The sequence below is a fragment of the Echeneis naucrates genome, chromosome 9 (assembly GCF_900963305.1).
Source record: "Echeneis naucrates chromosome 9, fEcheNa1.1, whole genome shotgun sequence".
Lineage (NCBI taxonomy): Eukaryota > Metazoa > Chordata > Actinopteri > Carangiformes > Echeneidae > Echeneis > Echeneis naucrates.
The window spans coordinates 3408596-3526069 of record NC_042519.1 but is presented as its reverse complement, the minus strand read 5'-3'; the positions used below and the strand labels follow the sequence as shown (position 1 = coordinate 3526069).

General features: G+C 41.0%; 4 protein-coding genes across 5 annotated transcripts; 1 reads left to right on the top strand and 3 right to left on the bottom strand.

Annotated features, from left to right (window-relative positions):
- Positions 1-3637: 3637 nt before the first annotated feature.
- Positions 3638-46218, bottom strand: citb (citron rho-interacting serine/threonine kinase b). Its single transcript, XM_029509846.1, has 39 exons — positions 46213-46218; positions 38564-38707; positions 38141-38260; positions 32319-32489; positions 32111-32164; positions 31917-31970; positions 31569-31709; positions 29926-30051; positions 28902-28997; positions 28614-28730; positions 28290-28399; positions 27906-28080; positions 27353-27550; positions 27200-27253; positions 20095-20292; positions 18571-18764; positions 17604-17739; positions 17413-17517; positions 16278-16418; positions 15905-16024; positions 15056-15281; positions 13740-13901; positions 13521-13544; positions 12331-12501; positions 11326-11506; positions 10243-10331; positions 10027-10131; positions 9618-9787; positions 7974-8054; positions 7609-7744; positions 7264-7407; positions 7050-7138; positions 6630-6738; positions 6349-6477; positions 5919-5999; positions 5753-5831; positions 5493-5666; positions 4953-5241; positions 3638-3661 (listed from the first exon to the last, which is right to left on the bottom strand). Exons 1-39 carry the CDS (start codon positions 46216-46218, stop codon positions 3638-3640), a joined length of 4923 nt encoding a protein of 1640 aa, XP_029365706.1.
- Positions 46219-50502: 4284 nt separating this feature from the next.
- On the top strand, positions 50503-67401 carry bicdl1 (BICD family like cargo adaptor 1). The gene is made up of 10 exons (XM_029509845.1): positions 50503-50895; positions 51975-52190; positions 58257-58373; positions 59940-60086; positions 61729-61908; positions 62006-62224; positions 62528-62671; positions 64626-64756; positions 65276-65396; positions 67225-67401. The coding sequence occupies exons 1-10, from the start codon at positions 50503-50505 to the stop codon at positions 67399-67401; spliced, it is 1845 nt and encodes a 614-aa protein (XP_029365705.1).
- A 5143-nt stretch (positions 67402-72544) lies between these two features.
- Positions 72545-85216, bottom strand: rab35b (RAB35, member RAS oncogene family b). The gene is made up of 6 exons (XM_029510385.1): positions 84917-85216; positions 83489-83539; positions 83271-83394; positions 75313-75437; positions 75052-75176; positions 72545-74527 (listed from the first exon to the last, which is right to left on the bottom strand). The coding sequence occupies exons 1-6, from the start codon at positions 84966-84968 to the stop codon at positions 74399-74401; spliced, it is 606 nt and encodes a 201-aa protein (XP_029366245.1). The 5' UTR covers positions 84969-85216; the 3' UTR covers positions 72545-74398.
- Positions 85217-85687: 471 nt separating this feature from the next.
- On the bottom strand, positions 85688-114227 carry gcn1 (GCN1 activator of EIF2AK4). 2 transcript variants are annotated; one of them, XM_029510836.1, is made up of 58 exons: positions 114205-114227; positions 113012-113114; positions 112851-112914; positions 112510-112641; positions 112012-112120; positions 111743-111841; positions 110806-110940; positions 110550-110727; positions 110389-110463; positions 110173-110301; positions 110031-110081; positions 109839-109937; positions 109506-109679; positions 108973-109125; positions 108773-108865; positions 108586-108661; positions 107843-108002; positions 107516-107705; positions 107275-107399; positions 106603-106781; positions 106403-106496; positions 106211-106324; positions 105925-106123; positions 105702-105839; positions 105552-105575; positions 105006-105181; positions 104739-104819; positions 104364-104507; positions 103553-103677; positions 103248-103437; positions 103072-103142; positions 102366-102531; positions 102070-102264; positions 101655-101901; positions 101332-101453; positions 101105-101219; positions 100137-100316; positions 99570-99790; positions 99376-99444; positions 98753-98891; positions 98469-98665; positions 96436-96578; positions 96222-96339; positions 95838-96053; positions 95552-95716; positions 94752-94913; positions 94575-94667; positions 94345-94488; positions 93981-94250; positions 93197-93310; positions 92111-92341; positions 91786-91979; positions 91289-91403; positions 90899-90995; positions 90573-90721; positions 89618-89728; positions 86417-86638; positions 85688-86320 (listed from the first exon to the last, which is right to left on the bottom strand). In XM_029510836.1, exons 1-58 carry the CDS (start codon positions 114220-114222, stop codon positions 86195-86197), a joined length of 8019 nt encoding a protein of 2672 aa, XP_029366696.1. In that variant the 5' UTR covers positions 114223-114227; the 3' UTR covers positions 85688-86194. The 2 variants fall into 2 exon arrangements, with proteins under 2 accessions (XP_029366696.1, XP_029366695.1); XM_029510835.1 differs by lacking the exon at positions 105552-105575 and having other exon boundaries at positions 105687-105839.
- Positions 114228-117474: the final 3247 nt, after the last annotated feature.

The following is a 117474-nucleotide window of genomic DNA, read 5'->3' as shown; positions in this document are numbered from 1 at the left end:
ATTCGTTATTCAGCCGCATGAGTATGAGACAACAGGGTGTGTTAGTGATATCCAGAAAAGGCTTTAAACAGCTGGCAGCCAGCCAGCTTTTCCTCCCTAACTGACTGTTACTACATGTCTCCTGGGAGTGTAAACTGGTATATTGTGGCATTCGTGGTTTGTGTCTAACAAGCTGTAAGTAGCTTGTACCCAACGCAGGATGACTGTAATCTCTCCTGTTACCAATACCAATCAGCTCCTTCGCTAACAGCCCCCTCCTCATTCTTTTTACCCAGCAGGAACTGGGAGCTGGACATCTTCTCATCTCTGAATTGTTAGTTGGAAATCAGAAAAGAAGGCATGAATTGTACATTAAATTTTCCATACTCAAATTCTAAACATCACTTTTTAGTTTCTTAACTCAACCTCAATTTAAAATTTCCACTTTCATTGTCTGCAGAGGGAGGAGAGCAGTTGCAACGGAGGGTGCTCCTGGCGTTTTTAGAAACATCTGTAACTCCTCATAAAAATCTTTTAGAGAAACTTCACTGAAGCACCCGTTCAATGACCATGCACATACTAACAAATGCACACGCATACATATTTTTTGTAAAAGTAATGAATAAAATAATATATTCAGATACCTATATAGCATTAAGAAAAATGTATAGAATCCTTAGTCACCAATTTTTTTTTTTTTATTTCTTTGTTTTATGTTGTCAATTGCGAAAAAAATACCTATATATTTTGCAGCCTGTTAAAAATGACAGATGTTTTTTTGTTTTTTGTATAGAGAAGCAGGGTGTACTGTTTTGATGCTGCAGTGGTTTTCCCTTTTCAATGCGATTATTTCTTTGATTCTATTTATTAAGGTCTTGTTGAATTGCTGTTTTAAGATCCAGACAATTCCAATTGCCACAGGATAATCAGTGATTATGAGATGAAGAGTGGAGGAGGGTCTGATCTGTGGCCACAAAACCCTCTTAATGTCTGTTTTGCATCAGCCAAAGCAATGTACGTGGGAGAGGGGCGGAGTCGGAGGTGTCACGTGACCTCTGACAATCACATGTAAGAATAAAATAAGTGTGTCTGTAGTCAATGAGATGTCTATGCACTGAGAGAACTGTGGTTCAAAACAAGCGATTTGAACCAAAAATAAAGGCCCCCTGACTTTCACGCAGTCCATTCTCACTCATCAGCACTACCTCTACTTTGTACAACCGCTAGTTCGTGCACATGTATACATTCATTCACAATGAGTTTGACTCCTGCTTCACAGGTCAAAGGCCCTTTTTTTTGGTATTGAAATCCTGTGGGGGTTTTTTTTTTTTTGGGGGGGGGGACCAGTAACAGCACTCTGAAGGTATGGCACACTCACAAACTTCCACTTCAGTGGAGATTCTAATTTTGAGACTGCCAATCTTTTTATCATCCAACTTGTCCTGACGGCAGAGGGGCTGTCTGTGCTTCATACAACAGTAGGCCTGATGTTGTGACGATCAGATTAATTGTCTTTGGCAGGTCCTGATGCTAATAATGTGTGCAGTGGGTGGTCAGAGCAACAACCCACATGAAATGTTTATTGGTCTCCAGTAGAGGTGGTGAATGTGTCATTCAACAGCTTTACCTTTAGACGCTTCAGAATTCATGACCTCTTAAGCACGGACCATAAAATGTCAGCAAATAGCTTAATTTGGAAAACATGTCCACTTGGAACTTGTAATCTCTCACAATCAGTCCAACTTGAGGCTGAGGTCTGTTCACTGTATGGGCTGGAAGGAGATGGTTCTCATGTGTGGTCTTTTCACCACCACCACCGCAGGCGTGTGGGGCACGAAATTTGTTTTGGTCACCAGTCCATGAATGTGAATTGCCTCTTTAAAACAAGTGAAGACTGCCGCAGAGTGCATCAACGCTGAAGGAGACAGTGTGCTGTGCTTTTCAGTATTTTAACAAGGATGGTAGTTACGTTTATCTGTCGTAGTTTTGGTTAGCATAGCTATGTGAATGATCACCAGCTGGGGTTCCCCCCCCCCCCCGTCACTCTGCATATGCTGTTTCATCTCTCTGCACCCATGCTGACCTCTAATCATTTGATAGTGTGGACATGTTACCTACAGAGCATTGAGCTCTGCTGTGACTATGTATAAGAGTGTCTATTGGTGGAGGCTGGTGCCAACCAGTTTTATTACGGGTCTCTCTCACAAGGGGTCACGAGTGCTTTTATTTTGTTGTCCTAATTTTTTCCAACCTGTTGGATAAGCACTTTGAACCTCGTCATATTGGTCAGAGGAGTGTGAAGCTGTACATAGCAGTTTCCTGTGACTAGTGCTCCTTGTTCAGTATGAATATTTAGTTGAATTTATTTTAAAGAATATGACATTGTTGTAGAATTAAAGGAAAAATAAACTAGATAAATCTACTGAGTTGTCAGCTAGTGGCACCTGACTGCTCTTACTGATACAAGTTGGCACAGGAGACTATCTATTACTGACCACCTACAGAAGAAAACAGACACTTCAATCATGTTTAATGCACATACTGGTATACAGTTCTAAAAACCATACTGTCTAACATCAATGTCTACCTATTAAATGCAAATTCAAGTGAATACATGACAGAAAAGAACAACCAAGAGAGAGAATCAAGATCGAAAAGCGGAAAGTGCTGCTCTAATTTAGTCATGCTCACTGATGTGACAAATGGAGGTGGTCTTACTGGCTCTAAAGAAACACTACTAGAATATGACGACCCTTGACGATTACTAGACTTCATACCACTGCACAGAAGCAGGACATCTGTACCATGATCAACAGCAGCAGCGACAGCAAAGAGCAAGCTGAGGTGGCGTCAGCTAGTCTGACTGCACGACGTCCGGCATCAGGCAGAGCCGCAAGTGTCTTCATTTTAGGTTGCTGAAAACATCACAAGGAACTTGAAGCAAAACATTGCTTAGTAATTGTTTTACAAAATATGGCCGGACGACGCGTGTCAATGAAGCAATATGCAATTAGATATCAAAGGCTATCTAGTCAAGGGGGCCATACAGTTGATCTAAAGAAAGAATACTGCTCATGTATAAAGAACGCGTTTTTCAGTCCTGTTCAAATCCTCGCAAGGTGTTGCTTCCTCAGATCTCTGTGATATATGGGAATAATTAAATGTCAGTTTGATTCTCTGAACAGAGAAAAAAACCTAATGTGACAATTAAGACTAATGAAATCTTCATATATTTCTCATCCAACGACATCATTAATCTCCCTGCAACATCTTTAGAAACGAATTTTTAAAAAAAATAGACATGGCTTTACCAGCCGACTATTCCTTTTATCTATAAAAACTCCCACAGAAATATTTACAACTTTGAGGATACATTATAAAGTAGATTCTCTTGATCTGCAGTTCAGCGTAGTTTCCCTGCCGCCAAATATGCCAAATGGGAATCCATTCAAGAAAACACTTATCAGAGAACAATGGATTGTAGCAGGAGGCGCTTCCCAGTACAAGTTTATGTGTTGTCAAACAAGGAACTGAGACTGCACTATATACAGGCAATAGGGCTGACAGTCATCCCCTGTGATGTGTGTGCTTGCACGGGGATCAAAGGATCCCTTGGTTTCTCTTCAGACCTCCAGTCAGGAACACTGAGGAGCTGAGTTCACACCGATGACTGATCCCAGACCTGCACAGCAAAAAAAAAGATTCAAGCGATCATCATTACCATTACCATGACATCATGTAAATGTCACAATGGTACCGAAACAGCTGCTCTAATATTTTAACTAATGCATTAATTATTATTAAATATTAAAAACTGCACACTGCATTTACAGCAGCAGGGCGGAATGAAAAATAAACCAGGTTTACAGAGATCTGAGCTACGAGAGCAAATTCACAGCCCAACGATAGGAATTGTACTTTGCAGAATTTGTTATTGTCCAGATTATAATTAAATCCAGCTTTATTTATTTATTCTCGTGTATTTCATATTTTCTACTTTTTCCATTTTTGTTATTTTGGTTTTATGCAGCACGGCGGCATAGTGGTTTGTGTTGTTGCTCCACAACAAGAAAGTCTGTGATCTTTTCATAAATAAATAACGCTGAGCTCACAGCTAAGGATTTGGTCATTATTCCATGCATATTTTAACCTCTAACCTGGAACTGCCTTGTTGCTCAGCTTAATTGCCTGGCTGTTGTCCAAGCAAGGGTGCCTGTAGTTGTTTTAATAGTGATTAAATTTCACCACAGCAACAAATAGTGCAGAGGTTTAGTGCAAACTAGCTTTACCTGGCTGTCAGTAATGAAGGCAATTTCACTGAGAACTGAATGATGGAGGCCCTCAGTGTAGAATGTTAACTGTGCTGGTGATAAATAATGCTAAAGAGGGTGGGGCAGTGGCAAAGGCTTATGGATTTCACAGAAACGCAGTTGTGTGTCATTTCACAATAGCTTTAAATGAGAACTGATGTGAAAATAGTGGTTAGCGCTGTTAAGAAAGTGGTGGGTTTGGTTCCCGGCCTGGGGCCTTTCTGAGTGGCGTTTGCATGTTCTCCCTGTCCCTTTCCTCCCGCCGTCCAAAGAGACATCATGTTTGTGGTCACTTGCGACTCTAAACTGAGTGTGAGTGGTTGTTGGTCTCTGCCTGTCTCTGTGTGTTGGCCCTGTGATGGACTGGTGACCTGTCCAGGGTGTGCCCCGCCCCTCACCCAGAGCGAGCTGGGATTGGCTCCAGCATCCCCTGCAACCCGGCAACGGATAAGCGGTAGAAGACGGATTAATGGTTTTATGCAGCAGAATTTTTTCTTTTCTCTTGTTGTTCGAAGCATCAAAGTGATCCTCATTTGAAGGTTAGCTGATAGTTCACTCGACCCATAAATTTCCATGAATACATATTTCTGCATTACTAACAGTTACAGGACCAGATCGGTTGGGAGCTGCATCTCTGGTGTAATTCATATGAATGGAATGCACCTTGTTGACAGGGGCAAGCTGTGTCCGGACAGACCCAGCATGGAGTCGGGTGCTATCCCCGAATCTCCCAGGGGACCTCTCCCTACGGCTGTCCAACCCCCTGCCTGGGGACTTCTCTCTGTCCAAGGGTCGGGCAGGAGACTTGTCCCGTCTGAACTCGGTGCGGCCCTCCCTGTATCGGTGCGGGGTGCTGGGCTCCCGGTGGAGGCCGTCGTGGCTGCCGGGGCCGGAGGACAGTCGCTTGGTGATGTGCTCTGTGTAGGTGGGTGGGCCTCGCTTACTGGGACTACTGCAGATAGAGTAACACATGACCACAATGTCGAACAACGAGAAAATATTCTATTTTTTACAAAAACCCTAGTGGTTCCAAAATCCACAGATAGTGTGCATGAATTAAGATGATTTGTTTTTGTGACTGCTTTTATGCATTCAAGTGTTTTCTCCACAGTGTAAATGATGTCTGTTCTTCTCCTAACATTTTATTTATTTATTTTTCTTTTTTGAAAAGTATGGAGATCAAATTTGACAGAGGCTGCTGACCCTCGACTGGAGCCGGTCCGCTGCAGTTCTCCAGACTCTCTGATCAGACTTCCTTTACAGCAGATGACCCGCAATTTGTTCTGGTAGGAAGAAGCCAGATAAATGGCCCCGGAGGAGATGGCTGGGCCCAGGTAGCGAGGATTTGGGATGTCTAAGTGGGCCAGCACTGTAGGACTAGAAGCCAAAGAGTGATGAGGACAATTCTGCTGACAATCACAATAAAGGGGAAAATGTGTGGCAACCTTGGAGGTCCGTCATACCCAAGAGCAGCATGTCCCTGAACCTCAATGACATCCAGGGAGTTGAAGTAGGTAACAAACAGGTAAGGCTCTCTGTAGGCTGCAACAGAACAGAAGGGGATTATATAGATGTTCAAATCTGATGCTGTGTTAATGCAGCAAAAGCAGAATTACAAGCTTCACGCACCAAAAGACAAAGGAAGACGGCTCCACTTAATTTCTTCTGTGCGGCTTCTTCGTCCATATGTGTCCACAAACACTCCAAACTCTGTCACACAGACATAGATGACTGCACTCTCCTGTCTGCCTCTTACTGTGTCTGAGGACAGTGTAGGTCTTGTGTACAGGTAGTGGTATCTCTGTCATATTTAATACTAAAGGGTGTAATTACCCTGAAAATGTAAGAATCACACACGTGTATATTTAAAAATGTGACTTTTCGATTTTATTACAGCTGAAATTTGAGTAAAAATCTAAAACGTGGAGAGAGATTAGTTGATGGAAAAAACCGCTTGACATTCAAAACACACTGCGTTTTAGTGTTCATAGTGGTGGGTGCTGCTGTGTTGTAGCCATCAATACAGCTGAGTGTTGAATGTTTGTGCACTCCAACCTACCATGAAAACACAGCAGGTATTCATCCTTCTGCATGCTGTTGGCCACCTGCATGATAGCGATGGGGAAACTGTGGGATGAAGTTGCGAACACTGCTGAGGCCAGTGACACATCATTCTTATCCAAGAACTCTGCAGTGCACAAAACAGAGGACATGGATTAAACAATGTGCCTGTTTCCCTGTGCACATCGATCCAGAAATTGCATCTTCTCTCCTCCCACTCTCGTTCTCTCGCCATCCTTTCCGTGCTTTTTAAGTGAAAACAAATACTTGGGTCCTCACCCTCAAGTACAAACTGCTTCATTTCAATCTCGTAAAACTTGTTGGTGCCAATTATGATGCTGTAGCTTGTTAGATGGATGCAACTGCAGGGCTCCAGAGTTTCAATTTCCTGTAAAAGACAGTTCTTAGTGCAAGAAATGTTTATGCGAGTAAACGTCCTGTACTTTTCATATCTCTTTTCCTTGTTTATATTTGGAAATACAGTTCAATATATCCATATGTTACGGCTGTTTATTAACAAAAAGAGAAACATGTTCCAGTAAAATCTATTATTTTACGTATTATCTTGGTAACTCTTTTATTTCTATTACGTGATGCTACTCTCTGTAGTGTTTTTTTTACTTTTCACTCTACATATTAGATTATGGCGTAGCATAAAGTCATAGTTGTGTATGGATATGCCTAATAGGTCATACCCACCTTTCGAATACAGTATTTGTTGAGATTGTCGTTGTAGCGCAGAATTGTGATCTTGTTAGGCATTGCAGCACAAATACAGGGGCCGCTGTCTATCTGTAAGAACAATGCGCACATCTTCTCAACTCCTTGCAATGATCTTTCATTGCCAGAAAAAAAAAAGCATCACAAAGTCTAGAAAAAGCTTTACCTCAAGTTTCACAGTGGAAAACAAGACCTACCCTTCCTGCAGCAAACAGATGGCATCCCTTAACCGTCTCAAAGATGTAAGGAGCCAGTTCAGATTGGCTGGGCAGGTGAGACTGAGCCAGAGACTGCTTTACCCTCTTTATCTCTACCAAGCACAAAGCCCTCTCGTCCCCTATAACACACACAGATAGATGTTACACAGGAGCTATACAAGGAGTTTCTCAAAGATTTTGATGATGAATAATAACTGTGCCAAATAGGAAGCTTGTTGGGTTTAGTTTTTTTTTTTCACATCCTGGGTTAAACAATATAAAGGCTGACAGTCAAACCCTGATGCTCAGTAAATGGTTTTAATTAAAGCTGAACATCTCACCAACAATCATCAGCAGTTTTTCCTGTTCTTTGATGATGTGAATCTGAAAAACTGATCCTAGACCAGGAACATGAGTCAAGGAGTTCTTGATAACATTCAGGGCATACAGACCCTCTTCAGAGCCCACCAGAACGATCTGCAGCACAGCAACAAACCGCATAATTATTCTGGTTAAGATGGAGAAGGGCAAGACAAATGTGGTAAACCTTGGCAGTAAACCCATATTATCTGAGTTTAATTTCACTTCATTCATTCAGATCATTCTACTTTCAAACATAGCTAGTTCCACTGAAAATGTGTTTTCTAAATGATCTGACTACAAAATGTCTGAAGACTAAAAATGGCTGGGTGTCCTAAACCAGTACCTGATCTGTGAGAGGCAGGGTGCAGTTAATATCCAGCCGATCATCTCCTTCCAGCTTGAGTAAAGAATTTCCAAGCAGCTTCTGGAAGAGCAGAGAGAGGTGAGGGGCCATGACCTCAACACAACCTCAAGGAGCAGGACAGAAGGGGTCACGTAGCTGTGTGCAGGATCAGAGCATCAGAGGTGGGGCCAAGTCTTAAATTCAGCCTTAGTTTAAATAATATGATATTTTATATCTGAGATAAATATGAAGCTTTTTAAATAATGAATGAATAAACTATCATGAGTGAATAGGAGTATTTGCAATTTACTTCAATCAGGACAATGCCCTCAGTGAATAATGAGTCAGCAGGTTTTCATAAAATATTCCAAAATCTTCAGTCATGTCCATAATCCAAACTCCACATTATAGAAGTCTCATGACTGAGGTGTATCTGCCCCCAAATTCTAAAAGGCAAACCAAGGACTGAAAAGTGCAATTAAACCTAACCTAACCAACTGGCTTGATTGGAATGAGTTAAGTACAACTCAGTGATCATATGACAACTCAAAATGTGATCTGTCAAAGGTCTTAGACCATTTGTAATCAAAAGCAACATATCTCAGACTAAATTGTGAACATACCAGTCACCATCATATAGCATTAACGCTCAATTTGGAACCCAAAGGGGTTGGTTTGTCAATAAATATTAGATGAAGAATAAAGTTAATCAGAAAGCGGTACCTTACTGACTACAATTCCAACAAAGGCAATTATTTTAAAGTTATTTAGATTTATTCTATTCTATGGATTCTCTAAACTGTGAATTCAAACAGGGTTCATGTTGTCCAGATTTTTATTTGTATCTCATAGATGAGTCATCTATGTCTCTAAAGAGTTAGGAGAGGGATAGGGGTGCAAACACAGTCCTCAGGAAGAGACAACAGAAAAGGACCGATCCAAAGATGATCAGACATCTTGTGTTGTGATAAAATAGGTCACCAGATAAAGGGTAGAAAACTCCAAAACTCAAACTCTCAAACATCAACACAGCATCTGTACAGGAAAAGAAAACAGTGAGTGGTTGCAGGGGGTGAGGGTGAGGGCAGCGGCCGAGGAATGACCACCCAACAACGACAGACACATGCACTGCTGCGTGAATGATAGAAATGCAGGTAAGTGTGTGTGTGCCTGTCTGTATGTATTAGGTCTATATCTCAATTTACCTGGACCAGAGGAGACAGAACCATCTGTCTTTTGGACACTGCAGCCTATGTGTGCCATGAAGCCCAATGGAATGGGCGGACCAAGGCAAATCAACAAAACATGCCCATATACCAGACATACAACGTGGCATGATGAAAAAGCAACACACAGGAGTGGAAAAGACACAGAGAGAGAGAGAGAAGAGAAGGAGAAGAGGAGAAAAGAAGGGGACAATTAACAACACATATAAGTGAAATTTGGTGGTTAGCCGTTAAACTCTGAATTTTAAGCCTATAAATGTTGAGCGTAAATGAAGCCCCCATGCAGTTTAAAACCCTGGCCAGTCTCTGACTGAAGTTTTTTCATTTATCGATTGATTTGTTTGGTCAGCATACACTGAGGACACAGAGAGATAATTGTCCCAGCCAGTCACCTCTTCCCTCCTCCAGAGATACTCACTGCATCGGCCTCGGCCTTTTCCCGTGAGGCTCGCCCCCCAGCCACCACAGACTCTATAACAGCCACCCAACGCTGCTTATCTGGGAAACTTGGAGCCATGAAGAAAATAGACTGTCCGGGCCAGCAGGGGGCGTGACAACGGGACTCCAGCTTCAGCACGTATGGAACATCTAACACACAAGGAACGAGGACTGACTTCAGAAAACTTTCCTCATTTTAATGGGCTCTTTTTGCAAGTTTTCCAAGGGCCTGTAGAATTCGGACAATGACCTCTCCTCTGACATTCTTTTAAGTCTTGTATTAAATGAATATGATGTAATTCTGAGGAGTTTTTTATTCCATCCCCTTCAATGGGAAGGAACAAAAAAAAAAAAAAAAGGGTTAAGATACTTAAGATACTTGTTTCTACCTGACTTTGCAGTGTTCGGCAGCTCAGATGCCCCGACAGCTCCGTGAACCACCACCTCTCCATCTGACAGGCACAGGTCAAACTCCTCCAGGGGCTTCACTGAGTCTGAGCAACACACAACAAGAACAATCTGTCACTCTGATAGTATCTGACAAGTTTAGCTAATGTATTAAGTCTGACATTTCATTGAATAGCCAAATAAAAAAGCCTGGTAACCTTCTCTTGGTTCTATTTCGTAGATGGATATTTTAGTCCCATCGAGAACCACATATTTCCTCTCCCAGCCTTGGCCTCGTTTCCCATTCCTGCAAACACACGAATCAGCCATAAGATTCGCACAGGTAATAAATTGAATACTACAAACGCTTTTGTGGGGGATCATGATTTAATAAATCGATGCACCCGTGCCTCCTTGTCTTTGCCATTCTTGTGTATGTAATTCCAACAATCCGTAGTGCAAGTGCTGCAGTCTGCACCCTTTAGCCTTTAGCCTAGCACAATGGATTGGTTTGCCTGCTCCTGTGCTGCTGCCTACGTACTGATAGGCACTCACTGTCCACTTTATTGGGTACACCTTGCTAGTGTGGGATTGGATCCCTGTTTGAATAACTGCCTCGATATTATTATTTAGATTCAACAAGGTGCTTGAACCATTCCTTGCAGATTATGATCAGTATAGACAACACAAAGTTGCTGTTCAGATTTAGCTGCACATCCATGATGTGAATCTCCCACTTCACCACATCCCAAAGGATGTCCCTGGTGTGTTGTGTTGAGGTTTTCTGACATTGGTTGCCAGTTTTTAGGAGCTGTCTTTCAAAAGAAAAGGATTGAAGAGTAATAATGGTTTTAGTTTTAGTTTTTTAGTTTTATTTTAGTTGAATCATTTTTGGACCATGGTGAGACAGTGGCCATCGCATCACAGCAAGAAGTTTCTGGATTCAAAATCCAGCCCTGGGCCTTTCTGTGTGGAGTTTGTGTGTTCTTCCTGTCCCTGCATCTGTTCCTTCCAGGTACTCCGGCTTCCTCCCTCAGTCCCACAATTGCCTATAGACATAAATATGAGCATGAATGGTTGCTTGTCCCTAAATGTTGGCCTTGTGATAAGACTGGCAACCTTTCCAGTGTCTACCTCGTCCTCACCCAGTGTCAGCTGGGCTGCAGATAGGTGGTATAGATAACAGGATGAGTTTGTTGGGCCTGTGCACAAAAGATTTTGGGTGTCTCATAAGGGAACCTGCATCCATGATCTACATCCAAAAGAGTTATAGTCATAATTAAAGAACATCCATGGCTAACCTGGGTTGTTTCATCCAGCCCTCCAAGTGCATGTGTCCACTTGCTTCTTTGAGCTGCTGACTGGGGGAGCTGCCTTTGTCCCGACACAGGCCCTCGGACAGATGCAGTGAGCAGTCACTGGACATGCCACATGTGGCTGGAAGGCAGGGGGAGCATTTTGGGTGGCACAAAGCATGACACTCTGAGGAGAAAAAATACTGTGAAAAAGAATGTGATGCCAAACAAGGTTTTAACTACTCTACAAAAAGTACAGGGGCTTCTCACCAAATGCTAAGACTACAAGTTGTGTAAATTGGAAATATGAACGCACATCAGGGTGGCATAGTGTGTTAGGTTAACAGCATAGTGCTGTTGCCCCACAGCAAAAAGGTTGCATGTTCGATTCCTGGCCTGGGGCCTTTCTGTGTGGAGTTTGCATGTTCTCCCCATGTCTGCCTGCGTTTCCTCCAGGTACTCCAGTTTCCTTCCACCATCCAAAGACATCATTTTTTGGGTAACTGGTGACTCTAAACTGTCCGTAGGTCTGAGTGTGAGTGGTTGTTGGTCTCTGTCTGTCTGTGTGTGTTGGCTCTGTGATGGACTGTGATGGACCTGTCCAGGGTGTATCCGGCCCTCGCCAAATGTGAGCTGAGATTGGATCCGGCATCCCCACAACCGGGAAACAGATAAGCAATAGAAGATGAATGAATGACTGAATGAATAGAAGTTTGTAATGGAATTTCCCTCCATCACATCAGCACCAACAAGTATTAATTTTCTTTAGTTTCTTGTTTGTTTGTTTTTTGTTGGGTTTTGTGTGTGCGTATTAAAAAAAAAACAAAGTAATAATAATAATAATAATAATATATACACATATATATATATATATCTTTTTTTTTTCTTCCTCTCCAAATAATAATTGCAGTCAAATTCAAATTTTTGAATGAGAGGCTACAAAAGCAATTCAACTGAATAAATATAACGAAAGAAATAAAAAGGCCAACATTTAGACACAATGTAACTCACCGAGACAGGTAGCGGCTTGCCGACCAAAGTGCACAGTATCCAGGCACACAGTACACTTGGCAGCTCTCATGTTGAGTCCTACTGTGAAGCGGTGAGGGGTGTTGTGGTGTACCACTCTCTCTCTCTCCCTTTCTCTGTCTCTCTGACTGTCCTTCAAATGTCGGCTATACTCTGAATACAGGTGGGGAACACAGTGAGGGCAGACAGGCACATCATGTCTGACCTTTACCTAAATCAACTCAACACCTCTGAGCATCATGACATACAACATCAGTTCAACACAAGAAGGTTTCCAAAAGAAATGTAAGATGCTTAGCAAAGATGTTTGGCTAGTAAACTCTGAAAACCAAAATGCTTGAAAAAAAAATATTGATTTAAGCAATCTGTTTGCTTATGCCCACTCACTGCTGCACTTTAAAAGCACCATCCAGTTGATATCAAGTGCTCTGTGGTGCAGCCATTATCCTTTGTTTGCAAGCCTACACATCACAAAGCTATTCCTACACAGTTTACATTTATTGCAAGAACAATTCAAACTGTCAATAGGTTGTGGATTTTCTATAGTTTGTCATTCCTACACTTGTCACCCATTAGTTTGTTAAGTGTGCATACGGTGGCAAACTCTGTTCCACAGTTACAATAATTGTATTGGGCTCTTACAGTCGTCTGTATTGCTGTTTTTAGGTTTCATTGTTTTTCTACTCTTTATTTTTGTTGCCATTAAGAACACGTTTCCTCTCAATGATTGATCCATATTCACTCATTTGCTGTAACTTGACTGTTGGGAAAAAAATACAATTAATGAAAAAAAAAAAACCTTTCAATCTTTTCCTCAGAGTGTGGGTTCAAACTGCATTCTGTCAGTTGCAGAGTTTATCATACGCTACATCTGTGTATGATGTTCAGGTGGGAATGTAGTGACTGTAGTGAAAGCAAGGCAGAGTGGTCCAGTAATCAGGTTGGTGAAGCTTCAACACTCAAGATAAAATGCTTCAGATTTCTAAAGCGTTGCACTGAAAAGGAGGTAAATTTGCTTGAAGATCTCCCAGGCTCACCCATCCTGCCTGGTTGAATTTGAGATTTTACGGAAGTGCAGAGCTTTCAAAATCTGGCCTTTTGAGAATGTGAATGATGTGAAAGGAGAAGAGAGATGAGAGATCAAGCTGCAGAAACTAATATGAATGACTTACTTTCAAAAGTGACTCTCCTTCTCTCTGTAAGTTGTGTGAAAAAAGGATAGAAAGAGCTCCGTAAATGATCCTTCATGAGTGAGATTAGATCTGTGTCTCTATACGTGTGTGTGTTGTTGTGCATATGTTTGCTTGAGGACATAAGGGGCAGTGTGTCAAGTATGTAGCTAAAAATCTGCATGTCATTTTCAAATCAGTAAACAACATCAACTTACTCACCGTCGGCTGAAGTTGTAGTTTCCTTCCTGCGTCCAGAGTTGGAGGGTGCCAAGCTGGACGGGGCCTGCTGGTGCTCAGGAGACTTAACCATGGCAGACATGATCATCTGCTGCCGCGCTGAGCCTGGGTTTGTCGAGCTGCCGTGATCTTTATACTGTAGTGCTGGAGTTGAAATACAGTCAGGTCAATATTTGGACACTGACACAATTTTCAGCATGTTGGCTTTTGTACACCACCACAATGGATTTGAAATGAAAAAGTCAGATGTGCTTTAAAGTGCAGATGTATCTGTGTCAAAGTCAAAGTGTAAACCATTGGTCAACATGAAACAGGAAGGCCAGATTAGAGTTTGCCAAACGACATCCGGAAGAGCCTGCACAGTGCTGGAACAATATCCTCTGGACAGATGACACAAGAGCAACCTGTACCATAATAATGGGAAGTATGGAGAAGCGAAGGAACTACTCAAGATCCAAAGCAGGCCACCTCATCAGTGAGGCGTAGTGGTGGTAGCGTAATGACGTCAGCATGAATGGCTTCCAATGGAACTGGCTCCCTTATATTTATTAATGTGACAAAATAAGCAGGATGACAGTAAGTATTTTGGGAAATGTAATCTGCTTCAGAACTCACTGAGCAGAGCTTCATTGTGCAGATGGACAATGACCTGAAGCATGCTGCAAAAGAAAGCAAGAGTTTTTTAAGGCAAAGAAGTGGACTGTTCTGTCAATCAACCTGACCTGACCGACCTCCAATTGAGCATGCATTTTGATTGATGATGGCAAAACTGAAGGGAAGAACCACAAAAGACCAAGCTGGAGCTGAAGCTAGCTGCAGCAGAAGCCTAGGGAGGGACCGACCAGGGACGAAACCAAGAGTCTGGGGATGTCTATGGGCTTGGGACTTTGGGCTGTCCCAAGCCCAAGGGTTGCAGTCCTTCACTGCAAAGGGTTTGCAACGAAGTATTGAAAGTTAAAATTTGATATCCGATTAGGCTGTCCAGTTACTTTTGGTCACTTAAAAAGGTGGAAGGCACATAAAATGTGTTGTAATTCCTACACCATTCCCCTGATTTGGATGTTAATACCCTCAAATTAAAGATGAAAGTCTGCACTTAAAGCGCACCTTAATTGTTTCATTTGAAATCCAATGCGGTGGTGTACAGAACTGAAATGCTGAAAATTGTTTGATTGTCCAAGTATTTTCGGACCTGACATTAGCTGATTATTTCTTTTCTTCCAAAAAAAAAGATCACTTTGGATGTACTGTTATTGAAATTGACGTTCAGAGCCCCAGAGTGTGTAATATGGTCTGACCTTCCTCTCTCAGTGACCGCAGCTCTGCTCTCATTTTCTGAAGAGCATCTTCCAGCTCAGAGCAACGTGCACGTTCTTTGTCCAGAGCCGCTTTCATATCGCTGTACTGGAGAGGGACCGGTTGGATGGGGGGTACAGGGGATACCTGGCCTTGACTTTGCCCCTGAGCCTGGGCCTGAGAAGCCATGGCAGCCAGCAGATCCTCCCGACGACGGCCAAACAGACCCTGAGATACACACACACAGAAACACACCACATTGTCCTAGAGATGAGTATTCAGATTCGATCTGTCAATATCTTTGCCAGGAAGATAATGAAGGTATTGTGTGCGGTAAGACCATTTAGCTACAGGACTTAGTCAATTTTTGACTATTTTTCTGTTTGTTTCTAATTGTAAATCAGGGACTGTGGCTGATAGTTAATATTTGAATATTCAAAGAGGGAGGAAGATGTAATTATGGTTTATGCATAATGTGAATAATCTGAGGCTGAACTGAAATTAATTTGTAAAAAAGTGATATGCTACTATGTTGTCTAAATTCACAAGTCTTTCGTAATGCTGACAGATAAACGGTAGAAAATGAGTCTTTCTTTAATACATAATCTAAAAATATGATGAGATATGATTATTTGGTCACACTGTTGTGACAATTTCCCCTCCTCCATAGATTTGACCTTATGGACTTTGTTTTTTCTGAGCTTATGAAATATGTTGGGGCTACTATGACATAAGGTGGTGGTTGTTTGGCAAGTCGAAAGTAACCCCCTCATTCTAGAGATAGAGACTTTAAAACATTGAGCCATGACAAATGACAAATCATTCCAAATAAATGTATAAGCCCATCTGACCTTTTTCTTTTTGGAGCCACCGTGGGCCTGGGCCTGGAGGAAGTCTATGAGCTTGGTCTGCTGGGTGATGGTCCCCTCCATTTTCACCTTCTCATGGGAGTACACAGCCTGCAGGTGGAGCTAAGTGAACATCACTACTGCCATGAATTTCTCTTCAGTACTTCATTTCACACAGAGAAGGTGACAGAGACACAGAGAAAGGCTGTAGAGTAAATCAAGATATGTGTATGTATGTATAATTCATTATCAAAACAAAGGGACAGGACAGTGAGACAATGGGAATGACCACCTAATATTCTGTGTACACCTGTATGCATGTTTATGAATGTTATTTTGTGTGTGTGTGTGTGTGTGTGTGTGTGTGTAGCAGCACCTGGATATTCTCCAGCTGGTATTCCAGGTCAGTCCTTTCAGTTTTTAGCAAGTCAGTCTGGTCCAGGGCTTCCTGCAGCCCCTGGGTCAAACGGAAAATGTGGGTCTTCTGCGCGTCCATCTGCTGCTGCAGTTTCTCTTGCTGTGAAAGTAAACTAGCTGTTATGTCCCATGACTTTTCTACTTTTCTACTTTTCGACTTTTCCAACAAAAAGGGAACCTCTTTTCACCATTCATTTGTTGACTGACTGTCAAACGTTTGTATCCAGGGAATGTTTGTGGAATCCCTTCAAATCCAGTTGTGATAAGGAACCACCCTGGCAAAGCTATACTTATTGTGTCCCACCCCCAATTTGCACCTGGGACAGAGTATTAGAAAATAAAGATTCGATTCAACTAGACAAAGGAGAAAATGTGCTGGAATGTGAGAACAGACACTGCTGGTACTTGAATTTTGCAACAACGTTGCAACCTTATGCTGGAACGGCAGGGGAAGAAACACAAATCTCCCACTAAAAGTTAAACACACAGACACACTAGCAGCAGGCCCAGACAGGAGGACGGAGTGAAAGTAAACAATATCAGCACTTTTATTAGGCTGGGTAAAATAGCATATATGTTATGTATATGTGTAGGACGGAATAAGTTTGTGGTCCGTTATATGTTCATCACAGAAAAAGAGCCAAGGCCAGCCAAGGGTTAAACTGTTGTTTAACAGTGTTTGTTCCCAATACATATAAGTCTCATTCCAATGTTTCTTTGGAGTCTTCAGACTTTTGTAATGGCTTTGCACATGAAGGTTCCTTTAAATGACTTCCTGTACACCGGGTTGTGCATCACTGCCGCAGAACAGCGCGACATTAGTCAGGTACCTCCTAAAACATCCAGTTCGCCTCCGTAATCATGTGGGGCATTGCCTTTCTGCCCAACAGAAGTGGAGTTTTGAGTGTTTCAAGAGGTCATCCAGATTATTTATTTCTGTTTTTCTAGTTCATTTAAAAAATACATGACATATATTTGAATACAAGGTCCATTTTAATGTCTGTTTGTAGCATACTTAGCATTCACTGCCTTTAACTTTCATCATTTGTAGAGACTTTTGCACTAAAATATCCCTGTGACAATAGAGAATTTACCTCATCCAACAGTCTCTGTTTCAGATCCCTCTCACTCTCCAACTTTTGCTGCAGACTGCGGGCGTTCACCTCGAGCATGGCATGCTTCTTCTCCAGATCATTCAACTGAGAACAGGGAGCAGCAAGATTATGCAGGAACATATTCTAACCAGAAAAAGTACAATACTCTTTACCAGTGTGGAAATGCTTACAGTGTCTGCAAGGCTCTCAGCTTTGAGTTTCTGGTCTTTGAGGGCCTGCTGAAGGGCGAGGATCTCAGCTTTGTGCTCCTTAACTGCCTGCTCCACGGCCTGACGAGACTCAGAGCTGCGCTGCTCCGCGCGAAGCCTGTACAGTAAAGTAGCAGTGTTTGCACTCATTCGCTTGTTTACTTATTGTTTGCACTACTTTTTTTTTTGTTTGTTTGTTTGTTTGTTTCTGGTACGCACTTTGAGTTTGATGATATTGTTTCTCTATGTGTTACAATTATTCCAATATTTCTGCTTTTTATGAGATAATAACAGGAAAGAGGACAGGACAGGAAGTGTGGCAATGACGCGCAGTAACCCAGACTGACTCTGGGTGTAATCCTTTGGACTAGCTTCTGGTAGATACTCTGCATGCTCCTTCTGAGTACGGTAGAACTTTAATATACTTATGGGAGAATAGTTTCTAGTCTGCTGTTTTTAAGGGGTTAGTTTAGTGTGAAGACTTTGGCTCAGAGAAGGACAAAGGAGAAGTAAAAAAATATTGCTTGAATATGGTTTTTATGTATTCTGTTTCCTTCATGCACCAATAAATAATTGAATATATTTTTCATAAAACCTTCTGAAAAAGCCCTCCAGTATATGACCAAATCTGCTGCATTCAGCGTGTGTAGGTGTAAGGAGCCAGCTCCAATACTGACAGCAACACAAACATTGAAAGCAAATGTTTTCCAGTGTAGAAAAAAGATACTAACACATTTCCAAAATGTCATGTGGTTAAGTTATATTATGTTCTATAAAAGTAATGTGGTGAAGGCAAATTATACCTCAATAACAAAAAAAAAAAAAAAGCTACAACCAAAATGTGACATCCAACTGCAGGGTAAACTTGGGACAGATTTAGATGACATCTTATTCAATAAAATTTCACTTAGTTGCGGTATAGTGGCTTGCATGTGTGTGGGGTTGTTACCTGCTCTGTTTTTCTGTGTCCAGCAGTCTCTGTATCTCCCTGGCTCTTCTCTCAGCCTGGTTTTTCTCTTCCTCCACCGTTGACCTCCAGGCATCCCACTGTCTCTCCTTCTCCAGCAGCTCGTCATTCAGAGTCTCCAGCTCCATAACCTGTTCCTCCAGCATGGTGCATGTCGTCTTCAGTGTCTCAAGATTCTGATAGGAAACAAGATTCAAACAAGAGACTGGGCAAAGGCCAGAGCTCAACAAAATTCTTCTATGTAAAAACTGTACGTACTGTATGTTCTCACTGGTAAATAAAATAAGAAATTAAGTCTTCCACAAGCGTTGGTTTCCGCTATATAACCAGAACTAGTACTCATGTAGGATTATTTACATGCTTTTGTGTTATTCACAAGACCTACGCAAAGCTCTGTGTTTCATGTTTCAAAACACACCGCTATAGACAAAGCATTAGGAGACAAATATAGTCTTTGCTGGTGCTGCAGCAACCCCACAGCCCTCAGAAGTCCAACGCTTCCACGGCTGATACGACCTGGGAGTGATGGGGATGACACATCCCTCCCACACATCAACCCATCCTTCGTCTATGACTTTCACTGCTGGTTACACAACCAACAAGACCAAGAGCGCTACTGGACACCCACACACATATCCACCCACTGGGGCAGCACACACATCGCACTGCCTCCCTGCTTACACTCTCTCCTGCTGCATCCAGAATGCAGAATATAATATTCCCAGATTGCCTGATTTACACTTAACAATGTCAAGCCCAAGAGACATGTCTGGGTCACCTGTCACAGTCATTGTGTAGACAGAAAATAATCTAAGTGAAAACCTAGTGTCTGGCTGTGAGTGGGAAGTGAGCAGAGGGAAGGAATCTGAAAAAGAGAAAGGAGTACAACTGTCTTAGAAATCAGGAAGGCGAGTCTTTTGGTAAACTAGAGAGAGCTGCCATATTGTGGTAGTTTCAAGCAGAATTTTGAAAACCACCTAGATTACGCTGATAACACGTTGACACAGTGGCAAACACTGACGATCGGACGTGCAAAATCAGCTGTCTGTTGTGTGAGAATGAATGTTTAGAACACACCAGTGTTTCCTGAGTTATGCCAAGATGGAAACTCATTTCAAACTTCTCTAAAATTATCAATAAATCAAAAAAATGACAGTAAATAATTAAATATAATAATTAGTAAAGAAATGCAATCTCCCATTACAAACTGTTTCATCACTTTCTCTGATGTTTTCTTGCTATAGAAAGATTTCTGTTTTCATTCAATAAATATATTGACTGCACTCATATTGTGTAGTATTCAACAACATTATGACTGGAATTACACAAACTTTTTTCCTCAGTTTGTGATGTCTTTGGACATCAACAACATGGCTGATTTTTGAAAGTTAAGAGTTTAGCATCATCCCACCAAATGCATAGTTGACCATTCTCCTTTTGAATTACTTTTTTTTTTTTTTTTTTTTTTTTTAAGACTTTGGAGACCCACATGACCAAGTTGGGTACCTGTTTCTGGTTGTTCAGGTGCATCTCACGGTCTGCCACCTCCCGTCGCAGCCGGTCCACATCCTCGCTGAGATGCAGCTGGTCTTCTCGCTCATCAGAGGCCTCATCCAGCTGCTTGGACAAGTAGAAGTTCTGACGGTTCAGCTCAGCATTCTCCTGGGTCAGTGTGGTCAGCTGCTCTTCGAGATCTGTGATCACCTACACAAAGTAATCACGAAGTGTACATTTAAAAAGAGGACAATATTCACACTACAGCACAGCACTCTACACCAAAAATCTTAGTTTTTGTAGTCCATGAATAATGAAATGAGGCTTCCATTTGCATTAATTATACATTGTTTTTCTTATTCATGAAAAGGCTGCTAATCTACTATTATTTACTTAAAACCGTGAATAAGATCAAATAAGGAAAACTGACTCACATAGACATTTGTTTTCTAAGTCGTAATAGTTAACACACAGATGATTTAAAGGGGTCTGGATGAAGAATGTAATGAATGTAATGATGAAATTTTGGTATTGCAGTTTAATCATTAAAAGATGTTTCAAGCATCTTGCATAAAGTATAGCACTGTCTCATTCATGAACACAAAAGCTTGACTCCCCACAAAGTCCTCAACTCCTCCGCTGTACTAATACATGATTCAGATATACATGCTAGGACTGGAATGTTGTCATAGTCGTCATTTTCACAACAGGATGAACATAACATGATTCAGAGCAGGAAGCAAGCTAATCATTTCTTCAGCATCAGTCTGTTCCCTTAATTAGTGCTGACTACTGTGCATGCTGCATGAACATTAGGGTTTCAAGGCTGATGAGGCCTGTTAAGAACCCTTTAATCTCAGTCTCCCGTGGGAAGGCAGAACTTCAAGTGTGAGGGGGTAAGAGTACATAAATTAGCTGTCTGTTATGTACTGATTTTCTGCTTCTGCTCCTGACAAGAAATAGATGGACAGCAGACACTAAAAATTTAAGGTGGGGCTGAGCGAACAACACAGCAATGGATGAAGTGGTGATCTTGCAAGCGTCTTCACTCATTTTTCATCCCTGTTTTGGATCCTCTGCTTAATACATATTGCTGTCTGTGAGTGTATATCAAATAAAAAGATCACTTAAAGATGCAGAGAATTCCCTTTGTTAAAATCAATGTAAGGTACTGATACAGCAACTGAAATAACCATATTCAAGCTGTCCTCAATTACTTAAATATTGCCCAAAACAATTCCATACCACTAGTGATATACTACTACTTAAACCAATAGCTATCCAATCAAAAACAGAGTAACAGAACATCTGTGGTGGTATGTCTGTAGTCAAGATGTGTGAAAATAAAACCTTAACGTTGCATCAAATTTACTTATTTGGCAGTCCTTTGTATTCCAAATGACTGTCAAGTGAGAAGTGCGTCATTACACCATCAAAGGCATTTGACAGTGGAATGATTTTTATTTCATTTTATTCATTTATTTTTCACCAATTTTTGTGTACACAGTCTTAAGTATTTCTATAATCTGAGAATAAGTGAAGCCAAAAATGTAATAGCATAATTGGTCAGCAGTTTTCACTGTACCCTGATTAGATTTAATTCGTTATGAGATGTTTGTGAGAACTTGATCTTGGCCACATGGTAGTATAAGTAAATGCAATATGCAAATTAGAAAAAGTTAGCTCTTTAAAGGGGCAGTAATGTGCTCAGAATATGTTAAGAAATTTGGCATTTGAAATAGTCTATATAAATGGAAATAATGGATTTATACCAGTGCTGGGTAGCTGGGACACGAAACCCAACGCAACTCAATCGCTAAGAGATGGCAAAAATTATTAACAATCAAACAACAACGTTTGTAGCTCTAGGTTTTTATTAAAATCTATATTCGCAACAACCCAAACCTGAAGACATTCAGGCCTTCCTTTCTCCAAAATCAAAATCTACCTCAACTGACTGAAGAGCAAAGAAACTTGTTGGATGCACCACTGACCATTAATGACATTAACTGCATTAGAAGTTATGGCAGCAGGCAGAGCTCCTGGTCCAAATGGCTTCCCTGCCGAATTTAATAAACATTCCTGGTCAGTGCTGGCACCTCTATTCTTCAGGACAGTGACAGTGAGATTAAAAACACTGTTTATATATGAGCCCAAATTAATACAGCTGATATTAAATTAGTTTTGAAACCAGGTAAGGATCCAACACTCCCTTCTAGCTAACACCCTCTGTCATCAATCAATATCAATATCAAAATTATTTCCAGAGCACCTGTCTCTAGATTGCAGACAATAATCTCATTAAAGATTCTCAATGGCCAAACAGGTTTTATCAGAGGTCGGCACTACAACGCTCCTTAATTTGATCAGTATGTCTCACAGAAGCAAAAGTTGTATCACTCAATGCTGAAAAAGCTTTTGACAAAGTTAACTGGTTCTTCCTCTTTGCTACCCTTCAACAATTTGGCTTTGGAGAGTCTTTTATTCCTTTATAGACTGACAATGTATTACTCTACTTGCAGCAACCTTGAAGATCATTGCAGTAACTCTATAACTGCATTTCAAATTTCTCAGTCCTGTCTGACATTCCATTAACAGGTTCGAACTAAGAATATTACCAGTAACGGAGAATGCTCGGGATCCTGCAGACCAAAATGTCCAACTTTCCTTTTCCACAGGCAACATTAAATACTGGGCATAAATATCTCACCTAAATTATCAGAATTAGTCCACCTTAACTTTGAGCCACTCCTGGAGAAAATCTGTGATGACCTGGGATGGTGAAATCTTCCCATCTTTCTTATTGGGTGTATAGCTTTGGTTAAAATGCAAAATTTGACCACAAATCAGCCATTTATTGTCCATGATCCCATTCAAACCCACAGCAAAGTGCTTCCAAACTTTACATTCTGCTATTATAAAATTCTAACTGAAGAACAAAAAGACAAAAATTTGCCGATCTACCCTTCAAAAAACTAAGTTGGAAGGAGGATTGGATCCACCAAATTTCATGAATGGCTTGAACTTGAACTGTCACAGCATCAGTATCTCTGACCTCTCCTTATTACCATGACCCTCAAGCATCATAACTGATTCAAAAACCTCATGTTGCCTCCACCCTCTCTGCTTGGTGGAAAACTGTAGAGACCGCAGGTTCCCAACTGGAACCCTGTATGTTCTCCCCAATCTGGCACAACCCAGGCTTTGTAAATCCCTCCTCAGAAGAATTGGTATCACCCGCCTCCATCGCCTCTTCCACGACAACTTACTTTTGAAACACACAGATTTATTTGTGACTTTTGGAATAGGAAATGGAGACTTTCTCCATTACCTACAGGTGACGAGACAATTAAGAAGAAAATTCCTAGGCTCCAGAATATCATACAGCCTCCAGAATTTGTCATTCACATCACAAAGCTCTCTCCGAAAAGAATAAAAAACCCTCTCAAATGTATAAGTTACTCTCAAGCACCAATATCAAAAAGCGGAAACAGAGCTGTCTCTCTCAGCTGACTTTGACTTCTGGACCCAGATCTGCCAAAATACATTTAAAGTGACAAAAAATTTATACCTGATCCGGTTCAAAGTACTTCACAGATCACACACCACTCAATATGAGATGCATGAGTGGACACTTATTTCCACGCTCTCTGTTCACCTGTGCAGAACATCTGCTCAGTGATAACACAGACACTCTCCTCCATCTGGGACTAACTCCTAACCTCTGCCTTATCGGTGACCTAACTGCAACCAACTTACCAAACCATCTATCCCAATCTGTTCTCGCAGCTCGAGCCATCACCAAGAAAACAATCCTAGTTTACTGGAAAAATTAACTCCCACTGGTTGAACCTTCTTGCTGAATATACATAATTGGAGAAAATATCTGCAATCCGAAAAAACCATTGAGATTCTTAACAAAAAAATGGGCTGCATTCATTGACTCCCTGAATGTGCATCTTGACCTTGCCTGCTAGAATATACCATCTCTGCTCATACGTAATATTACTCTCTCTGCTAAGGTGATAACGCCTGTTTATGGCAATATTTTTATTACCCTCCTACGGTGGATCCCCAGACCACAGCTGGACCTCCCTAACCTCTCTGACCATTCCTCCTTTCTGTTGTTGCCATGGCCATCTCCTGTGTCTCCGGCATGCTGGGGCCTGGGGAGGTAGCGGTGGGTGGAGTCTGCGTGCATTTGGGGGCGGGGGCCCAGGCCCTCCTGAGCAGTGGGGGAGGGGCTGGCGGTGCCTTTCGACGGCTGCCCCTGTGGCCGTACTGCTCTGGGGGGGGGGGGGGCGGGTCCAGGTGTGGAGCCTGCTGGATTCCCTGGGACCGCAGCACCATGGGCCCTCACTTGCCTGCCTTCTAAATTTCACAGACATCACTCTTCACTCACCACACAGTGTGCAGAAGCCAGTCATGGCAAGCCAGGGTTCGGGTCCTCTGCAGTTGGGTGGGGCCTGGGGCTGGCAGCTACTAGAACACAGCCAGTTCCCTCAGTCTCAGTCCCTGTGCCTATGAACCCGGCCCTGGTTGTCTCCACTTCACCACCCACTAATAAGCCCACGCAGTCGGGCAGAGCCAGGCTATCCTCAGAGGAACGCTCCCAGCTCATCAGCTCTGGTGAGTGCAAACCTGGCCATTTCATTTCATTCTGCCTGATATGGCCAGATGGGAGGGCTCACCATTAAGTGTGGGGGTTCTGGATGTCCACACTCAGACAGTTTGCAGTAAAAACCCCTGCTTTCAAGTTCCAACAAACTTGAGCTGTCAATTCCAGTCGCTACCTCTGCTGGTCTCTGGATCACCAGAGAGTGGCATCACCACCGAGGCTTTGAAGGACCTCCAGAACACCCTAGCACTGGATGGAGGGCCCCTTACCTTACGCACCACGCCCATCATACTCAACCTGTCAGGTAACCATAGGGAGACTATTCAGTTCCACCTCATCACTGCTCCCAACGCTCTACTCATTTTGTGTCACCCGTCACCCTTGGCTGGTTAAACACAACCTATTGAATGTTAACATGGCAAAATAGACAGCTGGAGCCAAACATGCCATGAAACTTGTCTGCAATCAGTTCTCTCACCAGCTGGAGGTTTTTCTAGCCTGATTTATGTGGAGTTCCTGAAATTTACCATGACATGCACAAGCTCTTCAGTAAAAGTAAGGCTCTCTTTCGCCCACCTCACTGATCTTATCGCTATGCCAGAGACTTGCCAGGCTCCAAGTTTGGTTCAGGCCTCTCTACAGCACACTTCCACTCATCGACTTGGTTTTCGTCTCTCTCCCAGCTGCTTTTGTCTTTACCAAACTGGATCTATGTAACACTTACCACTTGGTGCACATATGTAGGGGATATGAATGGAAAATGGCATTTACCACACCTCTGGGACACTTTGAATATCTGGTGATGCCATTTAGGTTAACTAATGCTGTAATTGTTTGAATTAATGATGGTTTGAAACTTCCTTAATTGCTTTGTCGTTTTTTTTACTAAGACATCCTGATCTTCTCCAATAAGCTCACAGAACACCACGATCATGTTTGCCAAGTTCTGCAAAGGCTTTTGGAAAACAAACTCTTTGTGAAAGCAGAAAATGTGAGTTTCATGCTAGGCAAGTCAAAACTGATCCAGAGGAGGTTAAGGCTGTAGCTGATTAGCCTTCTCCTACCAGCCACAAACAGCTGCAAAGATTCCTCAGGTTTCTACCACAGATTCATGAGGAATTTCAGTCAAGTTATAGCACCATTAACCTGTCTTACTTCTCCCTCTCGCCAGTTTACCTGGGCTCCAGAAACTGACGCTGCCTTTGCCAAACTCTAGTCCTTGTTCACCTATGCCCCTCTCCTGATTCAACCTGATCCCTCTCAGCAATTTGTAGTGGAAGTGGATGCATCCGAGGTGGGGGTGGGAGGAGCCCATTCCCAGAGAAAGGGTCCTGAGTCACATCTGCACCCATGTGCCTTCTTTTGTCGTCGTCTATCCCAAGCAGAACGCTACCAAGATGTAGGCAATTTTGGTCGTCCAAACTCCCACCAGGCTTGCCGGTCTGTTTTTCAGTCACTTCAATTTCACACTCTGATATTGACTTGGATCTAGGAAGATCCAACCAGATGCCCTTTCCCACCAGTTCTGTGTAGAGGAAACTGTCCAGACCCCTGAAAACATCCTGCCAGCCTCCAGAGTAATTGCCTCCCTTGTCAGGGAGATCAAGCCCACAGTCAAGCAGGCCCAGCTCAAACAGCCTGACCCAAGTGGTGGTGGCCCCCCCGGCTGTCTGTTCGTTCCAGATGTTGTCAGATTTCAAGTTCTACAGTGGGTTCACACTTCCAAGCTTGCTTGTCATCCAGGGATGAATCAGACTCTGACCTTGGCTAAGCGCTGTTGTTGGTGGCCTACCATGGACCAGGATACCAGAGCCTTCATTCGAGCCTGTGCTATCTGTGCCAGAGGTAAATCAACTCACATTCCACCTGCTGGACTGCTCAGTTCGCTCCCTGTTCCTGGTCATCCTAGTCAGTTTGGTTATCCTCCAGAATTGTCTCCTCGCTTCCAGGGGCCTCTTTCCCATTGTACGGGTCATTATCCCCTCTGTTGTCCGAATGAAGCTTCCTGCCTCCGTGCGTGTTCATCCCACTCTCCACGTCTCACAGTTGAAACCTGGAAACCTTCCCTCCTGTTGACCCCCCTCCACCCACCTGGATTGTCAACCAGTCAGCTCTCCGGCCCTCCACATCACACCTTACCTAACCCCCAAAAGACTGAACTGGTTAACTGCTTTACAATAAACACTGATTTCATCTAAAAGTTGCCTATTCTGTGTCGGCATCCTGTGGTTCTTAACAGTGTGGCGAAATGGAGAGTGATTTAAGGCACAGCTTTCATCCACTAACATTTTATTTAGTGGATGTTGACAAGAGATATTTTTAACGATGTCCAAGTATGACACAAGGATGACAGAAACGCATATGGAATGAAATATTATATTTATTTTAGGTTGTTAGGTGCAATAATGTGTGATTCAGCTGCTGTTTAATATCTATGGAGAAACTAAAACAGCAACAAAAAAAAGAAAAAAGAAAAAAGGGAGTGTGTGAGCACCTTACCGCACAGCTGTCTCTCAAGGCATCAAACTTGTGTTGTATTTCATCTCTGTGTGCCTTGGAGACATGACAAGAGAGAGGGACGGACATCACTGAATTATGTAACACAAATTGAGGCAACATCTTCAGTACACCACAACTTTTTCTCTCTCTCACTCTGAGCACAGTGATCTCCTCCTCAGCTTCTGCAGTGGTCTCCTCCAGCTCAGTTTTGGCCTGCTGCAGTTGGCTCTCCAGAGCATGGCGAGCTGCCTGCAGGCTGGTGATCTGGGATTCGCGCTCTTGCAGTGTCAGGGTCAGCTCTGTCACCTGCCTCTTAATCTCCAGCTTTTGCTCCTCATGCTCCAGCCCAATCTACAAAAGAGACAAGGTTAGGATAAGCGTCAGCTCCAGGATCAAGGAGAGGCAGGAAGAAGTGATGCATGCCAGGGTACACTGAGGGACTGGACTCTCCACAAGGATGGGCGGGCATTGCACATGACACTCAAATTCTGTTTTTGTACTGCATTTAGAACTAAAGAGAATTACAATAGCACATCTGCATGGAAGTGTAAAAAAAAATTATATAAGTGATCAGCCTTTAAAATTATCTTACTGAAACATTTCACACACTGAAACACACAAAATCAATAATGAATGAATATAATATCAAACATGAATCTTGCCATGCAACTCTGCTTCGACTCCACCCTCATACAGCATCCCTCACCTCTCTGAGCCGAGTTTCCAGCTCTAGGATGCTGCACTTATTGCTTTGCTCTTGCTGACTCATTTTCTCTAGATGCTCTTCCAGTTTGGCATTTTGGGCCTCCAATTTCCCAGCTTGAGACTCCAAGTAGAACTTCTGCTGGCGAAGCTCTGAGATCATCTCCTCTTGGGCTTTCCTGATAAGAGTACAGACAAACATATGAAACTTTGATGGAAAAAGAACTTTAATAACTTAGCCTAAGTCTTTGATAACACCTTTGTAAGGGGAGGGGATAAGATACTGTGGAAAACTATTAAAAGCCAATTCACCTTATTGGATTTCATGAAAAGAGAACGTTTTTAAAAAATGCTGTGAATTCTCAATAGTGGGTCTGTAGGTACTTACATGTTTTTCTGGGTATAAATGCTGCTGTTGGCTGCCAGTTTGTTGGCTTCAGAGAGCTCAGCAATTCTCTGCTCCAGGTTGTTCATCTTAGAATCCATAGCATTTATGGTCTGAATAGAAATTATGGACACGATAACTTGTGTTTTGTTTAACTATTCAGTTTCATTTTTACAACACTGTCTTTATTTGTGAACAGGCCAAGGGCCATAATTACATGCATCACAATACCCTCCAAAGCTTATTTCAAGCAAGAAATATATTTCAGTGTGATAAATTTTAAAATATGCTTGATACAGTGTTGCTGTAAGGCTTCTCAGTTCTTACCGCCTTCTGTTCACTGATGATGCTGCACTTTTCCTGCACCTCCTCCTCATATTTGGTCTGACTGGACTCCAGCATCTCCTTATCAGCCATGTCCGCCTTCATCTGAGCCTCCAACACCTGCTCAATACCAGGCAGCCCACATAATTATAACCAGGATATCACTTAACAGGACAGAAAATAGTGTGACTAATAGATTGCTGGTGTGTTTCATTTCGTTGGGTTACACCTGGCTGTTTTATCTTGTTGCAAAGTTCTGCATATGTATAAATAAATATTGTGACATTTTACCTTTATCTTGTCCTCATAGAGCTTCTCCTTCTGCTTCAAATGAGTCTCCAACCTCTGAGCTGAAGATTGAGTCTCTCGCAAGTTCTCTTCCAACGCCTACAAAAATAAAATAAAAAAAATGTTAGGCAATGCATAGCAGAAGCTATATGAGAAAATACTAAAAGCAGTCATTGCTTATTATCCTTTCTGTAATATTGTTGAAATATGAACTACAACCTACAAATTTGTGAATAGTCATAGTCATAACTAACTTTTCCTCAGCCTACTTTGGTGGTGGAGCCAGTTAGATAAGGCCTTACCATTACTGAGGTGTTTTGAGTTTCTTCACTGGCTCTATATTGACTATTTCATGGGCCATACCAAGAAAAGCACAGATTGAACTAATTTAATACCTAAAGGAAGAAATTATTGTGAATTCTAAATTATGAAACAATCATTGACATGGTGAATTAGACCTGTGCTTCTCAACTTGTAATCATGTTTTAAGAGGACACTATGTTTAAGACATTGTTTTAGAGATTTATTTACTGTTTAAAAGGACTTCTGCCGGTAAGATTACAGATTTTAGTGGCGCTATTACCTTCTCCCTAGCATAGTCCTTAATTTTTTGTCACTTATTACTTTTAAACACGCCACAGATCAGATTGAAACAGGGTGAATATATGCAGGGTATTTGTATTTGTATTAAGAGACCAGAAGGTCTGTACAAACAGATATATTATAGTTTCAATATGTCCCAAACAGGTGCAACAAAACAGTAACGTGAGCAAGACACTAATAAAGTCATTCATTGACAGCCCTTGTGTGGGCGTATCATGGCTTTGCAGATCTTTAACTGCAGACAATATTTAAATTACTGTGTGGTATACTTAGAAATAAGATTTCACCATAAAGATAAGACATGATAAACCTGAAGGTTTTAAAATATCATGTAAAATTACACTTTGTCTGCAATGATGGCATTGCGCTCTCTTTGTCACACCTCCCTTAGTCTGCTCTGCACAAGAAATGAAAGATAGGGTACCAGAATCTTATCTGCCATCTGCTGAATCTGCTGGGCCTTGCTCTGGATCTCATCCTTCAGTTTAGTCTCCCGACGTTCAACAATCTCCAGCCTTTTCACCTGGTTCTCAAGCGTCTTTCTACCATCCTGCACACAATGGAGAGAAGCAAACAGGCCTTCATTTATTTAAAGGATATTTAAAAATGCAACAAACTGGCTTTTTGTGTTTCCACTTTCTATCTTCTACTGCATCCATTTGGCTTGTTAGTGTCAATTTCATATGTTCCTCACAGGGAACTTTCCAATCATGTGTGATGGCGTCAGAGCACTCCTGTCTAAATAAATCTATTCTGATTGCCAAAGAACCTACAACAACACCCAAAATACTAACTATTGATTCTTCTTAAAAAAAATTAAAATTATGTCCCGTGTAATTGCAGAATTATATTTGAAACAGATAAAAAATTAAATGTGGGCACCATACCATGTCAATGCAATTGATAGGTTCAGGGAAACCTACTGTCTCTCTTCCACAATTTACTAAGCAGAAAAATAACCCTAACCCTTCCTATGTATTCTCTTGTCTTGTTTTTTACATTATAATCAATTGTGATGAACATTCAGGCTCCATAACAAGTCACACATCAGTGTGGCAGCACAAGCTATAACTCAGGCTCTTTGTGAGTAGCAGATACCAAGCCAGATTTATCAATGGCACCTTTTTAGTTTTGTGATGTGGCAAAGCAACACATATTAGGGTTTTCAATGTTGGAAGCTTTCCATGGAATTTAATAAGAATATTGGGGAATTAACAGCAATATATGGGAATAAACCAGACATTATTTTAAAATTTAGGCTTGGCCCTGAACAAGGAACTTAAATATAGTCGGGTAAAATATATTATAGTGAAACAACCAGACTAATGCAAGTACGGATGACTATGTGCACTATTCCTTAATCACACTCCCCATATACACTGATAATTTTTAGAACCCTTTCTGCATGCAACATGGAGACTGTTTTTTTACTGTTTCTGTGTGTGTCAGGTATTTTTCCTCATAGTCGAAAGCTATGAGAACAGTGCATCAGTCTCATAAAAAGTAGACACAACTTGTGTCAACAATTAAGGACAGGCGCAACGCAGCAAGATGAAAAGCAAAGGGAAGCAGGCAGTTCTGACAAAACACCACCGCTAGTGTAGCTGCTAGGCAACGGCCCTGTACCTCAAACTCACCAAGACCCATGAGACTGTGGCAGACGACAGTAGTCTGTGCCCCAGGGACAATCTCCACCCCACAGGAGGGGAGAGAAGAAACTTTGGCCAAGAAGGCACTGTCCTGCAATGGACCCAATGGAAGACAACAGAAGACAAAGCCTGGGCTAATATGATTAATTGTTCAATACGAGGATTAAAACTTGATAAAGTTCCCAAACTTTTGAGCTCATTTCCATTAGTTCCCATTCATTCCCATAATTCTGATAATTCCCATGGAAGGTTTAAAATTTTGAACGTTTCCAAAATTCCCTGAAAATGTTTGACTTTTTTTTTGCCCATTCGCAAACCTAGACTTAGTACACAATGAGAAGAAACAGACAAAAGGCCACACCGCACATATGCAAGCTTGTGTATTTGTAAGATGGGTACCACTGACTTGTACATGTACCTCAGTCTCACGGAGGGATCTGCGTAGGCTATCACTAGAGTCTTCCTTGTTTTGTAGCCTCTCTAGTTCTCGCTCCATGCGGTCTTTGGCCACTCTCACACTCTGAAGAAGGTCTGTAGCCTCAGCACTGGCCTTTAATGCCTGGGGATTAAAAGAAAGTTATCAAAATGCCAAAAATGGGAGCACTAGTGGTCAGCTGGTTTAGAGTGCATGCCATATAACTCCATTGTTCCTGGTTTGAATCTGGGCAGGGAACTATGCTGCAGGTCATTCCACTCTCTCTCTGAAAATGCTGTTAAAACTCTCCCTTAAGTTTATATATTCAATTCATTAATATTTATATTTTACCTTTGCAAGCTTCTCTTGAAGATCGTGGATCTTTGTCTGCTGCTCAGAATTGGTCTTAAAAATAGAAAAATATACTGGTGACATTTACTGCTTGGTAAAAGTCTGGTCAGTGTCCTTTTCAGTGTCCTAGTAGTAAGACTGTTTTTGACACTCACATATCACAATCTCATTATTGAATGAACTTTATAAAGTACCTTCTCCAGCTTGGTGATTATCTCCTCTGCCTCTGCTCTGCCTTGCTCTTTGACCTATGAGGTTACTAGAAAAATCAGTGAGACCCCTCCCAAGGAGGATCAAACAGTAGGACATTTCAAAAGTAAGTTAAATATGCTGCATGATAGCGATGCACTGAGGTACACTGTCACTTTGACATCTCTTAATAGTTTTAGTTGCAGAATAGACCTTTTGCATCCTGTGCTGGTAGTCTGCAGCCTTCCTCTTTAGTTCCTCACTGGTCTGTCGTGACTCTTTCAGCTCAGCCTCGTACAGGTCACTGCGCCGACGGGCAGCAGACAGGTCCTCCTCCAGCTGTCTGATGGAAACTTGCATCTCTTCCAGCTGGGCATGATATTCCTGCACAAAGATCAAAGACACCCACATGTAAGAGAATAAGGGAGAGGTGGGGAATAACGGTCCTAAAGAAAAAAGAAGCAATAACATTGAAAAGGGAAATTTCTTGTATCACTTACAGAGAATGTGAATCCTGAGCATAGTGTACAGGAATATGTGCATGTGTTTCAGGAGCTAACTCAGCATAGATATTTCACATATTAGATATTTTTGCTCATGAGTCTCGTTGGCTGAATCCTCCCAGGGTACTGTGAGCCAAACGATGTAAACCTTCTTGATAGACCTCCAAGGTCTTAAAGTCGTGGTATTAATATCTGAAAGGGAGTCCAAATTATTGGCCAATGTCCACCAGCATTTTCCAGACCCAGGCTAAGCCCAACTGGCCTTGTTCGGATGGTCTGAAGCCATCCTTGGTCAGTTTAGCTCCTACAAAGTGTCTTGATGCTGGAGGAGATAGGGAGTTGGTGGCAGCTCACTTGTCCTTCAGGGTGGATGCAAAGCTCTTTAGGACTTGGTTTTCATGCAAAGTAGAATGTTCTTAGGTGAGCCTGATTTTACACCCTGTGAGAATGTGTCTGAGAGAAGCTAGCATGGAGCCGAGGACACATCCCAGCTCTTTACCAAACCACTGGTGTCAGTAGGATATCATGTACAGCTCTGATGGTAAAAGTCAGCTGCCTTACTTCTATGGTCCACAGATTTTCTCCAGTGAAGAATTTGCACAGTTCAGAAAGCACTCCCTTCATGACTGACGTACTGCATGATTTAATTTAATATATTTGTCTCCATCCAGGCAATGTCTCCTCCAGTTCTCTGAGCAGTTTCCTCATGCATGGGACAGTGGTGCTCAAAGTCATGATATCATCCATGTGGGCCAGGTTTTGCTTTCAGTCCACCTACACCTCACTTTGAGGCTTGATCAATAACCTCGAATGTCGATGTGAACAACAGAAGTGACATGGTATATCCTGCCCACTTCCAGGCGCTTCCAGTAGGTGGTAAACTCCGATGTGGTAAAGCAGACCTGTAGGTCCTGGAAGTGAGACTTGATCAGGGTTGTGACGGTTTCTGGTGTGTGGAAAAAGCGAGAGCAGACCACATGAGTTCATGGAGCACAAAGAGCATGCAATGGCCCGGTCCAGAAAGACTTCATGGGGCATCATTTCTTCTTGACCACAGCCATTTGGCTCAGGTGCCAGATCATGTTCCAGGCATTTAGAGAACCTTCTGCACTGATGTGTCGATGGATATACTCATTCCTCTGCACGTATTCGCTCCTCCTTTGTGTGATAGCCCCGAACAGATTTCATCCTCAACGCTAAGTAGGGAGATTAAATTGTCCGATGTTCACTGCCTCCTTTTCCTTGGGAATCAGGACCCCACTTGCCCTTCTTCTGTCATGCTGTTCACATAAGCCTCCTGGAGAATCCTCAGGATGTCTGGTGTATACCTGTGAACTTTGGACTGCATTTGGCTTGCACAAAAAATTTGAAGAGCAAAAACAGTGTTCACATTCACCCTCAGTGTTGCCTGACCTGAACCTTTTTAGCAAAAAGCCACTGAATCATTCATGGGAGTGAAGAGAAGTCCCTTTGATATGTTGCTACCTCACAATAGAAACAGTCGAGCACAGAAAATGTATTTAAAAGGCACCTAATAAGGCCATTAAAAGTACATTTTTTGTCAGAAAAAGAAACACGTCACCAAAAATTACTACACTAATGGTATAAACAGATCAATGGTTGGAGAAGATAATATAAAGAGAATAAACTGATCAGCCAGAGTCACTTTATGCATAAGTTCATTTAATTATAATAAGTCACAGTATAAGATATCTTATTCCATCCCTCAGTTTACTGCACACATCAGCTGGTCGGTCAGATTAATAAAAAGTGTCATCGTTCTGCATCCAGGAGACACTGATACAGATTAGAACAAGTGAAGTAGACAGCATGAGACATGGCAAAACAAAACTAAAATTGTTTTGCTAAGTGTAACGGTAGGTTCCATTTGTAACCACAGAAAATCAAACGAGGGGACCAGTTAATCCATACTGACTTTCACATCTGTTGAGGCTTCATTGTGCTTGGCAGGTAAGAAATCAGCAGTTATGCAGTTGGTAGTTGTAGTTGGTGACATTGCTTGGCCCTCTAAGGGTCTTTTGTCTCTGTTAGTTCAGTTTTGGTGTCCCTGTTGTACTTTGAAGCCCTGGGTTTACCCTGTCGTCTTGTCAATCTTCCTCCTGTGTGATTACCTGGCCTGTATCTTATTGTCACCCTCTCCCCAGCGTATATAAGATGTATTTCCCTCCCTTCTGTGACAGATCATTTTGTCCATAGTGTCAGTCGGTTCCACCCTTGTTTTCCTTGTGTGCCTTCAAACATTGTGAACGTCTTTCTCTTCATTACCTCAAATCCCTGCCTGCGGATTCTGAACCTCTGCCTAATTTGCCTGCCTGCCTGTTTTGACCCCTGCCTGAATAAATTGACTTTGATTTGAGATCCTGCCTGACTCTGCTTGTGTGTTTCCCTGCTAATCGTGACAGACATGTCCCACTCACTAATCAGTTTGACTCCACTGAAGCAGACTGACAGTCAAATGAGAATTGGCTGGATCTAAAGGGAACCATCCTGGGTATCAACTCAAAGGCCAAAAAGCATTATAAAATTCCAGTTGTTCTTTGGCAGAACACACTACACAAGACATTTTAAAAAACCATCACTGCTTTTACCCAACCTTTAATACAGGTTATGAACACGAAAATGGAGTGCAACAGCACAACAAATAGACCAACTCCAAAATTTACCACTGCAGCAACATAAACACTCAACAAAAGTGAACCGTCATTACCACAACACCAAATGGACACAATGTGCTTTACAACTACACTCACAGGCTACCATGCAACCAGCAACACTGTGACTTGGCATACCCCCCCCCCCAATAAAAAAAAAGATGTAATTAAGTGACTTTAAATACTGCTGTTAAAATAGGTAGTAGTATACATTCCTACTGAGATCAGCTCTCTCAGGAGTTACTTCCATTTAAAATGATGACTTGAGGCCATGCTGAGCAGCCACTAGTTTTCCTATGCTTCATCTCAGCTAATTTGAGTCACTGAATGTGACCTCTTGGCCCACTTGGTAAATTTTAATTCAAATATCATGTCTCATATTACGGTTAGCTAACTAATAGAGGGTAAAGTCTGTGATCCCACTTCTTGTTATGAATACAGTTGTAGTCTAATTTAATTCATGTTTGCTAATTCTAGTTTGCTAAAGAACCAGTAAATGATTAGCCTGAGTCTCTGATCAGAATGCTTAGGTGTGCTAACATGGTTAATGAGACCTTATGCTTTCCTGGGGCCTGAGCCCAACCCCTACTTTGCCCATTTGGGGATCGGCCATGAATCAGGTGAGACAGGAATCATTTAAATGACATGGACAATGTCACTTTAATGAGTTGATCCATCTTTATTTACACTTTAATTAATAACCCTAGCCAGGCTGCTACTACAAATACCCACATTGAGTTAAGACATTTGTATTTTCGAGCAAAAACAGGTTTAGAGTATTAGGTATTGATTTACACAGTTGAACTGATGGCTTTCAACAAACATTGATAGACTGGTGTTTAAGCTGAGCAATTTAGAAAAAAAAAAGGTTCAATGCGTCAGTTGATCATGGAGAATGAATAGGATATCACTATTTAACTGTTTAGTTGTATTAAACTGCTTCAGTGCCTCCAGGTGGTTGAGGCAGATTGCCCATGCCAAACAGGGGTCAAGGCATAAGGATGTAAAGATTCTTTTGCCACTTGAACAGCCATTTTAGGGACTTTGTTATGCTCCAACACTCATGAAACTGTGCCAGAATTGCATGGAATTTTGCATTTTTTGAAAGACATGTAAAAAAAAAAAAAGATCACTGGTGCCACCTTGAATATAAAGAAAACTGAGCTGTAGACAAGACAAAACTGACGTTGACAAACCAAAATTGGTACACAGACGATGACCAGCATAAACTTGTTCAAACACTTCAGGCCAAATGATGAATTTTAAACTGAAAGCGATTGGTGCCAGCCTGAATAAGCAGGTCTCAACCTTTATTTGGAGAAGCAATGTTTGCTTTGTGAGGCTGCAAAAACTTGACATGGTGAGTTTAACCTTATACTCAACTTATCAAGCTTGGCTACAGGAACATCTTAAAGTGTCCGTCACTTGTACAGCCTTCCTCAGCAACATCCTAGATCGTAGAATCCTAGAGGACCTCTGAAAACACTTTTGAAACCAGGTTAAAACCAAGGTCTGTTCCCAGCATTTTGTGGAACGTTACAAAACGGAAATCCTGCAACTTGTGACATTTCATGTGGCGGTTGACCAGATCTATGGAGCTGACAGTGAAGGTAAGTTTTGACCTTTTCTGTCAGGTAATTTGTTTCAATTTGTTACAGTCCATGCATTCTATTTTCTTCTAAATGGCACCATAATTGAATTATGTTGTATGAAGAAGAAATGAGTGAGAGCATGAAATAAAGGAGTTAATCAAGTGAGTATGCCATATACTTTTAAACAATCGGACTTCTTTTTGCCAGGAGAGCGACCTCACTTTTATGGGCAATCTACGGAAGTGATCATGACAGCATGGTTTTCATTTCACCTGTGAGGATCAGTTGAAAAGGTGCAAATATATTTGTCTTCATATGTCATTTTTTTTACCACTTTCTGATGACATAACTGCCAGGTTCTAGTCCTCTAAGACGCTCCACTGGCTTTTAGGCAGGATATCAAGTGATATATAAATGATATTTCTCAAACAGTTTGAGTTTAGGCCCCAGCACCATATCATGACAGTCATCCCACTGCATCAGTGCTCTCTTCACTCGCTGGTATATGGCTCATATCGCCATAGCAACCACTGCACAATTCAGTGCTTGGTAACCAGCACTAGTGTAGGCTGAGAAAAACAGCTTTCCCTTCTATTACCTTTTTAAGAAAAAGTCATGCATAATGTCAGGGTGATACTTTTTAATACACACTGTGTTTTTCACTCAGTCTACAAAAAACTATTTTTGAAGAGTTGTCACAGCTGGCATCACTGTGTCATGTGGTACTGCCACACATGCAGTAATATAAGCACACACACAGACAGAATTTTCCACACACTCATCATATTTGGTTTGGTAATAAAAATCTGCACTCATAGTGGAGCTTTTCACCCATATCTTTTTCTTTCAATAACATTGCCTGTTGCCAGGTGACATTGTTTTTATTGCAAATAAACAAATAAACTTATTGTGAACTCAGTTTTGTTTTTTTGTTGTTGTTTTTTTTTTTCATCTATTGTGAGGTGGATTTTAAAACACACCTTAAAACATTGCACAAACTGCATTCTTGATGTAAAGGGGTTGAAGGATTTTTATAAAGAAAGTTGCTACATCTGACTTGAATAAAGGGAACTATGAAATTGGGAATTCTGAAGATATTTTCAAAGGATAAATATTTTTGATATGTCTTCTTCATGCATTACTAACAGATTCTGTTAGTGCACTGCTTTGCTGGGCCACAATCCAGTTTTGAGCCCACAACATCAGGTGTAAACGGTATGTGTCTCAACCCACTGACCAACCAGATGGTACTCTTGATGCCTTCTTACCTGCTCTTTTATCTCTTGAAGCTTGTTGCTTTGTTCTCGGATGTCATGGAGGAGCTGCAGTGCTTTATCATCCTCCTGTGACACTTCCATCCGAGCCTGTTCCAAACTGCGCTTTAGACTCTGCAACCAAGAGATTTATTGTTTTATCAAGCAGAATGTAATGCCATCTTATATAGTAGCCCTGAGCGATCTGTTTTAGGATAAGTGTTGATTCTACTTTATACTCAATTTTGGAGGATTTCATGAATTGTTTGGTTTTTTTTTTTATGTTCTTTTTTTGTTCTCCCAAATTACATATCTTATTCAAAAGTCGTATATATGTATGCAAACATGTAAAATTATAATCACCCAGACACACAAACATCCACACCCACGCACCGGAGCCCATATTGTATCCAGTGTAGTAACCAGAGGGCTACTCACACTACATTCTGTGATGTAGGTTGCCAGGTCCTGTTCCAGGATGGTCCTCTGGGTCTCGGAGGCCTTCAACTCTATGTCCTTCTGCTGCAGCACTGACTCTAGGTCAGACATCTTCCTCTGGACGAGAGAAATTTCCTGTTCAACCTGTTCAAATAAAAACATAGCATGGATCAAATTTTTCCTGACACGCAATGAATCTTTGGGGCCAAAAGTTATGAGAACAGCGTTGATATTTTTTGGTATCGTAGATGGCTTCTTCAAAGCAAATAAAGATTTTTTGAGTCAGAAAACATATGGTGGCGTTGGTTTTGCAATAATCATATATATTTGTAGTGTTTTTTTCATATGTGTGCATGTAAGTGTATAAGACTGCACATGTCTCCTGGTAGGAAATTGATGAATTGATTAAAAATGCCTTGGCAGTACAGTCACAGATTAACTGGCTCTGTTCTTAGTCTACAGCAGTGCTAACACACAATCAGAGTACTGACAAGCGCTCACATCATGCCACCCCAGGAGCAAGCGAAATCGTGGGGTGTGCACACTGGAATCCATCCTTACTGTTAAGAATCACAAACTTTTTTTTTTAAAGATCTGTACAAAACAATTAAGGTACAGATCACACTGATGGAATCTTACCACTTTACATTTTCATGTGCTACTGCGTCGTCTTTTTTTTTTTCAGACTGTTTTTGTGTGAACCAGTGCACTGCCATAGGTCAATCATTCTGTCATCACCATTGTTACAAGTATCGAAGACAAATGTTAAGACCGCATGGGATGATTTTACATCACAAGAGCGCTTACATGTTGAATTATTCATGTGTCTTATTTTTAACCAAGCATATTTCATTAAATCAAAGATGCTATTGATAATGGATTTGAGGGAGGAGGGATAAATTGCCCTAACACTAGCAAACCATGTTAAGTTGCAAATAATGTTGATTAGCCTTCCAAAAATTTTTAGCATTTGCTCAAACCTAATTTGATCGCGCTTTATTTTGTCATTGCACAGAAAAGTGCATCCAGCTTTTCTAGCCACCCTTTTCATTATCGCTTACACACCAGTGTTTTAAAGATTTTTTCAATTGCAATTTTGCAACCCATTGAAACAAATTTGTGGCACAAAGAAATCTCTCTCTTAATATACTCAGAGAGTGAGCTACTCGGGTATATCGGAAACACAAACTGACAGAAGATCAGTGAAAGCAAACAAACTCTTACCATGTGAAGAGTAATACCTGTGACATGTGTCCGGCAATTCTGGCTGTAGTGTGTTTAGTAATGACGTTTTTCCAAAGGAGATCTCGTCTCTAGTTGGTTTAAGTAGTCCCTAATCTGCAGTAGAGGAGAGTATGTAAAAAGAAAGAGAAATCAGGAATAGAAAGAAAAACAAGTACTTATAAATAACCTTTCATGTAACTGAAGTGCTGACTCAGCACTCTTATGTAAAACACTTATTTTTCTATAATCATAGATACATGGCTGATTTCAGTCTGTGACGTAGTGACAGTAATAGTGTGCGTTGACACTGATTCAGAAGTTACTGTATGCCATAAAATGTGTGCATCAAAATTTTTATACATTAATATTATTTGTCTTATCAGTACTGCACACACTAATCAAGGTGGCCCAGCAGGCCACTTAGTACAATGTATACCAGATTTTATCCTGTTCACTGGGGCCTGGTTTAAGCCTGACCCATGGCCTTTGCAGCATTTTCTTTTTTCACTCTCTCATTGTTGCTTTTTGAATAAAGGCGAAAAAGCCTCGCAAAATTAACAAATCAAGTAAATGTTTACCCATTCACTCAAATACATTTAAAATCAATCTCTAACACCAGCCATCAATCCACTGTATGATACAGACACCTAGTATTCTACAGCCATCATGCTCATGCATGACAAGCATATAATGTGTGTTGTTCATAGCACGTATTTGATGAATATGTATATAATGTATGTATATGCATTTACATTGTAACTTACCAGACACTATAAATAACCTGCTCGTGTTCACACAACAGCCTCTTTTACCACCACTGCATATATTTGGTAGCTATTGTGATCAAGAGGCAGGCATAAGAATGAGTAACACAGGGAGAGTGTCTATTATAAGCACATGATCACCTCCCACTCCTCCCTACTGTAACAAGCTTAGCCCAGGCTCAGCTGAAGTCTACCAAAAAGGTGTGCGTTTTCTGTTTCTATTGCATATGTATGTGTATTCACTGTTAGTCGGACATTATGACATCATGATTTAGACCTTCGAAATCAAATGTGGAATTGAGTATGTAGCCACACCCCCAACATCACGTCCCCAAGGTTAGGGCATAAGATACACATGCACCGTGTCAGCATTACCTTGAGCACCATGGCAACTGCTGATATACAGGACACATTAACCAAACTGAAACTGCTTCATTGAAATCACCAGTGTGGAAATAGTAGAAATAGTTATGACAATAATGTTTCCATTGTCGAAAAGAAAACTACGGTTGGTAAGCTTTGTTACCTGTGTGGCATGCTCCACAAGCAACAGGACAAATGGGGCTGGACACTTCCACAGGCGTCATTAACAAGTAGACTTAACCATGAAGTCCGGACCATTAGCACAGACAACTCTTCCTCAACCCGCGCTTAAGCATTTGATTAGCGTACTGAAACCAAACTACAACATACCAAAGCAGGTTTAATCTCACAGTAAAGGTTTGCACTCCATGTACAGTAAGTTTCTGGTAAATTGGTCTCTACTTTATTGGTGAAAAAAGTTATTGTTAGAGTATACTGGTAATAATTTATTTAAACTTAACAATAAGGCTCTCGCAATGAAGTGCAAACAAGTGATGGATGTTATAATACTCATCAGACCACACATACCATCTTATCAGATACGAATTAAAAAATTAGGCTATCATGGAGAAAATGAGTTATGAGTTATGAGTTGGCATGAAACCAATGGTGCTAGACTAGATCAGACTAGATGAGTCAAAAAATGGCATCGCCATCTGTGCCAAAACAACCAAAACAAGACAGAATTGAATGGACTCCTCATAACAGAATCGAAACGAGGATTCGAAGAATTGGAATCAGGGTAGCAAAATTAAGAGAATTTCTGAAGTTACAAACTTTTACAGGGAATTTTCTGGAATATAATGGGAATGTTATAAATTGTAAGTTAGACTGTAAATGTTGTAAAAAAAAAAACAAAAAAAAAAACAAAACGAACAAAAAAAACCCCACAAAAACAACGGCATGGTTTTGTATCAGATTTCATACAAATTATTACAAGTTAATCTTCAACACTGCGCTGTGCCTTCCATCATATGCACAGATAGTTTATAGAGTCAAAAGGTAGAGCAACACTTCAGATGTCCTACAGGACAAGCCACACCACTCCCTTTGAGCCAATGACTACACCGAGTCAAGTATATTCATCTGATTACTGGAGGGAATGCATTTGATCTATGTTGTTTAAAAAACTAATACTAAATCCAAATGCGTACTTACAGTTACTAGATAGTCAGTACAGTACATACAGCAAATTTAAGTTAACTAACACTCCCTGGCAATTTAAAATCAAATCAAATTATTTATATAGCACAAAATCGTAGCAGAGTTACACCAAGGCACTTTACATATAGAACAAATCTAGACCAAACTCTTTATAGGGTTATTAAATATATCCAACAAACTCCTCAATTTGCAAGCAGTGGCAGGGGCCTTTGTGAAAGTGCTAGCTTGAATTGTTCTGCTTTCTGTTAGCCACTATTCTGTTATCAACAAGAATGCATAAATAGATTTGGCATGCTGACTGAGAAGGGTTTACCTATTCATCTAGCCTATCTCTGTTTGTTTATCTACCATCAACTGGCATGGAGAGAAGATACAAAGTCCTTACAGAAACACCCCAGACCTGGGAATCAAACCCACAACCTTTTTGCTGTGAGGCAACAGTGCAACGCTATGCCACCGCACTGCCGATAAAAGGCACTTTATGCCCAATGTTCCCCTCATGCCTCCTGATGGTTTCCAACTATTAATGCTATGTTAATACAACAATTTGTAGGGGTTAGGGTCAGTGCTGAGGTGCTAACAGCATTGTGTTGTCACTGTGTTCCTCAGCATGGACATGCTTTCCCATTCACCTGCCCCGGCCTCACTCTGCCCGCCAAGCCACACCCCGTCAGCAGCTTACTCCTCACACCTGATCACCCAGCCGCAGCTCATCTCCACCAATCAAGCCCTGTATATAGACTCCAGCCTCACACTCACCCAGTTTCCAGGTTGTTCTTGTTGTTCTTCTGCCTGATTTTCCCAGCACTGACCCTGCCTGTCTTCAAATGACCTGCTTTTTCTGTCTCCTGGTAAATCGTCCCAGCCTTCTGTCCCCAACCATGAGTTCTGCCCTTGCCTTCCTGGTTTGCCTGTCAGAGATATTCTGCGTTGGGTATGTCTGAACAACACTGGGAAAATATTCCACAGTCATCATTTTGGCTGCCATCATAGAAATGTTCTGTGTTTATCCCAGACTTACTGCTTGCCCATAAAGAGATGAGCTGACAGATTGGCTTCCAATATACGTAATTACTAATAACTCAGCAACTCATTGCAACCAACAGAAACACTGGGGGCAGGCCAAGTTGTGTTCACTTAACAGGTGCAGCAATTCCTTGTTACAGATAACAAAAAAGTCAAACCGCTAACATCATACCTGCTGCCAATTTTTACAATTAGTGCAAACACAGTAATTACAGAACCTGTAATGAGAAAAACTTCACAAGCACTGCTTGCTGGAGAGCTTTAACAACCAAACAGTAACATTGCCTTCTTACTTGGTTGAGGAGATTTTGTCCGTGGGTTGAATAATGTGTACTGTACTGTGAGTCACAGTTGTTGAAGAGGAGGAAAGTGCAGAGGTTGCATCCCAGTCATGGTGTTGCTCTACCTTTCGCCTGCAGGGTGACCACTGGCAACAACATAGTGGCCCATATTCTTCTCTGCAAACACAATCAGTACATATCCCAGCTACTTCTAACTCCTCTAGTTTCATCTGGACAAGCAAATAGTCATGACAACACACAATTAGTAAGGGCACTGCCATGGAAGAGAGAATGAAGACTTTTGGTTTAGGTGTGGTGCAGGTTTGGATATCATGGCACAGACCTAGTGGTTAGCGCTGTTACCCCACCGCAAGAAGGTTGTGGGTTCGATTCCCAAGCCTGGGACCGGTTTATCACCCATGCAAGCATGTTCTCACTGTGCAGACACTCTGGTTTCCTCCCACAGTCAAAAGATGTTGCTGTGACATTCATTGGTGACTCTAATTTGCCTGTAGTTCTGCGTATGTCTCTATATGTCAGCCGTAGAATAGATTGGCAAACCGGGCTGTACCTGAAATGTTGACTCCAGCACCACCCACAACGATGATGGGTAAGTGGTCGAAAATGAATGAATATCAAAAATCCCATCCAACATAATATCACAAATCCAAATGAATCAGTGCTGGTGTCAAAAGAAGGCTTTTAGAAAAATTGCACTTGAGGATAATGATATGGAGCAGTGACGCTTGCTAATCACAACTCACTTTAGCACTGACAGATCTGAAGAGACACATGTGTACGCTCAAACTGGCAAACTTTCAGACAAAATTATACATCTGTTCATGTATCTATATCTTTTCCGTCTTTCCCACAATGTCATCATTACTATTCTGTTTAGGTCTGCCTCAAACATCCTGCCTGTGCTGCAATTTGAGTTTCAGTTGAATAGGTGCCAGAAACAAGCAGCACGCTTCCTTCACCTCTCTTCTGCCCTTGGCAAAACCGGCTGTTACCATAGAAATACTTTCTTCCAACCAGTCTTCATCTTTCTACTGAATTTCGTAATCACATCCTCCTTCACTCCCAATTAGTTACACACCTTTCTGACTGTGAGTGAGTTGAGATCATCTTTGCACGATGCTTCAGTGAAGCTTATGGCCATACAGAAACAATGGGATAATTTAAACATCGCCCTAGGGAATGATGGCCAGCTGTTAAAGTGTATACCACAGTAAGCACAGCACTGAAGAGAAATGAGAGAACAAAAACACAGCATTTCAGCGTCGTGACCAAGAACGGCACGCACTCCTGATAGACAAGATACAGCTGCTGCATGAGATCGGTGCGACCAGTGCTATCTCATCACTCCATAAATCCTCAGCTGTAGTGCCAGTCAATCGATCCGTTATGCAATAATTCCAACATACTGTGAGGAGCAAAATAGCAAAGCACTATAGCAGCTTAGAGCTGCGAGGCAAAGATATTTCCATTCTTTACCTGACAAGTCATCACCCTCAACCCCTTGTTTTTTGTTTTTTTTTTTTTTAATGGAGGAAGTCAAATAGTATGGCACTTACTCAGAGACTGCTATAGCTTATTGATCTACCAAGTTCCTCAGACACGGCACCTTCTTGTCCAGTAAGACCGGTCATGTGGGGTCTCCCTTGGAAGCCAACAGCCAGAATGAAAGCTTCGCTGGTCCATCAAATTCAGGGATGTCATCCTCACTGGAGAGAAAGTGGAGCTGAGGGGAGAGAGAGATTCACTGTGGCAGGGCTGAAAGCTGTGAAACAGTGAGAGTGACTACAGATTACTGCTTACAGAGAGCTAGAGCAGAGCAGAGGAGAGGAGGGAGGGAGGGAGGGAGGGAGTGGAGGACGACAGAGCAATTGCATTGTAGAGTAATGCAGCAGACCAGTGATCACAAACTAAGGTATAATACACATTCCTTCTGTCTTGCTTCTCTGTCACAATCGTGGATGGACAATCATTTCAAACAATTGCACGTCCATACATCCAAGCTAGATTCTAATAACTCTGTAAACTGTATGTAGTTACTCATTAGTAACTACATACAGTGACCCTGGGGAGAAAAAAAAAAAACAAACAAACTTGTCTGAGTGAGTTACAGCATTGCAATTTAATGACTGGCATAACAAGGGTGTTATGATAAATTCTAATTTCAACAGAAGATAACCAAGAATGAGGGTGATCAAAAACTGATTCAGAATCTACGTAAATGGAAGAAACCATTAAGAAAGCAAAATGTACAATTTTTAAATGAAGAAATGTCAACACTTTTCACTGAAACTGTTCTCAAAGTAATTCTCAGCACCAATTACACTTACATAATTTCATAAAAATAAAAAAAAATCCATATCTGCATTATAAGACACCAGCAATTGTGTAGGACATACTGTACAAATTCCAGAATAAACCTAGTTACATAGTCCATCTATGAAAACCATGTTTGACTTTGTAATTCATGCACTGTGTCATGTCACAGCACAGAAAGCTCCCAGGTGCAGTAGTTGAAGCTCAGCTCAATTTATTTGTTTTTGTCCAGATTTAAGCCAAGTGACAGGTCACTGTTACAAAGGACATCCAATGACAGTAGCAAATAGCAGAACTCAATCTGTAAAGAAGTTCTACACAGCAAAACAGAAGAAAGAATTCTCTGAGTACTGTACAATCAATTTATAATGCTACTTTAATCATTGGCAGACAGGCTCGAGTCCTTGCATTGTATAACAATAGAATCATTTTGTGCAGGTCAGCAAACCTCTCTACACTTGCTTGGAGACAGATCATACCTCCACTATCTCACCTCCATCTCTACACATCAGTGCTACTGTTAGGAACTGTTTGAATCTAATGCGGCAGTGACATTTCCGAGCTCAAAAGCTCCAGACCTCTTTGATTCGGCAAAGCTGTTAATGCTATCTGAGGAGACATCTGTCTGTACAAACACACATCCAGGAAAGGCCCTCAGTTAAGAGGTAATTTCCCCACACCGGCTCTTTTCACACATTTCAAATCTTGCAAAAAACATGTAACAATTTATGAATAGACTTAATTTTAGCATGTACAGCGACGTAATAATACAGCATGTTGACAAAGTGTGTAACTGCTTTTAGCCTCACAGCAACTGTGCAAACAATATAACTCCACATTTACAGTCAAAAATTTGACCTGCCAAATACTCCTCCACTCCTCCTATGAGGAATCATCATCTAAATAAGTGCATTTATTTTTTATGTTTACATTTTACATTGAATATAACATCTCAGTGATTATAGTCTGCTTACAGTAGTATGGGAAAGGGATGCATTTCAACAGCGAGCATTGGGCTGAGGCAGAGGCATCATACTTATGTTGCCTAGCAACAAGGTATTGTATGTCTCTAAGGCCAATTCCAGTTTAATTCTGTAGTAAAGACGAAAATATCCAACCTGTATTTTCACTAGGCTGCCTCTGCATTGCACTGTCATTTGCTTTAAATGTTGGCAAATCAAAAGGAGGATGCCCAACAATATTGCAATGGCAGAATCAGTCAGTCAGTGTGGGGAATTTGTCAAAGGCACCTCCTAAGTATTTTGCCACAATCATACACCAGAAGTAACGTAAAAGAAGAATGTAAATATGCTGCCTCCCAGTGGCAATGCATTGAAATTATTTCCATATTTTGCATTTGTGTTTGAGGTTTGGGTCATCAGATAAAAAATATTGCAATATAGAGAGCCTGCTTTTGTTACATAATAGGCAGCCAAACCTGGCATTAGTTAAAAAAAGGCAGTTGGGCCTTTCTGACTAACGGCTTATGTTACATAAGCACAGATCACTCAGTACTATGAAGATGCTCTAGATACCGACTGTAAAGTGTCACATCAATCAGTGTGAAGTGTCAGGAGATAAATACACTGTTTGAGGGAATTAAAGGTTTCTTACTCATTTGGTAAATCCTATGACTGCCACTAAACAATTTTAAAAGAGAAAATAAGCTGTCACTCAGAAATATAGAGTTCTTTGGATGCAGTTGGCTATCCATCTCAGAGGGGTGTTAAATTTCTGTAAGTGGTAAATTGGCTTTGTACTAAGCTGTCAACAATGAAGCTTTTATAGGCCACATTTTTATGTATGAAGCCCGACCATAGCCTCAGTCATTGTTACAGCATTGACAATTTAAACAAAATCCTACTGGTACAGTTCTGTGCCAATCAGACACAAACTGTGCAGTGTTAGTACATTGTTGATGGTTTCCCAAGCATTTTGTGTCATGTGAATGTAATGTCCTTTTCATTCCACAGAGGGAGCCAAAGATCATAATAAAGAGGAATAACTATTTTGAGGCATTTATGACATGAAGCTGAATGCAATTATTTGATTTTTTTTTTCTTCCCTTACTAAATAATTTGATTTACAAGAAAAGTGATGTATTGTTACATTTTGCTGTGCTGCCTAATCATGTTTTTATGCTTTTTCATTGTGGGTCAATCTTTATTTCTGGTGTTTTGTAACAGTATTTGTTATCAAGAGGACACCATAAATATTACATTGCTAAAGGAACTACAATGAGCAATGAAATAGCAATGCACTAGACTTTCTGATTAGCCTATAATACAACGTTCAACAAATGTTTCTACCACAAAGTCTGTTTTTGTTTGAGTTCTGCCATTGACAAAACACCAGAAGCCTTACACTATTAAGTATAATGTGTGCTGGTTGATTTTGTCTGTTTAGCAGTTTATGAAAACGGTGAGGATTTTAGTTTGCTCTGGGGAAATCCCTCTTGCTCATCACTCACGATGTGCTCTCATCAGCTCCAGAAGCTGCGCAACAGTTCACTAGCAAGCTGTGACTCACTACTTCTGTGCCTTCAGTTTGTTACCTCAACAAACTTTCTTTGTAATTACTCATCACCACTCCCCTCAACATCCATACTCCTCATTTCAACCCCAAATTGCTCAACCATACACACAGAAATTCTGCAAGGGCCTTGCTTGATATATTTTTAAAGCTTCAACTTCTGAATTCGGGAATCTAAACCCATGTTTAACTACTAATACAAAGCTTTATTCTGAAATAATACTAATTATTATTAAAACAATGCTATATTAGCCCTTGAAAACAGTATCAAGGACTTCTGTAAAGACATTTTGACAAAAAATGTATTAACTACTTTTCTGCTATACATTTGAGTCACAGTCTGTCTACAAGATATAAACTTGAATAAAATTAAATAAAGTAAATGAAGTATAGACATTTCAGACACACACACACACACACATACACACACATACATATTTCCTTGCTAGTAATTAATTATTTTGTGGTGAACTACAAATCTCGACCCATTTCAGACCAACTACACTACAATAATTGTTCTTTCATATTTCATAGTATTTACCCAGTGACATGAGATTGCTCAGGTAAATTAGCTATCATCACAGGATGCAGGAGGGTTGCATGCTACCTACTGGTATCAATAAAAGTAATTATTTTGAGATCGCTGTTTGATAGATGGATGTTTACTAGGTGACCACTTGTTTTATGTATTATTGTCACTAAACATAAAGCTCTGATGTTGCACAGGCCTTCCATCCCTCTCATACTTTCTGTTTCTTTAAAGTCTTTTGCAGGTGAGAAGTGTGCAACACACAGCACTATACAAACTTCTCTTGCTAATCCCACTGTTACTATAGTGCAGCAGGAAGATAGACAGGAGAGTCCCACTTCCTTTGTTGAAGAAGGCTTCATATGAAGTAAAAAGGGCAATCTAGTAAGGGGAGTGGGCAAATCATACGGCAATAGTCACAATAACAGGTATGATAAATGATCGACTTCATTAGGACTATTTGATTATTTATATTACATATAGTTTATTTATACCCGGAAACTGAAAGCGTTAGAAGATGGATGGATATTTTATATATGTTAAAACCACCCATATGATGTTACCACCATCCCTTTACACTGGTACTGGTACTGTTAAAACAGTGGAGCTTTTAATTTAATTTCATAACTTTTACATATTTCAGAAAACCACTTGTACGCATTGGTTCAATAGTTGCAAAAGAAAAATATTATAATAGAGATAAGTGGCTATTTCAGTATGAATGGTTTTGGATTTATTGGAAAAACCACAAAGATTTTTTTTTTTATTAAAATACGATTATCTCTACCTTTGTGGCCTAAATGCCCCCCACATTGGGTTATCGTGATAACATACCTTTTGCAAACTCTGGAAAAACGAAATTGATATATTGTGACAATATAGTATTAATTTTAGGTGTACAGAAATCCATGTTTCTGAAAACCATCTGAAATTAAACAAAACCCGTCTGCTCTTTAAAATCAATTTTCATGAGTAATATTTGGGTAATAATTATATTAATAGCTTAATTTTCTATCAACAGCTTAGTATTTCCCTTCATAGTCATAATTCCAAACATCAACACGATTTTTTTGTCTTCATTCTTTAGCCAGTTACAAGTTTATGAAGGATTCATGGAGTGTAAAAAAATAAGTTACCCCCGCTTTACCGCTTTTTATTTAACTGTTGGTGTGCTCATTTCCTGGTTTTCGTGGACGTAAACCACCACACCATGGCGCTATGGTTTTTAGCAAATGGGATGGCTGGTTGTAAAAGATTGCAGCTGGCGTCACTGCCGTGGCGGAAACGCGCTTTTGACACGAAAAAGGGGGTTGATAAGGCGACGGGATCGCGCTCCTCTGGTAAATGGTGTGCCTCCGGGGGGCCCAGGACCCCGAGACGGCGTGGACTCAAACCCACCGACCACTGCGCACAGCTCTTCCAGAAGCGTCAGACCAGAAAAAGAACATTTTCTGTCCCCAGGATTACCGAGTCACTCAGTTAGCTGCAGACGGTGTTTGCCGGGGTTCAGTCAGACAGAGTCGCGTTTAGTAGATTTAAACGGAGAGAGGGACGTGAGGAAACTGGAAAAAGGCTGAGTGGATACGGCTCTGATTTTGGAGAGTGATGGATGGATTGTCGATAACACGGTCCGCTCAGCCCAGCCCACTCAGCGCAGGGTGGATTCATCCGTAGTAAAATAAGTCGGCTCTAATCTATCGGTTTCTTGTCCGCCGGGCGGCGATGTCCGCTTTCTGCCTCGACCTGCAGACGCCTGCCGTAGTTTCAGCACCACTGGAACTGGACAGCGACTGCATGGAGTCCCGGGCCAGCCCAGCAGCCCAGGAGCCCGCCTGCTTTCAGGGTCACTCACTGCGGCACGCCGGCTCCGGAGGCCTCGGTATGGCCTTGGAGGAGGAACTGGCCGTGCTTACCGGGGAGCGGGACAACGCGGAAGATCTACCGGACCCAGAGACGCCCGCGGTGGCGCATTACGCAGATTTGCTGTCGCTCTTCCGTCAAAAAGAAAAAGACTTGGTTTTAGCTGCTAAACTTGGCAAAGCGTTGCTGGAGCGAAACCAAGATTTGACCAAGCAATATGAGAAAATGCACAAAGATCTCAACGAGAAATTGGAGGTAAACTAAGAAAAAGAAAATGAGTTTTCATGCGAAAAGCCTCTCTCTGGTTTGTCATCAAAACGCCATAATCCTACATCCAAGTTTAGGCCTTCGCAGTGTAAACAAACTGTAGAACTTCACATTCAAGCCACCAAGAAAGGGGGCTTTCACCGAGCACCGTTTTAGGATAGTGATTGAATGCACCTGATGCACTATATTCTGAGAACTAGCTACTTAATTAAAAGCTGTTGGTCAGTCAAAATGGGAGCAACTGTCTGTTGTTATGGTGATCAGCAGCCAAGGTGAGCATAGTATGAGCTGTGCCCTGCAGTTGAACTGCTCCTGTTGTTTCCTGCTAAAATCTTCCACACAAGCTAACAAGTAGCCCGTGGCCTAAGACACACACAAATCCTTGTTGCCCAGGGCCTACTATTCTACGTCTCCTTTGTACATCCGTAAAGCTCTCTGATCCATATTCATCCTCATGTTGCAGTATATCAAACCAAGCTGCCTCTTAGTATCAAACTCTTCTTATTATTAATTTCACAGTGTTTGTTGTTTTGAATTTCTGTTGTTTGGGCTTTAACCCAGAGGTGGAACCATGACCATATAGATGCCAGCTACCTCAGCTTTGAACTTATTATAATATCAATATTGTATGATCTGAATGATCACTACAGAAGCTTGAGACAAACGATTTTATTTATTTATAATTATCTGTCATAGGTGCAGTCATAGACACTGTTTTGAATGGTTTTACGTCCTACTTTTACACAAAACCTCTGCTTTAGGTATGTGACAGCTGTCTAACTATATTCATTGTCAATATCATCTTTTAATACTGATGCTAAATATAAATGGCACAGTGGTATGATAGGCAGCATAATGGAAAAGCATCTGACTTTTACACAGAAGCAAAAAAGTTTAGCTTGTTAAATTGAGACCTTGGGGGTAAAAACTTAATTGTGCCTTTTTATTATTTTACAATTAACTTTAGTGAGGAAATCTATTTTGCCATCCTGCACTTGCACAATGCATTGAGTCTACAGAAATCAAGGTGTAACCACAGCCCCATCTCTCCCCTCATTTTCATGCAGCATTTGGAGCAGGAGAAGCACGAGTTGCGTCGGCGACTGGAAAATCGAGAGGGGGAGTGGGAGGGCCGTGTAGCTGAGCTGGAGACAGATGTCCAGCAGCTGCAGGGTGAGGTGGAACGCCATCAGGTCCAGCTGAGAGATGCTGACAGGGATAAGACCAAGGCTATCAGTGAGCTCTCTGAACAGAACCACAGACTACTGGAGCAACTCAGTAGGGTGAGCAGTCACTGTGCGCGCGTTTTGTTTGTGTTTGTGTGCGCATGGGTGTGGGCGTGCGTGCGTCTGTGTGTATGACTGTTTCAAATATCCTTCAGATGGACTTGGCTAATCTGCATGGAAAGTTAATTAGTGAGGACTTTGAGTCAGTGGATCACATGGCATCGATACAGTCTGAAATACTGTACTAAGAAACTTCTCATGGACATCCCAGAGTGTGTGTCTATGTGTGGGTGAGTGTGCATATGTGTATCTCCCTAGAAAATTCATCATCCCTCAAGGAAGAGTCTACTTCCAATCAACCTGTGTCACACTAACTTCACCAGAAGTATGCTAGCTCGTAAGTGTTGGGACTCTTATTCCTTCATTCATCTTCTACCGCTTATCCGTTTCACGGGGGTGCTGGGGGCAATCCCAACTCGCACTGGGTGAGGGCAGGCCACCAGTCCATCACAGGGCAAACACATAGAGACAGACAGAGACCAACAAGCACTCACATTCGCACTTACAGACAATTTAGAGTAACCAGTTAACCCAAACATGATGTCTTTGGACGGTGGGAGGAAACCAGAGTACCCGGAGGAAACCCACGCAGACACAGGGGGGAACATGGAAACTCAGAACACACACAGAAAGGCCCCAGGTCAGGAACCGAACCCATCACCTTCTTATTGTGGGTCACCACCCTTAACCACTGGTTACTAGTTACTTCTCTAAAAAATTAAATGACTTAGTAATTGAGTTACAGGTATAATTAGTTACCAGGAAAAGTAACTATTACATTATGATATATATATTTTTTTATGTACCAGTATCTTTAAAAAATTTGATTTATTTTTTTTTCTCATTGGAAAGGAACTTTAAATTGAATAATTTATTCAATTATTTAGTGTGTTATTCAAATATATAAATAAAAAAAAATCTGTTTATTTTAGCTGAGATTAATTAGCTTTTTTATTAATACATAACTCAAACTAATGCGCCCCATTTGATTGTCGGTGGTAACAGCGTTGTATGATGGAAGCAGCAATTAGTTAGATTACCTATTATTAAAAAAAAAGTAATGCAGTTAGAAATGATGTTATTCCCATCAGTGTAACTCATCAGTATAAAAGCTGAGTGTTACAGTGAATTTTTAGAGTAATTGGACTGCAACCTTATGCAGTAGCACTGTGTACCGTATACTGACAGTTAATTTAAGTGCAGCTATTTCTGGCAGAGCAGAAAAGGTCTGAGTAATGTAGAGATGGTGATAGACAGACAAAATGCTCAAGGTTGACATTGGGAGTTGAAGCTGTAGTCGTACTGACAAGATAAACTGGACACACATCAGAGTGAGCTGACAGCGCTAGCAATGGTAGCCATATGTGATTTATACCTTGTTAAGGAGCTCAAACACTTCAGTCTCTCAACTTGTACCAAGCAAGGACTCGTTCCCATAAAAAGTATCTATATTTCTATATGCCATTGCAGTATGTAATGTTAATTTGCCGGTTGGTTGGTGGGTAGACTAGTCGCGGATGCAGAGATGATGGAGATTCCCAAAGCCTGGAGCTGTGTTTGTGCAAAAGTTGACAAGCCTGTACAGGTGCTTTCAAACTCCATCAGGGCAATACGTTGTTTTCCCTCCTGGGAGAAAGCATGACCTGCCAGGCACATGCTCCTCAGGGACGTTTCATAACAACCCAGCTCGCTCCATGCAGAGCAGCTCTCCTTGTTGTCTTGATCAGATTAAATCAACCTCCTGCTATATCTTGCTCCAACACCGTCATCACATTGCAATCAATGATTGTTTTGGACAGGCCAGTCTCTGTGAACTGCAGCAAAAGCAGCTGCGTAACTTAAGGGAAACTCTATTTCATTTCATTCCTGGGTGTGGAAATGTATAAAGATATTCTCTCAGGGTGGTCTGCATTATGTTTTGGGACTCTGTGTGACTCAGTAAAATTCGTGAGACCTAAATGACTCCCATCGATCCAGATCTAATGATTTAGTATGTTGGGCAGGTCAAAGGAGACCTGCTGGGTAATCGCATTAATTAGGTCAGACACATTGCTCCCTCTTCCTGTCTCCCTCTAACTCTTGTTTTTTGTATTTCTGCTTTACTTTCTCTTCTCACATCTCTGACTGCAGTCATTACGAAGCAATATAATTACCTCATGCAGAAATTGTTCATTGACTTCACAGTATCTCAAATGAGTACAAAATCTATTCTTTTATTTATTTATTCATTATGTTTTTGATGAATAAGTAACTTTTGATCCTTCATATTTAACTGAAGGTTTTTCAGAGAGTTTCTTCTTAAATTATCCAATTAAATTTCCCTTCTCCAAATGTATTCATTTATTTACTCATAAGATTTTTTTTTATCATCCACATATAACTACATAGTTTACATATTTTTTTTGTGAGTGATTTCTAAAGTAAACTTTTCAGCTAAAGATTATTTAAAAAAAAAACAAAAACAAAACGGCACATTCCCCTCCTAACAATCCGGGAATTGGTTCTTCCACTGTCTGCACCAGAATGACCTTGAGAAGGCAGGGCAGGCTATAGGAAGTAATGTAGCCATGGAGTAAAATGCACCATTGAGGATTAGCCTATAATCCAGGCTAATGGCTTTGCCATATGCATTCTGTGCAAAAACAACACAACTTCATTCCATTCTCTACTTAATTACTTAATCAGTTTGGATATTTGTGAAAATAGGATTTAAAACATAAACTCCACCTCTTGTTCTGGATCTTTTCCTATGATTATTATGTGCGGTGCATGAATGATAAAACTGGACGCTATATTCAATGCACCTAGAAGTGATTCCATTTATGCAAGATTTAAGCCTGGAAGGCATGTGCTGATCTGTGCAGTTCCTGAGTGTGAGGACAGCCAGTCTCCTCATGCCTAATCTGATCAGACTGAAGTAGCAGGAAAGGGGCTTTCCTCTAATTACATTAGCACACATGCTCAGATAAGGCTGGGGATACAGTGACTCTGGTATTTGTCTGCATGTTCAACATCTAGGCTTTAAATTGAAATTTTCCAGGCAGCGTCCAGTGACTCATCAAAGTTATTTATTTGAGGTAATAGAGTCGGAATAATTATATATTTTTATTTCTCATTTACAACAGTATATCAATGGGAAGGGTTTTTTTTCATGAAAAGTGCAAACTTGGTGGCCTGTGCTGTGTGTAGCCTCATCAGTACAGGATATCCAGGGTTTCACTCATTTTCTTAAAACCTCTGTCCAGCTATCATCTTCGTTCCCATTCAGTCACGGGAACATGACTGTCTCCCATCATTCCAAGGCTCTTTTGCTGTTGCTCTCAGGATCAGCGTTGTTATTGACAACTGTTTGAAAGTGGGATTGCCCATCCTTTCTCAGTCTAGACGAGGCAGTGCTTTGTGAAAGTGACTGAGGAAAATACCAGAAGCACTGAGCTCCACTAATAACACTTTACCCTGGTTGCTATGACAACCAGAGTGACATCCAAATTGGAACTCCATGTATTGTTACCATGGGAATGTGCGCCACAGAATGGCATTAGGATGCACTTAGTTTGATGCTAGTTTGTGCAGTCAAAGGCCCCTCAATGCTTCATTCATATCTGCTAGGTCATGTCCCACAACTAAAGCACCTGCAACTGAATTGACAGTTATAAACTTTGGTGTTTCAGCTCTCCTCATTCTATTGCAAAAAAAAGTTTAATCTGGGATATATCAGGAATAAGTGCACAGTTTTGGATTTTTGATGTAATCCTGAGACGTCACTACAGTCTGCTGTCACTGCACAGGCCTCTACTCACTGCACATCTGTTTCCCACAAAGACGAGACAGCATAATGCATCTCTGCTGGACACTGAAGGCCCACTGGCTCAAAGACGTCAGCAGTTTGCTTTCTCCAAACATTTGTTTAATATAATCTGGGTGAAAGGTGTACAGATGATTCACCTGCCTCACTGTAATGAAATTCACAAAGCTTATTTAGCAGGTTTTAGTCACCACTCAAAGTCTCCATCTCTATCCACTCAACTGCAACTGCAAACTCCATTCATTAGGCTTTGTAATTTACAAGTTAACTTGTTCAATTCTTCTTATTTTCTAAATGCTATATATTTGTTGTTAAAACCAGTAGACCAGGAAGGAAGAACTGGTAGAGCACATGCTTTGCATGCAGAGGCCCTGTGTTCAAACCCCAGCCACATTACAAACCAGTGGTAGGCTTGTGCCGGTCCCAAGCCTAGATAAATCAGGGGAGTTGCAACAGGAAGGGAATTTTCTCTTTAAGTTTTTTACCCTATTTTGAGTCAGCACAGCAAATCAGCTCTGTGGCTTGCATGATAGATTTGGTCACCGTTTTTAAGCTGGATGCCCTTTCTGCCTCAAACCTTCTCATTAATCCGGACTGGGGACAGCACAAGCCAACCACTGGTTTGCTTGGTGGCTGGAGTTTGAACCCCGGGCCTCTGCACAAACAGCACGCGCTCTACCACCAAGCTATGTCCCCGGGCAAAAAGGCTGACTTACTGTGATTTATTTTAATAGTGCATCGTATTACCTTTCCAATAAATTCTTTCAAAATGTATAACATTCAGTTTTTATTATAAATAATTGAATACATTGTTGAGCTCCATTAAAGGGGGGATTTTTTTTTTTTTTATCTATGAAATACATAAAATACATAAAAAAATTATAATGCAATAGTTGCTTTCCCTGGTTTTTGCTTTTATAATACTGTAACTAAACTGTGTAATGTACTATTTTTACACCTGCTTGGACTCAATCAAAACTAAAAAGGGTTGACCGTTTGACTATAAATCATCAAAACATTGCACTGGGAGGTGCAATGATTGATTAATTAACTGTTAAGTTAAGTTAAGTTATCAAAAAAGTGTAGACTTCTGCCATGTGTGAGAAACATTTCATGAGAGCAGAGCTTTTTCATGTTAACTCTTTTTTTTTTTTTTTTTTTCTGGATTAGCGTTTTTGATAAGCCTCTTGGAAAAAAAAATAGACACTCACAAAATAGTGGCACAGACCTACAGTAAACACCAAAGGGAACTGAGGTAAATTAATGTGCTCCCATACAATCCGCCTGCTGCAGTGTGTAATGCCATCTAGAGGTTCAATTTTATGTCGACGCAATAAATAACAATTTTGACTTTGCACAGTGATTAAAAGATATACTTGAAAAATATGCTGCAAAATTGAATTTGACATGTAAATGCTCAAACTTTAAGTAACATGTACACCTTGTATATACTCTGTCCTCAGTGCACTTTAAAATTTAATAGTTTTAAAGATATTGTTGCTGTGGCATTCATGATAATGCTCATAGCTTCATGAGTGCAACTCTGTTAAAGACAGGCACAGCGATAAAAAGCTTTAGTCTGCTGTTGTCCTGGGTTACACAAATACTGAACAGTTCACTCTTTCATGCTTTTAAAATAGTATAATGTAGTTTTCAGAGGAACAACTATAAAATTAACCACTGGGGGATTTCCAACCAACACTACTCTAGTAACAATGATTTGATTTTTTGAGTGTGTGTGTGTGTGTGTGTCTGTGTGTGTGTGCTTGGACTTCAGTGAGTCAGTTCAATAGCTTAGTAAGTGAACACAATAAAGAGCCGCTGTAATATTTCTAATTTAACTGAACAGTGAATATTAAAGTTTAAATACATGTTTTGTCATTGTGCTTTATGTGATGTCACTCAGTTGAAGCTGAAATTGAACAGGAAAACAATCTGATGCAATGGAGTTAGAAGGAACACGGCTCACCTGGCCTCTGGACCTCAGGCTACCTTAGCATAACACACTTGAATCTCTGATTAAACTCTCAGCGATCAAGTTGTACAAATGTCTGGTTTTGATAAAGACAGAGAGTTGGTGGAATTAAAAATAGATACTTGTTTTTACTGCATTGATTTTCACCCTTCGTCTACTGTGAGTCCGACAGTGTTATTGGAGTGCAATGCTACATTGGTGGAATATGCACAGAGCAACACTTAAGGCAAATTTAGGTTTCATTTGTGAAATGATCCGTTTCCATCTGTCTGTCTGTGCCCAGGCTGCAGAGGTGGAGAAGCAGCTGTCAACTCAGGTCCATACATTACAAGACGAATTCAGGGAAAAGAGTGTGTCTACAAACCAGCACATGACACGACTAGAGACACTACAGACTGAGGTAAGCGACTGTAGTTGGCATTTTTGAAAAATTTCGACACTATAAGATTGAATTATAGTTTTCAGGATGCATACAGTGTGACGAGTCACCCACCAAAAGCTAAACGGTATAAATAAGTATTTAAAAACAAAAATATTGTTGTTGCAGTAATTGGTTCTCACTAAGAAGTATAAGGTCAATTAAAAGCCATCATCCTAGAAGTACCAACTTGTATTATATGGCTTTAAAGTCTGAGTTTATTGTGTAAGCAAAAGATCCAACTAAACAAAAACACATCTTTCACCTGCTGGAACTGTTTTTTCTGTTATGTTTAATTTGTTGTTGTTTTTTGTTTTGTTTTTTTGGTTTGTTTTTTGTTTTTTCAGAGTTCGTTCTTTTAAGCTATCTTTTCCTCTTTCTGTGATCTTTGTTTATTTCTCTCCAAAACCGATTCCTCCTTTCCTCACCCTTCTTCCACCATGTTTGGAGCAGCAAGGGCTAGAAGTGAGTGGTTACCAAACACTGTCAGTATATTCACCCAACTGCATGCTGCATGGAACATCTTGTCAAATAATAGAAACAAGGATTGCACCATATCTATTTTTTGATTGTCTCCAACTCTGTCCAGCTAGTTTACAGACATGATCCAAATAGGATTGTATGTCGTCACAGAAAGTTCAAATGAATAGAACCTTAAAAGAATGTATGTGCATGAAAATCCATATTTCATGTTGCCATATGGCAATCCGTGTTTCCTGAGATTGAGCATGAGATGTGCTGTGATGTCAGTTGTGTTCATGAACAATATCAGCCACATATGTAATGAGAAAAAGTACTGGTGGAGCATAATAACAACAACAGAGACTTCCCCATAGCTGCTCATTAAAGCCACGCAAATCACGTCCAGAATGCAGAGGGCTCCTGCTCTGTATTTAGCTGTGATATCTGGATGTTTCCACTTTTCTAATGTGATTGTATACTATACTTATACTAATTACTAATGGCTTTAGACCCTATTTACAGAGACAATATCAGCCAAATATAGCCAGATGCTCTTTCAGTGGCAGAAACAGCCGATCTACCTGTAAGATCCTGTGCTGCAAAGTAGGTTACTCGATGTAGGTCAAACGCCTGGATAAAAACGAACAAGAGCTGATGTTTGTTTAATCGGGAAAGCAGCTCAAGCAGCAGGGAGCAAAAACAATTCACTAGGAGGAAGATGTGTTGCTGCAATGCCATCCTTTGGTAAAAGGCTGTTACCTAGCCATGCTATGGAGTAAGCGGATTTCAAGTTTTGTGGAGATGCAAACATATCATCGAAACATTCTCGAAGATAAACGTGGAAAATAATGCAAACATTAGGCAGTAAACATTTGTTGGACTACTCATTCAGTATGCTTAATCTTGTGCAAAAGTCAAGCTTGCCTCACAGTCAGAAAAAAAATCCTACATTTATCCTCCAATGAGGTTCATAGCTGTCCATCTGCTCTATTTTTACTGTGAAATCTGAACAATCCACTGTCTTTCACCTTTGCCCCTACTTCCTGTGGTGTAGTAGTAACTGACCTCCGATGCTTGATGTTTTAGATTAAAATGCTGTCAGAGAGGAAGATGGAGCTGGAGCGGAGGGTGCAAACAATGCTGGAGGAGAACGAGCTGCTGCAGAGTACAGTGGACGCCCTCAGAGAGAAGACGCTGGTGTTGGAGAAGCAGTGTCATGAGAAGGACCTACAGGTATGAAGACATGCACGAAGGCCTGCCAGATCTTTGAGGGTAGGGTACTACATCTGTAGCTATTACAGTTAATTCTGCAATGCCATTTACACTGATCAGGCATAACATTCTGACCACTGACAGATGCCGTGGCTCACACTGATTATCTCTTCATCATGGCACCTGTTATATTAGGCAGCAGGTGAACAGTTTGTCCTCACAGTTGATACGTTAGATCAGGAAAAATGGACAAGCATAAGGAGGCCTCGGTCAGAGCATCTACAAAACTGCAGCTCTTGTGAGGTGTTCCTGGTCTGCAGCGGTCAGTATCTATCAAAAGTTGTCCAAAGAAGGAATAGTAGTGAAGCAGTGACAGGGTCATGAGCGGCCAAGGCTCACTGATGCAGCTAGGGAACGAGTAATGGGCCCATGTGGTCCGATCCAACAGATGAGGCACTGTTACTCTAATCGCTGAAGAAGTTGCTTCTGATAGAAAGGTGTCAGAATGTGCAGTGCATCCCAGTTTGTTAAGTTTCGCCACAGACCAGTCACCATGCTGACGCCCGTGCGCAGTCGAAAGCGCCAGAAACGGGCATGTGAGCGTCAGAACTGGACCACGGTGCAATAGAAGAAGGTGGCGTGGTCTGATTTGTTCTACATCACATGCATGGCCGGGGATAACTTAGCTGGGGAGCACACGGCACCAGGAAACACTCTGGGTGGAAGGCAAGCCAGCGATGGGAGTGTGACGCTTTGGAAACCTTGGGTCCTGCCATCTGTGTGGATGTTACCTTGACGTGCAGATGATTTTGGAAATAATAATTTTTGACTGAATATTTTTTGTACATTATCACACCCACATATTCCCACATATATGCTATATTATGGCCATGATGTCATGGCTTGAATGCTTATTATACTTTTATCCATGCTGAGAGTGAATGACAGGCACAATCAGGCTGTGTTGTGCACTGTGGTGCTCAATGCCTTGAATTAAATATATATTGTTGTATTTTTTCCAGTCTGACACAACAGCTACATTTGCAAATCCAGGTAGGAAGAACACATAATCTCTGCAGTCCATACCTCCTACTGTTTGACTGTTTTCTCAGTCAGCTTTTCTCTGTGGCACCATGTTTCTCTCTTGCTAGTAGGCTTATTCACTTTCACTTAAATTAGGCTTTGTTTTTAGCTCTAGCCCACCGTTTATTGGCCACCCTTTCATTGCAAAAGTATTCACTTATGGCTGTGGCCTCTTTCAGCAGGATAATGCAACATGTCAAAAAGCAGAAGTGGTTCAGGAATGGTTTCAGGAGCAGAACAGGTTTGAGGTGTCGACTTCCCCAGATCTCAATCCAATTGAGCATCTGTGGGATTTGCTGGATGAACAAGGCTGACCCGTGGAGGCCCCACCTCATAATTTATAGGACTTAAAGGATGTGCTGCTAACATCTTGATACTAGATACCACAGCACAGCTTCAGGGATCGAGTGTAGCCTATGCTGGGGCTGTTTTGGCTGCAAAAAGGGCGCCAATTCAGGTGGCCATAGTGTTATGCCTGTTCGGTGTACGTATTTACCCTCTAAAATCTGTGAGCACTTCTCTCAGACCATTACAGTAATTCACTGCTAAGTACCGGTTTTACCTGCTTTGTCTTGTCCAGTTGCGACAGAGCCAGCTGGAGCTCCAGGAGGTTCAGCTGTCTCACAGGCAGCTGACTGTGCAGCTGGAAGAGCTGACAGAGGAACACAGTTTCCAACGCTTCACCCCACAGCCGTCCAGCCTGCTGTGTGAGATAGAGCAGAGCATAGAGCAGGAGGAGCAGGAGCAAGAGAGGGAGCAGGTACGTATGACAGTAGCTTTATGTTTCATTGACTGTACTCCTAGCTTGTTATAGTCTGCGTGACAGGGGATGGCTAAAACATTCTCTCCCTACTTAGTTGCGTCTTCAGCTATGGGAGGCCTACTGTGGGGTCCGCTCACTCTGCTCCCATCTCCGCGGAAACGATGTCACGGACTCAGCACTGTCCACTGACTCTTCTATGGACGAGTCCTCTGAGACATCCTCAGCCAAGGACGTGCCTACTGGAAGTCTCCACGCCAGCCTTCTGGAGCTACGGAGGCTAACACAGAATCTGCTAGATGGCAACGAGTCAACGGTAACAACACACTAGCTTCAGCAAGTAGCGGACTTAGTGGGCCACACTGTTTGGTCCCCCTGTGTAGAGGAAAGTAATCAGAAGAGACAGAATTGGTATCAGCTGAGGCAGTTTGAGTTGGAATTCCTACACTGTTCGCTTGATTTGGATGCAAGTTTTCTCAAATTAACGATGAAAGTCTGGAGTCTAAAGCACATCTTGATTGCTTCGTTTTAAATCCACTGAGGTGATGCGCAGAACTGAAACGCTGACGATTGGGTCAATGTCCAAATATTTATCCACCTGACTGTGTTGTGTTGAAAGGGCTCACGGCGCAGTGATGAAGAGGCTCTGGAAGAGCAGATGAAGAAGCTTGGAGAAGAGCTGAGGGAGGTGAGAGCCCTGTATGAAGCTGAACAGGAAAAGAAACGCAGCACTGACCAGGAACTACTGCAGCTGCACAATCAGGTAACAACTCCTCCAACATATACACACTCATGCTCATGATTAAACATGAAAGTAATGCTGTAATGGTTTACCTGGAGTCTTCACACCAGGGTTCTGCTGCTAATCATGTGCACAACATCTAAGAATAACCTCGCCGGTATGATTTTGATGTACAGTTATGGATAAAAATATTGGCACTCTTACACTTCAGTCAGATAATGTAACACTTATCCTGGAAAATCATAGTAATTATAAACACTTTGGTAAGCAGAGAAAAATCCAATTGGATCTTATAGCACACAAAATTGGACTGAACTAAATTATTGGCATCCTCAATTTAATCTTTGCATGAAATTAATTGTTTCCTGTAACCATGAATTAGTTCTTACATCGCTCAGAATTTTGGATCATTCCTCATGTGCAAACTGCCCCAGATACATCTCAGGGCTCTCCTATGCTATGTCTTTAACCATGTCTAAGTGCTTTTTGAATTATGCTTTGGGGCCCTACATTGCACCAACCCAAAATTCTCTGATAGTCATCCAACTTCATGACACCATTCACACGGTAAAAGCATCAAGTGCCAAAAGGAGCAAAGGAACCCAAAATCACCTGCGAACCTCCAACATGTTTTATTGTAGGAACTATGTTCTTTTCTTTGAAGGTCTCATTTTGTTTCCTGTAAATAATGCTTTAATGTGCTTTACCAAAAAGCTCTTTTTTGGTCTTATCCGTCCACAAGACGTCCTATGAGAAGGCTTTTCACTCCTTTAGGCAAGTCTTGGCAAACTCCATTCCAGCTTTTTCATATCTCTTTGTCAGCGGTGAGATCCTCCTGGTTTAGGAAAGTCCCAAAGTTACATGTTAACATCGAAGTGCTTGTGGAATTATGATCTGTTCGTTGGGGAGGTGCTTTAACTGCCAGTAAATAGTGACATTGTTCAATAATAAACAGCACTGTTCAGACTGTTGTCAGTGTGCAGTGTAATTCATGCAGTGGAGGCTGACTGTGTGTGAAACAAGAGTGCATATTTAACTGTTGTAATATTGAATGTGATATTGTGGACTGTGATTATTATTGTTACGGCATACGTGGAACAGTCAGCTCACGTTCATACCTTTGACATGTAACTTATACTCACTGTTGAGCATGGCACTTTAAAAAATTAATTAATTGTAGTTGCAAGTTATTGTCTCTTTAAGTTACTCATTGAGTTAGAGCTCTATAAAAGTAATAACTGTTTTGCATTTTTTTTTTTATGTGCTAATGGGTTGTAGTTTGTGCGTGAACAACTGGCCACCTGTTGTCTCTGATTAGCTGACTATGAAATTTCACACTCACAAAGGGGAAAAAACACAAACTTTGCAACTCCTCTAAGGCTGAGAGAGCCAAAGGCGACAACACTTTTTAATAAGCTCAATTCAGTTACTTTATAGTGATTGTCAAACAGTAATTGGTTCAGTTAACTATCACAGAAAACTGTTTATTTTCACATTGCTACTCCCATCACTGCTTATGCTATCCTTAGTTATTGTTAAGATAGTTATAAAGATGTGAGATTCTGTATATTTATGTTTGGTCTTGCTTCAGCTGCCCAGTGAGCTCATTTGCCAAAGATTTAATGACAAATTACCTGTCTGTTGCGTGGAAATACAAGCTTCTGAAAAAGTGCCAATAATTTTGTCCAGTCCACATTTGGAGTTGTTTGGGGAATGAGGTCAGGTTGGCTTTTTCTCTCTGGACTCTTTGTGTTGCTTCAATACGCCCATTGAAAATGATGGCTTCATCTCAAGGGGTTTAAGTGTGTGTTTTGTTTTTTTTTTGCAATTGTATTTGTCACACAAATTTAATATGTTAACATCTCACACAGGAACACTCCCCTGTATTAAAAGCGCCATTAAAGCCATGGAGTAATCTTAAATTATTGATGTCTGGGCCTCACGGCTCTACCTTCTTCTCTCATGTGACCTGCAGGTGGCGCTGCTCTCTGTAGAAATGTGTTCTTTTCAGGAGGAAAACAAGCGGATGAGAATGATGGCTGAAGTCCAAGAGCCCAGTGAGAAAATCCAGAGTGCAATCAGAGACAGAGACGATGCCATTGCCAGGTAAGATTACATCATATAATGTACACTGCATTTAACAGCTCCAAATATAATTAAATATAATTAATAATACATCAAAGTCACCACTCATTGTGTAGAAAGTGTAAAATGTAGCATATAATGCACTTATCAGATAGTCCTTATCATATAATCATGTAATTTATAAAAAAATCTAATAATAATCGTATTAAAAATAACAATGATAGTGATAACAGTAATAGTAATATTTCTGTACTTACCACATCATGTTTGGGTTAACTGGTGACTCTGAATTGTCCGTAGGTGTGAGTGTGAGTGGTTGTTGGTCTCTGTGTGTCTCTGTGTGTTGGCCCTGTGATGGGTGACCCCGCCCTCACCGCGTCAGCTCCAGCACTTCCCACCACCTGGAATCGGACACTGCTTAAAAATGTTCATCACAGTTTACAGAGCCCTTTCTTGGTTAAACTTTGACTCGACACGTGTGTTCGTTCAGTGTTCTTTGCATCCCCGTGTAAAGCTGCTTCTCTGCCTGTGTGCCTGCAGAAAGAAAGCGGTGGAGATGGAGCTGGCCAAGTGTAAAATAGACATCATGTCTTTGAATAACCAACTTCTGGATGCCATCCAGCAGAAGCTGAACCTATCCCAGCAGCTGGAGGCCTGGCAGGTGGGTCAAAGATCACAAACGCTTTATTACCAAACACATTAACATTCCCTCTGAAGTATTTGGAAAAGATGTTTCATGGTTTGTTTTTTTTTAAACCAGTTGTCCATTAAATCAGTCAGGAGACAGCAGTAAAATATCATGTCTATAAGAAAGAAATGGCTCTAACTGATGGACTACTTTATTCATGTTCCCTCCCTCCCCTGCCATTTGTGATGAGTGACAGCATACTGTATTTTAACACTGACAGGATGTATGGACAATCACTCAAGTAACTTTTGAGAACTATGTCGGCTGGTTGGCTGTGAATAGTGTCATTAAGGAACAAATAACTATATATATGTCCTGACACTGTGTGTGTGTGTGTGTGTGTTCCTACCCTCCCATTCCTCATCCCTAACTAGCAGCTCTCCTCTCTCTTCTCCATGCCCACAGTTTGCCTCCTCAGGGCTCTTTACTGTATGGCTCTTGTGGTTTCTGATCTAGTGGCCTTTCTCAGCTTCCATACCACCCTTTCTCCCCTGTGGTGTCCCTTTCCTGCCTTAGAGGTGAGCCCAACCTGCACCGTCGTGCCACATCACCCAGTACTAACCCGACACTGCCATCCTGAGCCATTCCATGCCCTGGTTAACTGACCCAGGAGAAATGGCTACTCCAGCTCCCCGTCTCTTAAAAACCATTAAACGTTACACAGAACCATCCTAACCCACTACCCATCTCTCTGCCCCTGCCCGTCTCATGCATTTGCAAATGAAGTGGAAGGGCTCATTACCTGTTCAGAGATGACACACAGACATCGAAATTACCCCAGCATGTGCTACAGACCTGCACATCTGAACTTATTGAGTACAGGAAATAGTTATTGTGATTTAAAAGTAAGGATAATCTTTTATCAGTGAAAGAAGTTTACTCATATATTAAGTACTGAGCAACCACTCAACAAATGCTTACAATAAACTGAACTATTTCAATCTTTTCAGGTTGATCAGGGGTCAATTTAAAGATGTATAAGGGACGGGCAACAGAAGTTATATATTTGTTTTTGGTATTTGGTATTTGGTATTTGCCAAAAATATTTTCCAATATTCAAAAAGGATTATCTGGAACTTCCCAGTGAGAGAGAGAAGAAGCCATTTCTCCCTGAAAAGCAAAATATGCCACCATTAACTTCTCTGTGCAGCTGGGGCACAGGAGAGAGGAGGCTTTCCACCCAGCTTCTTGAAAGTGCCCTTGAAAACACTGAACCCCCAATAGCACACAGTCTGAGCAACAGAGGCAAGGTTTTTATATAGCACATTTTGGACAAGAAGGCAAGTCATTGTGCTTTGCATACACACAGAGAAGAGTGCAACTGTGTGTTCAATTTGGTGATAATGCAGGGTCCAATCTTTTAGTTACTGGATTGCACATATTCGTAGGGAAATTCAAGAGACTCAATCTTAAATCCTAATCTTAATCATACTTAAATGAACATGTATTGTGTTGTCATGTGGAACCAGGTTAATTGACCTTACAACTCAATCCAGCCGTGATCCTTTCTGTATTTTAATTTTATGCCTCGTAATACAGAATCCTAGACGAGGCATCTTGCAATTCAAAATTACTTGATATTCTGTAGGAGAACTGACATGCAGCCTAATTTCTAGAGATAATGGCCATCAGTAAGTGATCCACCGGGGATGAAAGGTGATTCCAGTGTCTCTGTAACTGGCACTTAACTCTGATGAATTCACTCTCCTCAAAACGTCTTGCAACATGCGCCACTCATGTCCCCCCTCTGTGACACTCTTTGCTGTCTTCCTCTTACTCACATCTCTGTCCTTGGCTTTAGGATGATATGCACAGAGTGATTGACCAGCAGTTGAAGGACAAGCACCAAGAAGAGTGGCGCTTGGCTCCAGCCTCCCTATCAGGGCCATCAAGGGCCTGCCGTGGTCAGTCCCCCACACGAGCTCACCGCATTTCCGACCAGGACAAGAGACTTTTCTCTTTTTTCAAAAAGAACTGAGACCTGTTGGACTAGCCCTGGGCGCGGCAGACAGACAAAGCAAAGGACAAGGAAGGGGTTACATCACAGTGCAAGGGTTGCAATGCAGCCAAAGACAGCCAATGGCACACAGTGAGGTTTTCAGAGGGGCCAATTTTGCACTTAATCTGTACTATTACTCTTCTCCTTACTGATTAATTGGTGACTGCTGACAGTGATTGATTTAAATATAAAATAGGACCTCCCCAGAGGCTTTGGCTAAAACTCCTCTTATAGAAAGCTATTGGTCTTACAGAACATGAACAGGGTCACAAAGTTTACCTCCAGAGAGGAAGGTTGTCTTGTAGTGCCTATGGCCATCTCCTGGCCCACTGCCAACTCTGTAGCAAGGGGAACACATGTATGCATCCCAATAATCGGGCCAAGTTCTAGACAGGTGGATGTGCAGGCTCATTGGAAAAGATAATAACAGTGTATGATGAGAGGGGCAATGAATCCACAGCCAACCTCTGTGATCTCTCAGATTTATTCACTTGTTCACAGGCTGACTGCGGTTTACTTGATCTCTGAAACAGCAACGCTTATTTTATTATCAACTGACAAGCAGCTTTTTTTAATTTACAGCGAGTGCTTGTTATGTTTTCATGGCCAAAACTCTTACTTTTGATCAGACCAGATTAACAATATCTTTAAAGCAATACTCCAGTAATTTACTTACAAATAAGAAAGATATTAAAGCTGCACCAATATTTTTCTATGAAAAGTAATAAAGACCAAGACGTCCTGCCTTTTAGTCCACAAAATCAAATTCCAAAAACAAGAGATCCTTCATATCCAATAATGTAAAAAATACTCATTTTATAAAACTGTTTCTGTTCAGTACATGTGCCACCATCAGGGAAATAAAATGAAGCCAATAGAGCAGGGCATCAGGATCCTTAAAACGTGAAGCTATAGCTTTTTATTTTTGTCTGTCTCATGCACGTTCATGGCGAACTCTGCGAAGCCTTCCCATCTGAATAAACCTGTAGATCACTGAGGTTATTGTTCAGCTGGTATGTTCTTTAACAATTCACATTATAGTTAACATTCAAACATTGAACCTTTTTCAAAGAGAAAGATGCAATTTAGCATCACCCTCCTGGCACTCATCTTCCTAGTTGACCAAATTTTCAAAATGTTTACAACAGCTTGAGAAGGAGGAAGAACTATTGTATGTAGAAAATATACGAGTTCTCCAAGTCAATCAATCCTGTTCAACAGTAACCTCATTCCTGTTGTTGAAAGCAGTCAGAGTCGGTGTACAGAGACTCCTCTAAACTTCCTCTGCAACATCTGAGCTGCTTTGGTAAGTAAAAGAAAATGTCTACCTCCATTCTCATTGCTTCAATACTTCATGGCACTTTTGTTTCTTAGCTGGCAGGCTTCCATTTTAGGACATATCTATATCTCCATTGGTAAAATATTTGTATTGACCTAAAATGTCTGAGTATGAATGACTCAGTGTGACACAGTGATGTCTGATGTCTGTCTGCGTTTGAACCGGAGTCTAATGCAATTGTGCAAACCTATGCAGATGTCTTTTTGTCATTTCAGCTGGTTGCTAGCCAACCCAAAGAATGTTGTTTTTTTTTTTTTTTTTTTTTTTACGTTTGGATGAAATCAATATATTTATAAGAAGAATGCATACATTTTCAATTAAAATCTTTTTTCAGAGAGAAATATATCTGTACACGTTATTCATAAGCTCTGTTTTCATGTATGTCCTAATGGTGAGCAGGAATTCCCCCAGTGAGTTGGATATGAATACTCACATGTTTTATTTATTTGGCTGTTTGTGTGGCTGGCAGTCGACCTGGCAAGAAAAAAAAATCATTGATGTTCAAATTATTTATCAATAGAATGTGCAAACTGCAGAAAGGCTCATGAATCTTTAATCCAAGATCTAAGCTCTAAAATCAATCTAAGATACAATAGCAAGATAATATATAAGTCATAAAATAAAAAATAAGCTGAGTTAAAACAACTTCAAAGCTAGTCTATGTAAAACAATTAAGGAACCAGGACCCAAAACAGTAATGCAATGGAGCCAACACTAAACACACATCAAAACCAACACACTAAACCACTAACCATTGACATCCAGGCGAGGGCATCCAGAGCATCCAGTTTTTGCAGCAATAACTGAAATTGACAGACAGTGAAATTAGTTGACCATTTACTGACCACTATAAGAGCAAACCTCAGCGAAAGGGTACCTCGTTTTTCAGCTCTTCCACTTGTACTGTATGAAATATCCTCCTCCAAAATGTCTGTGTGAGAAATGCTCCAATCAAAAAGTAATACAGATAAAGTGCTCCATGTTTTCATTGAATGAGCTGAAGGTAAAGACACAAACTTATTCTGAACGTAGCAGGTTTGGATTTAAACACCAGCTGTTCTTGTCTTCGTCAGTATGTCACGTTTTTCGAACAATTCACTGCAACATACTTGGTTAAGAGGTCGACTTCCCAAATGTTCAGCTGCAGGTTGAGTGAGTGTCACGGTCAGACAAACCTGCCACTGAACCTTTGTGTGTGCTTATGTGTGTGCGCTCTGCCACTTGTCTCATCTTAGTTATTATTTTGGAGTTACCTGCTTTTGGTGAACTTATTGTGCTCTGTTTGAGTGCTTCCATTCACCACAGACACGGTTTCTGTTAGAGTGCTTCGATCTCTTCGAAAGACTGATCATGCAATTTTCTTGGTATTTGTACAAATAAATTCTTTACAAACTGCCTGTCTCGCCTGAGTTAGCCTGGAAATCCAGACACATTTTTCTTTTACTCTATTATCACAGTGTTGGAAACGTACACAAAAACACAAACACAACAACATCATCATCAAAGATTACATCAACAGCAGATAAAAGGGACACAGATCTGCAAAAAGAGAGCAAGAAACAAATGAAGAGATGAAGCAGCAGTGAGGAGCTGCAGTGACCTGCCCAGGGTGGACCCCGTCCTCACCCATTGGTGGTTAAAGCACAGCTGACTGCAGCAAACTGAACATGGATGTGCTTCAGTGCCGGCTGGACCAGAGAGGCCCTCTTCCACAGGACCGGCCGGTGTGTCAGTGTGAGGCTCCAACATGTCAGGTGCTGCTGTTGTCTGGTTTCGCCTCCCTTTGTTCTGGGATCATGCACCTGTACCTGTTCGGTCCTCTTATATGGTGTCCACGATCAGTCCTCCTGCTGTTTCCTGCTTTGGTGTCCACGATCAGTCCTCCTGCTGTTTCCTGCTTTGGTGTCCACGATCAGTCCTCCTGCTGTCTCCTGCTTTGGTGTCCACGATCAGTCCTCCTGCTGTTTCCTGCTTTGGTGTCCAAGATCAGTCCTCCTGCTGTGTCCTCCTTTGGTGTCCACGATCAGTCCTCCTCCTTTCTCCTGGTCTCACATTTAAATAGTTTTAGCTTTTGCTCAGTTTTGGTTGGCTTGTTATATTTTTGCATTAGGATTGTTAATAATTCCTGTGGTGCACTCACAGTTCTTCTCTCAATTTGAAAGTTGAGTTGGGAATTGATGGCAATATATATATATATTTTTCTAGTTTGCTTTTTTGGTGGTTTGTGATGCGTACGCAGACGTTTTCTTGATTTTTCGGGCATTTGAATAGTTTTATTTGTTGTTTACTGTTTAATAATATTGTTAATGTTGTTTTTGCAAGTGTAACGTAGTTTCTTGGCAGCGATGACGCCTGCTGGTGAAGGCTGCACAATGCACTTAGTGTCCAGCAAGCTGTGTTCACATGCTTTACTGTCCGTTAAATTCAGTGTGGAAAAAACAGCTTGACAATGTCCCTCTGTCCTAAAATACTTGACTAATTGTCTGCCTCCTTCTTTGTGCACAGGAGCTGTTGGGCCTGAGCGGCCGACAATCCTTTACTCTTCTCTTCTCCCTTTCTGGTTGAAGTGCTGAAATTTGGTCGACATGTTTGTCTACACAAAATGTTTAAGATTTGTTCTCTTGTTGAAGAGCCGTCCTGACTCAAAAATCAGAAGCTCAGGTAATTGAGTGAATGGTTGGCAGTTTAGCCGTTGGGGACCCTTATGGATTGTGCAATACTAGTGGCTGTTCCCCCTTTTACAATGTCCAGGGGGTGCAATTCCCCCAGGTGGTGTTGTAGGAACTAGTAAAAGCCAATTTGATTAAATCTCTGGCTTTAGTAATTAGTAGCTTAGTAACTTGTTGTTTTCTTTGATTCTGGGTACAAACTGCTTTACATGGTTAATGCAGCCCAAGCAACGGTTTGTCATTTTTCCTTCTGTTCCAATAACATACAGAGAAAATGTAAATATTTCATTCATAATTAGGAACAGTAAAAAGAAAACTAAAAATTGTAATTGTTTTACAGCCCTATGAAGTTATGTAACTCAGCCCTTGAGGTTTTTTCTTTTATGTAGTTTTATCCCCACAATAATTAAGATTGTAATTGTAAAATGTAAATAATAGAAAACTATTTCATATAAAACCCCAAAATATTAATTTTCTAAATGCAAAATAATTGCAACAGAAAAACAGTTTTTGAAGCCAACAGGGAGAGTGCAGGTCCAGAGCTGTACGGTGTGGCAGTGTAGTAGCAGCAGAGGATATCATAATCTAAGAGAAAAGTGGACGATGAGCACAGACAGAAGTTTTTTTTGTATTTTGTACTTCTGTGGCCCTCAGTGAGAAGACGTGGGCGCAGTGACCTCAGCTCATTTGAGTTTGAGACCCCTTGTGTGATGGTTAGCTCCATATTGACATATTACGTAACTTGTCGAGCTCTGAGAATGGCTAATTTTGATTAAAACTATGTTGTAGATTGATGTCTACTGTGGTAGGAGATAAACAAAACATTGCAACAGAAATTGTTATTGAACTGCGAAGGTCGACTCTACGAAGATCTTTCCGACATAAGGAGGCTGGAGTACCTGGCGTGTGCGAGCACTGGGGGATGATCCCAGAACATTGCTGTGATGGTGACGGCGACACAATTCTGTACTTGGTAAAGAAATTCATTCCCAGTTTATAGGTGGGTCCCAAAAGACCAGTGCACATTTTAATAAAAATGTATTCACAGAGAGAAAAAAAAAAAAAAAAGCAGTTTAAAATGACCACACCTCAAATCACCAACAAATGGCATCAGTCATTGTCAAATATTTATTCTTTTAAAATGTTTATTACTGATTAAATTCATGTAGGGAAAAATGAATAGTACATCTCTTTCTCCAGTGTACAGCAAACCACAGCTGACAAGTATGTTTGAATCATAGCACACAGGGCATGTTTTATACATGCAGTTTGGTGTGCTAATTGTGTGTATGTTCTATATTTAATATAAACACACAAATATATTTATACATACACATAATGAATAGAAATGAAGTGTGAGCATCTCTAGGCCCTGGAGGTCACAGCAACCTCTCAACATTTATCAGGATCCCAAACTGCTGACCAGAATCTGCCCAGAGGATGAAAATTAAATACTTCCAACATTGGACTCTCCCAAATTAAAAATAATGTCAGCAAGAGACATTGTATGACAACAAATCCTCGCAGTGCAAGTGTAGAGGGAGAGGAGCTCAGGCCTCAGCACACCAAGTTCCACTCGTCCCCTTTTGCTCTTACATTAACAGTCCACTCTGGTCCATTTTCATGAACGCCAAAACACTGATAAAATTTCAGATAACCAGGTAGCGCATGTCAGGGAGGGACTCTAACATTAGTTAACTGACAAGTACACCCTACAGTCTAAATGCGTGCCAGGCATGGATGGTCACTGCAATGACAGAGACCAGTTTCCTGTCAGAACCACCATGTGCCATGAAGGCTAATCAGTCACTGTAAGGGATGTTGACAGGTGGGCGTTTAAGCAGGAGGGTAGGAGGTCTTAGCCCTGAGCACTTCCCGAGGGCTCAACACAGTTCATCCTGGCCTCGTTCACCCCGCTTCTTGGCCAATGAGGGGCCACTATGGCAACAGTCCAGTGAGAGGTGCCACTGAGCTCCTGATATTTTTCTTAAACGTTATATTGGCAATGTCTTTAAAAATAGTGGAGGAAAAGGTTTAAAAGCATAGTAAGGCTGCAGTGACCGGTGCTGTCAGAGCTAAATGTCATAATGCTCCGTGAGTGGTTCAACTGCTCTGCTGCACTTGAACAAAAAGACAAAAGCACAAAATAAAATCATTTATCATTGGCTCAGCGCTACTGGAGGTTAGAGGCGAGAGGATGGGTAGCTTGTCAAAACATGGGCAAAGACAAATAAAACAGGAGGAGTTCTGTCCATTTCATTAGTTGCTAAAGGTTGTTTATCGATCCTCATCTCATTCTTCATTACCATCATCGTCAAAGGAATTCCCCCCCCATCTAATCAAAGACAACAAAAACTAACTGCTGTGGAGAATCGTCGAGACCTCTCCCTTTTCTCATATGTCTATTCCAAAGACCACATCCTGACCCATTAACCAGCCCCGTCTCTTACCCCTCTCTAAAAATTTACCTAGAAATGAATTTAAGATCCGAAGAAGAAGAAGAAGAAGAAGAAGAAGAAGAAGAGGGGAAAAAAGTAGAACATCCTCTTCAGATGCAGAGTCGAACTTAACTCTGAATGTCCTGTGTGCAGTGGAATGAGAAGGAGAGATGACATACTGATGAAACAATGTGTGGGCTATACAGATAGAAATCTGAGAATTATGGCAGTCACTTGTCAGCTTGGAGATCCTTTAAGAAAGCAGGACCTCAGGTAAGTAGTGCCCATCTGCTGAATTCCAAATAAAACTTGATCTGATGTCTGACAAAATCTGTACTTTTTAAGTCTTCATGATTAGTTTGTCCAAAGGGGACCATTTTTCCATGTATTTCTTTTTTCTATTTATTTTTCACTGTATATTTATTAAATCTTTATCTGCTCTTCAATTTAGATGCTCTGAGTCCCACCGTGTGTGTATGTGTGTGTGAAGAAATAACTCCGTCGGCCGTCTGTGGATAGCTTCAAGTTTGCTAGCAGCACTTTTTCTTTCTTTTACTGTTCCGGGTGAGTTTGACGACATCGTTCTGTTGCTGCTGCTGCTGCTTGGCGAGCACCTCCTTTTTGGCTCTTAGCACTAACTCTGTGATACAGTTGAACATCTGCAGGGGAAGCACAAAACCAACATCTGGTGAGTACAGCAAATCAGCCACATCAGTCACATCAGTTATGAAATGAAGTGTGGGATCACTTTCTTTCTTTTTCACAGTATAGAAAGAGACTGTATCATTGTTAAAAATGTCATAACCTGTCTGTAGTTTTTTGTAATTTTTCTAATCACTACTCAAAAACAGGCTTTGCTCACATCCAAGTATTTTCACAGCATTAAGGGACCAGCTCAGCATTTTGGGAAATATTTGGGAATATTTTGAGAAGCTACTGACAGCAATTTGCTATTTTAGGTGAACATAAAGTCTAAGAAAAATGGTAAACAGTTGTTGTTGGCACTTAGAGTATTATGATTGTAAGCCACTGTTTTGTAGCAGGTGCTACAGAGAATTCAGACAATGTGTAATCAAATCACCAGTTGAGCTGCTCTGCATACCAGGCATCTCAGAAACCATGCCACACAAACATGTCAGCCCGTAAACAGTTTGAGGCATGAGACAACACAAACAGCAGTTACCTCTTCAACATTGATGTTCTCTTTTGCACTTGTCTCAAACAGGTTGATTCCCATCTGCTCAGCAAACTTTTGCGCGTCAGTTGTCTCGACCACTTTGGAGTTTGGGTCATCATTCTTGTTTCCCACTGAAAATATGCATATTATTTTTTACATTGGATTAAAACTTTCAAAAATGTGAGCAACCAAATTGAATCAGCTTTTAAGCAAAGGAAGCCAAGGTGATACGGAGTCCTCACTGAGAGCGAGAGAGAGCAAACTCACCCAATATTCGGCAGACATCATCGCAGTTCTGGTTTATTTCATGTAACCATCGTTTGACATTGACAAAAGACTCGGCACTCGTGACATCATACACCACTATGACCCCGTGTGTTCCCCTGTAGTATCTGAAAACGAAGGAGAGAGATACAACCACTCTTTAACTGTAAGTCCCAGACATAAAAAAAACCCCATATAGCTATATTGTGTTGTCAAGGATTTTGATTGTAATGAGTAAATGAAAATAAGTCAATGGCTAAAACAAATCAGTTAACTATGACACTGTTGACTATATAGTTGAAATTGTTAGCCTACAGACATGGACATGCTGTAAAAGTTGTGTGTAATAGATCAATGGTGTTGAGATGTGATATCATTTTTTTTTATTTTATTTTATTTTAACCATTCACCTGGAAAAGCTTAGAAATAGTGGATTACTGAAAAGCTTGAACGGTACATAGCCCGCTAAAGGTGATAGATAAAAGGTCGATGTGCAAACCAATCAAGGCCTCTACCCAACTCATAATTTTTCTGTAGCTGTTCAAAAAGAAGACTCGACTATTCTTTTTTTTTACATTGTCTGGCAATCAGAAACTCTATTGGCGTTAGTTTCAGTGACAGATACATACATAGATAAAACTTTATTCATCCCCACAGGGAAATTCAACTGGTGGTTCCAACCAGATTAGCATAGACAAAAACAACAGTCATGGGAACACATTTCGATATAAGACAGTTGCATATGATGTAAGATTTGAATTTCTAAGAAGAATGACACAGGCAGCGCACATTTATAGGTGCATCTCAATAAACTAGAAAACTGTTAAAAAGTTCAGTGTTTTAAGTAATTCATTAAGTGAAACTCATATAGATTCATTCTACTAAGACTGATATATTTCATATATGTTTCTTTCTTTTAATAGGTGCTGGAAAGGAGGGTCTGGTCAATTGTTGAACCTCAGATTGAAGAGGAACAATGTGGATTCCCTCCTGGTCGTGGAACAATGGACCATATCTTTACTCTTGCTGGGCCTGGGAGTATGCCTATCCAGTCTACATGTGTTTTGCAGACCTGGAGAAGGCGTACGACTGGGTTCCCCGGGATATGCTGTGGGACGTGTTGCAGGAGTATGGGGTGAGGGGGTCTCTTTTTAGGGCCATCAAATCCCTGTATTCCCAAAGCGAGAGCTGTGTCCGAGTTCTCGGAAATAAGTCAGACTTGTTTCAGGTGGGGGTTGGCCTCTGCCAGGGCTGCGCTTTGTCACCAATCCTTTTTTTTGTTTGTGATTTTCATGGACAGGATATTGAGGCGTAGTTGTGGGGGAGGAGGGCTGCAGTTCGGGGAGCTGAGGGTTACATCTCTGCTTTTTGCTAATGATGTGGTCCTATTGGCTCCTAACCTTCTAACTCGGAAGCCATGGTTCTTAGCAGGAAACAGATGGCATGCGTACTTCAGGTAGGAAATGAGACCTTACCCCAAGTGAAGGAGTTCAAGTACCTTGGGGTCTTGTTCACGAGGGTAAGATGAGCAGCAGGGGGCGGTGTTGCGTTCGCTCTACTGCACTGTTGAGATAAAGAGGGAGCTGAGCCAGAAGGCAAAGCTCTCTATCTACTGGTCAGTCTTTGTTCCTACCCTCGCCTATGGTCATTAGCGGTGGGTCATGACTGAAAGAACAAGAACGCAGGTACAAGTGGCCGAAATGGATTTCCTCAGGAGAGTGGCTGGATTCTCCCTTAGAGATAGGGTGAGAAGTTCGGCCATCTGGGAGGGACTGAGAGTAAAGCTGCTGCTCCTTCGCATGGAAAGGAGCCAGTTGAGGTGGTTTGGGCATCTGATAAGGATGCTACTGGGACGCCTCCCAAGGGAGGTGTTTCTGGCATGTCCAGCTGGGAGGAGGCCACAGGGCAGATCGAGGACCAGGTGGGGAGATTATATCTCCACACTGGCCTGGGAGCACTTTGGGATCCCCCAGTCAGAGCTGGCCAATGTGGCCGGGGAAAAAGAAATTTGGGGTCATCTGCTGGAGCTGCTACCTCCGCGACCCGTCCCAGGGATAACTAGATGTAGATGATGATGATGATGATGATGATGATGATGATTTCTTTTAATTCTGATGATCATAACTTACACTGTGATACATAATGTCTGTATTTTATCTGGTCCAAGCTCAGTGCAGCCATCTCTCAATAACTTCATGCTGGCTAGCTTTATGGAGATGCTGATTTCATTTTCCAGCAGGACTTGGCACCTGTCCACACTGTCAAAAGCACCAAAACCTGGTCTAAGGAGCATGGTATCCATGTGCTTGATTTGCCAACCAACTAGCCTGACCTAGGTCTTAAAATTTAAATACAGAATTTTGGGTTAGCTTTAAGTTTTGATTTGCAAAATTAAAAGAAGTAAACACTTGAAATATCAGTCTGTGTGTAAGAATCTATAAAATAAAAGTTTCACTTTTTGAATTTAATTACTGAAATATATCAACTTTTTGATGACGTTCTAATTAATTAGATGCAAATGTATTTCTTTTTAAAAGCAAGCTTATATCCTATTTCTATACTACATTTTAAACATAAAAAAAAACGTGCCAGTCAAAAACCAAATATAACAGTTTAAAGTTAATTCACAGAGCAGGTTGTCAAGTGGAGGGTTTTTTTTTCTTAATAACAAGCACAACAGCAAGAGTGACCACCAGCAAGACCCTGCTAGAGTAAACAAATATATTTATGATGCCCCTTATTTATAATTCCTCATTGAAATGCTATCCCTGTGCATTTTTATAAGTTTCAATCTCTTTTATCCTGTTATTGTATTCTACACTGACAAAAACAAACACTGATCAACTTCAAGAATCTCAGTTGACTTGATGGGTCTCAAACAGATGAGTCAACTTGTTGAAGTTTAGGGGGCGGCCCTACAACAACCAGCAATGACATTATGACCACCTGCCTAATACTGTGCAAGTCCCACTTCTGCTGCCAAAACAGCCCTGACTTGTTTAGACTCCATTAGACCTGTGAAGCAATTTTTTTGCTATGTGGAACCAAGATGTTAGCTGCGGGTGCTTTAAGTCCTTTACGTTGCAGTTCCGTGGCTCAGCACATCCCACAGGTGGAGTGAGTTCAGAGGAATTTGGAAGTCAAGTCAACACATTAAACACGTTGAAATGTTATAATGATATGTCTGAAAGTGGCCACTGCTGTTAGGGAAACCTGTTTCCATGAACGGGTGTAAGGTCTGCAACAATGCTTACATAAGTGGTACTTTTGAACGCAACATCGACATGATTGGCAAGACCCAAGATATCCTTGCAGAACATTGCCACCACTAGCTTGTCCCATTTCCATAGCAAGTGATCCATATCCACCCAACCATTCACATGATGTTAAACAACAGAATTCATCAGACGGGGCTGTCCTCTTCCATTGCTCTGTGGTCCAGTTTTGACACTCACATTACATAAACTGTTATGGATTGTGTATCAAGACACCTTACAATCAGAACCAGCACAAGATTTTCCCAGCGATTTACAGCTACAGCAGCTCGTCTGTTGGATCAGATCACATGGCTTCAGAATTCATTGTCCATATGCATTCACAGCCCACCACCCAGCTGCTGGGTCACTGGTTGTGGACCACTTGGGGCATGTACTGATGAAAGGAGACCTGCCAAGTTGGAGCATCTGACATAACTGCAAATTCGGAGATACTTGGACAAAACCAAAATTGTGATAGCTAGATGACCTGATCAAAGAAGAAGGAAGAAAATAATGTATCATTTACAAACATGTCCACTTTCATAACATCAGTTTTTAAGTATTATCAGCTTGAAAAACAATTTTGAACCATAACATGTAGACTCAATGTAAATGTACTCAAGTTCATTATCATCATGTCAGAGCTGTGGAGTTTCTGTGACAAAGGTTTAAGGTACCACTGAGATACTATTTAATGACACCACAAATCTCACTTTGAAAGACACAAAATGTAATCATCTTGAATTCAATTAAACTTGCCTGAATGCTTGAGCGAAAACTTAAGTTGTTGCATAGTTACACCAAGAGAGTAATGAGTCCTTAGATTGCAATCTCAAGTATGTTCAGCAACACTTAATGCTTGGCCACAAAACCACGAAACAGCTCATTGTCCAGACTGACTCACTCAGCTCCACAAAAGAGTGCACATTAAGTGTACATTAAAATTGAAGTTATTGCTTCATTAATGCAACACTTCAGTAGATAGGACAGTGTGATTGAATAAAGGAGTTGCAAACCCGCCAGCTTCAAGAAGGCCCCAGAAAGGGAGCATCCCCAATATAGCAGCATGGCACCAAACAAACACAAAGAACCTTTTGTCAGGCTTACTATGTGTGTGCATGTGTGTCAGTGATGCTGTGTGGCATGACAGTGTGGGGATATGGTGTTGGCCCAAATGTCCAGCAGTAGTGGGCCACAAGACAGCAGGGCTGTGTGTGTGTGTGTGTGTGTGTGTGTGTGTGTGTGTGTGTGTGTGTGTGTGTGTGTGTGTGTGTGTGTGTGTGTGTGTGTGTGTGTGCGCGCGCGCGTGTGTGTGTGTGCATGTGATTTGGTCTTTTGTTTACATGGAACAGTAAATATTTTGTTTGAGCTTGGAACTGATATAGACTTTGGATGATATAAGGGTGAGTTAGCATCCCAATTCCAGTCTTAACAAAATCATTAATTCACTCGCAGAAGAAAACTTCTTATGACGTTAACAGTAAAATAAAAACAGTGACATTAAGCTACTGATTTGGGTGTCAGGGAGATGGAAGCTGTGACAGCCCCTGTGACCCACGCTACCTGAGTTTTCCAACCAGGGACCTCCTTTATAACATCTGCATCTGGCACTTCCCAAGCAAACGCTGTGATTTATAGCAACAAACTTGGTGGGAGAATGTGTGCACTGCTGCATTAACTTACATTCTTGCATGTGAACATTTTGGAGATGGGGAAACGCACATGGCGAGGTGGTAAATTGCCAGAAAAATCCAGATTTATCTCAGACATTTAGTTTCACTTCACACCAGACAATAGATCCATGTGATCAGAAATACCATATACCATAACCTAAGGTTACAGTATGTGTACCTGTGCTTGTAGTGGGTCATTATCACTCATTAAAGAACTGGGGCAACAAATTCTCCCACATCATACTTCCACTTTCAAATAATATTGAGGCACTGATTGTGGCAAGGTGTTGAGCAAGAAGTCTGATTGCTGAGTAAACATTGGAATAGTGTGGCGGCATTCTTGCGTAATGCTGCATGATGGATGCACTGTCACTGCTTGAAGATTATGCCAATGATGGGTCAGGAAAGAGAGCGTTTTAGGGACCACAAAGACATCCAGGGCCATAACGAGGACTGGCTAATACATCAAATTGTATTACCTAGAGCATTGCTCTTGGATCTATGTGCTGAACTGGATCCATTGTTAGAATAACCTGCCCGCCGGAACCACACCATCTGGGTGCATACACAGGTGTTAACAACTTTTGGGTTATTGTCAACTTTTTCTTGCCAGCAGGAATTAGCCAACAGGTTCGATGTGTTTGATACGATTAACAATAGGGCTCGGTAAAATAAAGTTCATTTATTGATCCATTGTAATATAATCTCTCCCCATTCAACACAAAATCTGAGAATCCTTCAATCGATTCTTTCTGTTGTAATGAAATCCCACACCTGTGGATGCCACTGGAGTGTGATGCGCTTTGTACGGAGGCCCCGCTCAATTGAACAACATAGGCTTATTTAAAAAATGACAACTAAAATGGGTAGTAATAGTGGTTTGTTAAAGTCAGCGTCAACAGCCTTAACCTTAACCTTACCACATTTTAGATTCTTGTGTAAATCTATTCTGTTTAAGCTTAACCAGGCAGTATTAAAATGCTGCAACAATACAACAAATCTACGCAACCATTTGAGCAGACAGCACACAGACATTTGGCAACCTGTGGTTTAAGCTAAACCTGCACCTCAGAAACAGATGTGATGTAATTATAACACAGTTATTATTATTTTTGTGCTTCAAGTTCAGGTCAGGCACTTTTCTGTATTTTTATTATTCTCTGTTCATGAAACAATAAAGAAATGATGAAATACATTTTGGGGTCAGTCTGTTCATACAATATAATAATGCACACAATATATAACAAATAACAGCAACTATCCTAATGAATAATTTGGTTAATGAGGAGGGTTCACCTGCACCAACCAGGTGGACTGTGAATTATAAAGGGAAAAGTGCTCACTGGCATACCTACACGCAGTTTAATAAAACAGATTATTTTTTGTCATGCACCATTTTCAGCTTTTGGCCGTACGTATATATTTAGTATTGCTCCTATGCATTAGTTTATAATTGGCGCTCCTGGTCTTTGCCCATGATCCATCTGCACAGTGAAATTCATTTAGGACTTAATGAGGTACTGTGCCACTCTACTTCAGCAACACGAACAATCAGCCTTTATAAGCTCTCTGCTTGGCGGAGGGATTCCTACAAAACTGCCACACACACTTCCAATCTAGGACGGTCATACTCCTCTGGGACTGAAATACAGAGAATTTCAAGCTTTCTGGGTGTTTTTGGCATTCCTATTAGTGATCTGATCATCCTCACTGCAGAAGTACATCAAAAGTCTTGCGTGCCCGATTTGTTAAGGACAAAATTCTGAAGCTTGGACAGTTATGGTTTATTATCTATTAAGTGTAACCTCTGTCTGCTCCAGTCAAAGTCAAAACAAGTGAGTCGGTAACATGAATGTGGTTTGAGCTGTAAGTCGCATCCATGATCTCTACTAAACACTGAGTGCCAATTCTGCAGTCAGATCTTCACTGTCATCACGAACATCATCAGTGAAAAAGCTGGAAACAAAATAACATGGCTAAGGCTTTTGAGAGAACACTGAGGAAGTATCAAGATCTCATTAGCCAGTGCAGGTAAGCAGGAAGTGCAAGTGTCTGCACGTAAGGTGTTGGATTTGCCGGATGACCACTGGTCAGAATCCTCAGTATATTTGGCATACACAGGTGCAAAGTAACTAGTTGTTGCCATGCAGATACAAGCACGGGTCGGATCAACCCCTGCTGTGGAGCTCAGGGGAGGGAATATGATATTGAATGACCCAAAACTTCCAATGAACCTGCGAACATCACTGACAACGTGTACAGCAGCATGAGAAGAAGTTCTGTTTCTCACTTTCTATTCAAATGAATTTAACAGGCGTATTGTGGATTGGCTGTTGTGACTTAGCTGTGGTCAAACTGAAAACAGATAATAAGACAAATGTATCCCAATACAGTAAAATTCAACATCCACATCTGCTGCTGAACATACTGTCTGTTTATCATCTCTCTTCAATTTGTCTTGCAACATAAAACAATAATAATGTGGGTAGATTAGGTTAGAACCCTTATGTTGTATGAGTTGTATGAGTTGCTCCTTATGTGTTCTGAATGTTTTTTGGCAGCAAATCAAGCTACAGATACACAAGCAAAATAAAGACGCGGCTGTACAAGCACTTTTTGGCATTTCACTGGAATAATTTATAACATAAAGAAAGCTGAGTTATCTCTTCAAAGAAGGACACTCTGCCCTATATCAGTGAGAAGCGAGTGTGATATGGATACGACAGACAATTTGACAAAAGCTTGAGACATTCTACAAGCAAAAAAGGGTAAAGCCACCTAGCCCGTGGCATCACGGAGCACTACAGTGTGAACCCAGGAGCCTCCCTCTCACATCTGTAATTAGGATCTGTGGGGAATTCCTCCCCGTTTCACAGAACAGCATCAATTTATTCTAGCTGCCTACAAACTGCTTCCTCAAATAATACCTAATTCAAGGACCACAAAAAAGCCTCTCTAGTTTCAGATTCAGTTGCTCAAACGAAAACCAAGCGCTTCACCCAAATGAATGTGTTTGCATGAATCTACTTACGTGGAGGTGATGGTACGAAAGCGCTCCTGCCCTGCTGTATCCCAGATCTGTAGCTTCACCTTCTCCCCATTGATCTCCACCGTCCGGATCTTAAAGTCAACCCCAATCGTGGTTATATAGCTACCTGCAAACACACACAAAAATAAAATCAAGTTACTGACGTACAACACTATAGTACAAAGTATAAATGCCACAGATGCCAAGGTAGAACCACACACCTGAAAATGTGTTGTCTGCAAATCGCAGGAGCAGACTGCTCTTCCCCACTCCTGAGAGGGAAACAAGAACAGGAAGAGGTTTAGAGAACAACAAGTTTCCAAAAATTAAAAAATGCTAAGCTTGCATGTTTTGTAATATTCAACTTTTCAAACAAAATAGTCCAATTCTCCGAGGAGGGTAAGCTTTTGGAAGATATCTGCAACAAAAAAGTTTTGCATTATCTCCATTTAAACAAGAACAAGTCCAAATCAAGATGTCAATATCACAACTTACTTTTTACTGTCCTTGTGTACCTACAGACTACAGATCACCTGTACCAAGTACAAACTTTTGTTCAAATCAACAATAAAAACAGGTCATCTAAAAAAATGCACAATAGACAATTGTACTTCCACACTGCATGAAAGCAGACAGTGGCTTGCTGTGCTACCCGGGACAGCTCCAGGATGAGGACTGAACCAGAGCAAAGCTCACTGCTCAGACGGAGCTTCTAAATCTGCATTACCACATTATGCATCTGCCTGGGACGTTGCATTATTTCCATCGGGTTGAACGCAATAAAGAAGCCGATCACGGCGAAGGTAACCACACACCTGTAGTCTGTCAATCTCAGCTACCGGATCACACAGTTACGCGCATCTGCCTGCCAGGCTGCTGACAATGACCCTCTCGTTTGTCTCTATTCACCTACAATGAATGGATACGTGAATGGAGACTAACATGTTTGTGTTTGACTGTGCATCGAAACAAAAACTGGAGCCTGCACTGCAGCACTGTGCACTCCCTCCCTGTGAAGCAGCTAGCACTGTCGTGCTAGCCAGCTATATATCAGAGTGTATCTCACTAACTTAAGATAACCGAGCCGACTTAAACAGCAAAAAAGGTGTGAAAAGCTATCTTCAGCATACATGACCACGGCTTCCTAGAACTCCAGCTCCCAAGTCGAGCTAACGTTAGTAAACAGCTAGCCACATATAGAAAGTGTAATGTTAGCTTAACTTCCCAGTGGCTAGCACAGCTGATAGGGGAACAAACAAGGAGCGAAATTAAAGGAGTACTGGAACCAACGCACAGTTAACTCGGGTTCAATGGGTGTTTCGTTGTGTAGCTAAAATGAACGCCTCAGCCGGAGCACAGAGCCAGAAAAGCCCTGATGATCTACAGGCGATATCCGGCCTGATCGGCTGACATGCCGAGCCCGAACACACAACCCCCCCAAACCCCCCCCCGCGCCCTGTCACCATGACAGAAATATGGCGGATGTGTGCATTCACAAAAGACATCGATGTATTAAAAATATCTAAAAAGAACCCAATATGTACTGGTCATGTTCACGTCGGACCTATAGCTGCATTCCGGCTTCCCTCCCAGTGAAAAAAAGCCTGACAAGGCCCACTTCCCGTCCCGCATCCCCGGCGTCAGCTTACCACTGTCACCGATGATGAGCAGCTTGAAGAGGTAATCGTAGTCCCTGGCCATGCCGGTAGCTGGTGGCTCACCCCCGCCCTTTGCCGCTTCTTCTACACGGTTAGCTGTCCGACCCACTGGGCCCGTAAAAAAAATCACCTGCCCCCAGATCTCCCGATGTGAAAGAAATTGACCCTCTGCAGATGCTAAAAACTCTTAGCCCCCGAAACGGCGGCGTTTTCTCGGGGTATCGTGGTGGCGTTAGCACTAGTCTATCTCCGCTGTAAACAGCCGGAAACTCAGCTTCCTCCTCGGGTGGTGCTGCACCCAAGTCTGACCCGGCCTCTTTGCGCAAACTCCTGCTACAGCCCAGCCGTGTCATCCCATTGGTGAGCCCTACACCCATGCCTGGAGGGCAGCAGCCTTCACATTGATTCACATCTTTTCATTAATGGAAGGTTCCTTTAACTTCTTTACAAAATGGTTACAGAATTACAAATGAAACTGAATACATATTATTTAACGACCAGCCATGGAGTATAGCGTTGACACCAATCGAACAAACGAGTCATTCACGGTTAATATGTTAAAGATAATTCCTTTCGGACCTCTAAGATTTCTTCTAAGACTAAGACTACAACTCCATCCAACAGCATTATGTCTTTTGCCTGCTTAATTGGAAACCACGTTTGGACATCTTAGAAACGTGTTGAGTTACAGGCAGGTGTCATGACAGAGTCCTCACTCAACACTGAAAGGGACAATGTCCCAATATTTAACAAACCACAATATGAAATCAAGATCTCTTTTATTTTGCCTTTTGGAAACTGGATCACTGACATAAGAATGAATTTTATTCTTACAAGAGGCTCTTCTCAATCCAGAATACCGTCACACACAAAGTCCAAATAGCGTTAAAATTAAAGGTAGGTGTGCTGCTTAATTACAGTCATGTCTTAAATGTTTGAAATTAGTTTGATAATATAAGTTGCAACACCGAAAAATATTTGGCCTTGTAATTACCTAATTAAATTTTGTACAGCAGCATATAACCCGCACAATTCGAAACAAGAAGGAAATCGTGATTTGGCTCAGATGCCAATGTAAGAGTTATGCAAAATGAAAAAGAAAAAAGAAAATACATTTGGTTGGGGAATATGAAGAAAACCAGTCAAAACATGATCCATCTCAGCCTCATTCCATGAAAGGCAACATGGGTCCTCATACAGTAGAAACTTGCTTCACATCAGTCAAGCTTCTGTCGATTTTTGCACATGTGAATGCTCTATCCTGCTCCATCACGTTAGGATTGTGTCATCTATTTCTTCATTTGAGTCTGGCAGGCTGGCAATTTTCTTCAAAGACCGGCGGTGACACTCTGACAATAGGTCATTACTGGCCGAGTCAAGAATGGCAGTCATACTCTGAATAACATAGAGTGAAAAGTACAAATGAAAAAAAATATTATACATGCATAATCTTCCACTGTAAATTGTACTTGAGATTGTCTGCAGTCTCACCTGCATTGTTTCCTCTCCCTGGCGGAGTCGTAGCAGGTTGACAATGGTGTGTTCACTTTGGGCTCTGACACTGGTGTTCTTGTCCTTGGTGTTGTCCAGCAGACTCTTCAGCACAGGTTTAATGAGATTGGCCTCCATTGAGGGTGTAGATGGGTCTCTGAAAACCCACCACAGCACCCGCTCTGACACCAGTCTGATGTCACTGGACTGATTTTGAAGACACTGTGAGGAAACAAAGACAGGGGTCCTCACAACTCAAAAATTCCACCCATTCCACACTAACTTGTAAAATTCGCAGTAATCATTAATTTACACTCTCATGCCTTTATTTATTCTACTATTTGACACATATCAGTCTGAAACCAGGGTATATACTAGGCTTGGCCATTGTCCTGCTGGAAGATCCATAACCTTTGATGGAGACCCAGCTTTCTTACAGTTTTCTCTGATAATCACTTTTCATGTTGCCATTCAGTCAAGGCTGGGAGCCCTTGATATTGGAAAGACCTTGAGCAGTTTGCAAAAGAAGACTGGTCCAAAATTGCAGAGCTGTGAGGAACTAATACTTGCATACAAGAAACAATTTTAGTCATCCATTCTAAAAGGATGTACTACCAAATATTAAGTTGAGAGTTCCAATAATTCTGTCCAGTCCATATGCAAACAAAAGAAATGACACAAATACATTTCTAACTTTTTTATATATATATATATATATATATATATATATATATATATATATATATATATAAATAAAACAAGTTATTACATAAATATTCACTCCAGCCAAATGCTACTAGTAGTTTCAGTTAGTGAAATGGAGATTGGCTGAGAAGGTTCAGTCAATATGATAAGCATTTCTGACTGCAGTTACACCACAAATATAGGAGAAAGGGTTATTGAAAACTGTAATTCATGTGGCACCAGTAGCATAATGGGTAAAGCACACAGCCTATAAACAGGAGGCTACAAGCTCCTTGTTGGTGACACTGGGCTGGGTTCTTGCCAGTGGCATTTGCCATTGCTTACTTTTTCTCCCCCATTTCTTGTTACTCTTCAAGCTATCCCATCTAATAAAACCAAAAAAGGCCCAAAAAGGTGAAGGATACGAATAAATAAATAAATAAAACTTCCACTGCTGTTGTTTCTCTGATCCACTAGAATATTATCAAGTGGATGATGAGTATCTTAAAAAGGTTTCTACCTTCTATTCCCATCACTGCAGGACAGCATAATTCACTCCAATGTGTTCTTTGTACACAAAATGCAGGGGGTCAAGTACATCTTTGACCTCGAGTCTAAGTAAATGGCATGGAACAGCCACTCCAGAGTGTTATGAGGCATAGTCCTTCTAGTTCCAACCTCACCCCTGTTATAGTGATGGCAGTGGAGGAGGCACCAATAATAGAGAGGATGTAGCTACAACAGTGGAGATGCGAAAGATGGAGTAAAAGTAGAAGAAGCAGTGGAAGTAATGAGACATTGAATTGCTGTGGCTGCAGTGTCAAATCTGTTGGCGAATTGGTTGAGTTTGTTGGCTCTTCGGTGTCTGCAACATCTATTAATGGCTTTTTCTTTTGTAGCCAGTGATAGTGTTGATTCCTCTCCATACATCACAGATGTTGCTGTAAATTCCTCTTTATTTTCTTTATGTATGCCACCTATATCTTTATTAATCTCTGTAATTCATGCTGCATCTGTTTGAGCCGTTCTCTGTCGCCATCTCTAAAACACTCCTTTTTGTGGTTGACATGTGAACCAGGGTTTATTATTTGAAACACAGCTTTTGTGTGTGTGACATGGTCTCTAAAGAAGTTGATATACTCAATAAAACAATAAACCTGTTGAAATAAACCATGCTGTTTCCCACAATTACCAGCAGAAAATTCCAGTCTGTGCATTCAAAACAGTCCCTTAGAGCCTCAGTTGTCTGGCGTGTCCCTTTCCTGACTGTTCAGGTAGTTGCTTGCTGCCTCATTACAAATGGTTTACAACAGGTCAGCAGAAGATCCAGATATTACTATGAGTGTTTTGGGATGTGTATTTTGTATCTTGGCAACAGCTGCGTGGATGACAACAGATGGAACGTCAGAAGTTGCTTTTGGTGGGATGTGGGGGTTGTTGCAATCTCAACTTTTAATAAGATGTCAACATCACGATTCCAACATTTGAAATCAAAGGTGGAATCAAGGGTGTAACCACGCCCCCAATGTCACATCCCACTGGTGAGTCAAGAGCCAAAAAACATAAACGCATGTTGAAACGTGGCAAGTCAACATTACCTACTTAAAAAAAAAAAAAAAACTTGAATCAGCAGCCAGTTAAAAGACACAAGGGCAACTGCTTATATAGAAGACACTTCTATATCAAACCCCTCCTGTAATCACTGGTGTGGAAACATTTTGCTTTGTTATGTCATTTAACATTCCTATTGTTGAAAAGAAAACTACAGTTTGTAAGCTCTGTTGTCTCTGTGTAGCTAACTCTACAGGCAACACAACAATTACGGCGGGACATCTCCACAGGCATCTCAAAGTATAATTAACCATGAATACAACACAGGTAAGACAGTCAACTCTTTTGTCTTCATTTAGTGGTGGAAAACTAGCAATTTAAGCATTTAATTAGCATACTGGAACCACGCTATGAAATGCCAAAAAGGTTGCATCTTAACCACAGATGTGTTGCCCTTCATGTATTGTAAGTTTTATACTGTTAAGAAAGTATTGAACTTGAACAATAAGGTCTTAGAGTGTTAAGTTGCAAACAAATGAAGATAATTTCACTGATACCATACAGATAATTTTATCAAATAAGAATGAAAAACTTAATTAAGCTTTCATGGGATAAAACCAATGATGTCAGAATAGATTGGATGAGATTACTAAAGATGGCATAGTGCTAAAAGGACCCCCCCCCCCACATAAGCACATAAAACCTCACCCACAATATGCTTTAGAGATCTCCACTGAAATCTCCAGCTCATCCCAGTTTGGCAAGAACTGTGTGTGAGACATCTGGAAGTGCTTGTGTCACACATTTATATGCTCTTCTAAGGCAGTGGTGTCACATATTGATCATTTGGTTATATTTTCCATGTCAGCAAAAACATCTGCTGTGCTTGAGTTTAATAACGGATAATTGAACCCACAAGACTCCCATTCCCCAAAATATCAGTTCAGAAAACAGTAAAAGCTTTACCTTGACTAATTGTGTCATAATGCGCTGGGAAATACTGCTGCTTCCATTTGCTCTGAGATTATACTTCAGTAGATATCCAATAGCTCTGATTCCACTGGTGGCGATGGGGATCTAGAGGAAGAAGAGAAAAACAATATGCTTTGATAGAGGTGACAAAACGTAGATTCTCTTAGTTGGTCCCATAGATAAAAGCAAGAGACAACCTCGGGTCACTCAAAGCCAGAGGTGACATCATCATCATTTCATAAATATTGCCAAGGTTCAGCCTTTCCTTTCCTTTCCAGAGTGACTGAAAAACCTGTTCATCCATTTACTTCAAGCAGAATAGAGTACTGCAATGCTTTGTACACTGGTCTTCCAAAGGGGACAATCTGCAAACCATTTAGAGCACTGCTGCTAGACCGATGACTAAAACCAAGAGGAGATTAGCACATTACACCTGTCACTCTGCCCTATATCATTTAGTCCTTCTTTTATAATCTAGGCTTGCTGTTAGATCCTCCACAGCTGGATTCTTTAACATAAATTGCACTGCAATGAAAACGTAGCAAAAAGTAGTGCAGCTTTTTTAACTACATTCCAAAATTGTGGAATACCATTCCCAAAGCCATTCATGGCTCTAGCTCAGTGAACAACTTCAGAAAGCAGTTAAAAACCTTATTTATCATAATTTATCTTTGCTTTTAGCTGAAATGTGACGTAATTATGTATGATGTTTCTTTTTTTTTATCTTGCGCTCACTATATTTTATGCTCTTATTATACATTTTCAGCTATTTTTTATTTTACTTAAAATATTGTTTTCATTATAAATTCTTTTAGTGCAGCACTTTGGGCTGCACGTACGGTGTGAAAGGTACTATACAAATAAAGTGTACGGTGACTATTATCAAGCGTAATGCATATTGTACACGTGTATCAGTGCATGAGAGATGTGAGAAATGTATTCTCCTCACCCTGTCAGCAGTGGCATTGGCCAAAATGGTTTCTGTTACAGTATCATAATATTCCTTTCCACACAGTTTCTCTGGAGCAGATTTAACACAGATGGCCAGGGCCAAGCTACGGCCATGACGCACCATCCAGTCCACACCAGACGCATCCGCTGCAAGCAAAAAGAAAGGATTGCATGATAGTGCCATTACTATAAAAAGGTGTTTAAAAGAGGACATGAAGAATACTATTATTGTTTAAACTAAACAAAAATACATGAAAGGTCACTTATTGCTTCAGTCTGTACAACAGGTCACCACTTAAGACATTAAAACGAACAAATACCAACCTAAGATATGCTGAAGTAGCACACTTTTCAGCTCCTCCTCTGACAGGAAGCCACACATCTCCCCAACACAGCCTGCTGAAGCCATTCGAGTTGCATCCTACATGCACATACCAATCAGTTAGCTAGTGAGTGTCACTTATTCTCATGTGTGGGCTCAAAACCACCTTTTTAGAATACCACATCCTCTCTGCCTGACTTCTCTTTTCTCTTCTGTGATCAGACAGAAAAATACAACACTAAACAGCTCTGACTGCAATTTCCTCAGACAGTTTTAACGTTCATAGTTTAATATATTGGTAATAACTTCATGTATTCAGACACATTGCAGCAAATTTTTGCGTCTTCTCAGCTTCACTTGTTGTTGCAAGACATTTGTGACACTTGTCATACCTCATCATGTCCAAGCATGCTGAGTAATGTAATGGTGATGTTCTTTCGGATTGCTGGATCCACCTTTGACCCTGCCCCTTGGATAACAAACCTTAAGGCTTGAAGCATTGTCTCCCTGTGATGGGGTAAATCCACAAAACAACCATATGAATCAATTGTATTTTAAATTGTATCTGAATAAAGCTTTACCACTAATGAAGATTCATGGCTGATAATCTGAATCATTTTTGATATTTGAACCTTTGAAAACAAACAAAGATATGTTGGCAGACTGGTTCATATGTTTTGTTATGCATTTGCTTCTGACAGGTTTGATTTTTCTTGCTAACCATTTCACACTCACCACCAACCTTATCAATTTAATCATATGTCTTACTGCAACCCTCTGAGCAATTGTAGGTGGTTTGTGTTCAAGGAAGCATCCACAATGTAATTTGATGCATAACCTGAGGTTCTCTTCGAACTGACAACTCCCACAGCAGTTTAAGATCCCTCACCTGACTCCAGAGTCCTCAGCATTCCGGATGGCAGACAGCTGCTCAGTGAAAAGTGGGTCCACTTTGGTGTGGATAGAAACCAGTTGGCCTAGAGCCTCAGCAGCCCTGAGTCTCACTGCACGGCTTGAGTCTTGCAGGGCCTTCAGAAAGGTGGTCTGAAGCTGAGGAAGGAAGGGTTTCAAGGCTATACCGACCTGGTGGAGGTACATAGTTGAGAAGTTAGAGGCAGACATGATCACCACAGACTCCAAAATGACACTCCATTAGGAAAGAATTGATTAAGTGTAGCCCTTTCCCTTTTCATTGGAAAGATGCAGATACAGACCTTTGCTAGCAGCAAGGTGAGAGTCTCCAGCAAAGCCGTCTTCACTGTCCAGGCAAAACGGTCTCCCAAGATGCGAATAAGAGGTCCAGTGATGCTGATAACCGAGGGCCGGAGTGCCTCAGGAGACGTCAGTTTTATAACCCCTCCTAATGCTTTAGCTGCCTCTTCTTTCTGCTCAGGGCTACCAGTAAGGACCCCTTCTCTAAGGACAGGAAGAATGCAGCTCACACCCTGTGGATACAAAAAGGGTGAAAAACATAAGCTATCAGTATGAATCCAACTGAAACAAATTGTTACTTCTACGAATTAACCTGCAAAGTAAGGCTTTGCAATGTTTGGGGGAAGCCCAGTCTGTTCCAGCATGACAGTGCCTCATGCACAGAGCAAAGTTCATAAAGGTATGGTTAGGTGAATTTGGTATTGAAAAACTTGAGTTTCCTACTCATACTCTTGACATCCAGCCCCTTAAACACCTTTGGGATGAGTTAAAACAGAAATTGTGAGCCAGTCCCTCATGTCCAATACTTTGTTTGACCTCACAAATGTTCTTATGTACAAGTACACAAAACACATGCACTCAAATCTTGTAGAGAGCCTTCCCAGGAGAGGGAAAGCTCTTATAGCTCCAAAAGGGGGAGGGGGGAACTCTGTATTAAAACGTCTTCAGAATCCAACCTCATGAAAGCTTCTGCAGGTATAATGTGTTGTTGGCCCAAACTTTGGTATTTATACCATATTTGAACTGTCTTTAAACATTTGTTCATATGAATGCAGCTGCAACAAGTACAAGGTTTGACATTTTAAAGCTTGAAGCTTAAATGATTAATCCATTATCTGGCAATGGTCTGGTACAGCTCAAGTAGAATAATTGAACTGGCAAATGGAAAGACCTTTATGTGAATGGTTATTATGGTTTCACAATTACACTCTCATATTTGACATATAGGAATCAGACTTGTCTATAGTAATGCCAGAGCAAATTAGTCATCATTAGCTGACAAACTGAGTCAGAGGGGTGTTTTATTAAATGATTATGCAGTAATAAGATGAAAGTTGTATTTATTGTGTTAGAAAGAGCATTCTTACCTTCTTTGGCAGACAGAAACCAGGGAGGTGCTGACCCATCACATCTGCAGCTGCCGATCTAATGTCTCGATGCAGATCATCAATTAGAGCCAGCTGGCTGCTTGCATCCAGTTTCTGCAGAGCAATAAGTAACAAAAGTCCACATTGACCCTTTAATTAAAAAATGCACTGAACTCTTCTTTCTTCTCACCATATTGTGTAAAAAATAACCACAATTTATTGAGATGCTGCGCTGAATGTATTTTTATTATTATTTTTTTTTTAATCATGTACTGCTACCCCCCCCCCACCACACACACTAAAATGGGTCATTAGACAAGCCAAAAGTAATGAGCAGCTTGTGTAAAGCACAAGCAGACATTGTGTTCCCTCAGGCCTATTACACTTTCTAGATTTAAAATAAGTCTAAAGGGCAAGTTCATGAAATCATCTTATTTGAACAAGGGATCAAGATACATTGGTGAGAACTGCCTTACATTGTTAATGCTGCCCAAGAAATTGTTGTTTTATTATTCCATCCATTCTATAATTTCTACAAAAAGAGCAATGGCTCTTCAGTTGGATTTGTCAAAAATAAAACCCTAACCCATCAATATGCAAAGGGAATATGAATTTATAATTCATATTTAGGAAAGATTATTGTGATCAGACCATAGCTGCCCTGTGATTAATTGGATTAAAAATTTTTATTATTTGACAGCTCTACTAAACAGTGAAACTATGATACCTTTACATCACTGTAGACAACTCGGGCTAATCTACGTTCCTTTTCATATCAACACACCTTGGTGATGGAGTTGATGGTATCCCAGCTTTGACACAGGACCTCTGGGTTGGAGTCATTGAGAAGGCGGATCAGGCCCGACAGCAACGTGCGTGTATGGGTGCTGTAGTCCAGGCGTGTACGAGCAAAGTAGGCATTAAGGATGGTTACTGCAGCCTGTCTGAGGCCAGGGTCTGCCCCCCGTGTGGCCTCCAGCAGGTCCTCTATAATGATGCGCTGGCCCACTTCATCTTCTACTGAGAGGATCACTGTTTGGCAGTTGCACAACTCCTGAGGCAAAGGTTATGAGGGTTATGGCTAGTGACAAAACTGTTGAAACACAGTAGTAAATGTAGGTATTGTAATTTATAAATGCCAGTCTTACCTGTGCTTCATCCTCTCTTCCCAACTTTCCTTTGAGCGAGGAGAGCAGAGCAGGGAGGATGACCCCTAGGTGGCGTGTCAGAGCATCGCCAGCCACAGCTGACAGGAAAGCCAGCACACGGGTGTTCACTGGTGGCGCAGTCAACTGGTACAATGAAGGAAGACATCAGCATTAGTCAAACAGACATAATAATATGAACTTGCAAAGGAAATCCAAATTGTGAATATTACCTTTGGAACTAGGTAAGGCAGCACAGACCGACTCTTTACCGCCATAACTTGTTTTAGACCATCCAAGGCAAACTCAGCAGTCTCTTCATCATCCTGCAAAAAGACATAGCGTATTACATGTCAGATTAAAATATTTTGATGCTGTCAGAATTTTAAGCTGTGGCTTTGTTCCCTTACCAACTGCTTCAGCAGGGTAGGCAAAATGTCATCCAGTGCTTGATGACCAATGGTTGCATGAAGCTGCTCAAATGTTTTGGCTGCTGCCTCTCGAACCTCTTCCAGGGGGTCACAGAGAGCCTTCCTGACTGTAGGGACCAGTGATTCAGAGAAGACAAGCACCTGCAGTGCAAATATAGTCAAGTGAATTGTAATTCATGTTTATTATTTATTTTCTGAATGGAAGGGTGGTTGACATTGATATGATCACAATAAGAAAGGTAAAAAAGGTCAAATTTTTTTTTAAAGAATGTGTAATGTTTTGTTAACCTAAAAACCATCCGCCACTGTCCTGAATTAGCTTGTTATTTTTTACGTGGAAAAAACAAGATACTAAAAAAAAAAAAGGGAAAAAAGTTAAGAACAAGTTGGCAGATTTATACCTTTAATTTATGGGAGTAGAAATTCATACTCATGTACCACTTTGAATTCTCAGCTATAACAGTCTTCTCATGATGGTATCATGACGACAACATCTGTCCTCAAAACAGAGCCATATAAATAACCAAAGTTCTGAAGGCACTCTGTAGCAGGATTGCATTTTAACATCATGACGTACAATATGAAAATACCTGCCACAAACTCTTGTGGATTGTAATAATTCTACTGCTGATTATGGATCTCTGCTCATGTGAGCAATTATAATGTAATAAAAACCCTGATTTCTTTCAGACCTGCTATGCATGATATTACATGCATAGCAGGTTACATTACATGCTATGACAGAGAAACGCATGTGTTACAGCATCTGCATGACTCACTGCATCCTTGCTGGTAGACTTCATGATCTCACTGAGACCAATGCAGACACCTTGCCTCTCATCACTCTTATCAGAACGCAGTCCCTCCTCCAGGATGGGAATAATCTCAGGGAGAATCTTCTCTCCTAGTTTTCTCACCAGATCACCCAGTGTCCGAGCAGCAATCTACAACCACATGGACACAAAGCATGAGTAAAAACCAAAATGTGGGTAATTTGACAATGACAAGAAAATACAACTAACCATGGAACATAAGAGTGGGTTATGAAGTAAAAAAGAGTCATACTGTTCTCTTGTCAGGGCAGGTAGAAGCCAGAAAGCCAAGGAGAAGAGTAAATAGGGTTGGGAGGATCTCTCGAAGAGTTCTGGGGGTGTTAGACACCACAATCTTCCACACATGGAGGGAAGCCTGTCGCACCACCAGCTGAGTGTCTGAACGGCCCATATAGAGGCCAGAAAGAACACGGTTACGCCGCTCAGCGCCAAGAGCACTAATGATAGCCTATGAGGAATAAAATCAAAGGTCACACATCCTTAGAAAAATCCATGTTAAACACTTTAAAAATAGACCAACGACATTGATATTTCAAAATAAATACAAATGTTGCTTCTTTTTAGCAACTGTATGGATCTGTGGAGGAATTTTTGCTGAAAATAAATATAATTGTACTTTATTGGATGCAGCTGTTCCAAAATTGTCATCCTCAGAGGCTGTCTCTGTAGTCATCTTTCCTGTCACTCCAGAGATGTGGAAAAGAAGATCTCCAAGCAGCTGCACAGAGCTGAACCTACGAATCACCATTAGACAGGGTCCGCAGTTAATGGTATTTGAATGAGAGAGATTTATTTGGCAGCTACTGTGTTGCTATGTACTTAAGTCTAACCTGATTCTCCACAGGTCATCAAAAAGCCCCTGTTCCAGCTCAGGAAGCAGCAGTGCAATGGCAGTCTCAGCATACATACTGATGATTCGCTGTCCAGCTCGCAGTGCCGTGTCCCTCACATATTCGTTCTCGTCAGCCAGGGCCTGGTGAATGACACAAAGGGTAAAGGATACTGAGCTTGAGTGAAGTGTCAGATTGACACTGCACTATGTAATGAAACAGCTTAAGTCAAAGCTTCCAGGTGAATAAATGTATTGAATCACTGTGGAAAACACAAATTGTCTTTTAATTGTAAACAGTCATTAGGATTCAATGTTGTGAAACAATAAAGAGAGTAATGGTTTAATTTTTTCAATAGACAAGTTCTAAGCAAACCAGAATGACCACTGATTTGGTACTATATAGTAAAAAAAAAAAAATTCTCCGCTCATCCCAGCCAGCTCCCTGGCTCTTCCTGGACAGAGATATTAGACGTTGTTCGTGGAATGTGCTGCCAGTTTGGATATCAATGCCCAGACTGTTCTTACCACAAGGACAACTGTTGCCTTCACTTTCTACATATTTTCTAGCTGTTCTCTCTGCCCTTGGTATTTCTTGAGCTTCTAGTCTTCCTTCTTCCTGATGTTGATGGTGCTTGAGGTTGCTACATCTATCACCCCTCAAACTACTTCTGCTGTTGGTTTACCACTGCTGTGTCCAGTTAGTTAGCCATTGACTGTCCCACAGGATCTTAGCTTGGCCCTTCTCAACCAGCTTTGGGAGTATATCCTGTTTTGACAATGTTGTACATAGTGTGTTTGAGACATGTTAGACATCATTGTTGCTTTTACATTCTTTTTAGAGTGGCAGTCCACACTCTTTAATAAATTATTTTGGTCTTTACAATTTTCTTTCTTCATTGTTGTTTTTGCAAATGCAGTCATTAATGCAATGCAGTCAATGCAGTACATCTCTGTACCTGCATAGCAAAGCCTACAGCAGTGGCCCCCTACCACCAAGCCACAGACTTGTACCGCTCCATGGGTCATTTGAGTCTGTGCTGCACACAAAGACTGAATAAAAAAAATATCTTTTTGATTATCTTTTTGATTTTGAGTCTGAAAGATGTTTTATTTTGAAAGAAATGACCAGAAACATCCGTCTCTGGACACATGTGAAGACGCTTATCTCAGCCACTTGATACGGTACATCAAAAATTAAGCCCACAAACTAGCAAAAATTTGTAAAAACAAATGTCTTTGGAAAGGTGAGAGGGGCCCAATGAGGACATCCTAAAAAAGAACCTATGACTTCCAAAATAAAAGAAAAGAAAGAAAGCTGCAGTAATATTAGAAGTCCTGCTTAAAATACGGATTTATCACTACTGGTGATTCTCACTCACTGAGTCCGTTCTGCATGATATGTGGTGACAGGCTAGCAAATGAGGCAATGAAGCCTTCAAACCCGTGTGGCACACGGACACATGCTTTAGTAGCGCTTTGGTCACCCTCCATACATTCAGCTCAATTAGGAGTTTTTTGTTTCTATGCTGTCCCTGAAAATATAGTTTTATATGAAACCGGTCCTTTGTGCAAAAACGGTTGGGGACTGCTGGCCAACGGTATAGAGCAGTGGTTCTCAAATTGGGGTATGCGTACCCCTGGGGGTACTTAACGGCACTCCAGGGGTTATGTGTGATTTTGGTAAAAAGTTTTTAAGGCATTTGAGGTTTTGCGATACAAGAGGAGTCGATACTTTTAATTATAAATTTGTCTTGTGTGAAAAATTTTGTCTTAACTAAAATGACTTCCCATTCACTAGAACTAGTACCCAGGCCTCTGGCCAAGGACCCCAGCTTGAAGAAGGAAACAGAGGACTGCCCGAAAGTGCCTGTGGTGGATTATAAATGTAGATATGTGTGAATGTCTCTCTCATACTCTGTAATGTATTGTAACGAAAGCACTCATTTGGACATACAGGATTCTCTTCAATAAAATTACAACTGTAAAGATAGAGATGTAAAATATTCTTGTCCATAAGTGAGTACCATTTACCTTGAGAATGCAGGGGATGATGGGGCCAACATAGGGAGTAAACTTGTCCCCGAAAGTGAGTGGCAGGTAGATAAACATCATGATGTAGCCATCTCTGACGTGGGAAGCGATGTCAACCTTACTGGCTGTTTGCACCACATCTGGCATCAGCTTGTCAAGCTTTTCCACTCCCAGTCCAGCCATCACCTCAGCCAGACCTGAAGACAACACAAAAATAATTAATAATCTTTGAATGACATGAGGTACAAAATCTCTTACAATACAAGGAAAGCATGTAAACCAACCTTGTGCAGCTCCAGAGCGATCTACAGAGCTTTGTTCAGAGGCCAGTGTTTCCATCAACCATGGCAGAAGGTCATCAAAGCAGGACTCCCCCATCCCTTTGACCATGGCACCCAAGGCTTTGGCTGAGACAGTGCGTACCTGGAGTGGAGAAGAATCAAAGCTGTAGCTTCAGGTTTGGTCAGCAGAATACAGACTATTGTAGTAATATTATTAATATTAGAATTTTTCCGATCAGTCAGCACATAGACAGCAACATAGAATAAAATCTATACATGTCTTTATATTTATACAGTGGCACCAGCAAAAGACAAAAGACATTCCAGAAGATTTACACATTTAAATCTGAGTAATCTTTTCTCATCTTTGATTGGCTGGGGATGAAGATTCCCATAAGGTAACTGAGATGACGTCTATACATTACTACATATACTACATTACTACATATACTTGTATATGTAATAAATAATAAATATGTAATTTGTAAAAGTCAAAAAAGAAAAAATTAAATGTAAAATGGATCTTCCTGAGCTGTGAAAGATAATCATCATCAAAATTTAATAGAGGAAATATGCTTGAATCTTGATCTGTACTAAAATAAACGAAAGAACCGTCACACACACACCTCTGGCACTGGATCTAATAGAGAGGCCTTAAGTCCTGGAATAACACTTGGCAGGTAGGGTGATAGATCCTGTAAAGAATAACACATATCACTAAATGTCTTCAGAAGCGTCAGAATACACTGGTTAAGGCGATTAGTAAAAATATATTTTATATTTTAATTAATATTTTTAAGTGTTCTTTAATGTTGTGTACCTTCTGGTCAGTGAGGGAGTACATGTTGCCAATGATCTGAGCAGCCATCTTGCGAGTGTCAGTGGAGCGATCTTGGAAGGCTCGCTGCACGATGGGCATGATGAGCGCAAGTGAGGCGGCATCAATGAAATGCACAAACTTGGTGTCCAGGAGTGTCTGCAGGCACGTCTGTGTCTTCCTAGATGGATCAGTGAGAGCGTCCAGGAGGATGGGGGTGATGGCTGAGTGAGCAACAATGACATCAGCGTTAAAATACTAGTACAGTTAAACTACAAATAATACCACACTATGCATAATCCTTTATCGCCATACCTTCATACCTGGAATTGTAAATAGTTTACTGACAATATTTCTGAGGTGCTAACTAAAATATTTTTTTATTGTTTGGTAATATGAAAATACAAGAATTTGAATATAAAGCACTCCAGAGTTAAAATAAACAAACACACACACTCAAATCATTCATTTTGGACTTTTTCAAAAGTTATGGGGCCATGATTTATGACAGTGTACACAACATAACTCATTTGTGTTGTGAGTTTCTTTTAGACTAAGTCACCAACTTACCCAAAATTTCAGGATTACGAATGACAGAACCTATCTGTCGGAGTGCCTGCTGACCAGCCTTCTGCACCTTCACATGAGAGTCAGTCAGCACCTCTGTTAGCTTGGGCACAATGCTGGGCAGGCAGGAGGACAACTGTTTGGGAGCACAATAAGCCATGGCACCCAACAATTCCACCGAGCCTGGATGAAAGAGGAAGGTAATATATGACTAGATAAAACATTTGATCGTAACTGTCATCGTATTAGTATATGAGTGGAAAAAGAATAAATTTCACAATAGGTATAAACCAAATATTGGAAAACTACTCATTATAATTCTAGAACTATTCTAAAGTGTGTAAACTTAGTGTAAATTATCTGGAAATATACAGGTGCATCTCAATAGTAGTATTTCATCAAATTTCAGAAATTCTAACTCTAAGTGACACTCATATTATATAGATTCATGAATTACTGCAGCAATGCTGGGTGGCATGTTGGTGATCAGTCTGATCCACTGCTGAGGTGTTATGGAAGCCCAGGATGCTCTAAAAGCAGCCTTCAACTCTTGTGTTATTGGGTCTGTCTCGCATCTTTCTATGTTGTCTTGTCTATGGGTTTTAGGCACTTTTTACAGTGTGGACAGGTCCTGCTGGAAAATGAAATCAGCATCTCCATAAAGCTGGTCAGCATGAAGTCCTCTAAAACTTCCTGATAGATGGCTGAGCTGACCTGGACCTGATAAAACAAACTGGACCAAAGCAAACAGAAGACGTGGCTCCTCAAATCACCACTGACTGTGGAAACTTTACACTGGACCTCAAGCAATATAGATTTTGTGCCACTCCTCTCATCCTCCAGACTTTTGGACCTTGATTTCCAAAAGAAGTTCAAAATGTACTTTTATCTGAAAAATGGGCTTTGGACCACTCAGCAACAGTTCAGTCCTTCTTGTCTGTCTAGGTATTCAGGATGTAGGGAACCCTCACCTGCTTTAGTTCTCCATGACTCCTCCTCCAGGGCCACTAGCAGGGAAGGAAGAACTAGTTTCACTCCATGGGCACTCAGGTTCCTCATCACAGCTTTTGCGCAGTCATCCGCAGCCTGGGAGAAGAGATGACGGAAGTAAAGTTAAAAACTTGGATGAGGGATTACTCTCTGGGAGATATGAACGCAGAGAGAACAGGGAACATGGAAACATGATGTGCCAGCTCACCTCTCTGACATACTGGTTTCCATCGCCAAAGCAGAGCAGGAGGTGTGGCAGCACATGAACCACATATGGTTCAAACAGCTTTCCCAACATGTTACAAAGCATCTCAAAGGCAAACAGTGCCCCTGTTAAACATAAAGCACGTCAGCATTTTCATACTTCGTCCAAATAACATTTTCATTGCTGATATTCTGAGTTCTATACAATGATTGCTGGTGGTCGCAGGCTTGATACATTAACTAAAATTGGGTCTGCATAAACAGCTGCAAATCATAAATTCAAAATCTAGAGTCTAAAAATACAGTGGTTGCATAATGATCACTGACCTTCCCTCCGTCTGAAGTTCTTCTTGTCCTGGATGGCGTCAGTCAGTGTGGTCATGATGTCCTGCTGTTTGAGTGCCAGGATCCCGAGACCTTTGACCAGACCAGCAAGTCCATATGCTGCTCCCTTTCTCTCAGCATACTTGTCACTCTCCAGCAGCAGCTGTAACAGGTTCCTGACAATACCTGCAGCATCCTCCTTGATGGAAGGGACTAAAGGAGGTAAACAGCTAGCCACAGACTCCTGGACCTGAGGGATGAGGCATGACAAACCAAATTAAGTTATATGGAATGTTCTTCTGTCCTGGGAATGAAGGTGTTATTAAGTGTCAGCAAAGAGAGGTCTAGATATAAACGTTAGAATAATCGATAATGAATCAAATCTGGGATGCTCAAAAAAGTCTTTTCATTTGCCTACCTGTTGTGAAGGTGTAGATAGTGCAGTGATGAGCTTGGCCACAATGGGTTTGACCTTGGGGTCATTTTTGTCCAAATGTTTAGCCAAGGAGCCCATCAGAATAACTACACTTTGACGGACAGAGTCATAGCTGGCATCCTGGGGGGCATTCTTCAGAAACTCCTCAAACACTGGCAGCAGGGAGGTCACATTTTCCTGTTGCAAAAAGCGGAGCATTAATTAGTAGGCCACATCAAAGATTATGATTAAAACATACCTGTATTTACTAAGCAGAAGGAAAAAAAAGTTAGTAATACCTTCCCGTGTGTATTAAGTGCTGAGAGGGCGGCATCCAACATACAGCGCCGCACGTCAGCATGGCGGTCGTTCAGCGCATCAGGAACAAAGAAGAGGAAGAGAGGCGTGACCTGAGATTCATCCAGATATTGCGACAGCTTGTTGAGTGCCAGACCGATGCCACACCTAAAAAATAAGTATTTGTGAGGAAATAGGCTTAATAAGGACCAAGGACCACCTGCTAATGTGCTCTGATATGATGGGAAAACTAATACACCATGTCAGTTTCACTTTAAGTATATCAATTCATTTAAGAAGCACAAGTAACACCAGTTACTCAGGAAGCAAATCCATAAGTTCATAAAAAAAAAAAAAAAGGTGTGATTTGTCTCCTTGCACAGCTTCAAAAAAATTTTATTCATATCAGGGGAGTTGCCATTACACAAGGAGAGCGAACTGGAAAGTGATGTGGAATAGGATCATCCCAGCAGCAGGGCTAGTAAATAAACCTCTGGGTAAGAAGGAACAGGAGAAACACTGCCAGAGCCCTACAAAATGGCTTCCAACAGGCTTGTGACATGCATGTTTCTGCGGTTTGAGCCCGCCGTCATGCACCATTCAAATGGAATTCACCACCACACCACATCATAATCAATTCATACTCAGCACTTGTGACAATATATATATATATATATATATATATCTTTGCAAAAGAAGGAAATTTACCTGGCTTCCCATTGATCAGGTGGAGCTTCTGAAATGACTCTGCCCAGAGCATCCAGCACAGGGGGGGGTCTCTTTGAAATAAAGTTATAAAATAAATCACGGTTTTCAAGGTCAAACTAATCCATTAGTAGAAATTAGAGCTATAGCATACAAGTAATAATGGATAAAGGTCTCACATAGAGTTTCTGGTGGTAGAGCTCAGTCAGCTGACTGAGCACTTTGGGAGACTGGTCTCTGTACTCAGATACAGCACTTGACAAAGCCTCAGCCACAGCAGAACGAACAGCCTCGTCATGGTGGGTTACATCTCCTATCAGAAGGGAGCAGAGCTCTGGAACCAACTCCAGACCCAGAGATTCCCAAAGTCTGTGGGAAAATTTATTTAGTATTCAATTAAACAATTTCTATTCTCCTTCACTGTGTGGAAATCTAAATTTGTGGGCTGTGCCAGCCCAGGAGAAGAAGAAAGAAAAATACATACTTTTCAGCCAATGCTCGTCCCTCCTCCTCTACATCAAACCTAGCAACCCAAAGCCTGCGTAGCAAACTCAGACCGCTGGCCTCTGCACTGTCTGTGGGCAAGGCAAACTCCATCTCCAACAAGCCCTATGCAAAAATGGACTAGGTCTTAATATCAACAAATACAAGTTGGTCATGTACATGGTCTGTGTAATATATTAAAAGGTTGCAATTTAGTGTGTTCAAAAGCAGTACTTTCAATGTGATCTAAATATAGTTTTTGTTTTTGAGCTCTTTAATGGAATAAATGATCTTCAATAAATATAACCAGTATTATGTGTGCAAACTCATTATATATGCAGTGTGTGGTGAAGACATTGGAGGAATTTAATAAATGCATTAAATGTATTTTTCCATATATATTTTGGGGATTTTCCTTGGTTACAAAGGCTGTGAGAGAGAGAGAGGGAGAGAGAGAGAGAGAGAGGACAAGAGGAAGACAAGAAAGTAGAAGAGAATGGGTGGGGCCGATATTCAACAAAGATGTGGCTCAACCTCAGTGGTATGGTATGTGCTTGAGATGAATCACCATAGGGCCCCACAATGTTGCCCCTCTGTCACATTGATAATGAACTTTAGTAGAAATCTAAATGATTTATCCCTGAGTTCAGTTGAACATTCATGCTGAATTTGATGAAATTCTCACCTGGATTCCCTGAGATATTGTGCTCAAGAGAATGGGATGGATGACAGTTGGACTGACAATCCCAAATTCTAAATCTTAATGGCTTTTGCAAGTATGACTGCATAAAATTACCTGAGAATAAACTCACCCTGAGGGCGGCATCACGGACAGAGAAGCAAGGTGACAGCAGGGCGTTGAGTAGAACATCTATCTCTGGCTGCTCTGCTACAGTGCAGCCCTCTCCTCCTCCAGCACTGGCGCACAGAGCTGTCAGGCACTGAGAAGCTAACACCTGAAGGAGAGTGTGAACTGTCACATTCTAGGGCTAAGCAACGACTCTGTTGTTGTAAAAACAACAGGAACTAAAAGAAGAACCTAATGCACCAAATGAGACGTACAGAAAATATAATCAGACTTTCGTGTTAAGAATTACAACAATAATGGGACATAGATCAAAACCAAGAAGACATCATATATTCAGAAAAAAAATAATATGGTATGAACTGTATATTTCATTGTTTACCTGGAGTCTTGGAGTGGCCGTTGCAATAATTCTGGTCAGAAGTAGCAGCATGTTGACACGAGGAAGCAGCTCAGGGCCGTTCTATGACAACAAAACCATCAGTACAGATATCCATAATTGCTTTCACTTTCACTAATTACTTTCACTTAAAGCTTTTTAAATTCACCTTCCAATTTATTTTTGTGGACAAATGGATTTGTTCCATAGATGTAGCAATCGTACCGGTGCTAGTCACAGAGAAAATATAGTCGAGGTATTTGTCCTTACCTCATCAATCTCAATGTCATCACAGTCAGTGTTGGCCCGAAGCTTTGAGTGCTCATTGACGACTTGTAAGGCTCTGATCATTATATTCTCTGCTTCATCAGTGCTGCCTGAAGACTGCGTGAGTATGTTGTTGAGGAGGGGGAAGCAAAATGAGAAAGCTGGTGCAGATAGAGGACCTAAATCAACGGAAAAGGTGACAAATAGAGAAAAGAGAGCAGTTAGTATGCAAATAGTAGCTAAAACTTTCAGGACAAATTTTTTAGATATGGGTTTTTATGCATTTTCTGCACCAAAAAATTACATTGTCAGATTTTCACCGATTTAAATCAATGTTGACACAAAACTGATTTAAATATTGCCTTGATTTTCCAGGAATGTTAGATTCCGTGCTTGCATGGGTTTTCCCTTGGTACTCTGATTTCCTCCCACAGTCCAAAAACATGAATGTTTATGTTAAATGGTGACTATAAATTGTCCGTAGGTCTGAGTGAGTGGTTGTTTGTCTCTGTCTGTCTCTGTGTGTTGGTCCTGCGACGGACTGGTAACCTGTCCAGGGTGTGCCCTCCCCCAATGTAAGTTGGAATTGGCTCAAGTCAAACTCTTCAGATAAAGCTAGAAAGCCAACAAAATTGAATACCTCATAACCTCACAGGTGAGGTTTAATTTGCAAAGTATGCTTACCACTAGTCTTGATCTCTCTCTGTGGGACAGTATGGTTGTGCAGCAACATTACAGTGCGGTGTCCTGCTTTCTCCAGGTCCTCCTGCTCCCAGGCCTCATCCAGATCACACGCTGGCTTCAGTAGCCGTAAGGTCACATGTCCAACAAGCACAGCTGGAAGTAAAGAGACAGAATGATTTTGACTTGAGATTCTGAGTCAAATCTGTTTATCATAACAATTTCAAGATGGGCTATGTACCTAAGTTGTGAAGGTGCTTGGGCAAAAGACACACTCCAATGTCGAGGAAGATCTGCTGGATGCGTGGAGCAGCTAGAGGGGAGCGTAGCAGGGGCAGTAAGACTTGAAGGAGAGCAGGTAGTTCCATAGTGATCTGAGCTGGTCTCTCTTTTAAAGTTGCTTCCAGGAGACCAACTACACTCTGCAACTCTACATCCAGCTGGTGACAACAAGGTGAATGACAGATGAACAAGAGGGCAGGTGTAAGACAAATAATTTAAGCATTACTTTTGATTTGGTTCCATACCATTTGAAATTTCTTTCGAATAGAGGCCTCTCTGTCAAGCTGGATTTGCATCATTTCCTTCTGTTTGCTGGTAAGATGCACCTCTTCTTTGATGCCTTTTTTTTTCTTTAGCTCCTGTAAGATTAAAGATAGTTAACTTTTTCCTAGACATAAAACTTCACCAAAAAACACTGCTGTGTAAGTGCACTATACCTCCTGTAACTCAAGCTCAATTATCTGTTCCTTGTAGGAGTAGGCCTTGTTCTCCCTCTTCATGTTGACTTTCTTGGTGCTTTCTTTCTGGGCACTGCAGAAAGTGTAGAGGTGGAAAGCATAAGTGAACAAATACAAAATAAACATCAAATTATTCTAGAAATTGTTGTCAACTAGGGCAGGAAGAGAGTAGGCATTACCTCTGGATGATACTCTTGTCATAGAGTTCTCCCTCAGGTGTGAGCATGATGGCATACTCCTCATTTGTGACCTGAAGTAGAGAAGGTCTGGAGAGCCCTTCAGTGACATGACTGATTACCCGTGGTAAAAGCTTGTTTGGGGAAAGGGTGGAGAGAGTACTGACAGCATTTTTCACAGCCTGGGGAGGGAGGGAGAGATAGATAGATACTTCACTAATCCCAAATGGAATTTAATATATATATTAAGACATATGTGACTACTAATCACTGAATGCAGAATGTAAAAAGTGCTTGACATTACAGTTCTCGTGTATATGAATCTACAGTTGAGCACAATGAGAATGTCACGGGTTTGATTCCTGGGCTTGGAGACTTTCGCTGCAGAGTTTGCATGTTCTCCCTGTGCTTGCGTGGGCTCCCTCTGGGTACTCAGGTTTCCTCTCACCATCCAAAGACATGCATGCTTATATTAAGTGGTGACTAAATTGTCTGTAGGTCTGAGTGTGAGTGGTTGTTGTCTCTGTGTGTTGGCCCTGTGATGGACTGCTGACCTGTTCAGGGTGTACCCTGCCCTCACCCACCGCTGGGATTGACTCCAGCACCCCCCGTGAAACGGATAAGCAGTAGAATGATTGAATCTACAGTGAATGCAGTATGAGGTGTGTGTCAGACCTGGTTTTGAGTCTTGACCTCCAGCAGATGTGGAAGAATTGTTTCCAGATTCTTTTCGATAAATTCTTCAGCTTTTATATTCATCGAGGAAAGCAGAACAGGCCAGAGGCCCTGACGAGCTTCAACTGGAAGTGATATAAATGTATGTGCATGTCATGTCAAGTATAGGACAGAGAAAAAAACTCATCAAATTGAGTAGTTAATATGACTGTGGCCAACAAGTAGTGCGACAGTTTCATACCTATGGATGGATGATGAGCGACTATAAGGAGCTCCATGGCCAAATTCTCTGCTTCAGTGGTGTCACCCCATTGGCTGGCTGATGAACAAATGACACACAGGGCATCGAGCAAGACACGGGGGGGAACATAGCCACGGCCCAGCTCTGTTGGCTCTCCTGACTCTGATAGCAGGATGTCCTGTGATAAAACCTGACAGTTTACAACACACAGTCAGTCAGAAACAGGCTCAGAAAAAAATAAACCAATTCTTACATTTCAAAACTGAAATTTAAATCTATTTATTTCAGTGGATATACAATACTGTTTTTGAAGCCAAAGTTCATTACTTTGTGTTTGTTTATGACCGCACAGAGTTCTCTCAGAAGGCCATGGGCAAGATGAGATCCACCCAGAGATGAGAGCAGCTTCTTGATTGTCTGTTGTGCACGTTTCCTTACATGCCAGCTCCGAGACAGCAGAACTGCAACTGTTGCCTGATGATACATCCTGCAGAATACAGATATGGGAAAAATTTGTGATCAAAGCGTGATAGCATGGCAGAAAATTAAACAAATATGTATGTACTATAGTATTATATAACTTTTGGGCACTTAGCGAGTAGACCTCTCTTTGAACAAAGCCTCAGGATCTTCTTTATGTACAGGGTGGCTACTTGAGTATATTCATACAGAAAAAAATCTGTCTTCAGTATTACTGCTGTAGTAGTTTGCTATGATATAATAGTACGTGGTTTATATCCAATAAAGCAATGTGTTACATTAAAAATGTTAACACAGTAAAATTTGAATTTAATCTATCATTTATGCGGAGTATATCAACATAATCAATTACAGTCATGTACCATTCAAATGTTAAAAGCATAAATAGGAATTTGAATTGTTGCCTTTTACTATTATCAATTTTAAGTTCTGCACTACTGCAAACTGAGCTATCCAGAGATGATTTGACCCAGATAACCCCCTGGTGGTTATACTTTTTAATACTCTGGGTACACATACAGTTCACAGGCAAATGTAGAGTATATTATCAAGGGTAGAAGTTGCTTAGGTGTTACTAGGAAGATACTTACTGTGATTTGCTAGTGTTTAGTCTGTGAGAATGGTCCAAGAAGAGCCTTTCACAGAGCAGCAGCTCTGTGAGCAGAGCTAGATACATTTCAACAGACAGAAATTAGCCATCAGTTTTACATTTTAAAAATAACATTTCATATCACCCACAGTCTTCTGAAAATGAGGATGAGGAAAAAATGCCCTTACTTTCCTCACTGGCCTGTGAAAGGAACTTCTCAGTGGTAAAAAGTTGCTTCTTCTCATCTAAAACCACATTCCAGAAGCTGCTCATTTTGGCCTCTGAAAAAATATAAAAAATAATCAATCAGAAACAAAAGCATCTCCGAGAAGCCTTTTCACTTCCTATCCTTGTGTTCTAAAACTTTTTTTACAATAAAACACCTCACCTGTCTGTGTTTCCAGGTGAGCCAGTCGACACAAAACAACAGAAGCTGCCACTCCCTCTGCAAGCAGAGCATGCTGAGAACTTTGAGCCACAGCTTTCTCCACCGTTTGGAGAAGCATAGGCATAAGGTCTGAAGCCTGGGCCAGCGTGTCACCTAAACAACAGGGAAAGCAAAGGTATAAAGTGGCTCGACTTCCACAAAGAAACCTGGGGCCTCGTTTATAAACGTGGTGGATACACAAAGCAGGGTATACGTCACTTTCTGCACAAAGGCTGTGATCTATAAAAAGCATACTTGACGGGAGAATGTGCGCACCCCTAAGCAACCTGACGAGAACAATGATCCTAAATATAAATACAAAGCAACCAAAGAAGCTTCACAGGTAGAAAAGTTGGAATGACTAAATAAATTCATCATGGCTCTGACCCATGGCTTTTGAGCGCATGTACACTTTTAGTAATGATCCTGGGCACAGTTTTATAAATAAGGCCCCCAAACATTTTACATAAGGTGTAAATTACAGCGTGCCTGACCTTTAAACGCCCTCAGCATGGCCTGAAGGTAGGCATGTCGAACCAAAGAGGTGGAGGTCTTTAGCGTGAAAGCTTTCTTCATCCAGTCCAAGAGAGCTTTGGGGACTTCTACTGTGAGACGATTACTCCACAGGGACAGCACAGACAGTGCATGAACCAAGGTGCCCTCATGAACTAAAGAAACAAAGAAAAGTTAGCACTGGACTGAAACAATACTGTGTAACCTGTGCAAAGAATTTCAAGGCAAAATTCACTAAATTGCATTACATTATTGTATTATCACCAGAGAGTCAGTAAATCGGAATAGGACCCTGGCGAGAAGATCGGCTATACCTTCTTGTTGTAAATAAGGGATGAACATCACAGTCACTGCAGAGCTGAGAGTCTGGCTTGAAGTTCCTGACACTGCATGATAACTGCAGCTGGCAATCCCTAAAAGATGATGAATTTGTGCAGGTCAAAAAAATATGTTCCTATTTCAGTCTTACAGATAGGACATAATTACGTTTCGGAAAAACCTCTTACCTGACAACACACTCATTTTCTGTGCAATAACTGTAAGCTTTCCCTCAGAGCCTGAAAAAACAAAAATGATAGTTCAAGCAAACCAAACCAGGCATGACAAGGACAATATCTCATTCTTAGACATGAGTGCCAATTAGTTCACCTCCAAGGATCTTGAAGAGGTGTGTGACAATGTCCTCCACAGCAGTGGGGTCACTGCACTGCTGGGCCAGGTTCCGCATTGCCTGCACTGCCTCCTCCATCAGCTGGGCATTGTTGGCTTTCAGCTGACCTGAAAAATAGACCATAATATAATCATGTACTGGAAGATAAAGGTTAATTAGTAACTAAATTAGCTAGGTATCCATTAAGAGCTTACTTGCTATGGCCTTTCCAATTTCCAAGGCATACTGACTGAGGTCGAGAGTCACAGCTGACAACAGGTAGGAAATTGCTGGAAGGATATCAGACAATGTTTAATCGACTAGAAAAATACGATGTTGTATTTTACACAATCATCAAGATCTAAAAGAGCCTCACTCTGCATGGCATTCTCTGGACTACGGAGCATTGTCTTCTGCAAGGTGGGGAGGATAAGCTGTTTCATCTCAGAATGGGACACGTGACGAAGTAAGGAGCTACTTTTCTCCAAAATGTGCTTGTGTGGTTTTGTCTTGCTCATGAGGACTGATTTTATATACAGGTCCAAAATGGCACCCTGGGGAAAAAACAGCATTTAAATATTGCTTTTTTTGACACTGCTAAAAATTTAAGGTTACAAATGAGAAAATCTCACCTTATGTTTCTCTATTGTAGCTTGGTGTTTCTGGACAGCACAGAAGTCTAAACACACCCCCAGCATGACAAGAGTTACTGGGCCCTGATCCAGGGTTAACAGTGTGCTCATGTACTCCTCAACAAGTCCAGGGTGCTGTTAAAGACAACAAATGTCCAGCTCACAGATCAGGATCCACAAATGTGGTTTTTGTGCAGGACAAGTTGAGGTTAGGTTAAAGTATGTATTGCAATACTTAATTTTGTAGTCTGACAGCAATAGTGGTTTCTCATCATGCCCAGGACAAGACAACAATCTAAGACCCTATATATATGATATGTTAGTCTATAACTGCTGAAACTAACTGGTAATAACAATATTACTACTTCCATAAGTGTGTTAACTTATATTGAGTTGATTTAAATTTCAATATGGCCTGTTAATTTACTAAAATATCTCTTTAGGAATATGGCTTAGGCTTCACAGTGAGAAAATAACAGTAGAATCTGCAATAATAAATAGATCAAACATGGGTAGTATGTACAAATGAATCATCACAAATAAAATTAATTCAAGTGCACAAAGAATAAACTAGCAAAGACAGAATGAAAAGTTTACAACAGGATTTTTCATGAGCTTGTGGAGTCTTAATCTTTTGCTGAGCTTTACTCCTTAATGTGTGAAATCCATTTTTTCTTCTTAACACACTTGCAAGGAGTTGACTTACTATTTCCTCCCCTTTCATACTGCAACTTTAACAACAGAATAAACATGACTGAAAAACTTTATAGTCGTGGGTCAAAAATACATGCAGACATCTAGGAGGAAATCCTGATTTGTTTAGTGATTCAAAGAAAGCAAGAGGCTTAAAAACGGAGGAAAACAGGCAATTCAGTCTGCCTGGATAGTTCCCTTTGACATGCAGGTCTTTCACTTTACCAGCTTCTGCAATACTTACTTTCTCCCAGAGGTGACTGAGATTTTTCAGACTTGATTTCTGAGTAATGGTCTTGGCTCCACCCACCACCTCGGCCACAAGGAGGCTCTGAACCTCCACCTAAGAGAGGGAAAAGGCTGTGAGACACCAACATTCAAATTCTAGGGTAAGCACTTGTCCTGGTCAGATGTGGACAAATTATTTTACATTTTCAATGACTGTGTAAAAACAACACTGTCCACTTGATATTGATGAATTCATTATTTTGAAGGTCAAAAACTGTCACCCACCATTTTCTTCCAAATGGTGACTTCTCTTTTCTCTGGGACAGAAAACACAGTGGGGACTAGTAGGTAGGTCCAAGACAAGCTGATAAAGGCAGCAGAGCCTGTGCTTTTACTGAAAGCATAACAAGGAAACAATTGATAGAATAAGTAATACAGAGTTAAACAGGTGTTTATTTAATAACATTTATTTTTATTTACCTTTGCATCCACCATATCCTATTCACATCCCAACATAATTTTTCTGTCTGGTGTTTTAATTCATTTATACTCTTTTATGTTCCATAGAAGACTGTCTGAAACCTTTCTCAGTGTGTATATGTAGTTTATTTGCCAACTCTACTCACTCAATTATAAGTATATACATTACATTGTATAATTCATGCCTAATCTGTCAGTCAAGCTAAGACAGGAAAATTCAAGATATCTATAGGGACAATGCTTTCAACTAAAAACTATTATTCTCAGGAGTTAAATTCAATCTACATTGGCTGAGAGCAGTACCTGGGATCTCCATTTTTGCTGACAACCCCACTGTTCAGCAGGCAGTGAAGAAGGCTGGATACCAGGATGACAGGCTGAGCGTTAGCCAGTTGGGCAATGACAGAGAGCACCTCTCGGCGTGATGCTGCATCCCTGAGGAGTAAACACATCTGTTATGCTCTAAAGTGATTATTTTGTCCACTTCATTTATCAATGAGGTTTGGATTAAAGAATACATTGTTATGCAGTAAACAACTGGAGGACTTTTGTGTTGGAATGCAGCAAAGTGTATATAATGCACATCAAAATATGTGTGTGCAACACTAGAAATCTTGAAGGTGAAAGTGACAACATATACCTACCGATATCGGTGTGGTGTAAGACAGAAGAGTTTACATAGTCCTTTGATAGCAGGCTCTGGTAACTCTAAACAGTTTTTTGAAGAACCATTAGTTATGATCTTAAGCAAAGTTTTGACATGATTATCCTAATGTAGAAAATGAAATAGCACATAATTCCTTACCTTTGTCCTTTATACACTGTCTCAACTCTCCGAATATCTCCTTGCGTTCTTTCACACTGGCTGTGGTGACTTTTACCGCAAATTTCTTAAGTGTGTCTGAAATCTGAAGTACAAGGTATAAAAATCATGTTTATATCAATCAGGTGAGAACTGCTTATCTTTACATTTCACACCCTGAAGGGAGAGCAGCAATTGGCTTTATTTCTTGAATACATAGAGCCCACTGACTTGAAAAAAGATAAACCTGAAGACATTGAAAATACATTGTTTTCTGGCCTTAGTTTATGAAGATTAGTATTGTAATACATTTGCTTGGTTTAAATTCTGTTACACTGGGCTGTGACTGAATAGCCATGGGGAAATTGAGATCAGATTAAAATCACTGCACAACAGTGTTACCCTAACCCTAACCCACTATGGAACCCCTCCATGTCTGAATTAAATTGACATTACAGTGTATAAATATGACATTACTGAATAATAAAGACAAAAATCTCTCAAAGCTAATTTTTCCTAGTTAGACCCTGCAATTAAATGAGCAGACACCTATCCATCTATTACGTGATTTCTGTGACACTACCCTATCCAATTGTTAAGTATTAAACCATTTTTCCCAATCAAAATTGGCAAATACTGCCAAATGAAATGTTGCAATGCATCTAGTGCGTTTCCATCCATTTGAGATAAGAATTTAGTGACACCACATTGTATAAATAGGGCTATTAAATACTTATGCACTATATGTTTTCGCTATTGTATTCAGTATAGGTCCCTGCACGCTCGGCTGATGGTCGGCTGCATACAGGCATCAATGCAAATTTCCAGCCGCTTTGTGGTTGTTTTCTACCTCATAATGGCAGGGAATGTTTGTCATTTGTGTCCCGACAACGTTCTGGTTGTGAGTTACTGAACAGGGAACTTCGAATCTGTCAGCATCCCTCCAACTTTACGTAAGTAGTCAACAGTCCCCTGTGGGCTGCAACTCCTCGTCAGATCACACTGAGGATACGTAGCACCCAGCTAACAGCCTGCTAGCTAGCAGTTTAGAAAGTTTCACACTTTCCTCGTTGAACACTTAAACATCCCGCGACGTTTACGAAGGGGCTATTGTGATGCATCGAATTTGTTTTTCTGAGCACTTATTTGTAGCTCGATAAGCGGATTTCAAACTATTAAAAAACAGCCACACAAACCTGCGTGTCCGCTGCCATCTTGCCGGCTGGTGCAGGAAGAACTTGTAGACGTCACTTCCACGTCAAAAGAGCTACGTAACGGTTTTTTTTTTTTTCGCGAACATCATAATTTTTGATTTTCAAATACAACGTAAGGATTCACACTCTGGGATATTTGTTTGGAAATATTCGTAAGAAATATCTGGTTTTATATATGAGGTAGGGCGTGGCATTAAATTTATTTGTGTGCTTGATTTTAGGTAAATGTCGCACAAAGATGAAATCCAGGTTAAATTTAAATGACCTTTTGGAAAGCAGAAATAGTTTAGACAGGGTTTTGATTTTTGAAAATGTTTTTGGAGCGATTATATTCATTAAGTAAGACAGTTAGTGAAATGTAATGTTTGTTATTGATTCTAGAAACTCTTTTTAGGTCTGTGTGTATTTGTAAAAGATTACCATCATAGGCGAATTCGTGACTTGTGGTGAAAACAAGATATATATTGGATTTAGCCCAGTCCATCCATTCATTCATCTTCTACTAGCTATCTCTTATCCGTTTCCGGGTCACGGGGGTTGCTGGAACCAATCCCAGCTCACAATCCTAGTTTGCGAGGGCGGGGTCCACTCTCATCATCATCTCCAAACTCATCACAGTTTCAGCACAAGCGACCATCTCCCGCTCATGCTCAGACCCAGGTGCTGTGATCTGGGCATGCAGGGCTCATGGGCAGATGAGGTAAACACTCCTCCAAACACAGCTCTGCCTTGCTGTGTGCTAGTGATGGTAAACTCGATTCTTTTTACTGAATCGAGTTTAAATGAGTCACTCACCAAATGAATCGACTTTTCGAGTCATTTGAGTCACCGAGTCAGTTACCCGCGATTCAGCTCTCAACACGGTCTGGAATCATAATATTGTGTCAGCCACTTGACTGGATGCCAACAGATAGTCATTCCTAAAATACGAATTACATTCCATTTTTCTCCTGGTCTCCTAATGCTCATTAATCATTTTATCCATTAATTATTACTTTGTTAGTGTGATAAAATCCTTGTACAAATTGTTATTAATACCTTTTAAGTGAATTTTACTGGTGTAGTATAAAGCACCACTGGCTTGCGAGAATCAAGTTAAATTCATGAAGACATTTAGTAAATGTTGCTTCTGTTTCTCTCTCTCCCTCTTTCAGCTTTCCCCTATTCAGGGTCTCCACAGCAAGTCAGCCAATAACTGGCCTGCCCTGTGACCAGGGTTTGAACGTTGGGCCTGTGCATGCTAAGAACGCACTCTACTTCTGAGATAAAACTAAAAAGACTTTATGTACTTTAGAAGAGGTATAAACTATCAGATATGGGAACGTGGTCTGAAATCATAATATTGTGTCAACCATTTGGCTGGATGCCAACAGATAGCCATTCCTAAAATATGAATTGTGGGCTTTGGAATAGAACCTTTGCCATTTGTATCAATATATCTCCAAATATCTGTTGTGCATTTTGTTTTTTTTAAATCCCTCAAAAACTGTGGCAAGTGCACTGTCTGTTGGTAAAAGCACCCTTAGATCGATCAATATCAGGCCGTGCTATTAAGTTGAAGTCTCACCCAATAGGTATATCAGATAATCTTGTAGTAGTGTGCTCAGTTTTGACAAAAAATTGGTTTGTCCAGTGTTACGGCCATAAATTTCAGCTTTTTCTCTGCCCAAGTGAGACTGATGGCAAAAGTAAATAAGGACTTTAAACACACACTCATCTACCTTAGTTAAAGTGTAATAAAAACTGTAATTGTGCAACACTATCTATGTTCAATATTATCAATGTGCAATACCTTTCACAAAGCCTTGAAGTGGAAGTATTTTTATATCTTTGTATTTATTATACCTTTTTCATATTTAATTGTTTTCTACTATTTATTACATATTTGCTTGTTTGTATATATTCTCTTTTAAGTCTTGGGTGCTGAGTGCTCTTGCAGAAAATATACCATGTACCCAGATGCTGTACAGTCATACAATCATAAATAAAGTTCTTTTTCTTGGTTTCAAATTTTCATTTTGTGAGACATGTGTTTGAAGATATTAGTTTGTTTTTTTTGTTTTTTTCAATATCTGGTACAATTTGGCCAATAACAGATATCTGTGTTGATATTTTTCCTCATGTTGGCCAACTGGTAAATAGAGGCACTAAACACAAAGCTTAGTCATAAAATAACATGCATTATGTTAAATAGAATTTATGACAATTGTTTTTACAGAAAACAAGTAAAATATGTACATCATATACAACTTAAAACACTTGGATGACAACCATAGCAGTACCCTCAACCAGGGAAAATTTGGCCACTTTCACTGCTAACAAAGTAGACGCAACCTCTGTCACAGGGAACATGTAAAAAGTGCATTGTACAACCATACACCAATTCAACATGGAGAAATCAAAATGTACGATTTTTTTCCAATAAATACGCCTGTTTGATAGTTAATTTTTAAGCAAATAAATTTTGTGAGAATTGTTCGGATCACTTCATACCCATTAATTTTCACTCTTTAATAGGTTTGTTATTAGATGAATCTTTATGGACATGTTAAGTAGGAACCTCCCAATTTAGATAATAACACCAAGAACCTGACACAGCTCCTCAACATATGTGGACGTGGCATCTGTGTGATAGCTTTCAGTTTGTTGAGATCTGGCCTTGTGCCCTTATGATATGGCCAAAGTACTGTATTTCAGACTTGCTGAAATTTCACTTAGCTTATTTCAGGTTGAAGCCACTTTCTCTTATCGTCTGCAGGACTGCGTTTAGTTGGCTGTTGTGCTCTTCCTCGGTTGCTCTGAAGATAAATATCTTGTCCATTACCCCAGCAACTCCCTGACTGTCCTTTTGCTGTATTGTTATGTGTCTTTGGAGGATATCTGGGGCTTAAGTTATTCCAAATGGCAGGCCTTGGAGGCATAACCTCCCTATGGGGGTTATGAACATTGTCAGCTTTCGGTTGCTTTCTTCGAGGGAATCTGCCAGAATTCACATGTAGAATCAAGAGCATATAACACTTTTGCCCCATATGTGGCTCCATATTTGTGGCAGTGTCCTCCAACATGGGCAGAAAAATCTATTCCCAACAAGTTATCATGACATGGGACCAATGGATGCCTTGGATGATTTATTTTATGAGAAATATTAATGGTATAAATAAAACGGTAAGACGGCTGATAAGGAGGAAATCACCTGCTTTGATAAAGGAACAATTGGTTATAAAAGGTCTTCTGGGGTCACAAAAAACACTG

Coding starts and splice junctions, on each gene's coding strand:
- bicdl1 (XM_029509845.1), top strand. CDS start 50,503: ATGTCCGCTTTCTGCCTCGACCTGCAGACGCCTGCCGTAGTTTCAGCA. Junction 62,225..62,527: donor TAGATGGCAACGAGTCAACG/GTAACAACACAC, acceptor TTGTGTTGAAAG/GGCTCACGGCGCAGTGATGA. Junction 62,672..64,625: donor TACTGCAGCTGCACAATCAG/GTAACAACTCCT, acceptor TGTGACCTGCAG/GTGGCGCTGCTCTCTGTAGA.
- rab35b (XM_029510385.1), bottom strand. CDS start 84,968: ATGGCCAGGGACTACGATTACCTCTTCAAGCTGCTCATCATCGGTGAC. Junction 75,438..83,270: donor TTTCGTACCATCACCTCCAC/GTAAGTAGATTC, acceptor CTTCGTTTTCAG/ATACTACAGGGGAACACACG. Junction 74,528..75,051: donor AGAACATCAATGTTGAAGAG/GTAACTGCTGTT, acceptor CTTCCCCTGCAG/ATGTTCAACTGTATCACAGA.
- gcn1 (XM_029510836.1), bottom strand. Junction 102,265..102,365: donor CACTTAATACACACGGGAAG/GTATTACTAACT, acceptor TTTTTGCAACAG/GAAAATGTGACCTCCCTGCT. Junction 89,729..90,572: donor CCAATGCCACTGCTGACAGG/GTGAGGAGAATA, acceptor TTCTTCCTCTAG/ATCCCCATCGCCACCAGTGG.
- citb (XM_029509846.1), bottom strand. Junction 27,254..27,352: donor AGGAGATCACTGTGCTCAGA/GTGAGAGAGAGA, acceptor CATGTCTCCAAG/GCACACAGAGATGAAATACA. Junction 18,765..20,094: donor ACCTGAACAACCAGAAACAG/GTACCCAACTTG, acceptor GTTTCCTATCAG/AATCTTGAGACACTGAAGAC.